This window comes from Anas platyrhynchos, chromosome 28, assembly GCF_047663525.1.
Source record: "Anas platyrhynchos isolate ZD024472 breed Pekin duck chromosome 28, IASCAAS_PekinDuck_T2T, whole genome shotgun sequence".
In the NCBI taxonomy this organism is placed as follows: Eukaryota; Metazoa; Chordata; class Aves; order Anseriformes; family Anatidae; genus Anas; species Anas platyrhynchos.
The window spans coordinates 4,398,983-4,539,989 of record NC_092614.1 but is presented as its reverse complement, the minus strand read 5'-3'; the positions used below and the strand labels follow the sequence as shown (position 1 = coordinate 4,539,989).

Here is a 141,007-nt window from a genome sequence, read left to right as displayed (position 1 = left end):
AATTAAACTAAACTAAATTGCGGTAAATACCTGTATATTAAATGAGTAAGACTTTCCCATTCTTATGCAATAGCTTTGTTCTCTGTTCATCACTCCTTAATTTCCTGGACAACTATATTATTCTGATAACGATAAATTACCAATATTTCACGCAATGCATTGATCTGAACAAAGAATATTTCTTAAAAGAAAGTTTGGAGATTTTGAAAATTTTGAAATAGAAAATGATTTCAAAAGCAATCAAAAATATTTTCATGCTTATTGTCAAGTCTTATGTTCTGCATTTTTTCACCTGATCACAAATAGTCCACATGAAAAGAAAATCAAAATGAAAACAAAGAAACAAACAAAAAATAAATCTGGAACAACCATATATAAGTTCCCTAGAATTTTTTAAAAATAGAAACTTAAAAAATAACTGGACCCTTAGTAAAATGAACTACTGTAATGGACAAGGGATGTTTTCATTGGTTTAATTCGTGTTGTTGATTTTCTGTTTTCATACAGGTTCATTGCTTTATTAGTCTACAACCGCTTTGATTTCCTAGCAGCTGTTACCTTCAGAGACAGCATCTTAGTCTTGCATCAATTGTTATTTAAATTTCTTTCTATGATTCTATGATTCTTCTTCTAAAGCAAAAATCAGTTATTAACACATTATCTAACTTCGCTTTTACATTTCTCTGTAAAAGAAAACAACCATCTAAGAAAGGAATGACAGTTGTGAATTTCTCATTCTGAGAAAGACATTGTTGAGAAATTTCTTGATGGCATTCTTCATCTCTGTGTTCCTTAATGTGTAGATTATGGGATTCAGCACTGGGGTGATGATAGTATAAAGAGACGACATGGCTTTGTCCGCCACAAACTTTTTGAATGGCCATGCATAGATGAAGATGCAGGGTACAAAATGGATGCTCACCACTGCAACTTGGGCTCCACAAGTGGAAAAGGCTTTGTGCTTCCCTTGTGTGATATGTGCCCTGATTTTGACCAAGATGACAACATGTGACACAATCAGGACAATAAATATGAGGATCATAAGCAGTCCGCTGTTGGAAACCATGAGCAACTCAACCGCATAGGTATCTGTACAGGCTAGTTTGATTACCTGTGGGAAATCACAGTAGAAATTGTCTAGTAAATTTGGTCCACAGAATGGCAACTGAATGATCAGTGCTACCTGCACAATAGAATGAACAAATCCCCCTATCCATGCTCCTGCAACCAGGCCAAGGCAAACATTGTGATTCATGATATTTAAGTACTGCAAAGGTTTATGAACAGCCACATACCGATCCAGAGTCATCACTGTGAGGAGGAAAACCACAGCACCTCCTGTGAAATGGAAGAAGAAAATCTGTGCAATGCATCCTCCAAAACTAATGGACTTATACTCAGACAGGAAGTCCCATAGCATCTTGGGCAGAGTCACTGAGGATTCGCTGAGGTCTATGAGGGCTAAATTTCCTAGAAAAAAGTACATAGGCTTGTGAAGCTCTTGATCTATGATTACTGTGGTGATGATGGTGACATTTCCAAGCCAAGTCATTGTGTAAATTATGAGGAAAGTTGCAAAAAGTACATACTGTAACATGGCACTTTCAGTAAAACCAACAAAGAAAATATTTTTCACAGTGGTGGTGCAATTCTCCAGCTCCATTACTACCCTATAGGATGCAACCAACAGAGACAAGATTAGGTGAAGTAGTTATTATTCATAAATATACTTGCTAAGAGTAGTCTATTAGCTACTCTATTGTTCTGCCTCAAATGTGATAGGCCATTGTATTTCTTTAGCTTTTCTTGCACTGCAGTTTTAATCTCTAGAAGTCCTCTTCCTACAAAGTCTTCCAGTACATCCTTGAAAATGATCAGCCATAGGATTCATGTCATTTGACTCTAAATGCAGGTTTCAATTCGGAATTTTGGCACCTAAATTTGCATATCTGCATTTTATCCATCTTCATGTAAACTACACTTCTAAGCTTTTGCTATAGTTAAAGTAGGTGGGCATGATTTGACTAAATGTAAGTGCTCAGTGTCATTTTAGATATCCCTAGGTAATCCAGATATAATCACAGAACTGGGAGATGTGACATAGTATCTATGTAAAACCTTGGCATCATGCTGTTCTAGAGACAGCTGCTGTGTATCACCAGGAGATCTCATATAGCATAGATATATGTGTTTAGTCAGCTGAATTCCATCGTTGGGCTTTGGTCAGTAAATTCAAACAAAAACTAGAGTATCAAAATACTCTTCGTAAAAGAAAACTTATTCCTTCAGCTGTCCATGTTCCAAATGTTCAGTCTATGTGTGGGATTCAAGTTGAATTTCCACAGATGTGTCCTCCTTCCTTCTTTCCCTCCTTTCCTCCTTCATTCCTTTTTTCCTTCCTCCCTCCCTTCCTTCCTCCCTCCCTTCCTTCCTCCCTTCTTCCCTTCCTCCCTTTTTCCCTTCCTCCCTTCTTCATCTTCCTCATTTATTCCCTCATTCTAATGACTCTGCACGCAACTGCAGACCTGCTGTATTTATTTCCCATATTGCAATATAGCTACTTTTTTAATCACACCAAGAAGACCTCAGAAAAGTTAGAGAAATACTTTGATCCTTGTTTGCATGTCAATAGGCAGGGAAAATGACATACCTAGCAGATTCTGGAGTTTCTTCTTCTCCAAAAGTGGCCTGAATCCTTGTCTGTGGTATGGATGATGAAGAGCTGTGATGGGAAACTTCTTGGAATAGCTAGCTTTGAAATCAGCAAAGATGACGTGAGGTATGGATTCTTCAGATACACAAGAGCCAGTTGTATTCTAAAGATGTCTGTTATTCCTTGTGCAGTTTGGTGGAGGCTCAAGCTTCCTGCTAGTGGGTAAAAAGATTGTTGCAGATAACACTTCACTTTCATGTGACATACACTAAAATAAAAAAAATAATAATAAATATCTTCAGGGGCTTTAAAAATATTGTAGAATCTGCAAGGTATGTGTTCTCAGTGTTACTCGTACCTTTTGGAAAACCAGAAGTGTTTCTTCAGTCTGCATGCTCAGTATAAAAGAGCTAGTCTATCCAAATTGTCTATCCAAATTTTGATAGTTGCAATTTATAAGATTCATCTTAGCTAGTTGTCTACACTGATTTCACACTAAACACAACGAAACAATTCTTTTCACAGCACAGCTTTAAAAAGACCTTTTAGGTGTTTACCCCAAAGTAAACGAAATCAAGTTCAGTAGTATTGCTTTCTCCTTAGACTATACAATGTCTTAATGTCTATCTCCGATGAGTTTCTGAATAATTTCAGCTAAGGGCTTGTCAATGATTGCAGCACTGCAACAGGTAGTTGCTTAGTAAAACTGTCATAATTGAGTATGTGATTGGCTGGTTTAACGCATGAGTGAAGGGGGTGTATTCCACATAAATTTAAGCATTTAGACACTTTAATTAGGAGTGAGCAAGCGTGCAAGCATGCAAGCAAACAAATAAGATTTTTTTTTTTTCCAGGCAATGAGATCTGCTAGGTAGCATAATGTAGACAGATAGGATAATAGGATTCATCTCACTTAAACATAGCTGCCTAAAATTTAATTGACTAAGTCTACACATATCATCCAGTTCCTATCTGTAAGCAGTGGGACAAGATAGTTATCTATAAGCAGAATTTATCTCATTAGAGTTGTCCCAAACTGGTCAGATGAATCACCACAGCTGCTGATACAATTTCAAAAGGGGAGTAATATCCATTTACCAGAAAAGGAGTAAGGGAGCTGGTGCTCATATTTTTCCAGGCCTAGTCTAGGAGACAAGCTATTCTTTGTCTAGTGTACGGGAATGGAAAGGGTTGTTTCTATTGTTACTTCACCGCCTTGATTTTTTTTAAATTTTTGCCTCCTTAGGAAATATCTTCACTTTGCCAATTAAGTTACCTGTACAATTTGCCCTCGGTACCTCCTGTGATTACTCATCCGGGATTACTCTTGCTTCAAATCCAACCTCTTCAGGATGTTCTGAAGACTGGTGCAGTTCTGAGGAGAGCTCACTCCATTTTCTGTTTTCTATTGGCAGTAAGGTTGACACCACATAAACTTTGACTTTTTTTCACCAGAAATAATCTGTAAAGCTATCCTGGCTTTTGCTGCACTCTCAAACATTCCTAGATGACCTTACCTTATTGCATGTAACAATGGCACTTTGGCATTCATGTTTCAAACCTTCTTCTGGGTAATGGTTCAGGCACTTCAGCATGTAATAATAACAATTACATTTTAAGATGCTTTATTGGTCTCTGAGAGAGGTCTAGCTTAACTGATCGTAACATAAACACAGCCAGTCTTAAGCAGTGAGCTTGAGCTGCAATGCAAGATGTTTTTTAGAAGGGAAAAAAAATAACTCCATAGGACACCTCTTTGTATTACAGATAAATACATCATGTTAGCAATGAAGATGAGGCTGATGCAGCTTCATGTCTCCAGGACCAGCCAGAACCAAGGCTGAACATCTATCTCCAGTTGGCACACACACACAGAGCAAACCTACACACCATATGTATGTACAAATATACATACATGGCTAGAACACAGAGCAGCCTTGAAAAAGGAAGGAAGGAAGGAAGGAAGGAAGGAAGGAAGGAAGGAAGGAAGGAAGGAAGGAAGGAAGGAAGGAAGGAAGGAAGGAAGGAAGGAAGGAAGGAAGGAAGGAAGGAAGGAAGGAAGGAAGGAAGGAAGGAAGGAAGGAAGGAAGGAAGGAAGGAAGGAAGGAAGGAAGGAAGGAAGGAAGGAAGGAAGGAAGGAAGGAAGGAAGGAAGGAAGGAAGGAAGGAAGGAAGGAAGGAAGGAAGGAAGGAAAGAAGGAAGGAAGGAAGGAAGGAAGGAAGGAAGAATTGGATGAGGAACACTGACAGAATGAAATGCAAACTCTGCTGACTGGCCTACAAAACATTAATTTTTTAGTTTGCTTTTTAAAGAGAAAGGTAACATAAGCCATCTCAGGGTACATTGTTTGCCTGACTTCAGAATCTTCACAACAACTAACTAATGACAAAATGGTTAATTATATTTAGCATTTTTTTGTTGTTGTTGTTTCGATGTGCCCAGGGAAATTAACTTCCCTGTGCAACATTGGAAGCCTAATTAAAACGCTGGAGAAACAAAGTTAAGGAAACTTCATTTAAGCTTCAGCTAACTTTGCTTCTGAAAGCTGATCTACTTTTACCTCTATGAAATGAGTTAGAAATTTTGATTTTTTTAATTTTATTTCCAAAACGGGCAAGGTAAGATCTAAAGTGACTTTTTGTTTTATTTTGTAAAAAGATTATTTACTCTAATACAGTAACACTAGAGTGATCAGCCTGAATCACTTCAACGGAACATGCCTTTCAAATGGCTACAGATTTTACTTTTGCCTCTTTTAAAGATGATTCAGATTGTGCTCCAAGATGAAATAAACATTCAAAATAATTCATCCATTAATTCTAAACATTGTTTATATGAGCCCACCCATTAGACTCTACCAGCAATATATCATGTTCCCTGAACTCACCTCTCCTGCTCCTTGTTTCTATATGCCACATGTGCATGAAACAAACCCCAAATGAATAGCTCACACAAACAGGAACTTATGTGGTTGATAGTGAGATTGGTCTTCAGCTAGCGTAAATCAGAATTTCACCTCTAATAATAAATACTGGTTTTTTGTGTCTAAGAAACACAGCTATTGATTTTGCTACAGTCTACCTCACTCACACATGCCATCCTGTCTCCTTCATAAAGAACAGACGTTCTGGTCAAATTGTGCCATTTAGTAGATCATAGCTTCACAGGATGTAGCCAAAATAGACCTAGGCAGCAGCTTATGGTTGGATTCATGTCTCTAACTCCCATACATGAACTATTGATTCCAACATGTCCAAATGATGGTTTTTTGTTTGTTTGTTTGTTTCCTTCTTTTTCATTTCTTTTTGAATGCCAACTCATTGGCATTAATAACCTGGAAAGATGGAGAGGAACACAAGGTGGATGTATTGTCTGTCCAACTTTAGAAGTATGAAGAAAGCCTCTCTTCCGCTCTATGGGCCTGTGTCTCAGCTGTGAGGAAACTTTCCCAAGAGGTCCAGCAAATCAAAGAGTTATGCCCTAATCCTTATCTATATGAACCAGTGTCTCACCTGTTAGGAGCAAGTGCTCCTCTGCCCAAGAGAGGACATAGCGGGTACACACCATGTGCCATGCTGTGGTTTTACCTGTGCAACCACAGGGAAGACATGAGGAAGTGGAATGGAAAATCTACCTCAACACTAACACATAGATACACAAATTACAAGGAAAAACAATGGAAAAAGGGACTGAAAAAGGGACTGCTAAGAAAATGACTGCTCCAGTATCCAGTGAGCAGATCTCCAGAACAGATGAGTTGAGTTTACTCCTGGCTTCAATGAAGGGACATTTGATCCACATTTACATGACGTGAGTAATGAATTTCAACACAGTGACCACAACCGATTGGAAGGGCCCTGCCTCCAGCCAGGCAGAGGAAAGGAGCAATCAGGTTTATTGGACTGTGTGGATACAAAGGCTTGGCACATCAGACCCACAGAAGTATTAGGCTCTAGTGGACACTAATACACGGTGTAACTTAATGCCATCAAGTTAGAAAGGGGCAGAACCCATCTTTGTTACTGGAGTGACAGGGACAGCTGGTTGCATTGGAGGCTGAGGTGAGTCTAACAGGAATTGAGTGGCAAAAGCACTTGGTGACAAGTCTGGAGGCTCTGGTGCATCTTTGTCATAGACTACCTCATGGTATGGTATTTTAAGGATGCCAAAGGGTACTAGTGGGCTTTTGGCATAGCTGCCTTGGAGACAGAGGAAATTAAACAGCTGTCTACCTTGCCCAGTTTCTCAGAAGACCCTTCTTTTGTGGGACTGAAGAGGTCTGAAGAACAGTTGATATTGCTAATACATTTTTTGCAATCCATTTGGCAGCAGAGGGCAGGCCACACTTGGCTTTCACTTGGAGTGGTGTCCAGTACACCTGGAATCAACTGCCCCAGGGTGGAAATACAGCCCTACCATTTGCCATAGACTGATCCAGGCTGCACTGGAACAGGGGGAAGCTCCAGAGCACCTGCAATACATTGATGACATCATCAAGTGGGACGGTACAGCAGAAGGAGTATTTGAGAAAGGGAAGAAAATACTCCCAAGTCCTTCTGAAAGCTGGTTTTGCTATAGACCAAAGTGATATCAAGGGACCTGCAAAGCAGATCCGGTTTTTAGAAATAAATGGCAAATTGGATATGGTCAAATTCCAGTGGATGTGATCAACAAAATAACAGCTATGTCTCCACCAGCTAGCAAAAAGGAAACAGCTTTCTTAGGATTTTTTTGGCCTAAGAAAAGCTTTCTTAGACTTTGTGGGTTTTTGGAGAACGCAAATTCCAAACTACAGTCTGATTGTATGTTGTCTCTATCAAGTGACCCAGAAGAAGAACAATTTCAAATTGGGCCCTGACCAACGACAAGTCTTAGTACAAATTAATCAGGATATTCATCATGCTGTAGCCATTGGGCCAGTCCAGGAAGGACAAAAATCTAAAAAACATGCTCTACACTGCAGCTGGGGAAGAATGTCCCCACCTGCGACATCTTTCAGAAAGTGCCAAGGGAGACCCCAAGTCATCCCCTAGAGTTTTGGAGTCAGGAATATACAGGCCAGCACGTGAATAGGCTGCTTGAGGGGTAGGCCTGACCATGGACACTTGGAAAGGCCACCTGGTTACTCAACACTAGGGTATCTGCCAACCAAACTGTCTTTGCACACTCAAAACTCTTATGCAGCGTAGAAGGAGATAATATCCCTGTATAAAAAAACTTACTGGGGAAGACAGTCTGGGTTATTCCTGCCTCAGGTAAAGGCAAACCCATTTGTGGGACTGCTTTTGCTCAAGTACCTGGGTGCTCTTGATGGTAATGCGTAAGCATGGGGAAGCCCCATATTTTGCTCAAAGGGATTTAATTTCAGTTGAGAAAAAACAATGATTTGAATTGTATTATGTTAATTGCTATATAATACAATATGCCATCACTACTATGGTTGCTATATGCCACATCAGCAGTATTACAGTAAGAGTCACCCAGATTATGTCTTTAATATCTTACTGATGATTTGGAAGAGGGAATTGAGTGCACCCCCAAGTAAGTTTGTAGACAACACCAAGCTGGGGGGAAATGTCAATCTGCTGGAGGGCGGGATGGCCCTGCAGAGGGACCTGAACAGGTTGGATCAATGGGCAGAGGCCAATGGGATGAGGCTCAACAAGTCTAAGTGGCGGGTCCTGCACTTTGGTCCCAACAACCTAATGTAACGCTACAGGCTTGGGGCAAAGTGGTTCAAAAGATGTGCAGAGGAAAAGGATCTGAGGGTGCTGATTGATGCTTGCTTGACCATGAGCCAGCAGTGTGCCCAGGTGGCCAAGAAGGCCACTGGCATCCTCACTTGTATCAGGAATAGTGTAGCCAGCGGGACCAGGGACGTGATCTGTATTCTGCTCTGGTGAGGCCACACCTTGAATAGTGTTCAGTGTTGGGCTCCTCACTACAAGAAGGACATTGAGACCTTGGAGCATGTCCAGAGAAGGGCTACAAAAGTAGGAGAGGAGAGCAACTACTGGTCTATAGTTCCCCAGCTCTTCCTTTATACCATTTATAAAAATGAGAGTGATATTTCCCTTTTTCCAGTCACCGGGAACTTTGGCCTGAGTGCCTTGATTTTTCAAATATGATGGAGACAGGCTTGACAACTACATCAGCCAATTCCCTCAGGAAAATTCCCAGCCCCTGCCTAGAGGTTCGGGACTCAAGAGATATGGGAAGCCTGACCATTAGTAAAGACACCGAGGCAAAGAAATTGTCAAGTATCTCTGCCTTCTCCACATCTGTCATTACCAGATCTCTGTCTTCATTTGTCAGAGGTGGTACACTCCCCTTAGTCTTTCTTCTGTGGCCAATGTACCTATAGAACCTCTTCGTATTATTCTTTGAATCCCTCGCTAAGTTTAGCTCTTGGTAATTGGAGATTCCTCTCTGAGAGGCACTGAGGGACCTATTTGCCACCCACACAATCTCTCAAGAGGTTTGCTGCCTACCTTGAACCCACATTCACGACATCACAGAGAGGCTACTGAGCTTGGACAAGCCAGAGGACTATCACTCGTTCCTGCTCTTAAATAATCACATACCTTAGGGCTTTTATTAAGACCCCTGGGCATCTCAGTTAGCACTCTGGAAGAATGGCTGCTTTCTATAATTGTGTAACCTCCACACTTGGAACAAGAAACCACCTGCAGCCCCAGTTGTCTCTTAAAGAGACAAAGAAAGTAACATACAGAGGATGCAAAGAAACAAAAACTTCTTCATCCTCTGGCATGCACCGTTCATCCTTTATCAGCAGGAGGTGAGTGAAGCATCTAAGGTCATAGGCAATCTGGTTTCATTCTGTCGTGCTATTGCTGACAAGCAGACAGGGAAAAAATCACTGAAAATGGGCATGGAATTTAACAGAACCAAACCTGTGGTGCATGCACAGCAGTGCTAAACATAGGAGTGTGGGGGAGAGGAAGAGAAAGAAGACTTCAAGCGGAGATGATGGACTACCAACAGAGATCCTGAAAGTGAGATAATGTATTGAAGCTTTTATGCATTTTAGCTTTTGTAGGATTTTAAAGCTGGGATTGCTTCAGAAATAAAGTCACAGCTTGGAGAGAAGCTAAGAATTTGGTAGCTGGAGATCTGTTGGTACCTGGGAAGCACTTGGGAAAACAGTAGATAAGAGACGGAAGAATTAGGGGTGTTCAGGTTTTAGCTGTCTTGCATAAAATTGATGTCAGTGAGAATTACCCCAAATCAATGAACTATCACAACCAATAAGGAAGAGAAGAATTACAGGCAATACTGTTCTCCTCCCAGTATGGGGATGTTGACTGCTAACCTTGCCTGAGGAGGAAGGACATTCTGCCTTGAACGGTGGATGACAAGAAGGGTGAGAACTGTAGTTTCACAGACATTTAGGTTCAAGAATGCCAGTCAGAACCAAGGAATAAATTCAGAGATTATCTATAATTTTGATCTGTCCAAAGAAAAAAATGCAAGTCTGAGGTAGACATGTAAAGCAGAATTCAAACAGTTGAACATAGTATTCAGTGCTGTCAGATCTGTTAGATCTGAAACTGTAGAGCAGAGCACATAAAATGGCACAAGAGGATGTAGCTTCAGTTGCTTCTACACCAGTTAGGGATGAGCAACCTAGGTGGTAGAGATGTGAAGTCATGAAAGTCAAGTGCAACCACAGATGTATCTATAGGCAAGCAGAGGTGAGTGTTACTGCATTGGATGGGTGTGTGGGGTCAGATAAAGGACGGCAGTGTGAAGCAATAGATTCCTACAGGAATCTTCCTGACACGTGATGGGATGGGAAGGGTTGTTAGGTTAGTTCCAGAGCCGACCAAATCAGTGAGAGGAAATTTAAAGTGAGGCAAAGAGACACTTAGCTCCAGATGCCTGTCGGCATGGATTTGCAGGTAGCTGAGAAATTAAATAGTGGACAATTATTGACCTATTTATACACGCATCTATCACAACGAGCCTTTCAACTGTCCATGTAGTAAAAGAGGAAATAAAGAAAACCCAAAATGTCAATAATGTGTTTTGTTGTTGTTGTTGTTGTTGTTGTTGTTTTGGTTTGTTTATTTCAAGGCTTGATGAGAAATTTTGATATTTGACAGAAACATCAAAAAGTGTCTTAAAGGGTATTTTTCTCTCTTTTTTCCTTCCTTATATTCCTTTATTTCATTATTTTATTGTAATTAATGCAGTAACAGGCAGACATAGTCATGCATACAAACATACCATCTTTGCAGCAAAATGAAAGAAAGATATTAGAGAAGAAAGGGAGACAAAATTTCATGTAACTTTCTTCTGACTCAGAAGAAACAGAACTGGAATTGGGAGGAATGACAGAACTTATTTTACAAGTCTTTCTATTTAACTAAAGTTGACTGTTCTTGTTTTCTTTTTGTCTTCTTTTTTTTTTTTAATGTCTGTCTTTGTGAGAGAGGAGATAAAATCCACAATTTCATTCAAAATGTATGGAAATTTAAATGACTTGACACATTCCATGGGAAACTCAATATGTTTTCAAAATCTCTCTTCAAGTCAATTCTTGGTGGATTAATTTCAGAGAGATATTTAGATAATTGAATTTTCTTCATGGTTCCAATGGTCTGATGATTTCTTTGGAAAATTAGACACTGCTAAGGGATTTCTTTGAGGAAAGATGGAAGTCAGTATGTGATCTCGGCTCCCTTGAAAGACAATTGAGGAAAATATATTCTTTTAAAAAGTGCTTGAATTGAAAAAAATTATGGTGGAATTCTTTATTCCTTGGGCTGGTTGTACGGATATCATTGACTGTAAAGTGATTTTAAATTGTTCAATTGTAATACACTTCAGATATGAGTGATCTATACTTAGCTTTCTTTCATAATCCGTGGATGTGATTGTTAGGTTTACTGAGTTATTGGAGTGCAATTCATCTAGACTTGTTTGACTGTCTACATTAGAATGAATTGTATAGTACCCTGGAAGGGCCTACTTTTGTCATTTGGAAAGGATGTATACAGGAGTAGTTCAGATAGACAGTTACACTGTAAACCACAAAAAATAGCTTACTATAGGAGACTGGACTGATACTTTATGACTTACACTTAATCCTGGTGCCCATTCATGGGGTGTAGAGAAAATGTGGAACACCTGATGACGTGTGGATGTTTTCAGTTTATATTTCCAGTACAATGCCCAGGTTAATGGGAATCTAAATCACTAGCTTTCAAGTATTTCACCATAAGAAGTGCCTTAAAACTAGGCAATGGTCAAAGGATGTGCTTATTAGGCAGTCTAAGTATACCTGAAGTTGATTAAATATTTTAGTATATTTACACTGGTATTTGTTCATTTTTCTTTGATTACTGTTTTTCAGGGTTTTACAGAGTCCAAATGGAGTATGAGAACAACACAGTAGTTAAAGAGTTTGTTCTGTTAGGATTTTCTCAAACCCACAAGGTCCAGATGATTCTCTTCTTCTTCTTCCTGCTGTTCTATATGATAATTCTCCCAGGCAACGTCCTTATCATTCTCACAATTCAAGGAGAGTCCCAACTGGGAACACCCATGTATTTTTTCCTGGCCAATTTGGCATTCTTGGACATCTGTTACTGTTGCGTGACCCCACCTAAAATGTTGGCTGACTTTTTCTCACACCAGAAGACAATCTGCTACAATGCTTGCATGGCCCAGCTTTTCTTCCTCCACTTCCTGGGAGCAGCTGAAGCTTTCCTGCTCGTGGCCATGGCCTATGACCGTTATGTAGCCATTTGCAAACCTTTTCACTACACCAGGCTTGTGAACAAGGCAGCGTGCTATGTCCTGGTTGGAGCTTCATGGGCCGGGGGCTTCATCCATGGCATCACTCTATTTGCTCTTACCATTGCTCTCCCCTTCTGTGGCCCCAACATCCTGGACAACTTCTTCTGTGATGTCCATCAGCTGGTTAAATTGGCCTGTGCTGATACTCACATAGTGGAACTTTTGATATTTCTCAACAATGGAGTTGTCATTGTCATGTGTTCTGCACTTCTGCTCATCTCCTACGCTGTCCTGCTGCTGAAGCTCCGGACACAGCCCTCCAAGGCAAAGAGCAAAATTGCCTCCACCTGTGTTTCCCACATCATTGTGGTTTTTGTCATGTGTGGCCCAGCTATGTATATCTATGTCTTACCCTTCCAAGCTGTCCCAATGGAAAAGGTTGTTGCTCTTTTCCATACAGTCATCTTCCCCCTGACTAATCCCATAATCTATACCCTGTGTAACAAGGAGATCAGAAGCTCAGTGTGGAAGCTGGTCACCAAATACATTCTTACGTGTGGAAAAATATAATAAAGAAACAGTTAAGTATTTTGAAGTAAATAAAACTGTTTTTGTTGCTGTTGTTGTTTTGTTTGTTAATAAAGTTCTCTTAGGAGCAACTCCATGATGTACATTATGTAAGAGCATAATATATAATCAGTAATCTGTAAGAAATTTTCTTCCATCAAAAAAGCCATAGGGTGATACTAATTACTGAATGGAATCATTTAGAGGAGAACCAAGCTGTGTAAAGGAATCAGATCAGTTGTGCTATGAAGTTACTCTTAAAAATCTTTCTTATTTTCTTTCCTTTTTTTCTTTTTTTTTTTTTTATTTTTGAGAAATAATCTGGTAGGTGTTGAGACTTTCTAGAATTATTAATGGACTTGAGATTCTGATGCAGAGAGTCAAAATGGTTGCAAGCATGTTAATTCAAGATTTCAGTTTATAGTTGAACTTTGAACGTTGATGCTGGCTCCCTGGAGGCATGACTGCCTCCACTCTTCCATCGCTGCCTTTGAATGAGTTGATTGCTTCCTCACAAAGGGACATTGTGTATACTGCTGGATCATCTAGTTTGTAGGCAGGCTTTTGCTTCTCATCCAACATAGCTAGTCCACTGAAATTGTTAAGTGAAAATCAAAGGCAATGTGGTCATGGTCTTATGGGAGGCATAGAATCATATATTTGGATTGGAAGACAGCTTAAAGATCATCTAACTTCAAACCCTCTGCCATGGGCAGGGATGCCACCCTCTAGACCAAGTTGCTCAAAGCCCCATCCAACCTGTCCTTGAACACTTCCAGGGATGGGAAATCCACAACTTTCCAGGGCAACCTGTTCCAATACCTCACCACACATTGATTGTAGTGTTTGTCTATACAGTTATAGGCATCTGCAACATAGAATGCTATGGATTCCTAAGGATTCCTGCAAAAGGCATTTCTAGGGAGAGATTCAGCCAACACAGTTTCTACTTTGAGTTGAAATAAACTGTGCCATTTTTTCTGTCTTGGCCCTTACTTGCCCTGTAATTTACCTCTTGTTTTGCCTCTCAAGTAGAATTGGCCAAATAATTCCTTGTTGAGAAAAATTAATTCCTTTTGTTGAAAAACCAGGATTTCATAGAACATGGTTTTCTTACTGGAGTGTGTACTTCATAGACAATGTAGATGCAGAATATGCTAAATATAGCTCCATCCACAAAGTCTCCACTAATATGCAAGAAGGCACTGCACTACAGCGTACAGAATCACAGAATGGCTGAGGTTGGAAGGGACCTCTTGAGATCATCTGGTCTGGCCCCCCTGCCAAGCAGTATCACCTAGAGCACATTGCATGGGATGGCATCTAGGCAGGTTTTGAATTTATCCAAAGAAAGAGAATCCACAACCTCTCTGGGCAACCTGTTCCAGTGGTCTGTCACCCTCACAGTAAAAAAATGTTCCTTAATATCTGAAAATTTCTGTGTTTCAACTTGTGCCCGTTGTCTCTTGTCCTGTTGCTAGGCACCACTGAAAAGAATCTGACCCCATGCTCTTGACACCCTCCCTTCAGGTATTTGTACTCATTGAAATAAGACCCACTCTCAGTCTTCTCCAAGCTAAAGAGACCCAGCTCTCTCAGCTTCTCCTCATATGAGAGGTACTCCACTCCCCTCATCATCTTTGTAGCCTTCTGCTGGACTTGCTCCAGGAGCTCTATGTCCCCCTTCTATAACTGGATGCAATACTCCAGGTGAGGCCTCACCAGGGCTGAGTAGAGGAGGAGGATCACCTCCCTCAGCCTGCTAGCAACACTCTTCCTAATGCACCCCAGGATACCGTTGGCCTTCTTGGCCACAAGGGCACATAGCTGGCTCAGTTAACTTGCCGTCTACCAGGACTCCCAGATCCTTCTCTGCAGGCCTGTTTTCTAGCAGGTCAGCTCCCAACCTGTACTGACACCTTGGGTTATTCCTCCATTGGTGCAGGACCCTGAACTTGCCCTTGTTGAACTTCATGATGTTCAACCTTGACAGGCTCCAGCCTGCCAAGGTCCCTCTGAATGGCAGCACAGCTCTCTGGGATATCAGCCACTCTTCTGAACTTTGTGTTGTCAGCAAACTCGCTGACAACAGCTGCATCTCGCTGAGGTGCACTCTATTCCACCAACTGGGTCATTGATAAATAAATTGAACAGGACTGGACTTGATACGGACCCCTGGACGACACCACTAGCTACAGGCCTCCAACTAGACTCAGAATCACTGATAACAATCCTCTGAGCTCTTCCATCCAGCCAGTGTACCTCACTGTCCACTCATCCACCCCATACTTCCTGAGCTTGCCTACAAGTACGTTATGGGAGAGAGTCAAAAGCCTTACTGATATCAAGGTAGACATCATCCACCCAGCTAGTCATTCCATCATAGAAGTCTATTGGCTTAGTCAAGTGTGATGTTCCCTTGGTGAACCTATGACTACCTGACCACTTTCTTCTCCTCCGTGTGCTTGTACAGGTCATAGTGTCCTCAGTCCTTATGTAACACCATCTGTAGCATGCTCTAAATAACCAAATATAGTTGCCTGTGAAGTAGGATTTATTTTGTTGTTGCTGTTTATCCCCTCATTTAACTATCTTCTGCATACCATTTGGCAAAATAAAACTGTCAAGTTGAAAATGGACTTTTCTAAGGTCAGCTTTCTTTACTAACCCCTTTCTGAGGGTGGTCTTCCTAGTTAGACCACTTTGAAGACAGCTTGATCCCCACTTTGGGGATTGATTTGTTAGCTAGTGGCACTGGTTATGTTTTGAATATATGTATGTGCCTATAAGTAATCAATAATGAGAATGCTTGCTATTTCACTAGCATTGTTTGTAATAAACTGTAATATTAGTATATATGCTTACTGCTTTATTACTGACTACTGCTATTGACTTGTTATATATAAACACATAAAAATACACACACACTTGTTTTCCTGATAATAATTCATAATTGCTCGATAAATATACTTGTGTTATTAAACACATGTGTACATGCTAGCAGTGATTTGTAGTAACTCGTTGTCGGATACCCCGACCAAAAACCCCGGGACAAACGGACACAACGACCAGCGTTCTGTGCCGTAAGCCAATTTATTGCTGCGTGACAGCATCTTATATAGTGCCAAAGCATCCCACCCAGGAACTCAGGATCCCCCCCACTGTGCTCGCAGGCACCCCAGACCCTTCCCCTTGTGCACGCAGGCACGACCCAGAATAACCCCACACTTGTCATAAAGCAGGAAAACCTATGAATGAAAACCCTTGTGTACTATGGAATCCTGCAAATCCACCTGTAGGGGCACGATGCTCAGGCCGAGTCAGCTGGAGGTTCTGACACCTTTGCTCTAGCATGAATCTACCTGAAAAAAAGGAGAAGGCAAGGTCTCCAAGTCACCCATATCCATCACTCTCTGTATCCCCTCAAATGGATCCCCTCCTAGCTTAATTACAAGCTTACAATTAATTAATTACAATTTATTATCAGATTGAGACGAGCAAAACGGAAGAGCTTAACTAAGTCTCTTGTGATCATGTGGTGAAAGACATTGGGAAAAACAGGAAGAGGGACTTCCAGTAACATGGAGAAGAGTTACAACACCTGAAAATCTTCCCTGCTAGCATACCTCTTTTGCAGGGGGCAGAGACATCCTTCCCCCAAGGTGCTCTGTGAGCAGCTCATATACATGTTGTGGAAGAGATGACATATTCAGCGGTCACAATCCTTAAAGAGGTCCGTGCCCTTCACCAAAAGCAGGTGATGTGGAGATTGCAGTTGGAAATAGGAAGGATGTCTCCTAAACTGGCGATGCACAAAAGAAGACAGAACAGGAAAAGACACCCTCTTTCACCCAAGGGAAGGTATATGAGCCAGGGAACCACAAAAACAAGGCCCTAAACAGCCTGAACAAGGAATGCTCAAGCCACAATGTCCTTCAAAGCTGCAGAAAGGTCAGGAAAGATGAAATGGTAGCCGCTCTCCAGGGTGCGCTTTGGTACCACTTTCTGGCCCTCCAACAACATAACAGCCCGCTCGACCCCAAAGACAGCTCGCACGGCCCAGGCAGGCACTGGCAGTAGGGCTGGGCGTCCCAGGGCTGCAGCAAACTCCTGAGTGAAGGTGCTGTTGGAGGTTTCAGGAGAAGATGGGGAGACACCATTAAAGACCCCTTGCAGGCACTCATTCTCCAGGGCATGACATATGATCCCAGACAGGTCCTGAATGTGGATCCACGGGAATGGCTGGTGCCCAGACCCTATGGGGCCTCCCAGTCCTAGCCAGAATGGCCAGAGCATCTGAGAGATTGCGCCACCACCTCGGCCCAGAACTACACCTGTGGAAAGAACAAAGTGAGACAGGGACCCTCTCCAGCCCCAGACCTACAGCCAGGAGACAATCCTTAGAGGGCTGGACCTGGGACCGCACCCCAACAAGACAAGATACATAATCTGATGCACTTCTCCCACCCCTTCCCCTCCTGCCCCAGCTCCAAAGCACAGCCACTCCAGACACGCATGATGTCCTGTCTTACCAGATCTCACCAGAACACCACGAGTTGGACCATCAGGGATGACAGCTGCAGCTTCCCAGGAGCTCACCAGGCGTGAGAAGAAGTCAAAATTCCCTCCAGGGCTATCCTCAGTATACTCAGCTGTGGGGCTAGGGCGGTAATAGCCTGTGGGTATAACAGCAAAAAGTGGGTTGGGGTTTAATCCCAACATCAGCTGGCCCTCTTCTCCCCAACCCTTATCCCTGTCTCCAGGGACATCCTCATATGAACAGCACTAGGTTTTGAACTACAAATGCACTCTGCAGGTTCAACAGCATGTGCTGGTATTCCAGCTGAGATGGCAATGACATGAATCAAATGCACCAGCCAACAAGGCACTGAGCTGGCTGCATAGAAAGGAGCTTCCTGCCTGTCATAAATGCTAACCCGCAGCAGCTTCAAACCCTGTAGGAAGCAGAAATGCAAAGCTGGAGATGTATGGGGGGATTCAGCTGAATCCTTGCTTAGACAACTTGGTTCTACAGATGCCTTAAGGCTTTCACAGGGAAAACATTAGGTCCTGTCCTAATGCTACCAAGTGAAAGCATGAGAATCCAAGTTCCACTCCAGTACAAAAAAAAGCTGACCAAGCCTTGCCTAGTCGCAGCAATACTGATGGCAATAAAGGTGGCATTTCAAGGCAAGACATATTTTCCCCAGAAGCATGCTTCTGTCTGGAGGTACACCTCTCCTCATCAGCATGAGGCACACTGGGCCCAACCAATACCTACGCCGGTGACGACGACCCAAGCATTGGGTGGCTGGTCAGCATCAGCAATGGCTTTGGCCAAGGTCCTGGTGGTTTCAACTCGGCTGCTGATAACTTCCTTGCAGAAAGCATCTCCCCATCTGGAAAAAGGAGAGCCACTCATACTTCCCACCAGGATATCCCAGGAAACGATAGCCCCATGGGGAGCCCCCATGGTCACCTCACAAGCACAGGAGATGTCACATAAATTCCCCCCACCCCAGAGTAGGAGGAGGACATAGAATGTTACTACTTAAATATATGGTAACTGTGGGAGAACACGGCTCACCATTTCCCAAAAAAAGGCTATAGGTTTTGGATGCCCTTAGGGCAAACACATCAGAAAATGTGGGCACCAAAGCTGTGTGAATTCTCCTCAAACACCTGGAAAAGACATTTCCAAAAACACCCTGGCAATACAGGAACAACTTCCACAGTCCATTTTGGTTCTGACTTTATCTAAGCATATTATTAAGTATTATCTAAGCATAGGCATCTGGTGCCTTTTTGGACATATGCAACTACTTTGCCTGGCCTCCACCTGTCAGTCCAGAAGGAAATGCATCTTTTAAAATTCTCTGGGGACTTAACAGGCCTACAGAAATGTTTTGGATACCTGAAGACCCAGATGTCAACAGCCAGGGAACCCAGGTTGTCCTTTCTGGACACCCTACTCCCTTGCCAGACCCACTCCACATTTTCTGACAACATTGGGCTGTCTTGCCTTCACCTTGTCCCCCAACACTATGGGACACTAAGTTACAACACTACATTACCTGCGGAAAGGGTTGAGGACATTCTCACCAGCCAAGTTCACCACTGCATCACACTGGGGCAGTCCAAGGCGGGACAACTCTTCCTAGGCAGGGGTAACAGAGACATCACACACCCAGCCTTCCCTCTTCTCAAGCCTTCCCAACAACCAAGCTCCCAAGACATCCAGCCAGTTACTTCCTGACCTTTGTAAAACACTGCCTGTCGCACAAGCATGAATGGAGAACATTTTGCTCCTTGGAGCTGCAGCAGTACCCACCCCAACTGACCACAACCAGTACAGCACCTAAGAGATGCAGGGTACATCAGTGGGAAACAGTTTCCCCACTGCAAATTCCCTGCATGCCATGCCAGGTAGGCTAGTTCCTCAGCCTTGACATGGTCTCCCTTCTGTAATCACTCTTATTTCATACCCAGATGATGCGATTCTTGCCCCCTTGTCGAGAGACATGGGTCACCTCATGACCATGGCTCTGAAGCAAATGGGTCAGGGCTCTGCCCACAAATCCAGTCCCACCACCTGTGAAAAAGACAGGATATTAGAGACCAGATGCAGCTTGCAAAGCTAACGCAGGAGTTCCTGTTACCATGGCCATCCTCCTAGGGTACACCACGGGGCCCTGACCACCCTCTCCCCAGCCCTCCCACTGCAGACCTCCACCACTCCCCATACCCTGGCTCCACACACTGCATCCTACCCCTCAGGGTGCCTGGATCCCAACTGCTACCCACATTATGCTGAATCACACAGGACATTGAGGTGCTCGAGCATGTCCAGAAAAAGGCATTGAAGCTGGTGAGGGGTCTGGAGGGCAAGTCTTATGAGGAGCGGCTGAGTGAGGTAGACTTGTTCAGCCTGGATAAGAGGAGGCTCAGGGGCAACCTTATTGCTCTCTATAGGTACATTAAAGGAGGCTGTAGCGAGGTGGGGATTGGTCTATTCTCCCACATGCCTGGTGACAGGACGAGCGGGAACGGTCTAAAGTTGCACCAGGGGAGGTTTAGGTTGGGTAGCAGGAAAAACTTATTTACCGAAAGGGTTGTTAGGCACTGGAATGGGCTGCCCAGGGAAGTGGTGGAGTCACCATCCCTGGAGGTCTTTAAAAGACATTTAGATGTAGAGTTTAGTGATATGGTTTAGTGGAGGAATTGTTAATGTTAGGTCAGAGGTTGGACTCAATGATCTTGAGGTCTTTTCCAACCTAGAAATTCTGTGATTATGTTATTCTTTGATACCAAATAACAGAGCCAATGATTTCTTGAGGTCCCTTCCAACTCCTACAATTCTGTGATTCTGTGTGATTCTGTAACTGTTTCCAACTGTACTGTGTGTGGGGGTTCTTCTACTCCTTGTCCCAGACTTCCAGGTCAGGAGGCTTAATACCCCGAGGATAAGTGGTCTGACTACAGAAGTCCTTCTATGTTTGTGAACAGTAGGTCTAGCTGGGAAACCTCTCTGTTAGGCTCACTAGCCACCTGAGTCAGGAAGCTATCTTCCACGCACTCCAGGAATCTTCTAGACTGCTTCCTCAGGGCTGTATTGTATTTCCAGCATATGTATGTGGAGTTAAATTCTCCCATGAGAAGAAGTGCTGGTGATTGCACAACATCCGCCAGCTGCTCATAGAACACCTCATCTATCTCTTCATCCTTGTTTGGCTCTTGTTGGTCTATAACAGACCCCCAGTAGGATGTCTACCCTGTTGGCCATCCCTTTATCCTTATCCATAGAAGAAATATACAAAGAAAAAGAAGAGATATCTAAGTCAGTAAAGATAACCAAATCCACTGGCTAAGAAATGTAAAGACAGTAAACAAGCTTTACAGGAGAAATTTGTGATGTTACCAGTCCAAAAGGATTCAGCTCTTGTTAGGGCAAACATAAATCTACCTTCTCACCTAGCTGTATTTAAAGAACCAAACAGGAAAAATATCTCAAAAAAACAAATAAACAAACAAAAAAGCACCATCCCCACCTCCACCACCAAAAACAAAACAACAACAACAACATCAAAAACAAACAAACAAACAAAAAAACAACAACCCTCAAACATACAAACAACACATGGTGTTAACTTGTCTATATGTTACATCACAGTGGTTGTTACACATTGTTATGATCTCTTTATCAGCGAGTGCAGACAAAAAAACACGGGGGAGTGGCTTTAAAGCAAAAGAGGCTAGGTTTAGATTAGATATAAGGAAGAAATTCTTCTGCCCTACACTGGGCAGCTGGGAGCGAATTTGGTTGTTAGCCAAGGTTGTTAGCCCACCAGAACCGAGTGGAAAGAACGCACAGGCAAACCCAAGTGCAGGTACTGGTGGACTAGACGACCCTGCCTGTGTTGGAATGTCTGGGCTTCTGATAGAAAAAGGTACTATGTAACATTTATAAAGCATAAACCATTTGAATTCAGAGTCATTCATTCATTTGCACAATGCTGATGCATCTGGGCAACAATTCAGTCACTTGGAAGGTCTACTCCAGCTCTCATGGGTGCCTCCGGGAGCTAGAAAATGCCTTTGACATGCTCTCCTTCAACGCTCGTTTGACTTGATTGTTCCTGAGTGAATAGATGTATGGGTTAAGCATCTGAGTCACCACGGAGAAGAAGAAAGAAAGAACTTTGTCAGAGCCCTGCCCACCCCGTTGCGCTGTGCGGTTATACCTATAAATAGACGTGCTGTAAAATACAGTCACCACCACAAGGTGAGCTGAGCAAGTGGAAAATGTTTTCTTCCTTCCTGAGGAAGATGGCATATGTAGGATGGTGATAATAATGCAACCATATGAAATGACAGTTATTGTTAAGGTACCTGGCACAATGATAATTAATAGGATAAACATCAGTCCTTCAATGAACCACGTGTCTGTGCAGGACAGCTGCAACAACTGTGAAGTATCACAGTAAAAGTGGTTCAGGACATTGGGACCACAGAAAGGCAACTGGGCAATCATAATGATGGGAGGAGACATCAGGAGAAAACTCACTGCCCAGCAAGCCAGGACCAGTTGGAAGCAAAATCTGTTGTTCATAATAGTCGTGTAGTGCAAGGGGCGGCAGATGGCAACATACCGATCAAAGGACATTGCCGCCACGTGGAAAAAAGTGCAGGTACCCAAGCAAAAGAAAAGCAGCATCTGAAGAAAACAGCCAGGCAGGGAAATTATTTTCCTCTCTGTCAGAAGGCTGTAGAGGGTGCTAGGAATGAATGTGGAGGTGAATGTTATTTCCAAAATGGCAAAATTCCTGAGGAAGAAGTACATTGGAGTCTGAAGAAAATGGTCCACTAGAGTGATGCTGATGACAGTAATGTTTCCAAACAGGATCAAGAAGTAGGCAATCACCAGAATCAGAAAGAGGATGATCTCCAAATGGCGGCTGTTGGTCAGCCCCAAGAGGACAAATTCCACTACTGTTGTGTGGTTCATTGAATCTTCATTGCTAGCGGAACAAGAAAAGACCTGTTTTGAGAACTAGTGGAAAACAACAGGACACAAGTCAATATGGTTTTGTTAACATAAAAGGGAGATACCAGTAAGTAACCCCCTGAGAGAGACTGGAGCAGCCGCAGTAACTACATTTAAACAATCTTTTCCAGGTAAATGGGGTCTCAAGCACCATTTGTAATGCCTAGTCCTCATTCCAGTTCAGGCAACACATAGGGGTCCCCTCTCAGGACAGCTGAGAGGGCTACATGTGCAGGAACTGTTTTCGACCCTGGGACTATGAATGTCTGAATGACAGTGTTCATTGCCCATCAACAATAGACAGAGACTGAAGTAGATTAGACACAATGGATAGTGATGGATAAAGTAGTATTGCAGAAAATGAACTTGCTGCAGTTTAAAGGAGCTAAAACGACAAAGAGAGAGGGAAAGAGACTTTACAAAGAAAAGGCTGGATAGATGGGAGCAGTGCTCCAAAGACAGGTTTGTAGAGCTGGTTACCACCGAGCAAAGGGAAAATGCACCAAGGAATGGATAGATACCACACTAAGCAAAAGTAAAAGAGGGAGAAGGGGGAAAGTACGGGAAGAAATTCTGTTTACTTTTCATTTAACCTCAGCACTATAGCTCCAGTGGATCAACTCTGATGCTGATGGTTTCTTCTTTGTGGCACCTGTCTCCAAGTATCCTGCCACACTACACCATCCTGCCCTAAACTCAGACAGGTACTTTGTCCAATGCAATGTGTCTAATGCACTACTGTACTATATTACTGGAGCAGTCACCACTGTGGTTACCATTACTCTGTGGAAGTGAAGGGGAGCCTCAAAACCTTGGACGATGCCCTTCAACTCAACCACGCTGTTTTCTTGCAGGCTTACCAGATACTATTTATGGCATTTCAGCTGCAGTCTCCCTCCCTTCTCTCCCAGATACCAAACCTGTTAGCCCTAAAAAGAGATGTGGAGCTAGTTTTGCACTCAGATCTCCCAGATTTTATCTTGTGTCTTTGAATCTGGTTTCACACTCATTTCAGACTCACTTCAGCTATTTCTGAATGATTAAAAGGAGTACCAACATGAGTTTCTGGGGAAGGCAAGCACATCTTAGACAACACATAGCCCATACCAAACTTGCCATCTGATTTTCTCTTTTCAAGTGCAACTTACAAAATATTCAAGAAAAGGGTAAATCTGAGTGAGAACACTATGACTATCCTGATCACACTACTCCCATCAGTTCTTTCTCCTTTGGTGCACTTGGTGTCAGCAAAACATGGACATTTGTTAGCTGCATCTCATGGCTGTTTCTCCAAACAAACAAACAAAAAAAAAAAACACAAAACACACACACAGACAAAATTAAAAAAAAAAACCACACATGCAAATAGAACACCCTCTTCCCCCACATTATCACATAAAGTATAGGACATCCTTTTTTAATACCACAGATGGACAGACATTATCTGGAAGCTGAGCTTGCTCCCTTAAAACCAGAGTCTCCCTCAGTCTTAAAGCTTTTACTTGAGTTTTAAAAATGAGCCAGTCAGTTTTCCAAGCCCTTACCCATTTCTTCTTTCCCTATCTCCAAAACAATCACACCCAGTCTCTAAGAAGTGCTCCAAAGAGTTACCAATATATCCACAGCAAGCCAGGATGCTTCAAAAAGAAGTCTAATTCTGATGTTTCTCCTCTATGTAGGCTGACTTCCAGCAAAGAAATTTCCACTTCTGAGCTCCTTCTTATAATGCGGTCAGTATTTTACACTGTTGTACTTCCTCACTGAGTCAAACCTCAGGGACCAATTTGGTATCGAAATCTGCCAAATACCTTCTGGGAAAACACTTCTGAGAGTTTAAAGAGCAGCAAGAACATAGTCATACCATGGAGAAAATGAGGTTGGAAAGCACCCCTGGAGGTCCAGTCTCCTGCTAAAAGGAAGCTAACTTCCAAGATGGACAAGGTTGGTCACGACTTTATCTACATAAGCTTGGATATCTTCAAGTATGGGGATCCCCCAGCTTCTCTGGGCACTGCCAGTGCTTCACCATTTTCATTGTGAGGTGTAATTTCCTTCTGTCCAGTGGAGGTTTCCTTGTTTCAGCCGTGACTCTTGTTCTTTCACTGTGCACTGTGCACAGGCATCTGTGCACTGAATACAGTACTCAAGGTGTGGCCTCACCACAGCAGAGTACAGGGCGATGATCACCTCCCTGGTCCTGCTGGCTGGGGTGATTCATGACACAAGCCAGGATGCCAGGATGCGTGGGCACAATGGCAGCTCAAGTTCAGGCGAGCATTGACCAGCACACCCAGATCCTTTTCCTCTGCACAGCTTTCCAGCCATTCTGCTCCAGGCCTGTAGCTTTGCATAGGGTTGTTGTGACCAAAGTGCAGCACTTGGCACTTACACCTGTTGAACCTCATCTCATTGTCTGTCATGTTTAGCTAGACTAACATTTGTGATGATGGGTGTACGTGATGATAGGGAGAAACATCATGCAAGTAGAAAGTCTTCACATCTAATGTTGTTTACCATGCCTGTCCTGATGGAGATGGCTAAAGCAGACTATATAGGAGTTGAGATTATGAATTAATGTCTTAGGAAAGGTTTATCTAATGTGTTTTTGGTGTTCAGGGAGAGATGAATTGCATCCTCATCTCTTCTGCCTATATTTAAGTATTTTAAGGAAATTTAGGAGGGATGGATGCATCCATGACACCATGATGTAAGTATTTCGACTGCTAGCATGGCTGTCTGGTGGCTTTGAAATAAGATCACTGGAATGATTTCCTTGTGGTTTATAATATAATAGAGTATACAACAGAAACTGAAGCATCAGACTTACTAGGTGGATGAATGAATAGGTGGAATCAAGGTGGTATGGTATAGAGGAAGGCAAGAGATGGAGTCTCTCTTTAAGCATCATTAATGTGTATAGTAAGAATAGTGGATAATGTCTTTATTCCTTGGAACAAAAGGAAGAGTTGGACAAAACAACTTAACGATTTCAGCTAACTGTACACAGTAGACCTGCCTATGAACATACTAGAGAAGAGTTCCCAAATGACCGCAATGAAACAAGAATGGGATTAGTTGTCTTGTGCTCCCCAGGTGAACACATTAAAATGGAAGTAGTAGATTTAACAGGCCTTCTCATAGCACTGCGTATCAAAAAAATACAGAAGGAGGGATCTGGAATTCTGTCAACATCTGAATTAAATACAAATTTGTGTAGGATTTCCATTACCTGCATTGCGCTTCATTTGACCTTAGCTTTTCAGTTTACATATATACCATTCATTGGGAATGTATGCGGTTTATTATCAAAACAGGGGGCAGACATATCTTAGCATTGTGAACTTTAGTTTCAGGCAATGACACTTTTGCATGCTGCAGTTCTGGGTACCATAATGCCTAAATGCATTTTTACAAGGTTCCTTTCAGGTCAGAGTCACAGTAGCATTTCTCTCTCAAACTTGGAGAGATGTCAGTAGGAAGCAGCATAGGCCTTACACTTTTATGCAGTAAGGATACTACAGGCCGTTTCCTCCTTTAGCTGTAAAAGATAATTATTCGTTGTGGCTGAAACTACTTGTCATTAAGCACTTTGCCACACAAGTCATGCAGAAGGACCATGGCACCTTCTGGACAGTGAAGAAGGACAGTGAAGCACCAAAAGGTTGGTTGTGGTTTAACCCAGCTAGAAGCTAAGCACCACACAGCACCACGCCCCATGGGATGGGGGAGAGAATTAAAAAAAATAAATTAAAATGAATGCTTGTGTGTTGAGTTGTGTGTCGTGTGTTGTGTGAGATAGTTTATTAGGACAGAAAAGAAAGGAAAATAATAGTGATAATAGCACTACTACTACGAATGTCTACAAAACATCGTTCTGCAACAATTAAACCATCAGTGTATTATCAACATTATTCTCATCCTAAGTCCAAAACACAGCACCTTACCAGCCACTAGGAGGAAAATTAACTCTATCCTAGCCAAATACCCAGGAAAAAAACAATAAATAAAAAGCAGAAATATCCTTGGGAAAGAGTGATAAGGAGTACACCTAAAAGTCTATTCAGGAAGAAAAACGTATCAAATGTCTTTGGATCAATAACATGATCAATACATGGATTTCTTCCTACCTTCCTTTTAAAAAATGTGTAGATTACATCAGGAGTCTGTCTATTGAGGAAAAAATGTCCCCTTGAAAGCTTATTCCAGGAATTTCTCCACATACGGTTGATGGAAGGGCTGAGGAAAATTATTATCAGTGTCATCTGAGCAGCAGTAACTTTCCTCAATTCCAGGGAGCAGCTTTGGTTGTGTCATACTCTAACAGGTATAGAATAACTTTGTTAAGGCCTTCATATATGGTGATATTGAATGAGAATGATTAAAAATTTACCATTGTCTCTCTGTTTTATTAATGAACATGAACCAAGTTATGCTTTGTTTTGAAGTTTAAAACAGGCCTAATTTATCTGTCGTCTAAACACTCCAATGACAGTGGTCAATAATTCCTTAGTGTGTGTACATATACATATTGATTTATTTATTTTCAACACAAGCTGACTGATGCATACATGGACTGATCTCTGCTCCAAAATATATCATGTTGTAGATGAAATGCTGTGTCTCTTGTGAACAGAAGTTTAGCTTGGTTTACATGATGGTGGGTCTGAGTGCAGACTGATATGTCATCATTCAGTTAAGGAGGAATGTGGAGAATGATCAGCCATTCAAATTGACAGTGTAGTGCAACAGGTTGCAAGTGACCACTAACAATTAAAATACATCAATGGAAGTCGTATGAAGGCAGCTGAAGGATGTCCATGAAGATCATATACTCACAGAACATCCTGAATTGGAAGGGACCCAAAAGAATCTTTGAGTCCACCTCCTGGCTCCACACAGGACCACACAAAAATGAAATCATAATTCTGACAACATTGTCCAAACACTTCTTGAACTCTGGCAGGCTTGGTGTCATGATCACTTCCTTGGGGAGTCTGCTTCAATGCCCGACCACCCTCTTAGTGAAGAACCGTTTCCTAATACCCAATCTGAACCTCCCCTCTCACATCTCCATGCCATTCCCTTGGGTCCTGTCACTGTCCCCAGAGAGCAGAGATATCTCCTGCCCCTCCACTCCCCTCATGAGGAAGCTGCAGCTGCAGGCCTCCCCATGAGGCCTCCCTTCAGACTCCTCTTCTCTAGGCTGAACAAACCAAGTGACCTCAGCCACTTCTCATATGTCTTCCCCTCTAGACTGTATAACATATTTGTTGCCCTCCTTTGGACACTCTCTGATAACTCTATGTAGTGGGTTTATGTGGCAAGACTTTGGTAGCAAGGGGCTGCGGGGGTGGCTTCTGTGAGAAGAATCCAAAAGTTGCCCTATGAGGGTCCCACCCCTGGTCAGAGTTGAGCCAATAAGCAATGTTGTTTGCACCTCTGTGAAAGCATATTTAAGAAACAAAACATAACAAAACTGCTGCACAACAGCAGCTGGGAGAGTGAGGAGGAAGAAACAGCCCTGCCGGCACCAAGGTCAATGAAGAAGGAGGGGGTAGGAGGTGCTCCAAGAGCCAGAGCAGAAGTTCCCCTGCAGCCTGTGGAAAGGACTATGGTAAAGCAGGTTGTCCCTCTGAAGCCCATGGTGTACCATGGTGGAACACATTTCCATGCTGCACCCCATGGAGGACCCCATGGTGGAGCAGGTGGATCTGACCTGAAGGAGGCTGTAGCCCATGGAGAGCCCCCGCTGGAGCAGATTTTAAGGCCGGACCTGTAGCCCATGGAGAGGAGCCCACACAGGAGCAGGTGACTTAGCAGAAGGTGCTGCTCATGGGGGGCCCAGGCTGGAGCAGTCTGTTCCTGATGGATGGACCCTGTGGTACAGGCCCATATCTGAAGCAGTTCTTCAAGAGCTGCTGCCTGTGGGCAGATGCCGCAGGATCAGTTTGGGAAGGACTGCATCCCGTGGGAGGGACCCCATGTAGAGCAGGGGCAGAGAGTGACCATGAAGGAGCAGCAGAGACCAGGTGCTATAGTCAGACCGCAACCCCCATTCCCCTGTGCCACTTGGGGAGAGGAAGTCAAAGAGGATGGATGAGGGGAAGGTGGTTTTGGTTTCTTTCCTTTGTTTCTCACTTCTCTAGCTTATTAGTAATAGGCAAAAAAAATTACTAATCTCCCTACTCTGAGTCTGTTTTTGCCCATCAAAATAATTGCTGAGCAATCTCCTCATCCATATCTCAAACCATGAGCCCTTTACAATGTATTTTCTCCCCCTTTCCCTTTGTGGAAGGGGAATGAGAGAGCAGTTGTGGTGGAGCTTGGCTGCTCACCCGAGTAAAACCACCACACACTATTAACGTTCTGTTCTAGATAGTGTTGCAGAAAGCACAGAGCGATAGAATGATCTACATGGACAGAAAGTGGATTATTTTTTAGGATAGCAGGTATGTCTTTTTTTTAATGTCTTTCTTGTATTGTGGCATGCAAAGCTGCACACAGTCCTCAAGGTGAGGTTGCACCAGTGCAGAGCAGAGCAGGACAATCGCTTCTCTTGACTAGCTAGTAATGCTGTCCTTGATGCACCCCAGGATATGATTGGCCCTTTTGGATGACAGGGCACACTGTTAACTCATATTCAACTTACTATCAACCAAACTCTCCAGATACCTTTCCATGGGGCTGCTCTTCAGCCTCCCATCCCCTAGGCTGTATGAATATCCAGGGTTGCCCTGTCCCAGCTGCAGAATCCGGATGAAGGAGAAGGTTGAGAATCATGAGCAGCCACCCCATCTTCATTTCCAATATAAGGCTGACACAGATTTTTGGGGAATTCACCAAGGTGAATATCAAAGAAGAAATATCAAAGAAGAATATCAAAGGGCAAGTTGCTGAAGAAGAAATACTTTTGAAGTGTGGAACTGGTGGTCAAATGGTTGTGGAAATGATGACCATGCTCCCCAGGTGAGTGAACAGCTAAATCATCAGGAGCAGAGTGAAGATTTGTGTCTTTCAAGTGGAAAGGACAATAGAAAGGATTCCCTGTCCTTGGTCCAGTTGGGAGGATTCATCTGACTGCCCAGCCTGCTGAAAGAACTACATGAAAGGGGGAATTAGCAGTCAATTCAAACCAAAGTTACACAGTGTCTCTGGGGACATGACATGAAGGTGTTGCTTAAAAAACGCAGCTGCTAAGCAAAGTGTCTGGAAGTGCTGACTGCAAAGGTATTTGGAAGGTGTGTTCAGTAGGGTTACCTGATCTTTTCAGTGCTTTTCAGTGCAAATATGTTAAGGGGGACATGACAAACAACATTATACTGCTATCACTAACCATGCTTGTGTGCAGCTACATTTCTGGTAGGCATTTACTGACAATTATCAGAATTAATCGCAGTACAGTTATATTGTAGTCACATGCTAACAAATTTCAACAAACATAACTGTCCTGAATGTATTTGCTATTGCTGTGATTATCATACCTATGTGCCATGATTTACGTAAGCTGTTAAAGATCATTATGTTCTTCATAGAGTCCCAAGTTTCTTTCCTCACTAGCTAACGCTTCACACTTTCCAGTAACAGTAAATGCTTCACATGCTCCCCAAGTGATGTCATATCATAACTGATGTCCTTTTTCGTATCAGTAGAAGAATTGGCGCTGCATTTATCGTCTGTTTTGTCCTGTAGGTTTGGGGCTCTATGTTCAGGATTGCCAGTAGGTGGCTGAGTGATGGTTAAGTGGGCAAGGAGCATCACCTAGCGCATTCTTGTAGTAAATACCCAGAATGTGCCTCACTGTCTGCCCAGGGAAAGTCCATGTCTGGAGTGTTGTGGTTTAACCCAGCAGGCAGGTAAGGACCACACAGATGTTCACTCACCACCCTCCTCCCACCCCACCCCCCTTCCAAAAACGCACACCAAACACACACACAGGAGGATGGGGGGTAGAATTGGGGAAAAAAATGATAAAAGCTTGTTGGTTGAGATAAAGACAGTTTAATAGGAGAGAAAATGAAGGAAAACTAATAATAATAGTAATAGTAGTAAAAATAGTATTAACAAATATAAATAATAATGATAAGAGGATATGGAAAGCAAGTGATGCACAATGCATCACTCATCACCTGCTGACTGATGCCCTTCCCATGCCATCCCCAAGCAGCGGCCCCAGCCCTCACTCTGGCCAGCCATCCCATATTTATTATTCAGCGTGACATCATACGGTATGGAATACCCTTTTGGCTGTTTGGGTTAGCTGTCCTAATTCTGTCCACTCCCAGCCCAGTTTCTTGTGCACCCCCAGCCTCCTCAATGGCAGGCTAGAGTGAGAAGCTGAAAAGTCCTTGTCTTAGTATAAGCACTGTTCCACAACAACTAAACCATTGTTGTTTTATCAACATTATTCTCATCCTAAATTCAAAACACAACACCATACCATATGAAGAACATTTACTCTGTCCCAGTCGACACAAGGACACAGAAACGGGCCCCTTCCTAGGGTTTTCCCAGCATTGCAGATGAGCATAATAATAACCCTGATGATTCCCTCCCCATGACTGTAAAGACTTTAGAGGGAAATGAAGATGAAGGAAAACACCTAGGAGGTCCATAGAAATCCTGGGATGGATAGGCGACTCAAAATGGTGATTCACCCACACTCTAACATGTTTCTGTTAGGCCATGATGGACCGTGTCTGGAGATGCTGATGACAGGCACAATTAGAAGAGGCTATCTCCAACTCTCACTCCCACCCAAACCAAACATGCCGGAGGCTGTGAACTGTTCAGGAGTTCAGCATGCTACAAATGCAGCTCACCTAGTAGAAGATATCTGAAAAGCAGTGAGGGTTCATCTGTTATGTAAAACCCCAACTGACAGCAGCAGTGGGATCCCAGCATGGCAGGTAAATTTAAGCTGTGTTTTGTGGTCCTGTTTTATTCCACGAATGCTGATGGTCTGAAGCACAAGGCATGTGTTGAGCTCAGAGCCTAAAAACACTCAGCTCCTGTTGAGGGATTTTTGAAACAGCAAAGATCCCATGGCTTGCTGCATCTGAGCAAACCAAGCTACCAGGATGACTAAGAGAAGTTCCCATGACAGTGTTCCCACATCACCCAGCTGAGGAATTTAGAAAAATATTGTTGCCAGTAGTTGGCTTCAAGGACAAGGTCTACGTGACTGCTAATCACAAGGGGGTTGTTTTCTTGTAGTTGTTTGTCTGAGTGCTTTTGACCAATAATCTTGTGTGAGACACTATCCGCCCCTGTTAAGTTCACTATAAAAGTCAGGCTATTCGGGTAATAAAATGGAGCATGATCTGACCATACTAGTGTCTGTCAAGTTTTCGGCCGCTTTTCCTGCAACAAGCTCCACGCTGCTCTCGAGGAGGGTGTTGGCTGCCTCCAGGCATTTGTCCAGCTGGGACGCTGCAATGAGGGAGAGATAGGGGCACCATGGGAGTAAGGCAGGAAGAAAGGTCCACAGGCAGAAAGAAGAAAGGGGACACAGGACTCCCAGGAAACAGTGGTCCTGAAGAGGTCCACTATTAGGCCTCTAGTAGGCCTCACTGGAGAGAGCAGGGAGGAAGCCGTTCTGTGGAGATCTGGAAAACGAGACTCACCAGCTCGGCTGCACAGCCAGGTCACAGCCTTGGCCTCCAGCAACTCACATAGGCCTTGATAATACCTGTTTTTCTTCTGCAGCCAGGTCACAGCCAGTACTGTGGCCCAGATGCTTGGCTCTGTGACCTGTAGAAGAACAATGACTCAGACCCGCTGACATTGTTGAGCACCTCTTCCTTTGTGATTCTGGTTCCTGACCCCTCCACTCACATCTGGGTGCCCTGGGATTCCAAGGGGTTCCACCAGCCAAGGTGTTCCCACTGCCCCAAGTCTACACCCTGGCACCACAAAGGATTATCCCCTTACCTCACCAGGCATCTTTCCCTTGATTTCAGCCTCATCGACTTGCAGTGCAGAAGCTAAGCTTGAGCTGAGGGTCCAAGAGCCATCTACATTCTGCAGTGCGACCAGCTCCTGACACTCATCAATGGCTTTGCTGACCCATGGCCAAAAAATTTGAGAGGACAAAACAAAATTGGGATCCACACTCTCGAGAGAATAAATAGATCGTGGCGGTGATTTAGGTGCTGTGGGAAAAAATGTAAACTGGAGGGTTTGAGGAATCACAGGAAAGCTGGCCCCTCTCTACTCCCCTGTGCTCTGAGAAAATGCCCAGAACACTGTGATCTTCTTTGGGCAATTACCTGCAGGCTGAGGACCTCCCTGCATATCTCCAAAATATTCCTATCATCAACCCTTTCTGGACATCCCTAATTCATCCTTATTCTCCTAGCTTTCCTGCCCAGCCATGTCCCCAAACCCTCTCTTGATATCCTTAGAACATATCTCATCCAAATGTGCATTCATGATGCAGCACTGGTCCTGACCTGTCTCTGGGTGTCCCTGACCTGGGTCCCATAATTGCTGAAGGACTTTAAGCTTTAAGCATGATTAGCGGAAAGGTTAAAGGCAAAATTCATTAGTTTTCAGACCAAGAGCAAACATGGAGAGTGACAACATAACCCTCTTGTCAGACATTTAATTAATCCCTAAATCTCCTGTCTGGATCAAGATCCCATACCTTTTGAGTGAGCCCCATTCTGAGCCAAGGCAGCAATGTCATGGGTTAGACGCTGGATGGCAAACCATGACTCCTGTACTGCAGTCAGCCAGCCAGGTGGGATGAAGATGCTCTTAGGAAAGCAAGAAGAGCTGCAAATGGAGCCACGTAGTTGAAGGATCTGGCAGGCAACCAGTGACTGGTGGGGTGGCAGCAGTGCCAGGGGCCCTTTGAAGGAAACAGGGAAAGAGACTGAATTAAGCCCATGGGAACGGAGTACCTGGTGGTGATGGGGCCTACCCCATGAGACTGGGGGTGCCCTGTGGTTGGGGTTCTGGCTCCTGTGGAATGAGAACATCCCATGGAGACACCCCTCCAGATCTTTCCCCCAAGCATCTTTCCTTACCTTGGTACCAGGTAACCCACTGAGATGTGCGAACCCCCACATAACTGGTGAAGGGGCAGATGATCCCTGAAGTCAGGCTGATCTCGACTGCGCGTTGCCTTGGTTCATCCCCTGACCCACTCACAACGTCTGCCAACAACATCCCGAGCAAGCACCTTGCAGCCAGACGATGACCTGCCAGCCTGGGGACAGAGTGGGGTGAGGCCCAACTACCTGGCTTTTCTCCGTGCTGGAGAAAGGTGGACAGAGATTGGTCCTGGACACCTAGGTTCTCTCCCTTCAGGGGTAAGAATGGGTAGAGGGAAGATGTGGATGCATGGGTCCCCTGTCTGCAGTGAAATGAGGTCCAGGTGCATGAGTCCTATCCCTGTGGGTTCAAAGCAGGGAAGGAGAGCATGCTTGGACACTTGGGTTCTCTCCCAGTTTGGGATGGTACGTGGAAGGTGGGAATGAATAAACAAGCTATCTGTTTCCTTTCTCAGCTGGAGTCCATGTGTAGGACAGGCTCTCACCGGCCATCTCCCTGTGGGCATAGTGGGAACGGGATCGTGTGAGCGACATTCTGGCCATTCAGGCTGAACTGCAAGGTCAAGACACCAGTGGCCACTTTCTTATCCTGGTAACACATGGAAAGATACTGGAGGTTACTGGAAATACATGATTGCTGCTGGGAGGTACTGGGAAATTACTCAAAGATTACTAGTAGTTAATGCAAGGTTATTAGGAAGTAACTGGAAAAAAACATAGTGGCAGCTCTCACCTGGGCTTCTCCACGAATCTTTGCATAGAGATGGATGTGTTCACCCTGAAAGATGGACTGAGGTGTGCCTCCCAGCACCTCAGCCTCCAGGCCAAGGGGCAGAGTCCAGCTCAGAGAGACTCCCTCAGCTGCTGGCTTAAGGGCTCTTTTCAAGCAGTTCAGCACCTGGGTAGAAAGGGCAAGACACCACACTTTGGGAGCTCCATTAGAGTTCAGCATACGGCCCCTCTGTCTGAATTCCTTGGATAGCACGGGGATGTGTGGGGTGCCAGATGGCTTCCCTGGTAGCAGTCAGGTCTGTGCCATGGGGGGGAGAAGTTCAGGCATCTGGGTTTTCTGTGGGGTGGGGCAGTGGGGTAGAGAGTTAGGGAAAGACTGGGTGCCTGGGTTCCTTGGGGCAGCTGGGTCTTGGCTACCACAGATGGGCAGTCCAGGTGCCAGGGTTACTGGAAAGTAGTGTATCTGTGGAAAGAAGGGAACGAACCAGGGCTCCTGGGTTCCTACCACAACTGCCAGTTCTTTGTCAGATTTGACGTAGGTAGCTTCACCCCTTGTCTCCCTGGCCAGAGTCATGGCCAGGGCAGCACTGTCCTCAGAGAAGCAGAAGGAGAAACACCTATGGTGGAAGCAGGGAAAGGTGTCAGAAATAGGAGCCAGAGATGGATGCACGCATGTAGGAAAAGAGTTGGAGAAGACAGGCTGGAGTTTTAGGCAGGGGAACAAATCTAGGGTGCAGAACAAGGGGCAGGAGGAAGAGTAAGGAGTGGAGTGAGGAATTGGGGTTGGAGCTGGGGTTAGACAGGAGGTGGCAGGGAAGAGCTGGAGCTTGGGGCAGAGCTGAGACCAGTATGGTGGGGCTGGGGCAGAGCTTGGGGGCACATCAGGGTGTACAAATCCCTCCTCACTTTGTGATGGGTACCTTGGGTGTGGGAGTATTAAGTAAAGACTCCCCTGTGGAGGCTTGACACAGGACAGAGCTGCGCAGGGTGGGAAGGGTCTCTGGGACACTGAAGGGGTTCAAGGATTCAGACAGGTGAACAGGGGCCCTCATCAATGATGGGAGGGGATCAAGGGATGACTAAGGACTGGGGGCAGAGAGTTCCAATTACCGGTGGCTGTTGCGATGATGGCAGACCTCAGCAGCAATGGCTTCCTTGTCAGGAGGTAGCCCAGTCATGAAGATGAAGAGCTGGGAGATAGGAGACATAAATGAATGGTGACACCTTGCACAAGACCCCAAAATGGGGACAGCAGGTCCCCAAAAGGGACCCAGGTGAGAGAGACCCTGTAGAGATACTACCCCCAAGGAGAGATATCCATTCTCTCAGGGGACAGAACCCCCCCGAGATATGGACCCACCTTTTTTTCCTTTCCCCCACATAGTCTGTTCACCTTGGACCAGGACACCCCTTGTGTCACTCCTTCCCCCCACACTCTGTGCTCCTCGGGGACACCTATCCCACCACTCCTCCATGCTCCTGTGCCCAGACCTGTCGTGCATGTCCGTGGGGCTGGGGCGTATTGTAGATTGTGCGAAGAGTTCCAAGCAGGTCAGCATCACCCAGACAAGAGCTGGTGGACGGGATGCGTTGCATTGCCTTGGTCAGGTTGTCTTGGGTATATTCAACACTTTGCCTGCAGCAGGCACAACATGTTTGCAGAGCACATCACCCTGTGCTGGCCGTGGTGCTCCCCAAGACTCACCCCCATAGCTATATCTTCTGCAAGATCCTGCCCCATAGGAGGTCTTAAAGAGACCTTGCCTCATAGTTCCTACAAGATTTTGCTCAACAGAACCCCAATAAATGCTCTCCCATGGTGCCACAAAGATCCTGTCCCCAGAATCCAGTCCTGCCCTCCAGCACCCAGCCATGCACTCCAGTACCCAGCCTTGCCCCATACCAATCTGCCTATTTCAGAAAATCCAGACCTATCCTCCAGGATCTTGCTCTGCCTCACAGCAACCAGTCAAGCCCCACAGCATCCAGCCCTACTCGCCAGCATCTAATCCAGACACATAACACCCAGCCTGCCCCATGTTTGCTCACGGATAGATGCCCACAGATGTTGCTCCATAGCAGTAGATGTTGAAGTAGCAGCCCAGGGGAAGGCTTTTGAGAAGGAAGAGCAGGGATTCCTGTGGAAAGAAACTGCAGGCAGGTCTTAGGAGGTACCAGTGGTGGATACAGATGCCCTTGCCCTTATCTTGGTCTGGCTAAAGCCTCTGGACTCCTCTGGATGACCCCAGCCAGTGTCCTGACCTCTCCTAGGCACCCAAGATATTCCAGGACCCTTTCAGAGCCCACCATTGCCCCTACCCACCCTGTTTCCCCCTGTCTCCACCCCCCCCCCCATGTCTGTGTCTCAAACATCTGCCCTGGCTTTGTTCCCTCTCAGCTTGCTCCCCAAATCGAGTTTGGTCCCTGTTCTGTGGAGGTACCTGTGCACGCTCAAGGAAAGTGGTGTCCAGAAGGAAGATGAACTCCCCAGACTGGCACTGCCCAGGCATTGCATCAGGGATGCTGGGTGATAGAGTCACCAACACGAGGGGGTCACCAAGCAGGGAGCCTGGAGGAGGTATAGGGTGGGGATAAAGCCCAATTATGCCCAGTTAGAGACCCCTCTCCTCATCCTGGTTCTGATCCTCATTGTGCCCTCAGCTTACACCATCCCAGAGCTCCTGATAACCCACACTGGTGCCTTGTTACCCTACTGTAATGTACACAAGCTGCACAACACATTGCCCCCAGTACTCCAGCCCAGTGGCTCTAATACAGGTTACCCAGTAAGCCCTAATATAGGGGTCCTCATAGCCATCCTGGTACATCTAATACCTCATCACAATGTCCCCAGCACCTCACTGTGGAACCCTAGGACACACACTATCCCATCTGAATGCCTCCTATCTTTGTCCAATGAAGCCTCTCACCCCACAATCCCCAGTGTCCTCCTGTGCCTCAATGACTCCTGTTACTCAGAGGTGCCCCCACGTTCCATCCCCAGATGAACTCACCAACGGGGGCCCCAGGGTCTCCCTTCTCCACCACAGCACTGACTTCAGTGGGGTCTCCATAATACACAAGCAGCTCAAAATCATCTCTTGGAGGGGTCTCAGCCAGTGAGACCTAGAGAAGGGATGCCTGGTCATACACAGGAGGAGGAGGCCCAGGCCCAGCATTAGGCCAGGAGCACAAGCACCAATCCCAGCGCATCTCCTTTTTCTCAGTGATGACGCCACTTGCCCGCTATCCCCAGGATCCTGGCCCTCAGGAGGCCATCAGTGATGACGCCACTTGCCCAGTATCTCCAGGATCCTGGCCCTCAGGAGGCCATACCTGTGCAGCGCTGTGGTCCTGGGCAGTGTAGATCAAAGGAGTAAGAGCACAGTTGGCCTCGGCATTGACCACACCACGGGGTGACTGCAGGCTGGCGGTGAGCAGCAGGCTGTAGTAAGGCTTGTTATTGTGACAATTCCAGGCTGCAGGGAGAAACATGGTACTGACAATGACACAGTCTCTCTCTTGAGTGCATGTGGGATTTGGCATCTATATATAAGACATATGAGGATAACTAGGGATTGTCGATAAAGTGTACAGAGGGGTTCCAGTGTCTGTGTACGTGAAATGTGTGGGGGAGGTGTGGATCCGTTTCAAGGGACACAGGAAGGAAGAGTGGATCTGTTCATGGGTTGCATGGGGGAAAATGTGTGTCTCTTTCTTTGTGGGTACAAAGAAAGTTTGCATTAGATCTGCTTGTAAAGTATATGGGGAAGCTCTGGTCCTTCTGTAGAGTGTGTGACTGGGAGGGAAGGTTCCTTATGGGGTTACTCACTGTAGTAGTTCCAGTGAGGATGCAGCGTGGCTGGCAACAAAAACTGGGCTGCTCCACCTAGCTTCCGTGGCAGCTCTTGGACATAGCGTAAGGTCACGACCATCTCCTTGCCAGGGGACAAGGAACCCAGGAAGCAGGCAAACACCTCGCCTGAACGCTCAGACTGATGCTGAAGGTACTCCCAGTTCTCCTGGCCCTTTGTAGCCTTGTGCAGCTGCTGGGTCTGGATGGAAAGGGGAGGGACAAAAAGCTGATCCCCAGGCAGACCATGGGCTGCTCATTCCATGCCCCTCTGGTGTTTGCCCCCATTCCTTCCTGAATGCTGGTACCTCATCCTGCAGCAAGGCCTGAACCTTGGCATCCTCATTTAAGGCCTGGAAAGAGTAGATGGTCATGTGGGGGGCGAGGGGGAAGACAAAGATGACTTCTGAGGAGGTACGACTCTTGTTCTGGTAGATCAGTTCAGAGGCCACATCAGCCACATAGTCCTGGATGGCAACATCCACCACTGCACTACAAAGGGGTACTGGGCACAGGGGTATATGGAGATCCTTCCCCAGCAAAAAGGATGCTGGTGCTGTTGGGAGAGATGCAACCTTTCCATCAGAACACATGAATGACACAAGGAGAGAGTTGGAGCTGCTTCAAGTGTGTGTTCCCACCCAGGAAATTAAAACTAGGTGGCCAATGAACAGTACACAATGACAGATTCTCCCCTCCTAATGGCAAAAGGGGATCCTAAGTCTTTATCCATGGATCATGTTTAACATTGTTGAAGGTCTAGCATGAGCCTGCCACAGAACAGTGTCTACTTCTACATCTCAGCTTCCTTTTTCCTCCATACCTCTGTCCCCCACCCTGATCCTGTAGACCCCTTGACCATTCCAATCCGTGTTTCCCTCTGGGAAGATCCAGCCTATTCTCCCTCTTTCTTTACCCTCCTTTGGGAGCATTCCCAAAATATCCCTGTCTGACCCACAGCTCACCGCCACTGACGTAGGATTTTTCTAGAAGTCCAAAGCTCTCACGCCACATTTCTGGAGACCTGTAGACAGGAAGGGGTCTCTTGTAAGAGGAGATACCACCAGGTAGCCTTTATCTGGTGAAGATTCCTTGCTGTTTCCCCAGTCCTATGTATGTGGCTGAAGGCCCTAACCCACCAGGTACAGCCAGAGCAAACCCAGGGATTCAGAAATCCCTGTTTGTAAAGACTGTGCAATGACTCTGCAGTGAAGAGGTCTGCATCCCATTCCCATCATGGGAGAATCTTGAAGAGAACTGAGAGATAGCAACAGGAGACAGAGGAAAGCAAGAGTAGCTGTCTGTAATTTTATTGTGATGAACAATCCATGTCTGGATGAACAGGATGGCAGATGGGATCCATTTTGGGACAGACAGATGAAGAGATGGACAAAGAGAGACATGAGATTTTTTGTTGAAGTAGATGAATAGATGGAACAATGGATGGATAGGTGGAAGGGTCCATTTTAGAAGGGATGAGTGCAGACCCACCACAGGCAGTTTTGTGTGAATGCTGCTGCACAAGAGACAGCACCTGTGAGCATATATTCATGGAGTAGCTTGCAAGGACAGGCTGAAAGGCCAGGAAATGTGGGGGGAAATGGCAGAGAGAAATGAAGGCAGGGTCAGGTATTCCATGGTGACAGAGCAAATCCTAGAAAGGCACTGGGGGGAGTGTGCAGGTAAGTTATGTTTGGTTGCCTTCTGCCCAAGTGCCTAGAGGTGAATGGGACTCCACCACCTGTATCCCAAAGTCACCCATATAAGTTTCTCTGATTACAATACACTTGCCTCACTTTCTCCTGTTCTGGGGTGGCAGGGTCAGCAGCATCAGAAAAATCCCCACCCCACCATTATGCTGACAGTATGGACAAAGAAACCAAATAGGGTGTTTTCTTTCTTCTTCCTTGCGGAAGTAGGGCTGAGTGATGGGCAGAGGGATGGATTGAACAGGAGCAAGCTCTTCCCAGTGATGGAGGACAATGAACAGACAACAGGGAGAAAATAACAAAACGTAAAACAGACAAGCAGGCACTCACCAGAATAACAGCCGTCAGCTGGGAGAGACAGACAATCAGATGCACTGAAGAGATAGAAGAGGAAGGGGAAGAGGCAGTAAGAGGCAAACAACAGGCAAACGGAAGGGACGGAAGAGGAAGAGATGGAGAGACCGAGCAAGAGATGTTCAGGCAAACGGGAAGATGCAGGGCCACGGAGATGGAGAAGCGTCTGCGATGTGGAGAGAGTCGGAGGGACGCAAGGGCGGATGGACAGGCAGGGGAAGGCGGGCAGGGGCGGGGAGAGGCCGTCGGGGACGCCAAGCTCCTCCCGTGCGGCCGGAGGGTCTGGCTGCCCTGGGGACGGGCAGGGCCGTGCGTCTCGGGAAGCCTGGGGGGCTGCGGGGCGAGGAGGGGCGCGGGGACACCCCAGGTGGACGGCACTTAGTGGGGGTCCCTGGGGACCCCTCTCCCGCCAAGTCCCACCTCGGAAGCGAAAGTGGCGGTGGGCAAGGAAGGGTCTGCATGCAGACTGCGTTGCTGCAGCCAGTGCAGCCTCCACGCATTGTTCCCAACAGCGCCTGAACGGGAAGGGTAAGCGGGGCAGGGAACGTCATCCCTCACCGCAGGCTTGTATAGGCTGTGCCCAGCACTAGCTGCCTCCAAGGACAGTGCTGCAAATCCCTCAGCAGAACTGCTCCTGGCCAAGCAGTGTCTGCCAAACCTCCCCACACTGCCCAGCTCTTCAGCTCAGTCCTCACTTCTGGTGCAATGAGCATTAGCTGCCAAAGGCCTCGTGCAGCCAGGCTGGTGTCTTGTGTGACAGCACTCCTCCCTCCACAGTCCTGTCCCACTGCCAGGCCTGCAGCACTGGCTGCAGATTTGGAGGATTGTCTCAAGTCCTTACATGGATTAGTGGCAGGCTGTTTAATTGGGTTAGAGATTGTGAAGCCTCAAACCCAACATTCTGGCTAGCTGAATAAAGGAGAGAATTGGTAGACAAGCTCAGACTCACACACCTCCTTTTCACTGGTATGTTGCCTCTGCGGGATTGGAATACTCTGACTCCACCTTCCTCTCATAATATAGCTCCATGCTTATACCACCCAGGCAGCAGTTTGAGACAACACACCTCATTTGTGGTCTATGGATGCCTAGGAGGCCAAATTACACTTGACTTCAGATGATCCCGCAGCACAACTCTCAATTGTCAACCAAACCTGGGCAGTTTTCTTCAAACTGCCTCTATGTATTGGTGTGCTCCTCAGACAAGATGACATCAAGGGCTATGCTGATGGTGTCACAGCCTTGATCATCACAGACAATTCTAGTTGCCCTTTTTTCAAATTGTGCCACAGTGAGACCAGCCTCATTACACTTATAGAGATCAAGTCCTTTAACGAAATGGGTGAACATGCCATTGGGAGATTACTACCTTCAAGTACCGGTTGAACACCTCACGTTGTCTCCAATTGACTTGGTGCAATTGAATCATATAAAATATCCTGAGCTAGGAGGAACTCACAAGGATCGTTAAGTCCGATTCCTGGCTCCACACAGGACTCTTAAAAATTAAACCTTATCTTCCACCTGCATCAAGGTACTGCACCTGGGTTGGGGCAATCCCAGATATGAGCACGGACTGGGAGAAAAACTCATTGAGAGCAGCCATGCAGAAAAGAACTTGGGGATTCTCGTGGATGAAAAGCTTAACATGAGCCAGCAGTGTGCACTTGTAGTCCAGAAGGCCAAGGGCATCCTTGGCTGCATCAACAGTAAATATGATGTAGAAAGTATAAGAAAGCCAAACTCTTCTGAATTGGCCAGGTGGGGAACTCAAGGGCATCTCAAACTGTATACAAGCCTGTATCCTATTTTTGTTATAGGGTAAACTCGAGGTTTCACTCCAAAAGAATAAACAAATGCTGATAAAACAATGGTGATCAGAGGATTGTGATGTGTGAGTGTACTCAGCAAGTGGCAGGGAGAAGAACTTGTGAGGTAGAGGGTCAGTGCCAAGGAGCCATTTGTTTAGTCTGTTTTGTCTCCTTTGTAATGAGGAATTGTGGAATGATAGAATCAGAGTATGTTTTGGGTTGGAAGGGACCTTAAAGATCATCGAATTCCCCCTACCCCCCACCCTTCTCCCCTTCTCCCCCTCCCCCCCCCCCCAGGGGGGAAGCATTCCACTAGACCAGGTAGCTCAAAGCCGCATCCAACCTGACCTTAAGTGCTTTCAGGGCTGGGGCAGGAGATAAAGAACACTGTGTTCACTATGTTGTCATACCAGTCATAAAGTGAAATATTGTAGTTCCCTACTTGGAACATCCTCAGAAGTAGAAGGACATCAAGAAAAGCCATTAAGCCCATGGGTTTGGTTGCACTGAGCAGAGAAAGGGGTGTTCAAAGGCTTATATAACAGTGGACTGGGGCTGAGATGCAACATTTAAGCCAGTACATAAATCCAGAGATGACCTGGATCATGATGGAGGGGACGGAGCTGTGAGTTAGGATGGAGCCTGTCAGCAGGCTTGTGATAAACATCTCAGGCACATGTATTGCCATCAGAGTGTCTTGGCTGGTCACTATGATGGAGGCCTGGAGAGCAGGTCCTGTGCATCTGCCAGTCTCTTGCAAACATGAGTTTGCGTAGGTGGATCCATGGAATTTCCTCTCCACATTCTGTGTGGGATGGATGTCGTGGTTTAACCCGGCCGGCAGCTAAACACCACGCAGCCGTTCGCTCACCCTCCCCCCTCCCTCTCTGGGACGGGGGAGAGAAATGGAAAGTGAAGCCCGTGAGTTGAGATAAAGACAGTTTAATAAGACAGGAAAATAATAATAACAAAAATAATAATAATGATACAATAGTGATAATACGAAAGTAATAATAGTATGTACAAACAAGTGATGCACAATGCAATTGCTCACCACCCGCTGACCGATGCCCAGCCTAACCCCGAGCAGTCCGGCCCCCTCCCCCCGGCTAGCCACCCCTATATATTGTTTAGCATGACGTCAGATGGTATGGAATACCCCTTTGGCTAGTTTGGGTCACCTGTCCTGGGTCTGTCCCCTCCCAGCTCTTACTGCACCCCCAGCCTGCCCGCTGGCAGGACAGAGCAAAAGGCTGAGATGTCCTTGGCTTAGTATAAGCACTGCTCTGCAACAATTAAAGCATTGGGGTGTTATCAGCACTCTTCTCATCCTAAGCCAAAACACAGCATTCCACCAGCTACTAGGAAGAAAATTAATTCTGTTCTAACTGAAACCAGGACATCTATCCACCCCTTATTCCATACCATTTATGTCATGCTCAGGTTACACTCTTTTCCATACATTCTAATTAGTCACCTATAGTAATCATGGTAGTGATAACATACAGTATAATATACTAATTAACATGGTACAATTCAGTTCATGGGCTATTCTCACCCAGTATTAAATCTCCTTGAGGTACACACCGGACCTCTCCGTTCTTTTGCATCACCCACCAAGTGTATCCAGGTCCCTGAGCGAAAACAATTCCACGAATAGGTTTGCCTTTTCCTGAGGCAGGAGTAGCCCAGACTGTTTTACCCAGCATATTTTTTACATGCACTACAGGAACTTTATCCCCATCTACAGTACGTAACAGGTTTGATTGGGCAGGTCCAGCTCGGTTGGTAGATCCCCTAGTATTGACTAACCAGGTGGCCTTTGCCAAATGCGTATCCCAGTTTTTGAACGTCCCAGCGCCCATTGCTTTCAATGTAGTCTTTAACAGGCCATTGTATCGTTCAACTTTCCCGGAGGCTGGTGCATGATAGGGGATGTGATACACCCATTCAATACCATGTTCTTTGGCCCAAGTGTCTATAAGGTTGTTTCGGAAGTGAGTCCCATTGTCTGACTCTATTCTTTCTGGGGTGCCATGTCGCCATAGGACTTGCTTTTCAAGGCCCAGGATGGTATTCCGGGCGGTGGCATGAGGCACCGGGTATGTTTCCAGCCATCCGGTGGTTGCTTCCACCATTGTAAGTACGTGGCGCTTGCCATTACGAGTTTGAGGGAGTGTGATGTAATCAATCTGCCCGGCCTCTCCATATTTATATTTCAGCCACCGTCCTCCATACCAAAGAGGCTTTGACCGTTTGGCTTGCTTGATTGCAGCACATGTTTCACAGTCATGAATAACCTGTGCTATAGCGTCCATGGTCAAGTCCACCCCTCGATCACGAGCCCATCTGTATGTTGCATCTCTACCTTGATGGCCTGAGGTGTCATGGGCCCATCGGGCTATAAATAATTCACCTTTATGCTGCCAATCCAGGTCCACCTGAGCTACTTCAATTTTAGCAGCCTGATCTACCTGCTGGTTGTTTTGATGTTCTTCAGTAGCCCGATTCTTGGGCACATGAGCATCTACGTGGCGTACTTTCACAGCCAGGTTCTCTACCCGAGCAGCAATATCTTGCCACAATGCAGCAGCCCAGATGGGTTTGCCCCTACGCTGCCAGTTGTTTTGCTTCCATTGCTGTAACCATCCCCACAGGGCATTTGCTACCATCCATGAATCGGTGTAGAGATAGAGAACTGGCCATTTTTCTCGTTCAGCAATGTCTAAAGCCAGCTGAATGGCTTTCACTTCTGCAAACTGACTTGATTCACCTTCTCCCTCAGCAGCTTCTGCAACTCGTCGCGTAGGACTCCATACAGCAGCCTTCCATCTTCGATGCTTCCCCACAATACGACAGGACCCATCAGTGAACAGGGCATATTTCTTTTCATTCTCTGGTAACTGGTTGTACAGCGGGGCTTCTTCAGCACGACCCACCTCCTCCTCTGATGATATCCCAAAGTATTTGCCTTCTGGCCAGTCCATGATCACTTCCAATATTCCTGGGCGACTGGGGTTTCCTATTCGAGCCCGTTGAGTAATCAGTGCAACCCACTTGCTCCATGTAGCATCAGTTGCATGATGCGTAGAGGGGACCCTTCCCTTGAACACCCAGCCTAGTACTGGCAATCGGGGTGCTAGGAGGAGCTGCGCTTCAGTACCGACCACCTCCGAAGCAGATCGAACTCCTTCATATGCTGCCAATATCTCCTTTTCAGTTGGAGTATAGCGGGCCTCAGATCCTCTGTATCCCCGACTCCAAAACCCCAGAGGCCGACCTCGAGTTTCCCCAGGTTCTTTCTGCCAGAGGCTCCAGGTGGGGCCATTCTCCCCGGCTGCAGTGTAGAGCACATTCTTTACATCTGGTCCTGTTCGAACTGGCCCAAGGGCTACTGCATGGGCTATTTCCTGCTTGATTTGTTCAAAGGCTTGTCGCTGTTCAGGGCCCCATTCAAACTCATTCTTCTTACGGGTTACTTGGTAGAGCGGGTTTACAATTAGACTGTAATTTGGGATGTGCATTCTCCAAAACCCCACAACACCTAGGAAAGTCTGTGTTTCTTTTTTGTTAGTTGGTGGAGACATAGCTGTTATTTTGTTGATCACATCCATTGGGATTTGACGACGTCCATCTTGCCATTTTATTCCTAAAAACTGGATCTCTCGTGCAGGTCCTTTGACTTTATTTTGTTTTATGGCAAAACCGGCTTTCAGAAGGATTTGGACTATTTTCTTCCCTTTCTCGAAAACTTCCTCTGCTGTGTCACCCCACACAATAATGTCATCGATGTACTGCAGGTGTTCAGGAGCTTCCCCCTGCTCTAGCGCAGATTGGATCAGTCCATGGCAAATGGTAGGGCTGTGTTTCCACCCCTGGGGCAGCCGATTCCAAGTATATTGGACTCCCCTCCAAGTGAAGGCAAATTGTGGCCTGCACTCTGCTGCTAGAGGGATGGAGAAAAATGCATTAGCGATATCAATTGTGGCGTACCACCTGGCTGCCTTTGACTCAAGTTCATACTGAAGTTCCAGCATGTCCGGCACTGCAGCACTCAGTGGTGGCGTGACTTCATTCAGGCCACGATAGTCCACTGTTAGTCTCCACTCGCCATTAGACTTTCGCACTGGCCATATGGGACTATTGAAAGGTGAATGGGTCTTGCTGATCACTCCTTGGCTCTCCAATTGACGAATTAGCTTATGGATGGGAATCAGGGAGTCTCGGTTAGTGCGATATTGCCGCCGGTGCACAGTTGTGGTAGCGATTGGCACTTGCTGTTCTTCGACCCTCAGCAACCCCACAACAGAGGGGTCCTCTGAGAGACCAGGCAAGGTAGATAATTGTTTAATGCCCTCTGTCTCTAAGGCAGCTATACCAAAAGCCCACCGGAACCCTTTTGGGTCCTTGCAATATCCTCTTCTAAGATAGTCTATGCCAAGGATACATGGAGCATCCGGACCAGTCACAATGCGGTGCTTTTCCCACTCATTCCCAGTCAGACTCACTTCAGCCTCCAATACAGTCAACTGCTGAGATCCCCCTGTCACTCCACAAATATAGATGGGCTCTGGTCCTTTATAGCTCGATGGCATTATAGTACATTGTGCACCAGTGTCTACTAAAGCCTTATACTTCTGTGCGTGTGACGTGCCAGGCCATCGAATCCACACAGTCCAATAAACTCGATTGTCCCTTTCCTCCCCCTGGCTGGAGGCAGGGCCCCCCTAATCCTGGTCAGAATCTTCTTCGTTTCTGTGTTTGAAGGACTGTCTGCTGGAAGTTGGAGCAGCAAACTTTTCAGAGAATCCCTTTTTCCTGATTGTTTTCTTTTGCAACTCACGTACCCGTGCCTCTAGGGTTGCAGTAGATTTTCCATCCCATTTTCTCATGTCCTCTCCATGGTCTCGTAAGTAAAACCACAGGGTGGCACGGGGTGAGTACCCACCATATCGTCTTCCTTGTGTGGGTGAACGCCTACCCCTGACAGCTGAGACACTGCTTTGTACAGGTACAGAGGAGAATAATCTCTCTTCAAGTTGGTGAACCTTTTCAGAAAGTTTCTCCCAAGTGTTCTCTTTTGGTCGTTGGACACTGGTTGGTTCAGGTTGGGGGGAAGATAGATTCTCTTTAAGTTGGTGGACCTCTTCAGAAAGTTTCTCCACAGCTGAGACGCAGGCCTGTAAGGAAGAGGAAAGACTTTCTTCGTACTGCCGGAGTTGTTTAGCCGCTTCATCCACTGTGGGTTCCTCATCCTCTTTCCAGGCCATTATTGCCAATGAGCTGGCATATGATGATGGTGCACTCCGTACAAACTTCCGCCACATGGGCCGTGTACACTTGACTTCATCTGGATCTTTAGATGTTTGTCTGAGGTCTGGATCCTCATAAATCACTTCCCGTACGGCTAATTCCCTCAGGTACTGGATTCCCTTCTCCATAGTGGTCCACTTGCCTGGTAGACATAAAAGTTCTTCCTTGAAGGGATACCTTTCCCTCACAGCTGAGAGGAGACGCCTCCAGAGGCTGGTGGATTGTGCTCCATCTGCAATTGCTTTGTCAATGCCGGCGTCTCGAGCAAGGGATCCCAGCCGCTTGGCTTCCCTGCCGTCTAATTCCACACAATTGGCTCCAGAGTCCCAGCACCGGAGCAGCCAGGTGACAAGCTGCTCACCTATACAGCGACCAAAATCTTTTCGCACATCTCGTAGCTCACGTTCGTTTAGGCTTCGGGTAGTTACTGTTGCTTTTTCGGCATCCTCATCTTCCTCCTCCTGAATCCTTGATGGCCCAGCGTCGTCGTCATCTTCGTCATCTCTATACCTAGTTTTGGCAGAAGCCTTACCTGGATTGGCAGAAGACTCTCTGCGTTCTAAACGACCTGAATCTCTATACCATTTTTTCACCTTCTCTACAGGGGCAGCTTGCACTGCCACAGCTCGTTTCTCTGACTTTGTTACAGGGTCTGCCACAGGGGTTGGAATACCCTCTGCAGGGGCAGCTTGCACTGCCACAGCTCGTTTCTCTGACTTTGTTACAGGGTCTGCCACAGGGGTTGGAATGCCCTCCGCAGGGTCAACTTGCACTGCTACAGCTCGTTTCTCTGACACAGCCACAGGAGTTGGAGCGGCTGCAGGAGCTGGGGCAGTTGCAGGAACCGGAGCTGGAGCGGTTGCAGGAGCTGGAGCTGGAGCAGTTGCAGGAACTGGGACTGGAGCGGCTGCAGGAGCTGGGACTGGAGCGGCTGCAGGAGCTGGAGCTGGAACGGCTGCAGGAGCTGGGACTGGAGCGGCTGCAGGAACTGGGACTGGAGCGGCTGCAGGAGCTGGGACTGGAGCGGCTGCAGGAACTAGGACTGGAGCGGCTGCAGGAGCTGGGACTGGAGCGGCTGCAGGAGCTGGGACTGGAGCGGCTGCAGGAGCTGGGACTGGAGCGGCTGCAGGAACTGGGACTGGAGCGGCTGCAGGAGCTGGGACTGGAGCGGCTGCAGGAGCTGGGACTGGAGCGGCTGCAGGAACTGGGACTGGAGCGGCTGCAGGAGCTGGGACTGGAGCGGCTGCAGGAGCTGGAACTGGAGCGGCTGCAGGAGCTGGGACTGGAGCGGCTGCAGGAACCGGATCTGGAGCGGCTGCAGGAGCTGGAGCTGGAGCAGCTGCAGGAACCGGATCTGGAGCGGCTGCAGGAACCGGATCTGGAGCGGCTGCCGAGTCCACCGTAGGGGTCACAGTGGCCGTTGGATCTGTCACAGGGCTTGGAGTGGCCGCAGGGTCTGTCACTAAGTTGATAGCAATATCGATGGCAGCTTGATAGGCATGAGCCAGGCCCCAGCACGTTATAATGATTTGTGTTACTTTGGAACTGCCAGAATCATGACACCTTTTTTTCAAGCATTCTGCCAGTTTTTGAGGATTTTGCCATTGTTCAGGGGTGAATTTCCAACACACTGGGGGTGCCAACTGCTCTAGATGCCTGCCCATATCCACCCATACTCCCTGCCACCCACAACTATCCTGCCTCCGGGCAGATATCCGGATAAGCTTCCCAAGTAGTTGTTTAACTTTAAGCAGAACCTGAAGTGCATTCATGAGGCAGAACAACAAGACTATGGTACTCTGAGTATTCCAAAAATATTCAATATCTTGGAGAGCTATTGTGACAAGCTCAGGGGGTAAGAGGGTGGTGAAGGAGGAAGGCAGAGTGATCCAGGAGGATACAGGGGTGGTGAAGGAGAAAGGGAGAGTAATCAAGTAAGAAAAAATATCTTCCCCTTTCCCCTCCACAGATTGACTCTCTAGTGGAGAAAAACAATAGGTATAATTGCTAATAGTTCCCAAGATACTGTTTCCAAAGTACAGAGTCCACGATGTTACTGAGTATAAATACCAAGTTAGAGTCATGACCAGATATCTTATCGTCTCATAAGCCATTGCTATAACACTCAGTACCATAATGATCTGAAACCAGGGCCCGGAGAGGATAAACAACACGACAGAGAGCAAATACGGAAAATAATGTACTATAATACTCAATTTGGAAAACAGGCGCAGCAGAGTTGAGATTAAAGCAATCAGCATCATGACAGGTGACTATTAAGCAGGTCTAATTCTTACACCAATTTTAGTTTAACACACTCTGATCAGATCTGCCGTTATCTCAACCTTTCGAGCCCCACGTTGGGCGCCAAAAAGACTGTCATGGTTTAACCCGGCCGGCAGCTAAACACCACGCAGCCGTTCGCTCACCCTCCCCCCTCCCTCTCTGGGACGGGGGAGAGAAATGGAAAGTGAAGCCCGTGAGTTGAGATAAAGACAGTTTAATAAGACAGGAAAATAATAATAACAAAAATAATAATAATGATACAATAGTGATAATACGAAAGTAATAATAGTATGTACAAACAAGTGATGCACAATGCAATTGCTCACCACCCGCTGACCGATGCCTAGCCTAACCCCGAGCAGTCCGGCCCCCTCCCCCCGGCTAGCCACCCCTATATATTTTTTAGCATGACATCAGATGGTATGGAATACCCCTTTGGCTAGTTTGGGTCACCTGTCCTGGGTCTGTCCCCTCCCAGCTCTTACTGCACCCCCAGCCTGCCCGCTGGCAGGACAGAGCAAAAGGCTGAGATGTCCTTGGCTTAGTATAAGCACTGCTCTGCAACAATTAAAGCATTGGGGTGTTATCAGCACTCTTCTCATCCTAAGCCAAAACACAGCATTCCACCAGCTACTAGGAAGAAAATTAATTCTGTTCTAACTGAAACCAGGACAATGGATTACTGACTGAAAGGATCATGTTTCCCAACACCTGGAGATTGCTGTTTGACTTCTGTAAGGGAAGTTTGATACAGAAGAAGTCCATGACTTTCTGCTCTGTCTGTAATCAAAGCCTGTGAATTTCTGCTCTGATGAGCTCCAGTGGGAATGTATTGTCCAACTCCATTTCCAGTCTTTCATCTAACACTGGTCTCCATTAAAAGTCCAACTAACTTTTCTTTCTGCTTCTGCCTGTCATTTTGTCAAGGCACCTTGCCAGATTTTACCAGAGCTGCAAAGTAACAAAGACTTTAGCACCACATTCCTCAAGGGGCTCATTAAAATGCTGGCAGCTCTAATGAGTTCTGCATGTGGTTTCCAGCCACTTCCTTCAGAGTTGTAAACATTGTGTAGCTAATTAGGGAGCTCTCAGATGTGTTTCAGTGAATAAATACAGCATCACTTTTGTTTGTCGCTTGTTTTAATTATGTATTGCAAGAATGGAAAATGAAGATATTTTGAAAGGAAAGTATTCTGGTTTATGTCCTGGTGGGAATCAGGCAGAAAGAGGAAAGTATCTTTCGGTAGCCAGAGACACCCTTTGGTTCATGTTCTGGGAATAAAGCAATTCTTGTTACAGTCTCTTTTCTTGCTACTGCAGCCCACAGCAGGGCCACAGCTATTTGCAGAGTCTATGCCTGCTCTAATTACCCCGTCTTTATTTGTTGTACTAACAATGCACAGAAGCAGAAGGAATATTCATCACCATTACCCAAAAATTTCAAGTCTTGTTGCTTGTTTTAGTGAAAATAAGAAAGTCTATTTTTTTTTTTTTTAATGACATCCTTTTTCCTGTGGGTCTGACAAAATCCAGTTTCTTCTGGACATGAACCCTGAAAAGAGCTGGCTCAATGGAGAGGTGGACAGGTGATAGAAATTTTCAGGAGAAATTAGACTGAAAAATAATTAAATAAAAGAATGAACAGAAAGAAATTAAGAAGAGGTGAATACATATGCAGAAGAGAATGTCCAGCGAGGGTATCCAGCTCCCAACAGGGGCAGAGCCTGTAGATCAAGGCAATTGATTGTCCCCCTCTCCTCAGGACTCATCAGACCACACCTGGATTTAATGTCCACTTTTGTTCTCCTCAAAGACATAGATAAACTGGGGCAAGTCCAGTGGAATGTCACTGAAACTGCTGGGGGTGGAGCACTTGCTCTGTGAGGGTAATTGTATCTTGGGCTGCATTAGGAAGAGTGTTGCCAGAAGGATGAGAGAAGTGATCCTTTTGCTCTATTCAGCACTGATGAGGCAGCACCTGAAATACTGTATTCAGTTCTGGGTTCTCCAGTACAAGGACATGGAGCTACTGGACAGAGGGCAACAAGTGGCCACATGTGATTAAGGGACTGGAGCACCTCTCCTATGAGTAAAGACTGAGAGAGCTGGACAAGAAAATGCTTAGGTGGAATCTCATCCATGTATAAAAATATCTGAAGGGAGGTTGCAAAAAGGCTAGAGCCAGGCTCTTTGCAGTCATGCCCACTGTCAGGACAAGAGGCAGAAGACACAAACAGGAGGATCCATCTGAACATCAAGATTTATTATTTTTTTTTCGTGTATGGATGACCAAGTATTGGCACAGATTTCTCAGAGAGGTTGTGGAGTTTCTCTTCTTGGAGATACTAAAAAGACATCTGGACATGGTCCTGGCTATAGGTAGCCCTGTTTAAGCAAGGGGTTTGCAGCAAATGACCTCCAAAGGTCCCTTACAACCTCAACTATCCTGTAATTTGTGTGACAAATAGAGAAAAATGATCCTCTTCCACAAGCTCATGTAATTCCTTTATATATTTTTTTTTCCAGGCCTTCTTTGGGATTTCTCTGGCCCACCCATGAGATAAATGAATTAGATCTCTCTCTCTCTTTCTTTCCTCTCTCACCCTCAATTCTGTTTGTATGCAAGTATGCAAAAGGAATGAAGGCTTAGAAACTTTAACTTGTTTTCCAGAAATGTTCTTTTTATAGATTTGGAAATTTCTGTTGCTAGACAGCTCTAGCAACTAATCTTGTTTGCCTTTTCTGTGAACATGTTCTAGAAAAGCCCCTTTTCTGTCTTTGAAGATTATGAGTATAGTGATAAACTTTTTTCTTTTGGAGTTACAGCTGGATGACAGGAGAGACATCCTAGGGTGTATAAAGTAGCATCAACTGTATATATGGCTGGCTGAAGTTAGACCTTTGTCATTAGATTCAGCAGTGTATAAAGATCACTTTAGCTTGCCAGGGGATTGCTTCTGAGAGAGATGGTGTACTCTCCAGACCCCACTGTCTGTATTGAGCAATTCTCTGTGTTATATGAAAAAATAGAAAATCTTTGCAATGTAGGTTGTGATATTTGTGAACTTGCTTTTCCAAGTGAATGAGACCAAGTAAAGAATGTGGAAAGCAAAACCACAAACAACATCCCAGTATGCAGTATGATATATGAGGGTGTTGAAATAAGGTGTGTTGAAAACGGCCTTGATTTTTCTGTTATAGTCAGCTCACTCACAGCTTCCTGGTACATAAAATGTTCTTTTTAACTGCAGCTGAATTTCCTGTTTCCTTCTTAGGAAGAACCCCAGAAACTGCTTCTCAGCACATGCTTTTTAACAAGACTGAATGAAAGTAACTGGAGAAGCAAGCAGTGAGTGAATCAGGTGAATATGAACAGGCACTCCTTGATTGTATCTTAGACCCTGCAGCCTGGGTTCTGGGGAGTACCAGCACTGTGCATTCTGGAAGGTACCAGAATAGCAGGGTTGGTGGAAAATACCAAAATTGCTTTATCATACCATCATGGGCAGGATGGAATGGTACTAAGTAATAGTCAATCATCTCATGGTTCTATAATTAGTAGTCCTAAGAGAAGAGTCCCTTGAAATCTGCAGGTGTTGTCCCAAAACTGGGCTCTTTACCTGGTATGCAAGGAGCTGGTTAACACACATAGTCAAGACATCTGTTTATTTCATGTCTGCACAAAAATGGGTGTTAAGTGGTAACTCCACAGAGCTAGCACACTGTCCCAATTGCAGTTTCTTTATACTAGTCTATTTCCTTATTATTGCTTAATTATTACAACTGATGAATAGAAGTTAGTTCCTATATTTCTAAATAACATGTAAAGATGCAGTAACATTTTAATCTGCTATGCATGTGCATATAAGGAATGGTCTTAAGCGAGGAGTGGTCTTTTTATGACTAGGGGGCTAATGTGAGGAGAGGTCTTGCCTTCAGAAGGCGTGATTTTCAAAGTATTTCACATTATAGTGAATTAAGTTCATCTAGCTGACTTGGGTAACTTTATAGAATATAGCCAAGTGAGGTTTCCTGGTTTTTGGAATTAAGTCTGTCTGTCTGTAATTTTTATTTCTTTATTTATTTGTATGCATGCCCAAGATCTTACTGTTCTTTCTTGGTGACTGTCGTGGTTTAACCCGGCCGGCAGCTAAACACCACGCAGCCATTTGCTCACTTACCGCTCTGGTGCTGTTGGGAGTGGAAGAGTCCCCGACCAACAGATTGATGCACTCTGGACTGTACCCTCTCCCATCCAAAGGCAGCAAGTTGAGCCAGGCAAGGCCTTATGGCCATCCCATCTGGGTCACTAAATTGTTGTCCCACAGCTGGGTTCTCTACCCAGTGTGCAAAGAGATGATTAACACACAGAGTTGAGATATTTGTTTATTTCATATCTGTGCAGAGTTGGGTGCTTAGGTGGTAGTTCCACAAAACTAGCACATTTTTCAATGCTGCAAACACGTCTTTACACAAATCAATTAGACACAAACTTAATACAATTGGTGGCTAAATGAGAATGACAACTTCTAATTGGCTAATTCCCTGTCTTGTGTTGGTTTAAAGACACCATGACACTTAAATTCCCTGCAAATACCATATGAGGAGTGGGTTAAAAGTGCAGAAGGGGCTATTTCTGATAAGGAGGTGTGGTTTTCAGATGTAAATGAAGATAGTTCACCCAAAGTTCAACCAACAAGTCATCTTGCTCTCTCAGCTATTTCTTATCTCTTTATTGTTGACAAGTGTCAATTTATGTGTTTAGCCAGAACTCATTTTCCTATGTTCTTCATTTCTGAACTTACCATGGAATCCTTCCCTTTCTCCCCTTCCTTGAGCCAGGATGTCCTTGGTTGTGTATTTAGGGCCTAACGTTCTGTGACTAACCTTTGATCATCATGCTTCCTTCTCTGTGAAATTCCACCAACTCTTACTTCTATAATTCACTATCACTATACTTCTCTTTGAGACCAGAATGAAGAGTATTAGCTTCTATTTTATTCAAGTCTCACTTCTTATTTCTGTTTCGTCTTAATTGTTCAAGAGTTCTCAGGAAATCTTCTTTGTTTGTCGTGTTGGATTTCCCCTTCATCTCCACTAGAGTTTCAAATGACTGTCTAGCCCTTTTTCTGAGTATTTGGCTACAGCAGCTTACACAACATTGGATTATGACATATATACATACAAACATAATTTCCCTGGTTACCACTAACTCAATCACTTTTCAGAACCAAATTCCCAAGTCTGGAAACCAGAAAGTAAGCCATTTCCAGACCTTGGAGAAACCTAAAGAAGTGGTGGCTATCAAGGGAGGTCCCAGTTGACTGGCGGCTAGCAAATGTGACGCCCATCTACAAGAAGGGCCGGAGGGCAGATTGGGGAAACTACAGGCCTGTCAGTTTGACCTCAGTGCCAGGGAAGCTCATGGAGCAGATTCTCTTGAGAGTCATCACGCAGCGCTTGCAGGGCAAGCAGGCGATCAGGCCCAGTCAACATGGGTTTATGAAAGGCAGATCCTGTTTGATGAACCTGATCTCCTTCTATGACAAAGTGACACACTGGGTGGATGAGGGAAAGGCTGGGGATGTGGTCTACCTTGACTTCAGCAAGGACTTCGACACCATTCCCCACAACATTCTCCTCAAGAAACTGACTGCTCTTTGCTTGGACTGGCGCACGCTTCGTTGGGTTAGAAACTGGCTGGATAGCCGGGCCCAAAGAGTCGTGGTAAATGGAGTCAAGTCCAGTTGGAGGCCAGTCACTAGTGGCGTTCCCCAGGGCTCGGTGCTGGGGCCGGTCCTCTTTAATATCTTCATCAATGATCTGGATGAGGGCATTGAGTGCACCCTCAGTAAGTTTGCAGATGACACCAAGTTAGGTGCGTGTGTCAATCTGCTCGAGGGTAGGAAGGCTCTGCAGGAGGATCTGGATAGGCTGCACTGATGGGCTGAGGTCAACTGCATGAAGTTTAACAAGGCCAAGTGCCGGGTCCTCCACCTGGGGTGCAATAACCCCAAGCAGAACTACAGGCTGGGAGAGGAGTGGTTGGAGAGCTGCCTGGCAGAGAAGGACCTGGGAGTATTGGTTGATAGTCGGCTGAATATGAGCCAGCAGTGTGCTCAGGTGGCCAAGAAGGCCAGCAGCATCCTGGCTTGTATCAGAAGCAGTGTGGCCAGCAGGTCTAGGGAAGTGATTGTCCCCCTGTACTCGGCTCTGGTGAGGCTGCACATCGGGTACTGTGTTCAGTTTTGGGCCCCTCACTACAAGGACATCGAGGTGCTTGAGCAAGTCCAGAGAAGGGCGACGAAGCTGGTGAGGGGCCTGGAGAACAAGTCCTATGAGGAGCAGCTGAGGGAGCTGGGCTTGTTCAGCCTGGAGAAGAGGAGGCTCAGAGGTGACCTTATTGCTCTCTATAGGTACATTAAAGGAGGCTGTAGAGAGGTGGGGGTTGGTCTGTTCTCCCACGTGCCTGGTGACAGGACAAGGGGGAATGGGCTTAAGTTGCGCCAGGGGAGTTTTAGGTTGGATGTTACGAAGAATTTCTTTACTGAAAGGGTTGTTAGGCACTGGAATGGGCTGCCCAGGGAAGTGGTGGAGTCACCATCACTGGAAGACTTTAAAAGACGTTTAGATGTAGAGCTTAGGGATATGGTTTAGTGGGGACTGTTAGCGTTAGGTCAGAGGTTGGACTCGATGATCTTGAGGTCTCTTCCAACCTAGAAATTCTGTGATTCCTGTGATAGCAGCTGGTACTTATTACTCTACATACTCCCCCTTGTGATGCTAACAGCATGTCTGAAGCCTATCCTGTACTGTTTTTTATCACTAGCTGTGACACTTCTTCCTGTAAGACTGACGGTGCATCAGAAGTCCTGTTCCCTATTGCCTCGACTATCGCAGAAATGTTAATTATATCCTTCTCTGGTTCGCTTGCCCTCAGTCACAGAATAAACCACCTGTCAAAAGAATGAAATACAGTATTCCTTTCAATTAATGGGTTTTGTACTTTTTTACTTCTCTGCATGAAAATTCTAAGCCATATCTGTTCCTTATTCATCTTTTTCTACACTTTTCATGTTGAAAAGTGTACAGCCCCCAGGGTGCAAATGCCATCCCAATTTGGTAACATCCACTTTCTGGCTTTAATGCTACATATCCAATGTTGGTCTTTTCCATCAGGGACTGGCCATGCAGCGAGCTTGCACAATCTTTTCTCACACTGATAAGCATTTCTGAAATCTATGGTTCTGTTGCAACTTAGGTAATTTCCCATGTAAAAATGTACCGTTTCAGGTAACCCAGATTGTTTGTACCTTTGGGAGGACTACACCTCTGTATACAAATGGAGTAGATATTATATGGCATTGAGGCAATTAATTCCTATTCTTGGGGGTCTGTTGCTTCATTAATCTTGAAGTTTGTATTGGCCCAAAGGCGCTTCCAAGAAACAAATGAAGGGATAGGTACACCAATTAAGATAATCCTTTTTCTGCATGTTCAGGGAAAGTGGTGCAAATCTAATGACTAGTCTTATTAGCTAACTCAGCTATCTTGAGTTAGATAAGTGGGGATTTTCCTTCCAAGGTGTGGCCTGTACCACTATATTGTTGACACTCATATTAACCACCAATATCGCCAAGTGTATTAAAGCCATAATCCTCCTCTGCATTTGGTTGGTCATTATTTCTGAGCAAGATAGTATTCCTATCGATCAAATAAGATACGTACATGTGATAAGATAGACTGCAGTGTGTGTAGTCCAGAGTACAAGGTGAGGTCCCTTCCACCTTTCCTTTAGTAGTTCCTCCTTCCAGGTTCAAATGTAGACTGAGTCTCCTGGCCTGAAATCATGCTCTGGGACATCCAAGGGAAGTAAGTCTCGCTAGTTAGGATACCTGTGTGGAGAAAACAGTAGCCGCAAAAGAGGTATCAAGTAATCTTTCATTGCCTTGAATATGCATATGATCATTTTGGTATTCTGCCCTACTGATAGGATAAGGTTCTCCGTATAACATTTCCAAAGGACGTATTCCTCCCTTTACCCTAGGAGTGATTCTAATTCTCATCAAAGAGACAGACAGTGTCTACTCATTTAAGGTGAGTTTTCTGACATAACTTTGAAGCCTGTCTTTTTAGGGTCTGACTCATCCTCTTGACTTTTCCACTAGACTGTGACCTTCAAGGGAAATGTACATCCCATTGAAACAGAAGACACTTTGATACTCCTTGAACTATATCTGAAATGAAATCACAGAATCACACAGAATCATCTAGGTTGGAAGAGACCTTCAAGATCACCTAGTCCAACCTCTGTCCTAACATTAACCAGTCCTCCACTAAACCATATCACTAAGCACTACATCTAAACATCTTTTAAAGACCTCCAGGGATGGTGATTCAACCACTTCCCGGGGCAGTCCATTCCAGTGTCTAACAACCCTGTCGGTAAAGTTTTTCCTAATATCCAACCTAAACATCCCTTGGCTCAACTATAGCCCATTTCCCCTTGTCCTGTTGCCAGGCATGCGGGAGAATAGACCAACCCCCACCTTGCTACAGCCTCCTTTAAGGTATCTGTAGAGAGCAATAAGGTCACCCCTGAGCCTCCTCTTCTCCAGGCTGAACAATCCCAGCTCCCTCAGCCACTCCTCGTAAGACTTGTTCTCCAGACCTCTCACCAGCTTCATCGCCCTTCTCTGGACTCTCTTGAGCACCTCAATGTCCTTCTTGTAGCGAGGGGCCCAAAACTGAACACAGTACTCAAGGTGTGGCCTCCCCAGAGCCGAGTACAGGGGGACAATCACTTCCCTAGACCTGCTGGCCACACTGCTTCTGATACAAGCCAGGATGCTGTTGGCCTTCTTGGCCACCTGAGCACACTGCTGGCTCATATTCAGACGACTATCAACCAATACTCCCAGGTCCTTCTCTGCCAGTCAGCTTTTCAACCACTCATCTCCCAGCCTGTAGCTCTGCTTGGGGTTGCTGTGCGCCACGTACAGGACCCGGCACTTGGCCTTGTTAAACTTCATGCAGTTGACCTCAGCGCATCGGTGCAGCCTATCCAGATCCTCCTGCAGAGCCTTCCTACCCTCGAGCAGATTGACGCACGTACCTAACTTGGTGTCATCTGCAAACTTACTGAGGGTGCACTCGATCCTCATCCAGATCATCGATAAGGACATTAAAGAGGACTGGCCCCAGTACTGAACTCTAGGGAACACCACTAGTGACCAGCCTCCAGCTGGATTTGACTCCATTCACCACAACTCTTTGGGCCCGGCTATCCAGCCAGTTTTTAACTCAACAAAGTGTACGCTAGCCCAAGCTAGGAGCAGTCAGTTTCTTGAGGAGAATGTTGGGGGAACGGTGTCAAATGCCTTACTGAAGTCAAGGTGGACCATATCCACAGCCTTTCCCTCATCCACCCAGCATCTGACTTTATCATAGAAGGAGATCAGTTTCGTCAAGCAGGACCTGCCTTTCATAAACACATGCTGACTGGGCCTGATTGCCTGGTTGCCCTGCAAGTGCCGCGTGATGACACTTGAGATAATCTGCTCCATGAGCTTCCCTGGCACTGAGGTCAAACTGACAGGCCTATAGTTCCCCGGGTCTGCCCTCTGGCCCTTCTTGTAGATAAGCATCATATTTGATAGCCTCCAGTATCCAGAGAACAACTGCCGCTGAAGACTGAGGCAAAGAAGGCATTAAGCACCTCAGCCTTTTCCTCATCTCTTGTAACTAAGCTTCTCCCCGCATCCAGTAAAGGATGGAGATTCTCCTTAGTCCTCCTTTTTGTGTTGAAGTATTTAAAAAAACATTTTTGTTATCTTTAATGGCAGTAGCCAGTTTGAGCTCCAGATGATCTTTGCCCTTTCTAATTTTGTCCCTGCATATCCTTATAGTCCTCGCAACATCCTTATAGTACTCCTGAGTGGCCTACCCTCTTTTCCAAAGGTTATAAACCCTCTTTTTTCTCCTAAGCTCAAGCCACAGCTCTCTGTTCAGCCAAGCCAGTCTTCTTCCGCACCAGCTCATCTTTGGGCACGTGGGAACAAACCGCTCCTGAGCCATTAAGATTTCCTTCTTCAAGAGTGCCCAGACTTCCTGGACTCCTCTGCCCTTCAGAACCACCTCCCAAGGGAAATGAGGCCCATCATCTGAGGATAACCCTTCAAGAAGTCCAAATCATAGAATCATAGAATCTTAGAATGGTTTGGGTTGGAAGGGATCCTAAAGATCATCTAATTCCAACCCACCTGCTATGAGTAAGGACACCTCCCACTAGACCAGGTTGTTCAAAGCTCTATCCAACCTGGCCTTGAACACTTCACTTATTTCCTTGAATCACTTCTCCTTGTCCTTTTTCATCAACTTTGCAATGAAATACTGCTAATTCCTTTGGCTCTCAAACCTTCTTGCCCTTTTTGAAGATAGGAGTGACTTTTGCTTTCCTCCAGTCTTTGGGCACCTCTCTCAGTCATCATGATTAATCAAGTGATATTGAGAGTGGCCTCACGATAACATTTTCCAGCTCACTCAGCACATATATGTGCATCCCATCAGGGCCCCATGGATTTATATTACATATGTCAAAAAAAAAAAAAAAGAGAAGTCTGCAGATAACACATAAAAATATACATAAGAAATATACATATATATGTGTGTATAAGAAATATAAGGGGTGAAAAACACATTTCCGATTACTATGTAGCAGTTATAAGATGAAATGTAACATCCAGAAAATCTTTGCAATGTAGGGTATGATATTTGTGAACTTGCTTTTCCAAGTGAACGGGACCAAGTAAAGAATGTGGAAAGCAAAACCACAAACAACATCCCAGTATGCAGTATGATATATGAGGGTGTTGAAATAAGGTGTGTTGAAAACGGCCTTGATTTTTCTGTTATAGTCAGCTCACTCACAGCTTCCTGGTACATAAAATGTTCTTTTTAACTGCAGCTGAATTTCCTGTTTCCTTCTTAGGAAGAACCCCAGAAACTGCTTCTCAGCACATGCTTTTTAACAAGACTGAATGAAAGTAACTGGAGAAGCAAGCAATGAGTTGTGTGCAGACAGGTAACAGTGGGCACATGCTTAATTTCCTCCCTAATTTTTAAAAAAGGATGCCAGGACTCAATTTGAGTGTTGGGAAAGACAGATGTGCCAAGTTATATCTTATGTCTGGACATCTTGAAGAATCAATAAAATGATGCTTATTGCTTACCATGTCTGCATCACAAAACCTAGGGCTTTACAACCTTTGGTTGCAGGACCTTGACAGTGCTGAATGCTCTGCAGTGATCATCCATTTTGTTATTCGATGAGTACATCTGTCTATGCATAGACATGCCAATACAGAAACTATTGACTTAATACATGATTATGTTCTATACAATTTGTTAAACAGTGACCTCTCTTTTAGGATGTTGTTATCCTAGGATTTGGCTGTGATCAGTATAGTATGCTCTATACTAGTTGACAAAGTGTTATACTTCTCATATTAAGGAAAGACCATATTTGCTGTTGGAAAAATGAGTCATGATGCCAGGCAAAAATGAATATTTGAAGCATGGCCATACTAGGGCATATTAATTCTCTGTTGGATACCAGTAGTGGCCTTGTAGATCCTGATGGAGATAATTAAGAAGTAGGCAGGAACATAGTGGTATCCCACTTACGATTCACTAATAATGATTCATGGAACTACAATATATAGGATAGGACACATGGCCTGGGAAGAGTACGGGGGTGCAGTCCAGATGAGCAGGGATGGGATAAGGAAAGCCAAGGCACAGATGGAATCAAGACTGGCAAGGGATGGAAAGAATAACAGGAAGGGATTCTATGGGTACATTGCTCAGAAAATAAAAGCCAAGGGGAGTGTACCACCTCTGATGGATGAGAAGGGTGAACTGGTAACAACAGACGCGGAGAAGGCTGAGGTACTCAATAACTTCTTTGACTCAGTCTTCACTGCCAGTCAGGCTTCCCATGTCTCTTGTTTCCCTGAACCTACAGATGGAGGCTGGGAGAGAAAGTCCTACCCACTGTAAGCAAAGAAGAGGTTTGAGACCACCTGATGAAACTAAACAAGTAGAAGTCTATGGAGCCTGATACATGCATCCTAGGGTCCTGAAGGAATCAGCTGATGTAGTTGCCAAGCCTCTCTCCATCATATTTAAAAAGTCCTGGCAGTCAGGAGAATGTGATGGCGACTGGAAAAAGGGAAACATCACTCCCATTTTTAGAAAGGGTAGAAAGAAGAACCTGTGGAACTACAGCAGGTGGAGGGAGGGGATTGTCTCCTTCTACTCTGCCCTCATGAGGCCCTGCTTGGAGTACCATGTCCAGTTCTGGAGCCCCCAGCACAAGAAGGATGTTGATCTGTTAGAACAGTTCCAGACAAGGATCACGTAGTGGAGAGGGCCAGAGCACCTCTCCTTGAAGAAAGGTATAGTTCAGCCGATGGAAGAGAAGGCTCTGGGGTGCCCTTCTTGTGGCCTTTCAATACTTAAAGGGAACTTATAGGAAAGATAGAGAGCAACTTTTTGCTGAATCAGACTATGACAGGACAAGAGGGAATGGTGTTTTTTTTTTTTTTTAATTTTTATTTTTTAACTAAACGTGGGGAGATTTAGATTAGAGATTAGGAGGAAATTCTTCACTGAGAGGGTGGCAAGGCACTGTAACAGGTTGCCTAGAGAGGCTGTGGATGCCCCATCCTTGGATGTGTTCTAGACCAGGTTAGATGAGGCCCTGAGCAACCTGATCTAATGGGTGGCATTCCAGCTTATGACAAGGGGGTTGTAATTAGATGATCTTTAATGTCCTTTCTAACCCAAGCCATTCTATGATTCTATGAATATTTCAGTTTGTTTTGTGTATACAAGTGCACACCTGTTTGTTACCTTTTGAATAGTTTTGAAATTAGGTTGTTAACAATTGGGTGTTATACCAAAGGGTTATTCACGCTTTATCATAAAACTTCCATTCTCTTCTTAAGAAGAAGAATGCTGGGAACTCCGAACTGCTTTCTGATATAAATTATCAAATCAATCTGAGTCAACTAACCATTAATAGCCAGTAAAAGACCAATGTTATCCTAATCAGTTCTACAGTAGTAGTATACTACTTGTATACATGTTTAGGCTAACATTGGTCTTTTTATTGCCTTTGGATGTACACAATATTTATGAATGTTTTTAGCATAAGAAGTCTTGTTCAAATGATAACATTCAATGGCAGTTATGGGAATATGGGCAGTGTTGCTAAGGCGGAGCAATCAAAGCCACCAGTCTGTAAATCATGAATCCCAAGGATTTGTGGTGACTAGCATGATGCAACGTAACAATTACTCAGTCCTTTTGTTAAATATTACTTTTCTTCTTCCTCCTCCCCCCCCACCCTCCAGACAAACTTGCAAGTAATAAATTCAGCTCCTTTCCAGTTGCAAACTTACTCTGAACTAAAACATTGCTCTTCATACCTTTTTCAAAGATCTATAGGATACCAAGACGGACATCTCAATGGCTACCGAGGTATGCTCTTTCCCTTACCCTAGTTTCCCTCTCTTTCTAATTCTTCTTCTGTCTGCTTCATTGTCCATATTCTATGATACTTCTGTAATAATGATTTTGAAAATGGATGTTCTATGTACTTCATGCATGTTACTCTGCAAAGTATTAGTAGGGACTATTTCAATTATTTGAGTCTTCCTGTCTAGATGATATCAAAAGATAAACCTCCAAAACATGAATGAGAGTAAGGATAGGATTCATCTCACTGACTGCAAACATCTGCAATATAGATTTCTACATACGAGCTAATCATGAATACATTTCCTAGTGAAGTGGAACAGTGCAACAGTATCTCTGGGGTGTATGAAATATGGTTTAGGAGTGGTATTCTAGAAGAGGTTGTTTCTTTCCATTGATGTTAAGAAATGTTAATGTCAAGAAATGTTAACGGCTATAACTGACATGGAGAAGGCTGAGGTACTCAACAATATTTTGCCTTAGTTTTCACAGGCAATTGCTCATTCAATACCTCCCAGGTCACAGAATCTCAGGGCAGGGCCTGGGGGAATGAAGTCCCACCTCTGTAGGAGAAAGCAAGGTTCGATACCATCAGAAGAATCTGAATATGCACAAGTTGATGGGGCCTGATGAGTTGCATCCAGGAATGGTGAGGGAATTGGGAGATGAAGTTGCTAAGTGTATAAGGAATTGGCTGGATGGTCACATTAAAACAGTTGCAGTCAATATCTCAATGTCCAGGTGGAGACCAGTGATGAGTGGTGTCTCATCCCTCAGGGTTCTATTTTGGGAATTCAGCCAAGCCAAGTGTAAGGTTCTGCACCTGGGTTCAGGCAATCACAAATATTAATACAGACTATGCGATGAATGGATTGAGAGCAGCCCTGCAGAAAAGGAGTTGGGGGTACTGGTGGATGAAACACTTGACATGAACTGGTAATGTGTGCTTACAACCCAGAGAGCCAATTTTATTCTAGGCTGCATCAAAGCCCATGGCCAGCAGATCAAGGAGGGTGATTCTCCCAATCTCTTCTGCTTTCATGATATCCTGCTAGGTATACTGCATCCAGCTCTGTGGCCCCCAGCACAAGAGAGACATGGACCTATTACAGTTGGTCCAGAGGAGAACCACAAAAACGATCAGAGCATGGAACACTTCTATGAAGATAGGTTGAGAGAGCTGGGGTTATTTAACTTAAAGATGTCTCCTTCTCTAAGGAAGAGGAGAGAGCAATAAAGGGAGACCTTATAGAGGTCTTCCAATACTTACAGAAAGCCTCCAGAAAAGATTGGGAGATGCTTTACCAGGGTGTGTAATGAGAGGACAAGGGGCAATGTTTTCAAACTAAGAGAGAGTAAATTTAGATTGGATATAACGAAGTAATTCTTCACAATGAGGGTGGTGAAGCACTGGGACAGGTTGCCTAGAGAAATTGTGGATGCCCCCTCCCTGGAAGTGTTTATGGCCAGCTTAGATGGGGCTTTGAGCAACATGGTCTAGTGGAAGGTATGTCTTCCCAGACATGCCAGGAGTGTTGGAACTAGATGATCTTTAAAGGCCCCTTCCAACCAAAACTGTTCAGTGACTGTGTGATTCTAAGACTCTATTATGTTCAGGTACTGTAGATCTCAGGGTGAAATCTAAGTGGAATGAAGTGAAATTAAGTGAAATGAATGCTGCCACAAACATATATCAGATCTATAAGAGAAACCTGTGAAAGTTCTATTTCTTTAGGCTATTGTGAACATTAGTTCCAGCTAGACATTTGTTTTTAACTGAAAGATATATCATTGACTCAAGGAAATCAATTGTTGAATTTGACTGCAGTTGATAAATTGTTTCAACAAGAATTCTGCCCTTCTATCCTCTATTTAAAGTATACTAGAAAAATGAGTTCTCTGATCTTCTTTTTGATGATGTTAGGTATTAAATCAGGGTAAACATTGGTTAGTCTGTGGAGAGCTGGATCATATGTATGGATACTGTGTATTAAATTTGATGTAGTGAGAAATGTTCTTACCCTGAATGTATTTCATTTTTTATGCCAGGTTAATAATCAAGTTCGTTTGTCTAACGATCTCTCAGAAGGTGAGATAAGAGCCACTCGGAATAGAAGAGGAAGAGTGCAGATGTGCCTGCATGAATTACTTGATGTTCATTTTGAGGAGGTAAGCACTGACAATCATGTTAAGGTAAAAAGGATAACACTCCCGTGATGTAACACAGACTGTCATTTGAAGTGAGGCCAATAATTTGTCAATTAATGAGGTCAATTTTCAAATTATTGACCTCAAGAAAATTAACTGTATATCAGCCAAAACCAGAACAACATCACATGGTATGAAATATTCCTTTAGTCCATCTGGGTCAGTTGTCCCGTCCCTATTATATTGCCTCCTAGCCTCCTGCTCACCCACAGCCTGCTTTCTGGGGGTGGAGTGCGGAGTGGGAAAGAGAGAGTCTTGATGCTGTGGCAGCAGTGTTCAGTAACAGTCAAATTATTGGTGTGTTATTAGTACCATTCTAGCCTGAAACCCAAAATACAGCACCATATTGGCTGCTATAAAGAAAGTTGACTCCAATCTAGTTGAATGCAGTACAGCATACTTCTTTAGAAATGTCTTGGCTGGCTATAATAGTTCTATCTTTCACTTTTGGAAAAAAATAACAAATAAAGGTCTTGGTGACGGAAAGGGAACAGAGAAACACAGTACATACTTCTCAAGATATAATTATGTTTTGAAGCAACATCACAGAAACATAGCCAGAACAAAATTACATATCAGAAAGACAAGTGCGGTTCATTCATGGTGGGACAATATAAGGGAGAACATAATTTGTGACCGTTATGTAAAGGGAAAAGAGAAATAGGGGAAAGCAGGTAGATTATGGAATGTGTCCTAAACAAAACTTCCTAAACAAAACTAACAGGTGAGGTGAGAACTTCAAGGGCCCTTATCCCTGACTGTTTGTTAAGCCTTTGCTCTAAAAAGAATGCATCAAGATTAACCTTTATGTACTGGTGTTTTCTGTCTTCCTCTCCTCAGGATAATGTACCTAACATTGTTGTTCTGGGATCAGGAGGAGGCCTGCGTGCTATGATAGCCCTGCTAGGAACCTTGGTGGAGCTGAAAAATCAGAATATCTTGGATGCTGTCATGTATCTCTGTGGGGTGTCAGGATCCACTTGGTAGGTACCTGTTGACTGGTGTGATAGTAAGTGAACTGCTTCATAGATTCAGTAGAAATCTGACACTTTCTTCACTGTTCAGAACCCTGTATGGGGCTCACAACTGATGAACTTAGCGGCAGGTGAGATGTGCCTGTAAAAAGTGAGAGGCACAGGAAATACTTATAATATCACCTACAGTCCAGCAAGACTGATCTTTCATCCCTAGAGAGGAAAACTTCTCAATTAAGCTAACTCTGTCTTACCTTCTTGAAGATATAATTCCCCTTGTTTACAGGTTAATGACGATGAGGAGAGCAGAAAAGTGACAACCAGCCAGGAAAATGTTGAAAACTTCTGGGTACCATACTACTCAGAAGTAAAGGGGCTTGTTTAATAGAGGTTATGTAACGTTTAGAAAGGGCCTATAAAACTTAGCTACATCTTTCGAGCGTATGGGAATGACTCAAGGTGCATAAATGTAAACACCTAGTACCATTTTACCTACTTTGCCTGCCCCCTGCCTGTTGGGAAAAGCACTGTGTCTCCTACATAAAAGCACTGGGTCTCCTTTGCTCTCATGAGACTCCATCTAGAGAACAGTATTCAGCTCCAACATAAGAAAGACATGGACCTGTTAGATCAGGTCTAGAAGAGAGTCACGAAGATGATCAGAGGGCCGGAGCACCTCTTCTACAAAGACAGGGTGAGGGAGTTGTGGTTGTTCAGCCTGGAGAAGAAATGGCTCCAGGGAGTCCTTACAGCAGCCTTCCGGTATTTAAAGAGGGCCTCATGAGAAAGCTGAAGAGGAACTCTTTAACAGAGAGTGTAGTGATAGGACAAAGCATAATGGTTTTAAACTAAAAGAAGTAGGTTTAAATTAGATATATTAAGAAGAAATGTCAGTCTGAGTTTGGTGCTTGGAAAGCTTGTGGAGCAGCTTATCCTGAGTGCCATCACACAGAACTTACAGGACAACCCTCGCCCAGGGTTGATCAGGCCCTGACAAGGTCCAGTCAGCATGGGTTTATCAAAGGCAGATCCTGCTTGACAAACCTGATCTCTTTCTATGACTAGGTGATGTGCTCAGTGGACAAGGGAAAGGCTGTAGATGTGGTCTACCACATCACCTTCACCTTCAGTAAGGCTTTTGACACTGTTTCCCACAGCATTCTTCTAAAGAAGTTGGCTACTCAAGGCTTGGGCAGGTGTATGCGTTGTTGGGTTAAAAACTGGCTGGGTAGCTGGGCCCAAAGAGTTGTGGTGAATGGAGTTAAATCCAGTTGGAGGCTGGTCACTCGTGGTGTCCTCCAGGGCTCAGTATTGGGGCTAGTTGTCTTCAATATCTTTATCAATGATCTGGATGAGGGAATTGAGTGTACCCTCAGTAAGTTTTCAGATGACACCAAGTTAGGCACGAGTGTTGATCTGCTCAAGGGTAGGAGAGCTCTGCAGAGGAATCTGGATAGACTGGACTGATGGGCTGAGGCCAACTGTATGAGGTTCAACAAGTCTAAGTGCTGGGTCCTGCACTTGGGGCACAACAACTCCAACCAGTGCTAGAGGCTTGGGGGAGAGTGGCTGGAGAACTGCCCGGCAGATAGGGACCTGGGGTTATTGGTCACTAGCCAGCTGAATACAAGCCAGCAATGTGCTCAGGTGGCTAAGAAGGCCAAAAGCATCCTGGCTTGTATCAGAAATAGTGTGGTCAGCAGGACTAAGGAAGTGAGTTTCCCCTTGTACCCAGCTCTGGTATAAACACCATGAACATAGTGTTCAGTTTAAGGCCCCCCACTACAAGAAGGGCATCGAGGTGCTGGAGCATGTCCAAAGAAAGGCAACAAAGCTGGTGAAGGCTCTAGAGAACCCAGAGAAGGGCAACAAATCTGGTGAAGGGTCTAGAGAACAAGTCTTATGAGGAGCAGCTGAAGGAGCTGGGGTTATTTAGCTTATAGAAAAAAAAGGCTCAGGGAGACCTTATGGTACTTTACAATTACCTTAAAAGAGGTTGTAATGAAGTGGGGATCAGTCTCTTCTCCCAAACACCAAGTGATGAGGGGAAATGGCCTCAAGCTTTGCCAGAGGAGATTTAGGTTGGATATTAGGAGAAATTTCTTTACTGAAAGGGTTGTGTGGCATTGGAATAGGCTGCCCAGGGAAGTGGTTGAGTCACCATCTCTGGAGGTTTTCAGAAAACATTTTGATGTAGAATTTAGAGACATGGCTTAGTGGTGAACTTGTCAGTGCTAGGTTAAATGTTGGACTAGATGACCTTAGAGGTCTTTTCCAACTTGAATAATTCTATGATTCTATGAAGTGCTTGACTATTACAATAGTGAGGCACTGGAACAGATTTCCCAGAGACGTTGTGGATGCCCCATCCCTGCAGATGTTCAAGGCCAGACTGGATGGGGCTTTGGGCAGCCTGATCAAGTGGGAGTTGTCTGTGCCCATGGCAGGGAGGGATTGAACTAGATTATATTTAGGGTCACTTACACCTCAAACTATTCTATGGCTCTATGATTTTATGATCTTCATTGTACAGAGTCAATACACAGACAACAGGCTGCTCTTGATGAAGAAAGTAATTCTATACACCTTAATTTATTAGGTTTTATTAGGGCCATAGAGCTGGTCTTGGAACAGTCTGAGCCCTTCACATCTCTGCAAGTAGTTAGCAGAGATGATATTTTAGTAGGATATGATACCACACTGCAAATATACCAAATTTATTGGTCCTAATAACAGACCAAAAATTTCACAAGTTTGTAAAAATGGTGACATGATGTAATTCGTTTTGCTTAAGTTTGTTCCATGTTCTTTAATGGATTATCTGTTTCTTAGCAGGCTTCACATCTTTCCCACTAAAGAGTTCTGCAAAATCTGTATTCCTACAGCAATTTACCCTAAATAATTGCATGTAACCACCTGAAATTCATCTTCATGTCATCTAACTTATTAAATGACATTGTCAGAATGCAAGTGGGAAGCAAACGATCAAGGAACAATGACATCCTTCTATGCTGCAAAGTTCCTTGCTTGTGGAGAAGCCTATGAGTTCTTTTTCTTCACATACAATTTTTAAATCATTCCAGTATCTGCATGCAGATTGAAAGAAAAAAAAAAAATCAAAGCTCTAATCATTTCCCTCTTTACTAGAGAACGGATTTTTCTTTCTCCTTAAAAGGTGCATGTCCATGCTGTATACAGAGTCAAAATGGTCAGAAAAATTGAAGTCCCTGGAAGAGAATCTAATCAAAATTCTCACAGTGGGCACTTCAAATGTTATGAAGGCAATAGAATATTTAGAGGAGTCATCAGAAGATGAACATTACTCACTCACTGATGTCTGGGCCTGTGTTGTATACGGAATACTGCATCAGGTAAGAACTAATTGCAAACACCTTTTGAATGTTTTGAACATCTCAAAGTAATTGCAACTGAATTTGACTTTGGTGAATGTTTTGAGGAGTTGTATAAGTTGAAGCAACATTTTAGAGCATTATGTCTAATCTCTGGATATGTAAAGGTAGAGAAGTTAATCCAACTCCATTCTCCAAAGTGGGGTTATCCCCAGTAGTATGGAAGGGAGGAACAACAACTTATGTTCATACTTATTTTCCAGTTTGATGAGAACGAGCTGACTGATTACAAGTATGCATCAGAGACTGGAATAAACCCTTACCCAATTTATGCAGCAGTGGATAAGGAAAAACTGAGTGCAAGCTCTCCAGGTAAATATGGGTTCATCTTATATTATTTTAAATACCATCAGATATCTTAAATACTATTAGGTTCCTTTAAGGCAATGGCAGACATAAACTGTGCTGATATCTAACCCCATTTTGACAAATAATGGAGAAAAAGAGGCACTTCCAGGGGCTGAATCACATTCTGTAAAGGTCACTTGCATGATAGGAGAGTGAGACAACTCCAGAACAGAATAAACTAAACAGATTGGATAAGACATCAATAAAATAGATCTTCAAAATGTATGTTGTGGATGAAATGTTACGCAGGTCTCATGTAGGAGCAATTTAAGATGTATGAATTCCTTTACGGTAAATCACAAATTAGTTTGTATGATTTTTTTCCTTAGCAGCATTTAATCATTAGTTAATCATTATCATATTTAACACAAGAAATCAGTAGTGTTTGTTACAATCCATACAGTGACTTAATTAAAGATTTGTAAATAGCAGTGCTCACACACAAGACTTAATGGCAAGGTATTAGCAATTTCTGTACAGCAAGGGACAGGTGATTTCTATACAACAAGGGATTGGGGGGTTTCTAAACTCATCACATTGAGTTTCACAAAGAACCAAGAACTTCACCAAGAAATTTTCTTCTTTTGTTGAAGTACTCACCCTCATCTAACTCAGCTTATTCAGCAGACAATCACTGAACCTCAAAGAGTCTGCCCTAACAGGCATCCCTCCTAAGGGAAAGATCCTAGGTCACAGCCCACTGTGGTCCTGGAGAGCTCAAGGGGGCTTTTTGCTTAGGACCGGTATTTATAGGACTGTGAGATGAATGGCTTTGGTCAGTATTTTTCCATTCTGGCCACAATTCAGGTTAGGTAATCCTTGTGTTGCCAAACCAACCATACAATTCCAGTACCTTCCAGATTGTACAGTTCAGGTAGCCAGGTAGCAGAAGTTCCAGGTTAAGTTAGGGAGTGCCTAATCATCCCAACTCACTGCACTTGTTACAATGGCAATCCTGACATTGGAGAGTTGCTGGAGGTGAGGGGGTGAGGTGGAGGGAGGGTCTGCACCACGACAGTGTAGAAGCTGGAATATAGACATTTGGTGCCATCATAGAACTCCTTGGCTTCCACCTGAGTATTCAGAGGGGCTCAGTTCTTTTGTAAAGTTCTCTCTATTCACATTTGAGAATCCTTATGTCATAAAAGTGACTCAGGATGTTCTGTGACAAAGGGGGAATTTCTACCTCCTTTTAGTAAACGTTTTTAGTAAATTTTAGTCATGAACATGAGACAGCTGCTCAATTAGGGAAATGAGAGGGAAAGAGCACACACACAAAATTTGCAGTAGTTTATATACAAGTTGCAATAAGGCACTATGCAAACATATACAATCATATTGTTACAGCAGTCCCAAGTCTGCAGAACATCTTACCTTATTCCATGCAAAACAGAGCTTTGGCACAGGACAGGTGTGGGCCTTGGGTTGGCACCAATCCTTTGTTATGTGTTCCTGAGGCCTTGATCTTCTCTGAAGCTGATTTTTTCTCAAAACAGGAATTTTGGTGTTTCTCTCAAATAATCTGTTGTTCCCAGCCCATCAGATGAAAGTGCTCAGGCCAATGTTTATAGCTCTGGGCAGAGTCAAAGTGATCAGGTCCTAACTTCTAGGCAGAAAAGTTAACCCTTTCATTGCAGAGCAGGTAGCACAGAGCAGGCAGAGTGGTTAACCCTTGCCTCAGTCTTACCATACTCTGCCTACTTCACCTACTCCTCTATAACAGTATGGGCTTCCTTTCCATCCTACATCATAACAGTCAGATGCAGGCAGATGACTCAGTTCAGGATAGGTCCCTGGTACCATAAGTCCCTGGTAACATATATGCGGGTACTTGAATCAAGCCTTTTCTCTTCTCTTCACTGACACTAAAGTGTATTAGGGCAGTCACACCACATGAGCAGAAGGACTCTCTTAGTTGATAAGCATTGAGAGGCCTATGAGCATATCTGAGAGATTTATTCAGAGCTGTACAATTTGACGGATGATCTGCAGGAATCCCAGACCTTTCAGGTATAGCAGTTGGAGGCCAGGTTATAAAGGATACCAAGAGCATAACAAGCAGCAGGCATAGCATGCTATGACTATCTTTGTTCCCCATATGAAAGTTCATCTTTGTCAGCTGAAGTCAGGTGATTTAAGAAAAGAAAAGAAAAACAACCTGAATGCTATCTTGGGATGGTGAGGTCAGCTATACTTCTGAATATTGTGTGACAAAACACAATATTCTTTGATTTTCTCAGAGACCTGGTTTGAATTCACTCCACATGAGGCTGGATATACTGCCTTGGGTGCTTTTGTGAGTACGGAGAACTTTGGAAGTAAATTTGAAAACGGTACACTGATGGAGAAGAATAAGAAGAAAACCATTTGTTACATGCAAGGTAAATCTTCCTAAATCTTCTTTGCAGAATATCTATCTATATATATTTGTATTCTGTATATATATACAGGTATATATGGATATATATATATATATATATATATATATATATATATATATATATAAACAGGTATACTATTCTGTATTTTTCTGCAGATTTTAATAATGTAGCTAATATTGTATTGTGTGTGTGTATATATATTATGTATGCTTGCATAATAATGGAGAATTCTGGAGACCAGTTTGTCTCTCTTCAAACGTCCAAATGGGAACATCTGAATACCTCTCTACTCTCCACTACCTAAACTGACCAGTTTTATGTGGTTGTTAAGGAAAATTAGAGACCCCCATCCTAGGTTAGTAAAGTTAGTAAAATATTCCCAGCCTAACTGTCTAAATGTTTTATAATCTCAGCATATTTACTTTACTTAGTGATGCTTCCCAAATCAGATGCACCCTGTGAGGACTGGTTCCTCCTATTATTTCAATTTGTTTCACTCTGTTTCAATCCAGGTGCTAAATCTTTTTATTCCCTACCTACAGCTGCAAATCTCATCTCACTTGTCTATGACACATCTAGATATATGTATCACCCTTAAACACATCTTGCATTTAATCACTTCATGCCCCAGTCTCCTCAGAACATGTGCTTGGCATCATTCCCTCTAGGAAAAACAAAACAAAACACAAACTCAACAAACAAACAGAAAATCCACTCTAATTCTGGCTATTTAATTAATTCAGACAGAAAAAAATAATAATAATCAAAATACAGTGAAGAAATGAAGAGTACTTATGGTTCTGGGCTCATGTGTGGGGTCTGCACAGCGAAGTGTTCAACCAAGAGTTCTACAGTGCGAGAGTATTCACTGTTTGCCATGGGATACTGGCCTTAAAGTAAAAAAAATAAAAAATAAAAAAATAGCCCACTGAACTGTAGACCTGGCATGAGGAAGAAGGAATAAATCAGATTTTAAGCTGTGTAATCCTTTCAGTGGACAATAAGGGAAAACTGTGCAAGTAGTTTTGATTTAGACTTCTACCTTACAGGTTTTGAAAGTTAGGTAAGAGGAGTGTACTATTGAAAGGCAATCTTGGATTGAATTCTTAGTAAGACAAACATAAAACAAGTATTTTAACCACTTTTTTTTTTTCTTTTCTTTCAGGCTTATGGGGGAGTGCTTTGGGAAGCATAGAAGAAATTCTAAAGGCTATACTAGGTACTCTGTTTTTTTCCGTTGCCTCTATGTTCAAATTACAAATTGAGCATATACTTCAAATTACCCTTGGGCACTTCAAATTACACATGGGCATTGAAGATACCGCTAATTGGGACCTGAAGTGTCAGTCATGACTACATCTGGTGCGGGATCTTAAGGGCAACAAGAAGGGCTTTGTAGGTACATAATCATCAAAAGGAAGACTAGGTAAAATGTGGACCTGCTGCTGGAATGGAGGCAGGCAGGAATCCTGGTGGCAAAGGACATGCATAAAGTTGAGTTACTTGGTCCTTCTTTGCTTCACTCTTTATCTGGCACTTAAAACACAGATCTATGAGTGATGAACAGAATCAGTAGGAGAATAGTGCTCTTCTAGAGTGCCAGCCAGAAGACAGGGGAGATCTTTCAAGGAATCTAAAATGGAACTGTACTTATATTTACATTTAAGTGCAAGGCTAGATTTCTTGATGTCTTTTACTGAAAGACAATGACTATTTTATGAGAAGGGGTATTCTTATTTTAATTATCATTTTTATTTTTTTTTTATTTCTTTCTAGACTATATCAAGTGGTTGTTACAAAGGTTACTAAGTTCCTGTGAGACAAGGATATGCAGCCCATATGGATATGGTCATGGTGGGTTATTGTGATTCTTTGTGCTTTTTTGCTTTTTTTTTTTTTTTTTTTTTAATTAAACACTGATTTGCTTTCCCCATGTAATCCCTTGGGGGACTGTTAGGATTGTCAGGCAAGGTACAAGGAAATCCAGGCCTTTTTCCCCCTCTCACACATGTAATAATTTGTAAGGTCTTCAACACGTAACTAATTCCCATTTACTCCAACTTTTGCTACTCCTCCTGCTGTTGTGTTTCATGGAGCTTTTCTTCCAGAATGAAAACAAAGACTATAAGACTATTTCTATTCTCGTATGATTGTATAGCCATCCAGATGTGAAAAGCTCAGTGTTAGATGTTTTTATTGTCAGCAGGGAGAAATATTCACTTTGCTACATGGTTTCTCTCACCAGTTTAAACTTCTTTTAGAATAAGACAAATGAGGGCAGGCTTTCTACAGATTCCATCTGATACAATGACTACATCTTCACTAATTCATGTTAGTTACCATCTACTTAGATCAATACCATCATGCTGATGTTTGGTAAGATAAATTCCATCCTGATGTAACTTCTATCTTGTCTTTCTTAGAAAGTATGTCAAATACCACCGAGTTTTCTCAGACTGTTTTGCTTCTACTAGAACTTCAGCTTTGTGCTGTAAGTGGGAGAGATCCTGAAGAAGTCTTCAATAAATTGTTGAAAATATTGTCAGGCAAGTGAATGATGTGGAAGTTTCTTAATACCTGCACTCTCAGTAATCTGACTTCACAAATTCCTTTGTTGTGTATTCTTATACTTTCCTTTTCTTCTTTTCTCTTTTTAAGAAGATGAAAAAAAACATGCATCCTACCAAATGTGCCTTAAAGTGCATAAGACTTGGGTGATGAAAACAAAGGAGGAAAGAATAGAGAGCTGTGTTAATCTGTGCAAAGAAATAGAAAAGGAATTTAGAGGCAAGTATTGCACATTAATGCTTACTGTAATGGTGATGCTCTCCTCACCCCATTTAGAAAAATTCACAGGTTTTTCTACAAATCCTGCGATTTATTACAAAAGCCCACATGCATTTGTTGGAAAAAGTTGTCATGTAAGTTGATGTGTATGTGTTTCTTTAATGTCACTGGCTTTTAGCTTTTTCTCCACTTCATTTTCCTTTCATTTTTTCATTTTTTAACACTTTCATTTTTTTCAGACTATCTTGCACAAGAAGGTACTCCAGAAGAAATGTCACAATCATTGCATGGCAAGTTTATCTCATTTTTAGTATCTTTTATTGCTCTTTATATCGTATGTGCTTTCAAAAAAATCCATCTTTGGAGGATTGTGAACATAAATTCCAGTGTAAATCTTATGTAGGGTCATTGTGGGATGATCTAGTGAAAACTATACTATAGAATGTATCAATGATATTCCGGTTTTCAATGTTCATAAAGCTTTCTGTTCTCGTGAAAGTAATTAGAATCTGCCTTCTGGAGTAAATAAATTAGGAAGCCTAATCCTGAACAATCAGTTTCCCATGTATTCTTGTTCCTGAGTGAGCCTGTACTTCTCAGGCATTCAAAACTGATGAAGTATATGTTGAAGAGTGGATTTCTCAGTGGATTGCTATTAGCTACTTAGCATGCATTACTCTCAAGTGTTATTTGGAACATCCATCACTAGAGACATTTGGAAATGAAAAGTCATGAAATAAGAAATCCTATAGCAAGCATTTTTGGCAGCTAATCAAAATCTCCACCCTTTTATCTGCTTAGATAAAAGTAACTTTTAGTTACTTTTAGCACTAAAGTTTTAAGTAACTGAACTCATTTAGCTTATATCTACAATATTTATTGGACTATGAGTCAAATGAAGATTATTTGGATTTATTTTTAAAAAGACCGAGAAGAGGTCTAAGCAAGACACAAGTAAATTTCAAATAAGAATTTCACGTTGAAGTTCCTAGAATATATTTGCAATGTTAAGCTGATATATCACATGTGTAGATCCAGGGCTCTACTAGTTCCATCACCCACTGTGTATGGGCAGCTTTTTGCCAACTTCCTTCTGGAGCAAATTGGTTGGTGTTATGAGATTAAATATGGCCATTGCCTCTTTAATCTCCTGTACTTGTTCCAAGGACTGTGTACACAGATCACTCCTGGCCTGTCTTTGCCCAATACGGTCCTCCAAATTATCGCATTGAGCTGGTTTTCTCACATTTTCTCGCATGATCTCTTGAATTTCTCATGGTTTTCTGCCAATATTCCCCACCTTGCACAGTTTGTTCTACCGGGCTGTAACCTGGCTCTCACTTTATCCATGGGACTTTCAGCTGGAAAGAAAATTAAAAGAAAGAACACTCTCTGAGCCACAAGAATGTTGCAAGGGGCCCAGAAAAGATCAGGCCTTGACTGACTTATTCAAATCTGTTTCAAGTGGGCTAAGATTCCACTGACTGATGTTAATTATCTGAACTAGTGAAAAGTATGGTTCTTTTTCTTTGGAAGCACTTGGGCCTTGGCACTAAGGCTGGCTGTATACTATCAGCACATATGTTCTTCTGACATGATGCATCTTCACCAGATTTTGTTGCACCAGTCAAAAAGTGAAGTTGTCTAGATTCAACTATGTTCTAAGTTGTTTTATCTCTTCTTAGCTGGCTTATGGAGTATCTTCAGGATCCTGACTAAAACAATGAAGTGTACTTTAAACTGGATGTGGGGAACAACTAATAACTTCCTTTACAAGTGCCGTAAGAAACTCCAATGAAATCTTTTTTTATTTAAGATTCAAAAAATACAAACCGGTTATGTTATCTGACTTGATTGGTAGAGCAGAATGCATGGGATCTGGTAGAGCTTTTACGCTGTGGTTGTGTGATGTTAAACCAATAAAACTGTCTTTGCCATTTATTTATTTTTTTAATACAGCGAGTTAGATAACTTACCTTTCCAAGATCCGCCCTCTCCTAATAGCATCCCATTGTGGGCAGCATGTAAACAAGTCAAAAACAGAATTTTATTTCACACTACTGGAATCCAGACCTGCAATATCATTGCAGACACATAAGATACTAGGTCAATTCAGTCACATAATCACAGGCATCCAACATCACACAAACTGCCCTGAGTTCAGGGGACTACAACATTAGGGTGAAAAGTACCAAAGAAAACCTACAGAACCCCTGTGCCCATTTGCAGGAGAACCTGGAGGACACAGAAAGGAGACAAGGAGGTGGAACTAGACAGCTAACTTAATGAAAATGAGTTGTGTTCCTGGCACATGGACAGTAACATGGGTCTCTAGATTCTATCTCCTGCACTAACTGAATGCTCACTTAAAATAACGGAAGTTTGGGCACCTAGCTTAAAAGCAGAAACCTTCATTTAGACAGATATATTTGTGTCATGATCTTGAGCTAGCTCATCTGTTCATTTTTCCCTCAAAGATCTTATCTTCAAATGACTAGTGCATATTTCTAGGGGCATAATCTCTTCTAAAAGATCATCAGAAATTTTGGTCTAAAACTGACCACAGTCAGAGAGAGAGGTGGCTCATATGGATGTAGATTCCTCCTGTGAGAATACAGTTGGACATCGGGTTGGGTGTGAGATGCAGGTTCCTATATATTTTTGGGATGCATAATCAATAAAGTCTGATGTACTCTTTTGGGGCTGGTCATATATATGTATATATATATATATAGATAGATAGATAGATAGATAGATAGATAGATATATAAGTCATATTTGTCTTCATGAATCTCATTGCTTTTTTTTTTCCTTTTTTTTTTTTTTTTTCCATTGGACTAGCTAACATTCAGTCCTCTCACTTGTTCGAAAACAAAACCATCTCCTTGATTGATGCTGGCCTGGCAATAAATTCTGCCTATCCTCTGGTACTTAAAAAGCAGCGTCAGACAGATCTTATCCTTTCCTTTGACTTCAGCTCTGGAGATCCTTTTGAGGTACATATGTGGTTATCTCTTTGGAGAGACTACTTTGGGGTTGATTGCGTGGACTTTTTTTCAAGGCAGTTGGCAGAAACATATATTTTTAGAACTTGAGGCACTTTATCTGTCTTGTTCACAGGTATTTGATGATATGCTCTCAGGTTATCAAGCTATCAGGTTATCAAAGGTGCATAAAAGCAACAAAGAGAGCACTCACAAATTTCTTAGTCTCCCTTTTTTCCTTAAGGCTGGTCAGAACTTTTGTGTGGGTAACTGATACTACTCCTTCCTTAAGAGTAATTGATGACATTCTTCAAAGAGATCCTTCAGGTATGCAGCATGAGGAAATGTGGTATTAATAGTTACACCAGCAAAAAAGTCTGCAGCAACTGCAGAGGCTGAAAATTCTCGGAGAAGAGAAAGGAGAACAAATTCAACCAGTTTCAAAGATGACACAGCAAGGGTATTTCCTAGAGATTTTTGTGCTGTTTTTTGAAACAATTAAAACAATATGAAGTTGTTACACTCTCAGTGAAACAAACAAAAACAAAATTAAAACTCCTTAGTGATCATGAAAGATATTGTTTACAATTATTTTTATTTCTATTATTTTATGTTTCCAACTCTGTTTTATTCTATTTTGTGGGGGGGAACGAGGAGGGAGAAGGATACTAAACTAAACAAAAACTCCTTACTCAGTGAGCAGGGAAGATATGGTTTACATTTATTTTTATTTCTATTATTTTATATTTCTAACTCTGCTTCTCTGGCTCTTTTCAGTGTGGTCACTTCAGGGACAGTGGAGGTAAATGCACCAGGAAGCACTGGCTGCTTTGGATTGCCATATATTACAGTAGGCATTGAGAATAGAGTGGAGTAGAGTAGAGTAGAGTAGAGTAGAGTAGAGTAGAGTAGAGTAGAGTAGAGTAGAGTAGAAATACAGAATAGAAATTAGAATAGAACAGATCAGAACAGAATAGAATAGAATCTAGTCCAGCTGCCTGACCACTCCAGAGCTACCCAGAAGATAAAACATATTTCTGAGGTCATTGTCAGTCTGGAGAGTCAGTATGGATCAGGACTGGTGGCAGAAAAGTATCAGCTCTGGCGCCAGTAACCAGCCTAGTTACTGTTGGGCAGGTCCATAGCAATGACACTGTTCCAAGGTCAAGCTGGGAAGTCAGTCTATGGGTCAGGGTCCAGATCAAAAGAGCTAATGTACAGGCATGGCTGAGTATGAGTAGGAGACCAGTGCACCTAGGAGATAGCTCAGACAGGGGCTGAAGGCCCAGTCCTGAGATTAAATGAAGCTCATGGGCCCAGGGAAAAGACCTGGTCCTTTTAATTTTGCTAGAGTGCAAGCATGGGAGGACTGCTTTGGAAAGCAAAATTTGTTCTGAAAGTTTATGAACCTGGTCATATCTTCAGACTGTTGTATAGATGTCAAGACCCTTTAATTTTGATATCTTTCAGTGTCAGCCTTTCTGGACGTAGCTGTAATTTGTTAAACAAAGATTCTTGCTAGAAGTGACTCCAGAAGCAAGTGCTGGATTTTCATTAGTATTCTTGATTCAGTCAATTCCTCAGAGAACTGAAGAAAACTTCGCTTTTTATACATAACTTAGGTTATAATTTATTGTTGTCTAAGAAACTATCATCATTTTGTACAAATTAATTTTATTACTGGAGATAGGATTGATTTTTTTCTAGGTTTTCAAAAACAAACAGAGAAATTGTATACATCTTTTATCTTGTTTGTGTCTCAGACTGTCGAGAAAGCAGCTGACTACTGCCAGAAAAATGGTATTCCATTTCCCAACATAGAGAAGCAGGAAATGGACAAGAAAAGCCCTTCTGATTGTTATATCTTTCAAGGAGACAAGTCGTGCCCTACAGTCATGCACTTTCCACTCTTCAACAAAGTGAATTGTTCTGGTAACGTACATTTGATTCTATTTTGCCTCTATGTACTTGCATTTCATATCTTCAACCTCTGGTGCCAAGCATTTGAAAGTCCTCTTTTACCTAGTGCTGTTGTAAATGGACACAGAAGAAAAGGAAGAGAGGAGGCTCTATTCATAATCAACAGATGCTTGTGCAGGTGTTAATATGTAGGATTTACCCTCACTCCCTCAGATAAATGTGTCTGCACTCATGGCTAAAAGATTTTATGTAATCTTTGGTTTGTTCTCTATATCAAGCTCAGGAAGTGCAGCCTAGATGAGTGGACAGAGAGTTGGACTGGCAATTGGCAGGATGGTAGAGCTCAGAGGGTTGTGCTCAGTAGTGCAGAATCTAGTTGGAGGCCTGTAGCTAGCGGTGTCTCCCAGGTGTCAGTACTGGGTCCACTGTTGTTTGATTTATTCATCAATGACCTGGAGGTGGAACAGAGTGCACCCTCAGCAAGTTGGCTGATGACACAAAGCTCGGAAGAGTGGCTGATACCCCAAAGGGCTGTGCTGCCATTCAGAGGGACCTTGACAGGCTGCAGGAGGGATGGGCCAAGAGGAACCTCATTTAGTTCAACAAGGACAAGTTCAGGGTACTGCACCTAGGGAGGAATAACCGCAAGCACCAGTACAGGCTGGGGGCTGACCTGCTGAAGATCAGCTCTTCAGAGAGGGACCCAGGAGTCCTATTGGACAGCAGGCTGACTGGGTGGCAGTAAACCTGATCTCCTTCTATGACACAGTGACGCTCTGGGTGGATGAGGGAAAGGCTGTGGATGTGGTCTACCTTGACTTCAGTAAGGCTTTTGACACCGTCTCCCACAGCATTCTCCTCAAGAAACTGGCTGCACTAGGCTTGGACTGGCGCACGCTTCGTTGGGTTGGAAACTGGCTGGATAGCCGGGCCCAAAGAGTCGTGGTAAATGGAGTCGAGTCCAGCTGGAGGCCAGTCACTAGTGGCATTCCCCAGGGCTCGGTGCTGGGGCCAGTCCTCTTTAATATCTTCATCGATGATCTGGACGAGGGCATTGAGTGCACCCTCAGTAAGTTCGCAGACGACACCAAGCTAGGTGTGTGTGTCGATCTGCACGAGGGTAGGAAGGCTCTGCAGGAGGATCTGGATAGGCTGCACCAATGGGCTGAGGTCAACTGCATGAAGTTCAACGAGGCCAAGTGCCAGATCCTGCACCTGGGGTGCAATAACCCCAAGCAGAGCTACAGGCTGGGAGATGAGTGGTTGGAGAGCTGCCAGGCAGAGAAGGACCTGGGAGTGATGGTTGATAGTTGGCTGAATATGAGCCAGCAGTGTGCTCAGGTGGCCAAGAAGGCCAACAGCATCCTGGCTTGTATCAGAAACAGTGTGACCAGCAGGGCTAGGGAGGTGATCATCCCTCTGTACTCGGCTCTGGTGAGGCCGCACCTCGTGTACTGTGTTCAGTTTTGGGCCTCTCGCTACAAGAAGGACATCGAGGTGCTTGAGCGGGTCCAGAGAAGGGCGACGAAGCTGGTGAGGGGCCTGGAGAACAAGTCCTACGAGGAGCGGCTGAGGGAGCTGGGCTTGTTCAGCCTGGAGAAAAGGAGGCTCAGGGGTGACCTTATTCCTCTCTACATATACCTTAAAGGAGGCTGTAGTGAGGTGGGGGTTGGTCTGTTCTCCCATGTGCCTGGTGACAGGACAAGGGGGAATGGGCTAGAGTTGTGCCAGGGGAGTTTTAGGTTAGATGTTAGGAAGAACTTCTTTACTGAAAGGGTTGTTAGACATTGGAACAGGCTGCCCAGGGAAGTGGTGGAGTCACCATCCCTGGAAGTCTTTAAAAGACGTTTAGATGTAGAGCTTAGGGATATGGTTTAGTGGGAATTGTTAGTGTTAGGTCAGAGATTGGACTCGATGATCTTGAGGTCTCTTCCAACCTAGAAATTCTGTGATTCTGTGATTCTGTAATGTGCCCTTGTGGCCAAGAAGGCCAATGCTATCCTGGGCTGCATTCAGAAGTGTTGCCAACAGGTCAAGGGAGGTGATTGTCCCCCTCTACTCAGCCCTGGTGAAGCCACACCTGGAATATTGTGTCCAGTTCTGGGCTCCCCAGTACAAGAGGAACATAGAACTACTGAAGTGAGTTCAGAGAAGGGCTACAAAGATGATTAGAGGACTGGAGTACCTGTCATATGGGGACAGGCTGAGAGAACATGGCCTGCTTAGCCTGGAAAAGAGAAGACTGAGAGGAGACCTCAATAACGTATATAAATACCTGAGGAAAGGGTTTAATGAGGATGGAGACGGTCTCTTTTCAGTTGTGCCCAGTGACAGGACAAGAGGCAACAGGCACAAACTGAAGAACAGGAGGTTCCGTCTGAATATGAGGGGGCACTTCTTTACTGTGAAGGTGAGAGAGCGCTGGAACAGGTTGCCCAGAGAGGTTGTGGAATCTCCTTCTCTGGAAATATTTAAAACCTACCTGGATGCCATCCTGTGCAGTGTGCTCTAGGTGATCTTGCTCAGCAGGGGGGTTGGACTAAATGGTCTTCAGAGGTTCATTGCAACCTCGGCCACTCTGTGATTCTGTGATTCTGTGATCATTTTAATTAAATTGCAGACCTCCCATTAAAAAGAAGTTGAGGAGATATCACATTTAGAAGTTAGACAATCCAAATTGGGGATATTTATTACTGTTTCCCTTATAGTTACTGATGAGGAACAGGTTGGTGCAGATTTATCTCTCTCTCTTAGATAACTGATAAAGCTGGTGATCGAATAAGTACCTCTGAAATTGTGATTGAACTTCTGCTTTCTCATGTTGCTGGCTCCAGCATTATCTTAATGTGATAAAAATTTTTTATGTGAAACTTGTGGGTCTTCAGGGATTAATATTTTCTACAAGTCCGTGCTTTTCTTGGATGATCTTGTAGCTTTATATTTGGCATTTACTTACACAGTGTTTTCTGTTTTCTAGATAAAATTGAAGAATACAGAAGTAAGTTCTCTACTTTAAACATGTCCTACTCCGAGACTAAAATCAAAGATCTCCTTGCAAAAGCAAAGCTGAATGTGTCCAATAATAGTAAGAGAATTTTGCAAGAGATACAACTGCTTCTATCTTCCTCTCATACAAACAAGTTCTGAATGCAAAGGTAGTTTTTGTGTTTGTTTGATTGTTTTCTCTTCTGCGCAGAATAATGAATTTATGACTCCGTATTTCTCACTTGCTCATTTTTCTGCATTTCTTGTGTATAAAATTTAAAACTGATCAAATATTAAATATCTGACCTATAGATTGTTCACAATAGCAGAAGTATTTGACTTGGTCCCATGGTGCACTGAATAGTCCCAGTCAAATAATATTGCCTATAACATCCTGGCATTAGACGAGTATGCCTGTGATATTAAAAAATGTCAAAGGCCTCAGAGCTGTCCTGTGTTTAATTTACTAGTGTTTTCCTGTGTTTTCTCGTGTTCAGACCGAGTTTAAAGAATTAGGAAATTGAATCTGAGCTCAAGAAAAAATGTTTTAGTGAGAGGTTGGTCAGACACGGAAACAGGTTGCCCAGACAACCTGTGGACTCTCCATCTGTGGAGATACTGAAACCCCAATCAGACAAGGTTCTGGACAGCTTGTTTGAGCTGACCCCGTTTATGCAGTGGGTTGGATTACAGGATCTCAAAAGAGCCTGTCAAACATAAACAATTCTGTGTGATTATGTGTAACCAGGTTGGTAAATCAACAATAGCACTACAGGAAAAATGCTATTTCATTAAACTCAGAATAATTTCTTTTGAACGAGTTCCAGTTGGAATTCAGGCATCTTCGTTGTGGTATGTAGATGTGCTTAAGCTAGTACTCCATGGATTTTGGCTTACGCATGTTTGCTTGCCAGATCAGTGGTAAGGAGTATCCAAACACTATGAAAACAAAGGTTTTGTTGTCAACACACACACAGAGACAGGCAGATGTGCAGCTTGCCACAACAGAGAACCATTTTGCAAATCCTTATGCATTTGATAACTGACATGCTAAACATCTTCAGTGCTGTTTTGCAATGGAACTGCATATTTGTCATGGCTCCGCTCGAGTGGGCAGCCGAGCTCCACCACAGCCGCTCTCCCACTCCCACTCCTCAAAGAGGAATGGGAAGAAAATATGTGAAAAGAGCTCAAAGGTTGAGATAAGGATGAGAAAATCACTCAATAATTATTGTAACGGGCAAAACAGACTTGGCATAAGGAGATAGTAAGATTTTTTGCCTATTACTAACAAGCTAGAGAAGTGAGAAACAAAGGAAAGAAACCCAAAGCACCTTCCCCCCCCATCCACCCTCTTCCACCTCCTTCCCCCGAGCAGCTCAGGGGAACGGGGGAATGAGGGTTATGGTCAGTCTACAGCACTTCTCTGCTGCTCCTTCTTGGTCACTCTCGTCCCCTGTGCTGTGGGGTCCCACCCACAGGATACAGTCCTTGATGAACTGATCCGGCGTGAGCTTCCGATAGGCAGCAGCTCTTCCAGAACTGCTCCAAATATGGGCCCACACCACGGGGTCCATCCCTCGGGAGAAAACTGCTCCAACCTGGCTCCCCTACAGGCAGCAGCTCCTGCCAGGTCACCTGCTCCTGCGTGGTCTCCTCTCCACGGGCTACAGGTCCAGCCCAGAATCTGCTCCGGCAGGGGTTTTCCACAGGCGGCAGCCTCCATCGGTGCAGGTCCACCTGCTCCACTGTGGTCTCCTCCATGGGCTGCAGCTTGGAACCCTTCTCCACCGTGGTAGTCCATGGGCTGCAGGGGGACATCCTGCTTCACCATGGTCTTCACCACAGGCCGCAGGGGACTTCTGCTCCGGCACCTGGAGCACCTCTCCCCCTCCTTCTTCACTGACCTTGGTGCCTGCAAGGCCGTTCCTCACTCTCCCAGCTGCTGTGTGGCGCAGCGTTTTTTTCCTGTCTTAAATATGCTCTCACAGAGGTGCAAAACAACATCACTTATTGGCTCAGCTCTGGTCAGCAGTGGGGCCCTGACCAAACATGGGGCAGCTTCTAGATCCTTCTCACAGAAACCACTCCTATGGCCCCCCTGCTACCAAAACCTTGACACCTAAACCCACTACACCTTTTGCTTTGCCAACATGCCTCATTGGGTCCAACAGGATACAGGTAGGGAGCCAATTTTGGAGCAGTGAAGAAGCCTTGAAGAAGACATGGGCATCTTGGATCTTTCTTGTAGACATTGCTGAGCTTGCTTGAAGGCACACACCCACAGACAATTGATTGCCAAAGCTGGAAATGGTTCGGTAATGGGTGAGCCTATATCCAGAGGTGGGGTACTGTTTTGAGGACCACTTAGGCCTCGTTGTTCCCCAAGGCAAAGTCTATTTTAATTGAGGGCTGGAGTCACCAAAGTGCGCTAAGTTGCTCCCATCCTGCAGCAGTGGATTCTTGCTGCCAAGGAAATAGTAAGCTGGCACTGAAAATGACGGACAGGGTCCATCATTTTAAGATGGTGTTTGTACCATACTTTCTGTTGGCTTTCTGTTTCTGAGCTGTGGGAAAGAGATTTTAATTCCCCACTAGATGCACCATACAGAAGTTCTGCTGCTGGGCTTGCAGTTGCAATGTATGAACCTCATCCATGATCGAGCATTTGGGCTATGTTGAGTGCATACAACTGAATGACAAATAGTAAATAATATGGATCATAGCAGATGGAGCTATACTCTACTCATTGGCATCCAGTGACAGGATGAGACGCAATGGGAACAGGGTAAAATACAGGAAATTCTGATTACATGTAAGAAAAACATTCTAACTTCAGAGGTAGTCAAACAATGGAACAGGTTGCCAAGAGGTGCTGTGGTGTCTCCATCCTTGAAGATGTTCAGAACTGAACTAGGCAAGACCCTCAGCATACTGCTGTAGTTGACTTGCTTTGAGTGAGTGAGTTGGACTAGAGATCTTAAGAGCTTCCTTCCAACTTCAGTAATTCTCTGTTTAAATGCTAGTAAGCATTGCAGTCCCACACATCTCTTGATGACTCAGACACCTTTGCAGCTGCCATCAGGATTTATGGGACTTCTACTTCCCTTCCTGACGGATTCCTGCTTGGCCATCCAAGGCTCTTTGGGTGCTTTGCCAGAAGTGAAAAATACACGAATGCTTAGCCTTAGAGCTTGGTACATTCCAGTAATCTTTTGTATGCATTAAACAATAAACAATAAACAATTGTTTTATTCTTTTAAACAACATATTTTTGCTAGCAGACTCTCAACACTGGCTAAATATACCTGAAAAAAGCGACCCAAGAAGAGGAGCATGACAAGATCCTATGATTATTGGTGGGCCAGATATTGGTAGAATAAGCTGATAAGGTATATATAAGGTAATTTAACAACTCAAATCTGTGACCCACCTGGGAGGAGCATGTAAGGTTCTATTCCACTTGTTGGAGTTTCTGGCAGCTGCCACTGTGGAGTGACAATCTGTAATGTCTCCACACATCAGCTCTGACACATCAGCTTCCCCATGCAGTCCCATGAGTTAGGGTCAGTTTAAAACCCTTAGCTTTGACCAGGTGATCAACAATATCTGTACTGCTAAACGTGGCAGCTTATAGACTTACAATCATGCTTGTCTCTAATATTCGTCCCTACAAGGCAACACACAAAGCTCAGAGGAGATGAATCCCAACAGAGGTTTCTTCTTTCCCGTTATGGTACTTTTTGTGCTTAGGTAAATCAATCAAATAATACATTTTGCTCTTGGAAATAACACATTACTTACTCTTGGAAGACTAAACGATGTGTCTTGGTTTCTGGAGTTTGTTCAAAGAGAAACTTTGTGTGCTGTACAAAAATATGAGGCAGAAGAATTATGGGAAATCTGGCCAAGATGCCCTGATTTACCAGGTAAAATGGCACATACAGTCATCGCTTATGGACTTAGACTGTGGATGAGACTGATTCCAGTTTCCTTCCCCCTCTGAGAAAGCTAGGGCTGTTTTCTTCCCTCCTCCTGAATGAATACTCTAATGACCTGGAGTCACATATCTGCAATTGCTTCTACAAACCTCTCAGTCACTTTGCCAAAAGCTATTATCCATGGCATAAAGAACAAGTAGCAGGGAGATGCAAAATACAAATGACAGTATGGCCTGGGTAGCAAGATGCAAAATACAAATGACAGTATGGCCTGGGTAGCAAGATAATTGTCTAAGACGCATTGCAGTCTCTGCTACAGTGACTTTACTGTGTTTCTTCTCTTCTCTTCTCTTCTCTTCTCTTCTCTTCTCTTCTCTTCTCTTCTCTTCTCTTCTCTTCTCTTCTCTTCTCTTCTCTTCTCTTCTCTTCTCTTCTCTTCTCTTCTCTTCTCTTCTCTTCTCTTCTCTTCTCTTCTCTTCTCTTCTCTTCTCTTCTCTTCTCTTCTCTTCTCTTCTCTTCTCTTCTCTTCTCTTCTCTTCTCTTCTCTTCTCTTCTCTTCTCAAAACAAGTATTGTTTTTTCTTCTTCTCTTCCCTTTCCTCCCCTGTCAAACAATGAGATGCTCATTACCCAAGCCCCAAGTGGTAAAATGAGGGGAAATGAACTCAAGCTGTGCCAGGGAAGGTTTACATTGGATATTAGGAGAAATTTAACTACTGCAAGGGTTGTGCATCATTGGAATAGGCTACCCAGGAAAGTGGTTGAGTTACCATCCTTGGAGGTCTTCAAGAAACGTGTAGATACAAACCTCAGTAGCATAGTTTAGTGGTGGACTTTAGTACTAAGTTAAAGGTTGGACTAGATGATCTTAGAGGTCTTTTCCAACCTGAATGATTGTATGATCTATTACAAGATTCTGGGAGCATGTGGGGGGTGGAGAATTTTTGTTTGTCTATGAAATAAAGAATATTTCTTTCATAAAGCAAGGCATAAAATTCAAAAAAAAAAAAGAGAGAGAGAGAGAAATCTTCATCTCTAGCATCTGATACAAGGTGATGCATTATGAATACTGAATTAGTAAGTTTCATATATACTCATACTGGACAAAAGAAACAAAAAGTTCCTAAGTGCACTTTGAGATACATCCAATTTCCTAGTGTTTCAAGTTGTTAGGACATTTAAAAACAGTTGAACATAAAAGAAACATTCAATCCAAATATGCAGAGGAGAAGAAAGATTCCTTTCAAGCAGCATAAGTTTATATCTTACTCAGCTCAGCTATAATTTTGACTAGTGCTCCTTTCACTTCTTTGTTCCTCAGGCTGTAAATCAAGGGGTTTAATGTAGGAATTATGACCGTGTAAAAGAGAGCTATGATTTTCTTAGTGTCTTGTGAATTACTGGACTTGGGCTGTAAGTAAATCAAGGTCCCACTACCATAATATAGTGTTACAACAATAAGGTGTGAAAAGCAGGTGGAGAAAGTCTTGCATCTTCCCTCTGCAGAGGAAATCTTCAGAATGCTGGAGATGATGCAGGCATAGGATACCAGGATGAGACAAAATGGTGTAAAGATGACCAGCACTGTGGCTGTAATTATCTGCTTCTCATAGAAGGAGGTGTCAGTGCAGGAGAGCATAATGATTGGTGGAATATCACAGAAGAAGTAGTTAATCTTGTTGGGCCCACAAAATGGCAATGTGAACACCCAAACTGTCTGCACCACAGACACAACATTACCACTAGCACATGACAGCAGGACTAGGAAAAAACAAGCTCTGCTGTTCATGATGATTGCATATCTAAGGGGGTTGCATATGGCCACATAGCGGTCATAGGCCATGGCTGCCAACAGGTAGCATTCAGTAGCTCCTAAGAAAATCACAAAGTAGAGTTGTGTGGCACAGCCCACATAGGAAATTCTCCTCTCCTCTGACAGGAAGTTTACTAACATCTTGGGAACAACAATGGATGCTGTAGAAACATCCAGGAAGGATAAGACCCGGAGAAAGAAGTACATGGGCATGTGGAGGTTGGGATGCACTGTGGCAATGAAGAAGAGAAGATTTCCAGTGATAGTGAATGTATAAATCAAGCAGAATGTGAAGAACAGCAGGTTCTGCAGTTCTGGGTGGTTGGACAATCCAGAGAGGACAAATTCTGTCAGAAGAGTATGGTTTCCTAGTTCTGGTCTTTCTGCTGACTTCATCTGGGAGGAATCGAATGGACAGGGTGTCAGAGGAGTAGTCACTGCAATGAGATCAGAGCATTTCAGCCAGTTACTGAAGCAAGGAGCCTCTGGGAATCCCTGGGGAGGCATTGGATTGAGGGTTACCACTCTGGAGATGGCTTTGCTGAACAAAGAAGGCAATTGCTGTGTGTGCTGTAAGAGTGTAACACTGGTGTTCACTAAGTTTCATAGCGTGGGAGACTGACCCAAACATACAACTATTAGTAGTTGGTATTTAAGGGTTTGCTTCATTACAGGCGTAGGGTTAATTGCCAAGAACATGTGCTCCCCCAGATGTCAGGTTAGTGGTCCCAAATGGTTCCATGGGAATTCCCTGCACTAAAGACAAAGCCCAGCTGGCAACGAAAACACTGACGAAAGAAAGAAAGAAAGAAAGAAAGAAAGAAAGAAAGAAAGAAAGCAAGGAAGGAAGGAAGGAAGGAAGGAAGGAAGGAAGGAAGGAAGGAAGGAAGGAAGGAAGGAAAGGAAGGAAGGAAGGAAGGAAGGAAGGAAGGAAGGAAGGAAGGAAGGAAGGAAGGAAGGAAGGAAGGAAGGAAGGAAGGAAGGAAAGGAATACAACAAAGCAAAACCAAGTAGCCTTTGTCTATTTTTTCTGTTAACGAAAGAAGGGATAATAAAGATACCCACAGAGAACACCAATACGGCATAAAGAGTGAAGTTCAGTGCTGTCTGCCTCATTAGTCACATTGATTCATTATCCTGAAGAGTGCCTCTATGTGTGTGATGCAGATGGAGCACTATGTAGCACTGTGCCAATTGTGGCAGCTTCATGTTTTGTTACTGCCCAGAAGGGGAAACTGAGAGAAAGAGAGAGAAGAGATAAGACTGCCACAGCAGAACAAATGGTCATTAACTCTGCATTCTCCAGGCTCAAGTTCTGTTACCTAGGGGGGAACCCAACATTGGACTACACTAGTGAATCTCAAGGCACAAAATGTTCTTTGGTGGCAGAAGTGTATCCTTATATGGAGAGAGTGGTGCGGAAGTACATTTTCCACACTACATATAGGGACCTTGTCAAGAGATCACAACAAAAGGGAATAATACATTATCAAAACAAGAGCAATGCTCACAACCCTGTCATGATTCAGCCACCTTTTGTAAATACTTAATCCAATTTCTCTGTCTGCTGTATCTTACCCTTTTGCTGCCCTTTTGTCTGTGGTTTTTCTAACATGAACAAGGAAGTCAAAGTTGTGGACGTGGGAGCCACAGATGATTTTAATTTATATATAAAATAAGGGAACTCTTAATATCTTCAGGCATTTAAAAATCTAATGTATTTGAAGGGAATCTTTGTGGTTTTCATTGTTTCTATTGGCATGGAAATGAAAGAATAGTACATTACTGAAGTTCCAGTTTTGAGAGAGACCTCAATATACCTTCTCAGAATAGAGAAGAACATTAAAAGTTACCCTTAGACTGTAAGGACACGTATTTACAATACTTTTCTTAACTTTTGAGGTCCAAGTAGCTGAAGTAGAATCTGCCTAAGCTCTTTGATCATTTACAAAGTTTTAACCTATTGCCTTGGTACAAAGTTTTAACCTATTGCCTTGGTTTAGCTTTTAATTAAAGTTAATTAAATTCCTGGCAGTCATTGCTTTACTGATAGGTTAGTGTTTTATTACCTGATGAAAAACACCTGTGAAGAACAACTCTTACTTTGTGTACTTCTTTTTTAGTAACTATGAGGACTTACAAGTTTTGGTCTTAATACTTCTTTTTGGTCTTAGTACTTCCTTAGTACTTCCTTTGTATAATAACAATAGGCATTTTGAAGTAAGTGTCTTACCTTCAGCAGCCCTGCCGTACAGTGTCTCCAAAACGGGTTAGGTGATTTTAACTAGAAGAATTTCCTTTTTTTTTTTCTTCTTACGTTACAGACAGCATTGGACCGATGATACCTACAGCCAGCTTACATTGCAGTGTCCCCTCACAAAGCTTACATTTTTGTTGGTTTGGTTTGGTTTGGTTTGGTTTGTTTCTTGGCCAAGAGAACATCTGAACTACCTCTGAGTCATCATTTACTCCGAGTTTAAGTAGACTCTCTTGAAATCCCTATTTCCCTTTTGGGTGGGATCTATTTCAGATGACTTTGGAACTGTAGAAGTTGGTTGATCTGAACTTGAGGCTCCCTCTGTAGACAATGGGAGGGAGCGAGCCAATTCCATACTTCTAATAGTAGATTAAATGCTATTTTGAGTGGCAAACTTCTCTTACTTGTCTGTAAAGGGGCATCAGAGTGACTTCTTCAGACTTAAGCATATCATGTTTTACATGTTTAATGCTATGAATTGTGCATCCTGAAAGAGTTGATGATCATTGTTAACCAAGAGAGTGTGAAAAATAGCTGAAAACATCAAAAGATGTGTGATTCAAGTGATATAACTATGGGAGAGAAAGCTTTGTTTTAGCCCTACCTTAACCACTGATCTAGTCTGCTGTCTTTGTCTATTTGGACTGGATGCTTTTAGGGGCTGTAGCTGACATTTCATTCGTTTCTAGCTAATTATTTTGAATCTTCAGTCTTACCTACTTTTTAGCTTTGAATCCTCCCCTCCCGTCCCCTCCCCTCCCCTCCCCTCCCCTCCCCTCCCCCCTCCCCTCCCCTCCCCTCCCCTCCCCTCCCCTCCCCTCCCCTCCCCTCCCTCCCCTTCCCTTCCCTCCCCTCCCCTCCCCTCCCCTCCCCTCCCCTCCCCTCCCCTCCCTCCCCTCCTCCCTCCTCTCCTTCCCTTCCCTTCCCTTCCCTCCCTTCCCTTCCCTTCCCTTCCCTTCCCTTCCCTTCCCTTCCCTTCCCTTCCCTTCCCTTCCCTTCCCTTCCCTTCCCTTCCCTTCCCTTCCCTTCCCTTCCCTTCCCTTCCCTTCCCTTCCCTTCCCTTCCCTTCCCTTCCCTTCCCTTCCCTTCCCTTCCCTTCCCTTCCCTTCCCTTCCCTTCCCTTCCCTTCCCTTCCCTTCCTTCCCTTCCCTTCCCTTCCCTTCCCTTCCCCTTCCCCTTCCCCTTCCCCTTCCCCTTCCCCTTCCCTTCCCCTTCCCTTCCCTTCCCTTCCCTTCCCTTTCCTTCCCTTCCCTTCCCTTCCCTTGAAAGAGAAAAAAAAACTTGAAAGGCAAGTTTTACAATGACATGTCACTCCCAGAAAGAACTGAGACATCAGAATTCATTTCTGAAACAACCTCAAAGACACCAGTATCAAAGATTACGGCATTGAGTGGGTATATCACATCCCCTGTCGTGCACAAGCCTCTGGAAAAAATGGAAAAATACAATGGACTGTTAAAGACTACACTAAGAGCAATGGGTGCTGGGACATTCAGACACTGGAATATGCATTTGGAAAAAGCCACCTGCTCAGTCAACGCTAGGAAATCTGCCGGTTGATCTGACCCTGCCCAGTCAAAATTTTTATTTAACGTAGAATGGGATAAAGTCCCTGTAATGCACATAAAAACAAAACAAGCAAACAAACAACAACAAACAACAAACTACACGCTGGCAAAGACAGTCTTGGTTATTCTTGCCTCAGGCAAGAGCAAACCAAAGAAGAATGAATTTTGATGGAAGTAAAGTGCAGCAATGATACAGCTGGAGAAGTATCGTAGTATTGCACCAGAGCTGGTCTCTGCATGCAAAAATTTAACACCACACACCACCTCTTCTACCCTGAAAGACCATTATGTCTGATGGAGCCCAAAGTCATGAAAGCTACAGCCCTTGCATAGAGGGCTGAACCACAGAGGGATAGTCCATAGACCAAGGGGTATCTGTGTGTATATATCAAAAGGCTGGAAAGGCGGTGATGATTAATGAGAATGGTTTGGAAACTGTGACACCTGACCATGACATAAATGGTATAGAATAAGAGGTGGATATTGCCCTGGTTTTGGCTAGGACAGAGTTAATTTTCTTCATAGTGGCTGCTATGGTGCCATGTTTTGGATGTAGGAAGAAAATAATGCTGATAAGACACTGGTGTTTCAGTTGTGGCTAAGCAGTTCTTACCCTAAGCCAAGGGCTTTTCAGCTTCTCATATTGCCCTGGTAGTGAGGAAGTTTAGAATCCACAAGAAATTGTGAGGGGACGCAGCCAGGACAGCTGACCCAAACTGAGCAGAGGAGTGTTCCATACCATATGACACCACACTGAGCAATAAAACTGCAGGGAGTTGACCAAGGGGGCTACCATTATCTGGGGACAGGTTTGGCATGAGTTGGGTGTTAGCGAGAAACTGTGTTGCGTATCACTTGTTTTTTGTATTCTTCCCCCTCTCCCCCATTTTCTTTCCTATTAAACTGTCTTTATCTCAACCCATGAGTTTTATCTGTGTGGTACTTAGCTGCTGGCTGGGTTAAACCACAGCACACTGGCTGTCCAGGTCTCCAAGTACCCAGCGAAAAATCCTAAAATCTGAATAAGTCTGTGATGAACCTTTGCCTCTTCTGTGATGGAACACAGTGGCATAAACTAAATTAAACTAAACTAAATTGCGGTAAATACCTGTATATTAAATGAGTAAGACTTTCCCATTCTTATGCAATAGCTTTGTTCTGTGTTCATCACTCCTTAATTTCCTGGACTACTATATTATTGTGATAACGATAAATTACCAATATTTCACGCAATGCATTGATCTGAACAAAGAATATTTCTTAAAAGAAAGTTTGGAGATTTTGAAAATTTTGAAATAGAATATGCTTTCAAAAACAATCAAAAATATTTTCATGCTTATTGTCAAGTCTTATGTTCTGCATTTTTTCATCTGATCACAAATAGTCCACATGAAAAGAAAATCAAAATGAAAACACAGAAACAAACAAAAAATAAATCTGGAACAACCATATATAAGTTCCCTAGAATTTAAAAAAAATAGAAACTTAAAAAATAACTGGACCCTTAGTAAAATGAACTACTGTAATGGACAAGGGATGTTTTCATTGGTTTAATTTGTGTTGTTGATTTTCTGTTTTCATACAGGTTCATTGCTTTATTAGTCTACAACCACTTTGATTTCCTAGCAGCTGTTACCTTCAGAGACAGCATCTTAGTCTAGCATCAATTGTTATTTAAATTTCTTTCTATGATTCTATGATTCTTCTTCTAAAGCAAAAATCAGTTATTAACACATTATCTAACTTCGCTTTTACATTTCTCTGTAAAAGAAAACAACCATCTAAGAAAGGAATGACAGTTGTGAATTTCTCATTCTGAGAAAGACATTGTTGAGAAATTTCTTGATGGCATTCTTCATCTCTGTGTTCCTTAATGTGTAGATTATGGGATTCAGCATTGGGGTGATGATAGTATAAAGAGACGACATGGCTTTGTCCGCCACAAACTTTTTGAATGGCCATGCATAGATGAAGATGCAGGGTACAAAATGGATGCTCACTACTGCAACTTGGGCTCCACAAGTGGAAAAGGCTTTGTGCTTCCCTTGTGTGATATGTGCCCTGATTTTGACCAAGATGACAACATGTGACACAATCAGGACAATAAATATGAGAATCATAAGCAGTCCGCTGTTGGAAACCATGAGCAACTCAACCGCATAGATATCTGTACAGGCTAGTTTGATTACCTGTGGGAAATCACAGTAGAAATTGTCTAGTAAATTTGGTCCACAGAATGGCAACTGAATGATCAGTGCTACCTGCACCATAGAATGAACAAATCCCCCTATCCATGCTCCTGCAGCCAGGCCAAGGCAAACATTGTGATTCATGATATTTAAGTACTGCAAAGGTTTATGAACAGCCACATACCGATCCAGAGTCATCACTGTGAGGATGACAACCACAGCACCTCCTGTGAAATGGAAGAAGAAAATCTGTGCAATGCATCCTCCAAAACTAATGGACTTATACTCAGACAGGAAGTCCCATAGCATCTTGGGCAGAGTCACTGAGGATTCGCTGAGGTCTATGAGGGCTAAATTTCCTAGAAAAAAGTACATAGGCTTGTGAAGCTCTTGATCTATGATTACTGTGGTGATGATAGTGACATTTCCAAGCCAAGTCATTGTGTAAATTATGAGGAAAGTTGCAAAAAGTACATACTGTAACATGGCACTTTCAGTAAAACCAACAAAGAAAATATTTTTCACAGTGGTGGTGCAATTCTCCAGCTCCATTACTACCCTATAGGATGCAACCAACAGGGACAAGATTAGGTGAAGTAGTTATTATTCATAAATATACTTGCTAAGAGTAGTCTATTAGCTACTCTATTGTTCTGCCTCAAATGTGATAGGCCTTTGTATTTCTTTAGCTTTTCTTGCACTGCAGTTTTAATCTCTAGAAGTCCTCTTCCTACAAAGTCTTCCAGTACATCCTTGAAAATGATCAGCCATAGGATTCATGTCATTTGACTCTAAATGCAGGTTTCAATTCGGAATTTTGGCACCTAATTTTGCATATCTGCATTTTATCCATCTTCATGTAAACTACACTTCTAAGCTTTCGCTATAGTTAAAGTAGGTGGGCATGATTTGACTAAGTGTAAGTGCTCAGTGTCATTTTAGATATCCCTAGGTAATCCAGATATAATCACAGAACTGGGAGATGTGACATAGTATCTATGTAAAACCTTGGCATCCTGCTGTTCTAGAGACAGCTGCTGTGTATCACCAGGAGATCTCATATAGCATAGATATAGGTGTTTAGTCAGCTGAATTCCATCGTTGGGCTTTGGTCAGTAAATTCAAACAAAAACTAGAGTATCAAAATACTCTCCGTAAAAGAAAACTTATTCCTTCAGCTGTCCATGTTCCAAATGTTCAGTCTATGTGTGGGATTCAAGTTGAATTTCTACAGATGTGTCCTCCTTCCTTCTTTCCCTCCTTTCCTCCTTCATTCCTTTTTTCCTTCCTCCCTCCCTTCCTTCCTCCCTTCTTCCCTTCCTCCCTTTTTCCCTTCCTCCCTTCTTCATCTTCCTCATTTATTCCCTCATTCTAATGACTCTGCATGCAACTGCAGACCTGCTGTATTTATTTCCCATATTGCAATATAGCTACTTTTTTAATCACACCAAGAAGACCTCAGAAAAGTTAGAGAAATAATTTGATCCTTTTTCACATGTCAAGAGGCAGGTAACATGACATACCTAGCAGATTCTGGAGTTTCTTCTTCTCCAAAAGTGGCCTGAATCCTTGTCTGTGGTATGGATGATGAAGAGCTGTGATGGGAAACTTCTTGGGATAGCTAACTTTGAAATCAGCAAAGATGACGTGAGGTATGGATTCTTCAAATACACAAGAGCCAGTTGTATTCTAAACATGTCTGTTATTCCTTGTGCAGTTTGGTGGAGGCTCAAGCTTCCTGCTAGTGGGTAAAAAGATTGTTGCAGATAACACTTCGCTTTCATGTGACATACACTAAAATAAAAAAAAAAAAAAAAAAAATCTTCAGGGGCTTTAAAATATTGTAGAATCTGCAAGGTATGTGTTCTCAGTGTTACTTGTACCTTTTGGAAAACCAGAAGTGTTTCTTCAGTCTGCATGCTCAGTATAAAAGAGCTAGTCTCAGGGTTTTACCCTTCTCTTTAAAGATGCAAATTGTCTATCCAAATTTTGATAGTTGAAATTTACAAGATTCACCTTAGCTAGTTGTCTACACTGATTTCACACTAAACACAACGAAACAATTCTTTTCACAGCACAGCTTTAAAAAGACCTTTTAGGTGTTTACCCCAAAGTAAACGAAATCAAGTTCAGTAGTATTGCTTTCTCCTTAGACTATACAATGTCTTAATGTCTATCTCCGATGAGTTTCTGAATAATTTCAGCTAAGGGCTTGTCAATGATTGCAGCACTGCAACAGGTAGTTGCTTAGTAAAACTGTCATAATTGAGTATGTGATTGGCTGCTTTAACGCATGAGTGAAGGGGATGTATTCCACATAAATTTAAGCATTTAGACACTTTAATTAGGAGTGAGCAAGCGTGCAAGCATGCAAGCAAACAAATAAGATTTTTTTTTTTCCAGGCAATGAGATCTGCTAGGTAGCATAATGTAGACAGATAGGATAATAGGATTCATCTCACTTAAACATAGCTGCCTAAAATTTAATTGACTAAGTCTACACATATCATCCAGTTCCTATCTGTAAGCAGTGGGACAAGATAGTTATCTATAAGCAGAATTTATCTCATTATTGTTGTCCCAAACTGGTCAGATGAATCACCACAGCTGCTGATACAATTTCAAAAGGGGAGTAATATCCATTTACCAGAAAAGGAGTAAGGGAGCTGGTGCTCATGTTTTTCCAGGCCTAGTCTAGGAGACAAGCTATTCTTTGTCTAGTGTACGGGAATGGAAAGGGTTGTTTCTATTGTTACTTCACCGCCTTGATTTTTTTTAAATTTTTGCCTCCTTAGGAAATATCTTCACTTTGCCAATTAAGTTACCTGTACAATTTGCCCTCGGTACCTCCTGTGATTACTCATCCGGGATTACTCTTGCTTCAAATCCAACCTCTTCAGGATGTTCTGAAGACTGGTGCAGTTCTGAGGAGAGCTCACTCCATTTTCTGTTTTCTATTGGCAGTAAGGTTGACACCACATAAACTTTGACTTTTTTTCACCAGAAACAATTTGTAAAGCTGTCCCGGCTTTTGCTGCACTCTCAAACACTCCTAGATGACCTTACCTTATTGCATGTAACAATGGCACTTTGGCATTCATGTTTCAAACCTTCTTCTGGGTAATGGTTCAGGCACTTCAGCATGTAATAATAACAATTACATTTTAAGATGCTTTATTGGTCTCTGAGAGAGGTCTAGCTTAACTGATCGTAACATAAACACAGCCAGTCTTAAGCAGTGAACTTGAGCTGCACTGCAAGATGTTTTTTAGAAGGGAAAAAAAATAACTCCATAGGATACCTCTTTGTATTACAGATAAATACATCATGTTAGCAATGAAGATGAGGCTGATGCAGCTTCATGTCTCCAGGACCAGCCAGAACCAAGGCTGAACATCTATCTCCAGTTGACACACACACACAGAGCAAAGCTACACACCATACGTATGTACAAATATACATACATGGCTAGAACACAGAGGACCCTTGAAAAAGGAAGGAAGGAAAGGAAAGGAAAGGAAAGGAAAGGAAAGGAAAGGAAAGGAAAGGAAAGGAAAGGAAAGGAAAGGAAAGGAAAGGAAAGGAAAGGAAAGGAAAGGAAAGGAAAGGAAAGGAAAGGAAAGGAAAGGAAAGGAAAGGAAAGGAAAGGAAAGGAAAGGAAAGGAAAGGAAAGGAAAGGAAAGGAAAGGAAAGGAAAGGAAAGGAAAGGAAAGGAAAGGAAAGGAAAGGAAAGGAAAGGAAAGGAAAGGAAAGGAAAGGAAAGGAAAGGAAAGGAAAGGAAAGGAAAGGAAAGGAAAGGAAAGGAAAGGAAAGGAAAGGAAAGGAAAGGAAAGGAAAGGAAAGGAAAGGAAAGGAAAGGAAAGGAAAGGAAAGGAAAGAAGAGAAGAGAAGAGAAGAGAAGAGAAGAGAAGAGAAGAGAAGAGAAGAGAAGAGAAGAGAAGAGAAGAGAAGAGAAGAGAAGAGAAGAGAAGAGAAGAGAAGAGAAGAGAAGAGAAGAGAAGAGAAGAGAAGAGAAGAGAAGAGAAGAGAAAAGAAAAGAAAAGAAAAGAAAAGAAAAGAAAAGAAAAGAAAAGAAAAGAAAAGAAAAGAAAAGAAAAGAAAAGAAAAGAAAAGAAAAGAAAAGAAAAGAAAAGAAAAGAAAAGAAAAGAAAAAAAAGAGAAGAGAAGAGAAGAGAAGAGAAGAGAGAAGAGAAGAGAAGAGAAGAGAAGAGAAGAGAAGAGAAGAGAAGAGAAGAGAAGAGAAGAGAAGAGAAGAGAAAAGAAGAGAAGAGAAAAAGAAAAGAAAAAGAGAAAGAAAAGAAAAGAAAAGAAAAGAAAAGAAAAGAAAAGAAAAGAAAAGAAAAGAAAAGAAGAAAGAAAAGAAGAAAGAAGAGAAGAGAAGAGAAGAGAAAGAGAAGAGAAGAGAAGAGAAGAGAAGAGAAGAGAAGAGAAGAGAAGAGAAGAGAAGAGAAGAGAAGAGAAGAGAAGAGAAGAGAAGAGAAGAGAAGAGAAGAGAAGAGAAGAGAAGAGAAGAGAAGAGAAGAGAAGAGAAGAGAAGAGAAGAGAGAAGAGAAGAGAAGAGAAGAGAAGAGAAGAGAAGAGAAGAGAAGAGAAGAGAAGAGAAGAGAAGAGAAGAGAAGGAAGAAAAGAAGGAAGGAAGAAAGAATTGGATGAGGAACACTGACAGAATGAAATGCAAACTCTGCTGACTGGCCTACAAAATTTTAATTTTTTAGTTTGCTTTTTAAAGAGAAAGGTAACATAAGCCATCTCAGGGTACATTGTTTGCCTGACTTCAGAATCTTCACAACAACTAACTAATGGCAAAATGGTTAATTATATTTAGCATTTTTTTGTTGTTGTTGTTTAGATGTGCCCAGGGAAATTAACTTCCCTGTGCAACACTGGAAGCCTAATTAAAACGCTGGAGAAACAAAGTTAAGGAAACTTCATTTAAGCTTCAACTAACTTTGCTTCTGAGAGCTGATCTACTTTTACCTCTATGAAATGAGTTAGAAAATTTGATTTTTTTTTTTTAATTTTATTTCCAAAACGGGCAAGGTAAGATCTAAAGTGACTTTTTGTTTTATTTTGTAAAAAGATTATTTACTCTAATACAGTAACACTAGAGTGATCAGCCTGAATCACTTCAACGGAACATGCCTTTCAAATGGCTACAGATTTTACTTTTGCCTCTTTTAAAGATGATTCAGATTGCGCTCCAAGAGGAAATAAACATTCAAAATAATTCATCCATTAATTCTAAACATTGTTTATATGAGCTCACCCATCAAACTCTACCAGCAATATATCATGTTCCCTGAATTCACCTCTTCTGCTCCTTGTTTCTATATGCCACATGTGCATGAAACAAACCCAGATGAATAGCTCACACAAACAGGAACTTATGTGGTTGATAGTGAGATTGGTCTTCAGCTAGCGTAAATCAGAATTTCACCTCTAATAATAAATACTGTTTTTTTGTGTCTAAGAAACACAGCTATTGATTTTGCTACAGTCTACCTCACTCACACATGCCATCCTGTCTCCTTCATAAAGAACAGACGTTCTGGTCAAATTGTGCCATTTAGTAGATCATAGCTTCACAGGATGTAGCCAAAATAGACCTAGGCAGCAGCTTATGGTTGGATTCATGTCTCTAACTCCCATACATGAACTATTGATTCCAACATGTCCAAATGATGGGTTTTTGTTTGTTTGTTTCCTTCTTTTTCATTTCTTTTTGTACGCCAACTCATTGGCATTAATAACCTGGAAAGATGGAGAGGAACACAAGGTGGATGTATTGTCTGTCCAACTTTAGAAGTATGAAGAAAGCCTCTCTTCCGCTCTATGGGCCTGTGTCTCAGCTGTGAGGAAACTTTCCCAAGAGGTCCAGCAAATCAAAGAGTTATGCCCTAATCCTTATCTATATGAACCAGTGTCTCACCTGTTAGGAGAAAGTGCTCCTCTGCCCAAGAGAGGACATAGCGGGTACACACCATGTGCCATGCTGTGGTTTTACCTGTGCAACCAGAGGGAGGACATGAGGAAGTGGAATGGAAAATCTACCTCAACACTAACACATAGATACACAAATTACAAGGAAAAACAATGGAAAAAGGGACTGAAAAAGGGACTGCTAAGAAAATGACTGCTCCAGTATCCAGTGAGCAGATCTCCAGAACAGATGAGTTGAGTTTACTCCTGGCTTCAATGAAGGGACATTTGATCCACATTTACATGACGTGAGTAATGAATTTCAACACAGTGACCACAACTGATTGGAAGGGCCCTGCCTCCAGCCAGGCAGAGGAAAGGAGCAATCAGGTTTATTGGACTGTGTGGATACAAAGGCTTGGCACATCAGACCCACAGAAGTATTAGGCTCTAGTGGACACTAATACACGGTGTAACTTAATGCCATCAAGTTAGAAAGGGGCAGAACCCATCTTTGTTACTGGAGTGACAGGGACAGCTGGTTGCATTGGAGGCTGAGGTGAGTCTAACAGGAATTGAGTGGCAAAAGCACTTGGTGACAAGTCTGGAGGCTCTGGTGCATCTTTATCATAGACTACCTCATGGTATGGTATTTTAAGGATGCCAAAGGGTACTAGTGGGCTTTTGGCATAGCTGCCTTGGAGACAGAGGAAATTAAACAGCTGTCTACCTTGCCCAGTCTCTCAGAAGACCCTTCTGTTATGGGACTGAAGAGGTCTGAAGAACAGCTGATATTGCTAATACATTTTTTGCAATCCCTTTGGCAGCAGAGTGCAGGCCACACTTGGCTTTCACTTGGAGTGGTGTCCAGTACACCTGGAATCAACTGCCCCAGGGTGGCAATACAGCCCTACCACTTGCCATAGACTGATCCAGGCTGCACTGGAACAGGGGGAAGCTCCAGAGCACCTGCAATACATTGATGACATCATCAAGTGGGACGGTACAGCAGAAGGAGTATTTGAGAAACGGAAGAAAATACTCCCAAGTCCTTCTGAAAGCTGGTTTTGCTATAGACCAAAGTGATATCAAGGGACCTGCAAAGCAGATCCGGTTTTTAGAAATAAATGGCAAATTGGATATGGTCAAATTCCAGTGGATGTGATCAACAAAATAACAGCTATGTCTCCACCAGCTAGCAAAAAGGAAACAGCTTTCTTAGGATTTTTTTGGCCTAAGAAAAGCTTTCTTAGACTTCGTGGGTTTTTGGAGAACGCAAATTCCAAACTACAGTCTGATTGTATGTTGTCTCTATCAAGTGACCCAGAAGAAGAACAATTTCAAATTGGGCCCTGACCAACGACAAGCCTTAGAACAAATTAATCAGGATATTCATCATGCTGTAGCCATTGGGCCAGTCCAGGAAGGACAAAAATCTAAAAAACATGCTCTACACTGCAGCTGGGGAAGAATGTCCCCACCTGCGACATCTTTCAGAAAGTACCAAGGGAGACCCCAAGTCATCCCCTAGAGTTTTGGAGTCAGGAATATACAGGCCAGCACGTGTATAGGCTGCTTGAGGGGTAGGCCTGACCATGGACACTTGGAAAGGCCAACTGGTTACTCAACACTAGGGTATCTGCCAACCAAACTGTCTTTGCACACTCAAAACTCTTATGCAGCGTAGAAGGAGATAATATCCCTGTATAAAAAACTTACTGGGGAAGACAGTCTGGGTTATTCCTGCCTCAGGTAAAGGCAAACCCATTTGTGGGACTGCTTTTGCTCAAGTACCTGGGTGCTCTTGATGGTAATGCGTAAGCATGGGGAAGCCCCATATTTTGCTCAAAGGGATTTAATTTCGGTTGAGAAAAAACAATGATTTGAATTGTATTATGTTAATTGCTATATAATACGATATGCCATCACTACTATGGTTGCTATATGCCACATCAGCAGCATTACAGTAAGAGTCACCCAGATTATGTCTTTAATATCTTACTGATGATTTGGAAGAGGGAATTGAGTGCACCCCCAAGTAAGTTTGTAGACAACACCAAGCTGGGGGGAAATGTCAATCTGCTGGAGGGCGGAATGGCCCTGCAGAGGGACCTGAGCAGGTTGGATCAATGGGCAGAGGCCAATGGGATGAGGCTCAACAAGTCTAAGTGGCGGGTCCTGCACTTTGGTCCCAACAACCTAATGTAACGCTACAGGCTTGGGGCAAAGTGGCTCAAAAGATGTGCAGAGGAAAAGGATCTGAGGGTGCTGATTGATGCTTGAGCATGAGCCAGCAGAGTGCCCAGGTGGCCAAGAAGGCCACTGGCATCCTCACTTGTATCAGGAATAGTGTAGCCAGCGGGACCAGGGACGTGATCTGTATTCTGCTCTGGTGAGGCCACACCTTGAATAGTGTTCAGTGTTGGGCTCCTCACTACAAGAAGGACATTGAGACCTTGGAGCATGTCCAGAGAAGGGCTACAAAAGTAGGAGAGGAGAGCAACTACTGGTCTATAGTTCCCCAGCTCTTCCTTTATACCCTTTATAAAAATGAGAGTGATATTTCCCTTTTTCCAGTCACCGGGAACTTTGGCCTGAGTGCCTTGATTTTTCAAATATGATGGAGACAGGCTTGACAACTACATCAGCCAATTCCCTCAGGAATATTCCCAGCCCCTGCCTAGAGGTTCGGGACTCAAGAGATATGGGAAGCCTGACCATTAGTAAAGACACCGAGGCAAAGAAATTGTCAAGTATCTCTGCCTTCTCCACATCTGTCATTACCAGATCTCTGTCTTCATTTGTCAGAGGTGGTACACTCCCCTTAGTCTTTCTTCTGTGGCCAATGTACCTATAGAACCTCTTCGTATTATTCTTTGAATCCCTCGCTAAGTTTAGCTCTTGGTAATTGGAGATTCCTCTCTGAGAGGCACTGAGGGACCTATTTGCCACCCACACAATCTCTCAAGAGGTTTGCTGCCTACCTTGAACCCACATTCACGACATCACAGAGAGGCTACTGAGCTTGGTCAAGCCAGAGGACTATCACTCGTTCCTGCTCTTAAATAATCACATACCTTAGGGCTTTTATTAAGACCCCTGGGCATCTCAGTTAGCACTCTGGAAGAATGGCTGCTTTCTATAATTGTGTAACCTCCACACTTGGAACAAGAAACCACCTGCAGCCCCAGTTGTCTCTTAAAGAGACAAAGAAAGTAACATACAGAGGATGCAAAGAAACAAAATCTTCTTCATCCTCTGGCATGCACCGTTCATCCTTTATCAGCAGGAGGTGAGTGAAGCATCTAAGGTCATAGGCAATCTGGTTGCATTCTGTCGTGCTATTGCTGACAAGCAGACAGGGAAAAAATTGCTGAAATTGGGCATGGAATTTAACAGAACCAAACCTGTGGTGCATGCACAGCAGTGCTAAACATAGGAGTGTGGGGGAGAGGAAGAGAAAGAAGACTTCAAGCGGAGATGATGGACTACCAACAGAGATCCTGAAAGTGAGATATGTATTGAAGCTTTTATGAATTTTAGCTTTTGTAGGATTTTAAAGCTGGGATTGCTTCAGAAATAAAGTCATGGCTTGGAAAGAAGCTAAGAATTTGGTAGCTGGAGATCTGTTGGTACCTGGGAAGCACTTGGGAAAACAGTAGATAAGAGACAGAAGAATTAGGGGTGTTCAGGTTTTAGCTGTCTTGCATAAAATTGATGTCAGTGAGAATTACCCCAAATCAATGAACTATCACAACCAATAAGGAAGAGAAGAATTACAGGCAATACTGTTCTCCTCCCAGTATGGGGATGTTGACTGCTAACCTTGCCTGAGGAGGAAGGACATTCTGCTTTGAACGGTGGATGACAAGAAGGGTGAGAACTGTAGTTTCACAGACATTTAGGTTCAAGAATGCCAGTCAGAACCAAGGAATAAATTCAGAGATTATATATAATTTTGATCTGTCCAAAGAAAAAAATGCAAGTCTGAGGTAGACATGTAAAGCAGAATTCAAACAGTTGAACATAGTATTCAGTGCTGTCAGTTCTGTTAGATCTGAAACTGTAGAGCAGAGCACATAAAATGGCACAAGAGGATGTAGCTTCAGTTGCTTCTACACCAGTTAGGGATGAGCAACCTAGGTGGTAGAGATGTGAAGTCATGAAAGTCAAGTGCAACCACAGATGTATCTATAGGCAAGCAGAGGTGAGTGTTACTGCATTGGATGGGTGTGTGGGGTCAGATAAAGGACAGCAGTGTGGAGTGATAGATTCCTACAGGAATCTTCCTGACACGTGATGGGATGGGAAGGGTTGTTAGGTTAGTTCCAGAGCCGACCAAATCAATGAGAGGAAATTTAAAGTGAGGCAAAGAGACACTTAGCTCCAGATGCCTGTCGGCATGGATTTGCAGGTAGCTGAGAAATTAAATAGTGGACAATTATGGACCTATTTATACACACATCTAGCACAATGAGCCTTTCAACTGTCCATGTAGTAAAGGAGGAAATAAAGAAAACCCAAAATGTCAATAATGTGTTTTGTTGTTGTTGTTGTTGTTGTTGTTGTTGTTGTTTTGGTTTGTTTATTTCAAGGCATGATGAGAAATTTTGATATTTGACAGAAACATCAAAAAGTGTCTTAAAGGGTATTTTTCTCTCTTTTTTCCTTCCTTATATTCCTTTATTTCATTATTTTATTGTAATTAATGCAGTAACAGGCAGACATAGTCATGCATACAAACATACCATCTTTGCAGCAAAACGAAAGAAAGCTATTAGAGAAGAAAGGGAGACAAAATTTCATGTAACTTTCTTCTGACGCAGAAGAAACAGAACTGGAATTGGGAGGAATGACAGAACTTATTTTACAAGTCTTTCTATTTAACTGAAGTTGACTGTTCTTTTTTTCTTTTTTTTTTTTTTCTTTTTTTTTTTTTTTTAATGTCTGTCTTTGTGAGAGAGGAGTTAAAATCCACAATTTCATTCAAAATGTATGGAAATTTAAATGACTTGACACATTCCATGGAAAAGCTCAATATGTTTTCAAAATCTATCTTCAAGTCAATTCTTGGTGGATTAATTTCAGAGAGATATTTAGATAATTGAATTTTCTTCATGGTTCCAATGGTCTGATGATTTCTTTGGAAAATTAGACACTGCTGAGGGATTTCTTTGAGGAAAGATGGAAGTCAGTATGTGATCTCAGCTCCCTTGAAAGACAATTGAGGAAAATATATTCTTTTAAAAAGTGTTTGAATTGAAAAAAATTATGATGGAATTCTTTATTCCTTGGGCTGGTTGTATGGATATCATTGACTGTAAAGTGATTTTAAATTGTTCAATTGTAATACACTTCAGATATGAGTGATCTATACTTAGCTTTCTTTCATAATCCGTGGATGTGATTGTTAGGTTTACTGAGTTATTGGAGTGCAATTCATCTAGACTTGTTTGACTGTCTACATTAGAATGAATTGTATAGTACCCTGGAAGGGCCTACTTTTGTCATTTGGAAAGGATGTATACAGGAGTAGTTCAGATAGACAGTTACACTGTAAACCACAAAAAATAGCTTACTATAGGAGACTGGACTGATACTTTATGACTTACACTTAATCCTGGTGCCCGTTCATGGGGTGTAGAGAAAATGTGGAACACCTTATGACGTGTGGATGTTTTCAGTTTATATTTCCAGTACAATGCCCAGGTTAATGGGAATCTAAATCACTAGCTTTCAAGTATTTCACCATAAGAAGTGCCTTAAAACTAGGCAATGGTCAAAGCATGTGCTTATTAGGCAGTCTAAGTATACCTGAAGTTGATTAAATATTTTAGTATATTTACACTGGTATTTGTTCATTTTTCTTTGATTACTGTTTTTCAGGGTTTTACAGAGTCCAAATGGAGTATGAGAACAACACAGTAGTTAAAGAGTTTGTTCTGTTAGGATTTTCTCAAACCCACAAAGTCCAGATGATTCTCTTCTTCTTCTTCCTGCTGTTCTATATGATAATTCTCCCAGGCAACGTGCTTATCATTCTCACAATTCAAGGAGAGTCCCAACTGGGAACACCCATGTATTTTTTCCTGGCCAATTTGGCATTCTTGGACATCTGTTACTGTTGCGTGACCCCACCTAAAATGTTGGCTGACTTTTTCTCACACCAGAAGACAATCTGCTACAATGCTTGCATGGCCCAGCTTTTCTTCCTCCACTTCCTGGGAGCAGCTGAAGCTTTCCTGCTCATGGCCATGGCCTATGACCGTTATGTAGCCATTTGCAAACCTTTTCACTACACCAGGCTTGTGAACAGGGCAGTATGCTATGTCCTGGTTGGAGCTTCATGGGCAGGGGGCTTCATCCATGGCATCACTCTATTTGCTCTTACCATTGCTCTCCCCTTCTGTGGCCCCAACATCCTGGACAACTTCTTCTGTGATGTCCATCAGCTGGTTAAATTGGCCTGTGCTGATACTCACATAGTGGAACTTTTGATGTTTCTCAACAATGGAGTTGTCATTGTCATGTGCTTTTCACTTCTGCTCATCTCCTACACTGTCCTGCTGCTGAAGCTCCGGACACAGTCCTCCAAGGCAAAGAGCAAAATTGCCTCCACCTGTGTTTCCCACATCATTGTGGTTTTTGTCATGTGTGGCCCAGCTATGTATATCTATGTCTTACCCTTCCAAGCTGTCCCAATGGAAAAGGTTGTTGCTCTTTTCCATACAGTCATCTTCCCCCTGACTAATCCCATGATCTATACCTTGTGTAACAAGGAGATCAGAAGCTCAGTGTGGAAGCTGGTCAGCAAATACATTCTTACGTGTGGAAAAATAAAACAAACGAACAAACAAACAAGTATTTTAAAGTAAATTAAACTGTTGTTGTTTTGTTTGTTAATAAAGTTCTCTTAGGAGCAACTCCATGATGTACATTATGTAAGAGCATAATATATAATCAGTAATCTTTAAGAAGTTTTCTCTAGTTTGTAGGCAAGCTTTTGCTTCTCAGCCAGCATAGCTAGTCCACTGAAATTGTTAAGTGAAAATCAAAGGCAATGTGATTATGGTCTTATGGGAGGCATAGAATCATATATTTGGACTGGAAGAGACCTTAAAGATGATCTAACTTCAAACCCTCTGCCATGGGCAGGGATGCCACCCTCTAGACCAAGTTGCTCAAAGCCCCATCCAACTTGTCCTTGATCACTTCCAGGGATGGGAAATCCACAACTTTCCAGGGCAACCTGTTCTAGTACCTCACCACACATTGATTGTAATGTTTATCTATACAGTTATAGGCATCTGCAACATAGAATCCTATGGATTCCTAAGGATTCCTGCAAAAGGCATTTCTAGGGAGAGATTCAACTAACACAATTTCTACTTTGAGTTGAAATAAACTGTGCCGTTTTTTCTGTCTTGGCCCTTACTTGCCCTGTAATTTACCTCTTGTTTTGCCTCTCAAGTAGAATTGGCCAAATAATTCCTGGTTGAGAAAAATTAATTCCTTTTGTTGAAAAACCAGGATTTTGGAGAACATGGTTTTCTTACTGGAGTGTGTACTTCATAGACAATGTAGATGCAGAATATGCTAAATATAGCTCCATCCACAAAGTCTCCACTAATATGCAAGAAGGCACTGCACTTGCACCTTACAGAATCACAGAATGGCTGAGGTTGGAAGGGACCTCTTGAGATCATCTGCCCGCCCTGCCAAGCAGGATCACCTAGAGCACATTGCATGGGATGGCATCTAGGCAGGTTTTGAATATATCCAAAGAAAGAGAGTCCACAACCTCTCTGGGCAACCTGTTCCAGTGGTCTGTCACCCTCACAGTAAAAAAAATGTTCCTCAATAGCTGGAAATTTCTGTGTTTCAACTTGGTGCCCGTTGTCTCTTGTCCTGTTGCTAGGCACCACTGAAAAGAGTCTAACCCCATGCTCTTGACACCCTCCCTTCAGGTATTTGTACTCATTGAAATAAGACCCACTCTCGGTCTTCTCCAAGCTAAAGAGACACAGCTCTCTCAGCCTCTCCTCAAATGAGAGGTACTCCACTCCCCTCATCATCTTTGTAGCCTTCTGCTGGACTTGCTCCAGGAGCTCTATGTCCCCCTTCTATAACTGAATGCAGTACTCCAGGTGAGGCCTCACCAGGGCTGAGTAGAGGAAGAGGATCACCTCCCTCGACCTGCTAGCAACACTCTTCCTAATGCACCCCAGGATACCGTTGGCCTTCTTGGCCACAAGGGCACATAGCTGGCTCAGTTAACTTGCTGTCTACCAGGACTCCCAGATTCTTCTCCGCAGGCCTGTTTTCTAGCAGGTCAGCTCCCAACCTGTACTGGCACCTTGGGTTATTCCTCCATTGGTGCAGGACCCTGAACTTGCCCTTATTGAACTTCATGATGTTCAACCTTGACAGGCTCCAGCCTGCCAAGGTCCCTCTGAATGGCAGCACAGCTCTCTGGGATATCAGCCACTCTTCTGAACTTTGTGTTGTCAGCAAACTCACTGACAACAGCTGCACCTCGCTGAGGTGCACTCTATTCCACCAACCGGGTCATTGATGAATAAATTGAACAGGACTGGACTTGATACGGACCCCTGGAGGACACCACTAGCTACAGGCCTCCAACTAGACTCAGTGTCACTGATCACAACCCTCTGAGCTCTTCCATCCAGCCAGTGTACCTCACTGTCCACTCATCCACCCCATACTTCCTGAGCTTGCCTACAAGTACGTTATGGGAGAGAGTCAAAAGCCTTACTGATATCAAGGTAGACATCATCCACTGCTCTCCACTCATCCACCCAGCTAGTCATTCCATCGTAGAAGGCTATTGGCTTAGTCAAGTGTGATGTTCCCTTGGTGAACTACCTGACCATTTTCTTCTCCTCCGTGTGCTTGTACAGGTCACAGTGTCCTCAGTCCTTATGTAACACCATCTGTAGCACACTCTAAATAACCAAATATAGTTGCCTGTGAAGTAGGATTTACTTTGTTGTTGCTGTTTATCCCCTCATTTAACTATCTTCTGCATATCATTTGGCAAAATAAAACTGTCAAGTTGAAAATTGACTTTTCTAAAGTCAGCTTTCTTTACTAACCCCTTTCTGAGGGTGGTCTTCCTAGTTAGACCACTTTGAAGACAGCTTGATCCCCACTTTGGGGATTGATTTGTTAGCTAGTGGTACTGGTTATGTTTTGAATGTATGTATGTGCCTATAGGTAATCAATAATGAGAATGTTTGCTATTTCACTAGCATCGTTTGTAATAAACTGTAATATTAGTATATATGCTTACTGCTTTATTACTGACTACTGCTATTGACTTTTTATATATAAACACATACAAATACACAATTACAAGCATACAATTAATTAATTAGAATTTCCTATCAGATTGAGACAAGCAAAACAGAAGAGCGTAACTAAGTCTCTTGTGATCACATGGTGAAAGACATTGGGAAAAACAGGAAGAGGGACTTCCAGTAACATAGAGAAGAATTACAACACCTGAAAATCTTCCCTGCTACCATACCTCTTTTGCAGGGGGCAGAGACATCCTTCCCCCAAGGTGCTCTGTGAGCAGCTCTCATACATGCTGTGGAAAAGAGATGGCAGATTCAGTGGTCACAATCCTTAAAGAGGTCCGTGCCCTTCACCAAAAGCAGGTGATGTGGAGATTGCAGTTGGAAATAGGAAGGATGTCTCCTAAACTGGAGATGCACAAAAGAAGACAGAACAGGAAAAGACACCCTCTTTCACCCAAGGGAAGGTATATGAGCCAGGGAACCACAAAAACAAGGCCCTAAACAGCCTGAACAAGGAATGCTCAAGCCACAATGTCCTTCAAAGCTGCAGAAAGGTCAGGAAAGATGAAATGGTAGCCGCTCTCCAGGGTGCGCTTTGGTACCACTTTCTGGCCCTCCAACAACATAACAGCCCGCTCGACCCCAAAGACAGCTCGCACAGCCCAGGCAGGCACTGGCAGTAGGGCTGGGCGTCCCAGGGCTGCAGCAAACTCCTGAGTGAAGGTGCTGTTGGAGGTTTCAGGAGAAGATGGGGAGACACCATTAAAGACCCCTTGCAGGCACTCATTCTCCAGGGCATGACATATGATCCCAGCCAGGTCCTGAATGTGGATCCACGGGAATGGCTGGTGCCCAGACCCTATGGGGCCTCCCAGTCCTAGCCAGAATGGCCAGAGCATCTGAGAGATTGCGCCACCACCTCGGCCCAGAACTACACCTGTGGAAAGAACAGAGTGAGACAGGGACCCTCTCCAGCCCCAGACCTACAGCCAGAAGACAATCCTTAGAGGGATGGACCTGGGACCGCACCCCAAAAAGACAAGATACATAATCTGATGCACTTCTCCCACCCCTTCCCCTACTGCCCCAGCTCCAAAACAGAGCCACTCCAGACACGCATGATGTCCTGTCTTACCAGATCTCACCAGAACACCACGAGTTGGACCATCAGGGATGACAGCTGCAGCTTCCCAGGAGCTCACCAGGCGTGAGAAGAAGTCAAAATTCCCTCCAGGGCTATCCTCAGTATACTCAGCTGTGGGGCTAGGGCGGTAATAGCCTGTGGGTATAACAGCAAAAAGTGGGTTGGGGTTGAATCCCAACATCAGCTGGCCCTCTTCTCCCCAAACCTGTCTCCAGGGACATCCTCATATGAACAGCACTAGGTTTTGAACTACAAGTGCACTCTGCAGGTTCAACAGCATGTGCTGGTATTCCAGCTGAGATGGCAATGCCATGAATCAAATGCACCAGCAAACAAGGCACTGAGCTGGCTGCATAGAAAGGAGCTTCCTGTCTGTCATAAATGCTAACCTGCAGCAGCTTCAAACCCCGTAGGAAGCAGAAATGCAAAACTGGAGATGTATGGGGGGATTCAGCTGAATCCTTGCTTAGACAACTTGGTTCTACAGATGCCTTAAGGCTTTCACAGGGAAAAGCATTAGGTCCTGTCCTAATGCTACCAAGTGAAAGCATGAGAACCCAAGTTCCACTCCAGTACAAAAAAAAGCTGACCAAGCCTTGCCTAGTCGCAGCGATACTGATGGCAATAAAGGTGGCATTTCAAGGCAAGACATATTTTCCCCAGAAGCATGCTTCTGTCTGGAGGTACACCTCTCCTCATCAGCATGAGGCACGCTGGGCCCAACCAATACCTACGCCGGTGACGACGACCCAAGCATTGGGTGGCTGGTCAGCATCAGCAATGGCTTTGGCCAAGGTCTTGGTGGTTTCAACTCGGCTGCTGATAACTTCCTTGCAGAAAGCATCACCCCATCTGGAAAAAGGAGAGCCACTCATACTTCCCACCAGGATATCCCAGGAAACAATAGCCCCATGGGGAGCCCCCACGGTCACCTCACAAGCACAGGAGATGTCACATAAATTCCCCCCACCCCAGAGTAGAAGGAGGACATAGAATGTTGCTACCTAAATATATGGTAACTGTGGGAGAACACGGCTCACCATTTCCCAAAAAAAGGCTATAGGTTTTGGATGCCCTTAGGGCAAACACATCAGAAAATGTGGGCACCAAAGCTGTGTGAATTCTCCTCAAGCACCTGGAAGAGGCATTTCCAAAAACACCCTCAGCAATACAAGAACAACTTCTGCAGTCCATTTTGGTTCTGACTTTATCTAAGCATGTTATTAAGTATTATCTAAGCATAGGCATCTGGTGCCTTTTTGGACACATGCAACTACTTTGCCTGGCCTCCACCTGTCAGTCCAGAAGGAAATGCATCTTTTAAAATTCTCTGGGGACTTAACAGGCCTACAGAAATGTTTTGGATATCTGAAGACCCAGATGTCAACAGCCAGGGAACCCAGGTTGTCCTTTCTGGACACCCTACTCCCTTGCCAGACCCACTCCACATTTTCTGACAACATTGGGTTGTCTTGCCTTCACCTTGTCCCCACAACACTATGGAACACTGAGTTACAACACTTCATTACCTGCGGAAAGGGTTGAGGACATTCTCACCAGCCAAATTCACCACTGCATCGCACTGGGGCAGTCCAAGGCGGGACAACTCTTCCTAGGCAGGGGTAACAGAGACATCACACACCCAGCCTTCCCTCTTCTCAAGCCTTCCCAACAACCAAGCTCCCAAGACATCCAGCCAGTTACTTCCTGACCTTTGTAAAACACTGCCTGTCGCACAAGCATGAATGGAGAACATTTTGCTCCTTGGAGCTGCAGCAGTACCCACCCCAACTGACCACAACCAGTACAGCACCTAAGAGATGCAGGGTACATCAGTGGGAAACAGTTTCCCCACTGCAAATTCCCTGCATGCCATGCCAGGTAGGCTAGTTCCTCAGCCTTGACATGGTCTCCCTTCTGTAATCACTCTTATTTCATACCCAGATGATGCGATTCTTGCCCCCTTGTCGAGAGACATGGGTCACCTCATGACCATGGCTCTGAAGCAAATGGGTCAGGGCTCTGCCCACAAATCCAGTCCCACCACCTGTGAAAAAGACAGGATATTAGAGACCAGATGCAGCTTGCAAAGCTAACGCAGGAGTTCCTGTTACCATGGCCATCCTCCTAGGGTACACCACGGGGCCCTGACCACCCTCTCCCCAGCCCTCCCACTGCAGACCTCCACCACTCCCCATACCCTGGCTCCACACACTGCATCCTACCCCTCAGGGTGCCTGGATCCCAACTGCTACCCACATTATGCTGAATCACACAGGACATTGAGGTGCTCGAGCATGTCCAGAAAAAGGCATTGAAGCTGGTGAGGGGTCTGGAGGGCAAGTCTTATGAGGAGCGGCTGAGTGAGGTAGACTTGTTCAGCCTGGATAAGAGGAGGCTCAGGGGCAACCTTATTGCTCTCTATAGGTACATTAAAGGAGGCTGTAGCGAGGTGGGGATTGGTCTATTCTCCCACATGCCTGGTGACAGGACGAGCGGGAACGGTCTAAAGTTGCACCAGGGGAGGTTTAGGTTGGGTAGCAGGAAAAACTTATTTACCGAAAGGGTTGTTAGGCACTGGAATGGGCTGCCCAGGGAAGTGGTGGAGTCACCATCCCTGGAGGTCTTTAAAAGACATTTAGATGTAGAGTTTAGTGATATGGTTTAGTGGAGGAATTGTTAATGTTAGGTCAGAGGTTGGACTCAATGATCTTGAGGTCTTTTCCAACCTAGAAATTCTGTGATTATGTTATTCTTTGATACCAAATAACAGAGCCAATGATTTCTTGAGGTCCCTTCCAACTCCTACAATTCTGTGATTCTGTGTGATTCTGTAACTGTTTCCAACTGTACTGTGTGTGGGGGTTCTTCTACTCCTTGTCCCAGACTTCCAGGTCAGGAGGCTTAATACCCCGAGGATAAGTGGTCTGACTACAGAAGTCCTTCTATGTTTGTGAACAGTAGGTCTAGCTGGGAAACCTCTCTGTTAGGCTCACTAGCCACCTGAGTCAGGAAGCTATCTTCCACGCACTCCAGGAATCTTCTAGACTGCTTCCTCAGGGCTGTATTGTATTTCCAGCATATGTATGTGGAGTTAAATTCTCCCATGAGAAGAAGTGCTGGTGATTGCACAACATCCGCCAGCTGCTCATAGAACACCTCATCTATCTCTTCATCCTTGTTTGGCTCTTGTTGGTCTATAACAGACCCCCAGTAGGATGTCTACCCTGTTGGCCATCCCTTTATCCTTATCCATAGAAGAAATATACAAAGAAAAAGAAGAGATATCTAAGTCAGTAAAGATAACCAAATCCACTGGCTAAGAAATGTAAAGACAGTAAACAAGCTTTACAGGAGAAATTTGTGATGTTACCAGTCCAAAAGGATTCAGCTCTTGTTAGGGCAAACATAAATCTACCTTCTCACCTAGCTGTATTTAAAGAACCAAACAGGAAAAATATCTCAAAAAAACAAATAAACAAACAAAAAAGCACCATCCCCACCTCCACCACCAAAAACAAAACAACAACAACAACATCAAAAACAAACAAACAAACAAAAAAACAACAACCCTCAAACATACAAACAACACATGGTGTTAACTTGTCTATATGTTACATCACAGTGGTTGTTACACATTGTTATGTTCTCTTTATCAGCGAGTGCAGACAAAAAAACACGGGGGAGTGGCTTTAAAGCAAAAGAGGCTAGGTTTAGATTAGATATAAGGAAGAAATTCTTCTGCCCTACACTGGGCAGCTGGGAGCGAATTTGGTTGTTAGCCAAGGTTGTTAGCCCACCAGAACCGAGTGGAAAGAACGCACAGGCAAACCCAAGTGCAGGTACTGGTGGACTAGACGACCCTGCCTGTGTTGGAATGTCTGGGCTTCTGATAGAAAAAGGTACTATGTAACATTTATAAAGCATAAACCATTTGAATTCAGAGTCATTCATTCATTTGCACAATGCTGATGCATCTGGGCAACAATTCAGTCACTTGGAAGGTCTACTCCAGCTCTCATGGGTGCCTCCGGGAGCTAGAAAATGCCTTTGACATGCTCTCCTTCAACGCTCGTTTGACTTGATTGTTCCTGAGTGAATAGATGTATGGGTTAAGCATCTGAGTCACCACGGAGAAGAAGAAAGAAAGAACTTTGTCAGAGCCCTGCCCACCCCGTTGCGCTGTGCGGTTATACCTATAAATAGACGTGCTGTAAAATACAGTCACCACCACAAGGTGAGCTGAGCAAGTGGAAAATGTTTTCTTCCTTCCTGAGGAAGATGGCATATGTAGGATGGTGATAATAATGCAACCATATGAAATGACAGTTATTGTTAAGGTACCTGGCACAATGATAATTAATAGGATAAACATCAGTCCTTCAATGAACCACGTGTCTGTGCAGGACAGCTGCAACAACTGTGAAGTATCACAGTAAAAGTGGTTCAGGACATTGGGACCACAGAAAGGCAACTGGGCAATCATAATGATGGGAGGAGACATCAGGAGAAAACTCACTGCCCAGCAAGCCAGGACCAGTTGGAAGCAAAATCTGTTGTTCATAATAGTCGTGTAGTGCAAGGGGCGGCAGATGGCAACATACCGATCAAAGGACATTGCCGCCACGTGGAAAAAAGTGCAGGTACCCAAGCAAAAGAAAAGCAGCATCTGAAGAAAACAGCCAGGCAGGGAAATTATTTTCCTCTCTGTCAGAAGGCTGTAGAGGGTGCTAGGAATGAATGTGGAGGTGAATGTTATTTCCAAAATGGCAAAATTCCTGAGGAAGAAGTACATTGGAGTCTGAAGAAAATGGTCCACTAGAGTGATGCTGATGACAGTAATGTTTCCAAACAGGATCAAGAAGTAGGCAATCACCAGAATCAGAAAGAGGATGATCTCCAAATGGCGGCTGTTGGTCAGCCCCAAGAGGACAAATTCCACTACTGTTGTGTGGTTCATTGAATCTTCATTGCTAGCGGAACAAGAAAAGACCTGTTTTGAGAACTAGTGGAAAACAACAGGACACAAGTCAATATGGTTTTGTTAACATAAAAGGGAGATACCAGTAAGTAACCCCCTGAGAGAGACTGGAGCAGCCGCAGTAACTACATTTAAACAATCTTTTCCAGGTAAATGGGGTCTCAAGCACCATTTGTAATGCCTAGTCCTCATTCCAGTTCAGGCAACACATAGGGGTCCCCTCTCAGGACAGCTGAGAGGGCTACATGTGCAGGAACTGTTTTCGACCCTGGGACTATGAATGTCTGAATGACAGTGTTCATCGCCCATCAACAATAGACAGAGACTGAAGTAGATTAGACACAATGGATAGTGATGGATAAAGTAGTATTGCAGAAAATGAACTTGCTGCAGTTTAAAGGAGCTAAAACGACAAAGAGAGAGGGAAAGAGACTTTACAAAGAAAAGGCTGGATAGATGGGAGCAGTGCTCCAAAGACAGGTTTGTAGAGCTGGTTACCACCAAGCAAAGGGAAAATGCACCAAGGAATGGATGGATACCACACTAAGCAAAAGTAAAAGAGGGAGAAGGGGGAAAGTACGGGAAGAAATTCTGTTTACTTTTCATTTAACCTCAGCACTATAGCTCCAGTGGATCAACTCTGATGCTGATGGTTTCTTCTTTGTGGCACCTGTCTCCAAGTATCCTGCCACACTACACCATCCTGCCCTAAACTCAGACAGGTACTTTGTCCAATGCAATGTGTCTAATGCACTACTGTACTATATTACTGGAGCAGTCACCACTGTGGTTACCATTACTCTGTGGAAGTGAAGGGGAGCCTCAAAACCTTGGACGATGCCCTTCAACTCAACCACGCTGTTTTCTTGCAGGCTTACCAGATACTATTTATGGCATTTCAGCTGCAGTCTCCCTCCCTTCTCTCCCAGATACCAAACCTGTTAGCCCTAAAAAGAGATGTGGAGCTAGTTTTGCACTCAGATCTCCCAGATTTTATCTTGTGTCTTTGAATCTGGTTTCACACTCATTTCAGACTCACTTCAGCTATTTCTGAATGATTAAAAGGAGTACCAACATGAGTTTCTGGGGAAGGCAAGCACATCTTAGACAACACATAGCCCATACCAAACTTGCCATCTGATTTTCTCTTTTCAAGTGCAACTTACAAAATATTCAAGAAAATGGTAAATCTGAGTGAGAACACTATGACTATCCTGATCACACTACTCCCATCAGTTCTTTCTCCTTTGGTGCACTTGGTGTCAGCAAAACATGGACATTTGTTAGCTGCATCTCATGGCTGTTTCTCCAAACAAACAAACAAAAAAAAAAAAACCACAAAACACACACACAGACAAAATTAAAAAAAAAAAACACACATGCAAATAGAACACCCTCTTCCCCCACATTATCACATAAAGTATAGGACATCCTTTTTTAATACCACAGATGGACAGACATTATCTGGAAGCTGAGCTTGCTCCCTTAAAACCAGAGTCTCCCTCAGTCTTAAAGCTTTTACTTGAGTTTTAAAAATGAGCCAGTCAGTTTTCCAAGCCCTTATCCATTTCTTCTTTCCCTATCTCCAAAACAATCACACCCAGTCTCTAAGAAGTGCTCCAAAGAGTTACCAATATATCCACAGCAAGCCAGGATGCTTCAAAAAGAAGTCTAATTCTGATGTTTCTCCTCTATGTAGGCTGACTTCCAGCAAAGAAATTTCCACTTCTGAGCTCCTTCTTATAATGCGGTCAGTATTTTACACTGTTGTACTTCCTCACTGAGTCAAACCTCAGGGACCAATTTGGTATCGAAATCTGCCAAATACCTTCTGGGAAAACACTTCTGAGAGTTTAAAGAGCAGCAAGAACATAGTCATACCATGGAGAAAATGAGGTTGGAAAGCACCCCTGGAGGTCCAGTCTCCTGCTAAAAGCAAGCTAACTTCCAAGATGGACAAGGTTGGTCACGACTTTATCTACATAAGCTTGGATATCTTCAAGTATGGGGATCTCCCAGCTTCTCTGGGCACTGCCCATGCTTCACCATTTTCATTGTGAGGTGTAATTTCCTTCTGTCCAGTGGAGGTTTCCTTGTTTCAGCCGTGACTCTTGTTCTTTCACTGTGCACTGTGCACAGGCATCTGTGCACTGAGTACAGTACTCAAGGTGTGGCCTCACCACAGCAGAGTACAGGGCGATGATCACCTCCCTGGTCCTGCTGGCTGGGGTGATTCATGACACAAGCCAGGATGCCAGGATGCGTGGGCACAATGGCAGCTCAAGTTCAGGCGAGCATTGACCAGCACACCCAGATCCTTTTCCTCTGCACAGCTTTCCAGCCATTCTGCTCCAGGCCTGTAGCTTTGCATAGGGTTGTTGTGACCAAAGTGCAGCACTTGGCACTTACACCTGTTGAACCTCATCTCATTGTCTGTCATGTTTAGCTAGACTAACATTTGTGATGATGGGTGTACGTGATGATAGGGAGAAACATCATGCAAGTAGAAAGTCTTCACATCTAATGTTGTTTACCATGCCTGTCCTGATGGAGATGGCTAAAGCAGACTATATAGGAGTTGAGATTATGAATTAATGTCTTAGGAAAGGTTTATCTAATGTGTTTTTGGTGTTCAGGGAGAGATGAATTGCATCCTCATCTCTTCTGCCTATATTTAAGTATTTTAAGGAAATTTAGGAGGGATGGATGCATCCATGACACCATGATGTAAGTATTTCGACTGCTAGCATGGCTGTCTGGTGGCTTTGAAATAAGATCACTGGAATGATTTCCTTGTGGTTTATAATATAATAGAGTATACAACAGAAACTGAAGCATCAGACTTACTAGGTGGATGAATGAATAGGTGGAATCAAGGTGGTATGGTATAGAGGAAGGCAAGAGATGGAGTCTCTCTTTAAGCATCATTAATGTGTATAGTAAGAATAGTGGATAATGTCTTTATTCCTTGGAACAAAAGGAAGAGTTGGACAGAACAACTTAACGATTTCAGCTAACTGTACACAGTAGACCTGCCTATGAACATACTAGAGAAGAGTTCCCAAATGACCGCAATGAAACAAGAATGGGATTAGTTGTCTTGTGCTCCCCAGGTGAACACATTAAAATGGAAGTAGTAGATTTAACAGGCCTTCTCATAGCACTGCATATCAAAAAAATACAGAAGGAGGGATCTGGAATTCTGTCAACATCTGAATTAAATACAAATTTGTGTAGGATTTCCATTACCTGCATTGTGCTTCATTTGACCTTAGCTTTTCAGTTTACATATATACCATTCATTGGGAATGTATGCGGTTTATTATCAAAACAGGGGGCAGACATATCTTAGCATTGTGAACTTTAGTTTCAGGCAATGACACTTTTGCATGCTGCAGTTCTGGGTACCATAATGCCTAAATGCATTTTTACAAGGTTCCTTTCAGGTCAGAGTCACAGTAGCATTTCTCTCTCAAACTTGGAGAGATGTCAGTAGGAAGCAGCATAGGCCTTACACTTTTATGCAGTAAGGATACTACAGGCCGTTTCCTCCTTTAGCTGTAAAAGATAATTATTCGTTGTGGCTGAAACTAGTTGTCATTAAGCACTTTGCCACACAAGTCATGCAGAAGGACCATGGCACCTTCTGGACAGTGAAGAAGGACAGTGAAGCACCAAAAGGTTGGTTGTGGTTTAACCCAGCTAGAAGCTAAGCACCACACAGCACCACGCCCCATGGGATGGGGGAGAGAATTAAAAAAAATAAATTAAAATGAATGCTTGTGTGTTGAGTTGTGTGTCGTGTGTTGTGTGAGATAGTTTATTAGGACAGAAAAGAAAGGAAAATAATAGTGATAATAGCACTACTACTACGAATGTCTACAAAACATCGTTCTGCAACAATTAAACCATCAGTGTATTATCAACATTATTCTCATCCTAAGTCCAAAACACAGCACCTTACCAGCCACTAGGAGGAAAATTAACTCTATCCTAGCCAAATACCCAGGAAAAAAACAATAAATAAAAAGCAGAAATATCCTTGGGAAAGAGTGATAAGGAGTACACCTAAAAGTCTATTCAGGAAGAAAAACGTATCAAATGTCTTTGGATCAATAACATGATCAATCCATGGATTTCTTCCTACCTTCCTTTTAAAAAATGTGTAGATTACATCAGGAGTCTGTCTATTGAGGAAAAAATGTCCCCTTGAAAGCTTATTCCAGGAATTTCTCCACATACGGTTGATGGAAGGGCTGAGGAAAATTATTATCAGTGTCATCTGAGCAGCAGTAACTTTCCTCAATTCCAGGGAGCAGCTTTGGTTGTGTCATACTCTAACAGGTATAGAATAACTTTGTTAAGGCCTTCATATATGGTGATATTGAATGAGAATGATTAAAAATTTACCATTGTCTCTCTGTTTTATTAATGAACATGAACCAAGTTATGCTTTGTTTTGAAGTTTAAAACAGGTCTAATTTATCTGTCGTCTAAACACGCCAATGACAGTGGTCAATAATTCCTTAGTGTGTGTACATATACATATTGATTTATTTATTTTCAACACAAGCTGACTGATGCATACATGGACTGATCTCTGCTCCAAAATATATCATGTTGTAGATGAAATGCTGTGTCTCTTGTGAACAGAAGTTTAGCTTGGTTTACATGATGGTGGGTCTGAGTGCAGACTGATATGTCATCATTCAGTTAAGGAGGAATGTGGAGAATGATCAGCCATTCAAATTGACAGTGTAGTGCAACAGGTTGCAAGTGACCACTAACAATTAAAATACATCAATGGAAGTCGTATGAAGGCAGCTGAAGGATGTCCATGAAGATCATATACTCACAGAACATCCTGAATTGGAAGGGACCCAAAAGAATCTTTGAGTCCACCTCCTGGCTCCACACAGGACCACACAAAAATGAAATCATAATTCTGACAACATTGTCCAAACACTTCTTGAACTCTGGCAGGCTTGGTGTCATGATCACTTCCTTGGGGAGTCTGCTTCAATGCCCGACCACCCTCTTAGTGAAGAACCGTTTCCTAATACCCAATCTGAACCTCCCCTCTCACAGCTCCATGCCATTCCCTTGGGTCCTGTCACTGTCCCCAGAGAGCAGAGATATCTCCTGCCCCTCCGCTCCCCTCATGAGGAAGCTGCAGCTGCAGGCCTCCCCATGAGGCCTCCCTTCAGACTCCTCTTCTCTAGGCTGAACAAACCAAGTGACCTCAGCCACTTCTCATATGTCTTCCCCTCTAGACTGTATAACATATTTGTTGCCCTCCTTTGGACACTCTCTGATAACTCTATGTAGTGGGTTTATGTGGCAAGACTTTGGTAGCAAGGGGCTGCGGGGGTGGCTTCTGTGAGAAGAATCCAAAAGTTGCCCTATGAGGGTCCCACCCCTGGTCAGAGTTGAGCCAATAAGCAATGTTGTTTGCACCTCTGTGAAAGCATATTTAAGAAACAAAACATAACAAAACTGCTGCACAACAGCAGCTGGGAGAGTGAGGGGGAAGAAACAGCCCTGCCGGCACCAAGGTCAATGAAGAAGGAGGGGGTAGGAGGTGCTCCAAGAGCCAGAGCAGAAGTTCCCCTGCAGCCTGTGGAAAGGACTATGGTAAAGCAGGTTGTCCCTCTGAAGCCCATGGTGTACCATGGTGGAACACATTTCCATGCTGCACCCCATGGAGGACCCCATGGTGGAGCAGGTGGATCTGACCTGAAGGAGGCTGTAGCCCATGGAGAGCCCCCGCTGGAGCAGATTTTAAGGCCGGACCTGTAGCCCATGGAGAGGAGCCCACACAGGAGCAGGTGACTTAGCAGAAGGTGCTGCTCATGGGGGGCCCAGGCTGGAGCAGTCTGTTCCTGATGGATGGACCCTGTGGTACAGGCCCATATCTGAAGCAGTTCTTGAAGAGCTGCTGCCTGTGGGCAGATGCCGCAGGATCAGTTTGGGAAGGACTGCATCCCGTGGGAGGGACCCCATGTAGAGCAGGGGCAGAGAATGACCATGAAGGAGCAGCAGAGACCAGGTGCTATAGTCAGACCGCAACCCCCATTCCCCTGTGCCACTTGGGGAGAGGAAGTCAAAGAGGATGGATGAGGGGAAGGTGGTTTTGGTTTCTTTCCTTTGTTTCTCACTTCTCTAGCTTATTAGTAATAGGCAAAAAAACTTACTAATCTCCCTACTCTGAGTCTGTTTTTGCCCATCAAAATAATTGCTGAGCAATCTCCTCATCCATATCTCAAACCATGAGCCCTTTACAATGTATTTTCTCCCCCTTTCCCTTTGTGGAAGGGGAATGAGAGAGCAGTTGTGGTGGAGCTTGGCTGCTCACCCGAGTAAAACCACCACACACTATTAACGTTCTGTTCTAGATAGTGTTGCAGAAAGCACAGAGCGATAGAATGATCTACATGGACAGAAAGTGGATTATTTTTTAGGATAGCAGGTATGTCTTTTTTTTAATGTCTTTCTTGTATTGTGGCATGCAAAGCTGCACACAGTCCTCAAGGTGAGGTTGCACCAGTGCAGAGCAGAGCAGGACAATCGCTTCTCTTGACTAGCTAGTAATGCTGTCCTTGATGCACCCCAGGATATGATTGGCCCTTTTGGATGACAGGGCACACTGTTAACTCATATTCAACTTACTATCAACCAAACTCTCCAGATACCTTTCCATGGGGCTGCTCTTCAGCCTCCCATCCCCTAGGCTGTATGAATATCCAGGGTTGCCCTGTCCCAGCTGCAGAATCCGGATGAAGGAGAAGGTTGAGAATCATGAGCAGCCACCCCATCTTCATTTCCAATATAAGGCTGACACAGATTTTTGGGGAATTCACCAAGGTGAATATCAAAGAAGAAATATCAAAGAAGAATATCAAAGAAGGGCAAGTTGCTGAAGAAGAAATACTTTTGAAGTGTGGAACTGGTGGTCAAATGGTTGTGGAAATGATGACCATGCTCCCCAGGTGAGTGAACAGCTAAATCATCAGGAGCAGAGTGAAGATTTGTGTCTTTCAAGTGGAAAGGACAATAGAAAGGATTCCCTGTCCTTGGTCCAGTTGGGAGGATTCATCTGACTGCCCAGCCTGCTGAAAGAACTACATGAAAGGGGGAATTAGCAGTCAATTCAAACCAAAGTTACACAGTGTCTCTGGGGACATGACATGAAGGTGTTGCTTAAAAAACGCAGCTGCTAAGCAAAGTGTCTGGAAGTGCTGACTGCAAAGGTATTTGGAAGGTGTGTTCAGTAGGGTTACCTGATCTTTTCAGTGCTTTTCAGTGCAAATATGTTAAGGGGGACATGACAAACAACATTATACTGCTATCACTAACCATGCTTGTGTGCAGCTACATTTCTGGTAGGCATTTACTGACAATTATCAGAATTAATCGCAGTACAGTTATATTGTAGTCACATGCTAACAAATTTCAACAAACATAACTGTCCTGAATGTATTTGCTATTGCTGTGATTATCATACCTATGTGCCATGATTTACGTAAGCTGTTAAAGATCATTATGTTCTTCATAGAGTCCCAAGTTTCTTTCCTCACTAGCTAACGCTTCACACTTTCCAGTAACAGTAAATGCTTCACATGCTCCCCAAGTGATGTCATATCATAACTGATGTCCTTTTTCGTATCAGTAGAAGAATTGGCGCTGCATTTATCGTCTGTTTTGTCCTGTAGGTTTGGGGCTCTATGTTCAGGATTGCCAGTAGGTGGCTGAGTGATGGTTAAGTGGGCAAGGAGCATCACCTAGCGCATTCTTGTAGTAAATACCCAGAATGTGCCTCACTGTCTGCCCAGGGAAAGTCCATGTGTGGAGTGTTGTGGTTTAACCCAGCAGGCAGGTAAGGACCACACAGATGTTCACTCACCACCCTCCTCCCACCCCACCCCCCTTCCAAAAACGCACACCAAACACACACACAGGAGGATGGGGGGTAGAATTGGGGAAAAAAATGATAAAAGCTTGTTGGTTGAGATAAAGACAGTTTAATAGGAGAGAAAATGAAGGAAAACTAATAATAATAGTAATAGTAGTAAAAATAGTATTAACAAATATAAATAATAATGATAAGAGGATATGGAAAGCAAGTGATGCACAATGCATCACTCATCACCTGCTGACTGATGCCCTTCCCATGCCATCCCCAAGCAGCGGCCCCAGCCCTCACTCTGGCCAGCCATCCCATATTTATTATTCAGCGTGACATCATACGGTATGGAATACCCTTTTGGCTGTTTGGGTTAGCTGTCCTAATTCTGTCCACTCCCAGCCCAGTTTCTTGTGCACCCCCAGCCTCCTCAATGGCAGGCTAGAGTGAGAAGCTGAAAAGTCCTTGTCTTAGTATAAGCACTGTTCCACAACAACTAAACCATTGTTGTTTTATCAACATTATTCTCATCCTAAATTCAAAACACAACACCATACCATATGAAGAACATTTACTCTGTCCCAGTCGACACAAGGACACAGAAACGGGCCCCTTCCTAGGGTTTTCCCAGCATTGCAGATGAGCATAATAATAACCCTGATGATTCCCTCCCCATGACTGTAAAGACTTTAGAGGGAAATGAAGATGAAGGAAAACACCTAGGAGGTCCATAGAAATCCTGGGATGGATAGGCGACTCAAAATGGTGATTCACCCACACTCTAACATGTTTCTGTTAGGCCACGATGGACCGTGTCTGGAGATGCTGATGACAGGCACAATTAGAAGAGGCTATCTCCAACTCTCACTCCCACCCAAACCAAACATGCCGGAGGCTGTGAACTGTTCAGGAGTTCAGCATGCTACAAATGCAGCTCACCTAGTAGAAGATATCTGAAAAGCAGTGAGGGTTCATCTGTTATGTAAAACCCCAACTGACAGCAGCAGTGGGATCCCAGCATGGCAGGTAAATTTAAGCTGTGTTTTGTGGTCCTGTTTTATTCCACAAATGCTGATGGTCTGAAGCACAAGGCATGTGTTGAGCTCAGAGCTTAAAAACACTCAGCTCCTGTTGAGGGATTTTTGAAACAGCAAAGATCCCATGGCTTGCTGCATCTGAGCAAACCAAGCTACCAGGATGACTAAGAGAAGTTCCCATGACAGTGTTCCCACATCACCCAGCTGAGGAATTTAGAAAAATATTGTTGCCAGTAGTTGGCTTCAAGGACAAGGTCTACGTGACTGCTAATCACAAGGGGGTTGTTTTCTTGTAGTTGTTTGTCTGAGTGCTTTTGACCAATAATCTTGTGTGAGACACTATCCGCCCCTGTTAAGTTCACTATAAAAGTCAGGCTATTCGGGTAATAAAATGGAGCATGATCTGACCATACTAGTGTCTGTCAAGTTTTCGGCCGCTTTTCCTGCAACAAGCTCCACGCTGCTCTCGAGGAGGGTGTTGGCTGCCTCCAGGCATTTGTCCAGCTGGGACGCTGCAATGAGGGAGAGATAGGGGCACCATGGGAGTAAGGCAGGAAGAAAGGTCCACAGGCAGAAAGAAGAAAGGGGACACAGGACTCCCAGGAAACAGTGGTCCTGAAGAGGTCCACTATTAGGCCTCTAGTAGGCCTCACTGGAGAGAGCAGGGAGGAAGCCGTTCTGTGGAGATCTGGAAAACGAGACTCACCAGCTCGGCTGCACAGCCAGGTCACAGCCTTGGCCTCCAGCAACTCACATAGGCCTTGATAATACCTGTTTTTCTTCTGCAGCCAGGTCACAGCCAGTACTGTGGCCCAGATGCTTGGCTCTGTGACCTGTAGAAGAACAATGACTCAGACCCGCTGACATTGTTGAGCACCTCTTCCTTTGTGATTCTGGTTCCTGACCCCTCCACTCACCTCTGGGTGCCCTGGGATTCCAAGGGGTTCCACCAGCCAAGGTGTTCCCACTGCCCCAAGTCTACACCCTGGCACCACAAAGGATTATCTCCTTACCTCACCAGGCATCTTTCCCTTGATTTCAGCCTCATCGACTTGCAGTGCAGAAGCTAAGCTTGAGCTGAGGGTCCAAGAGCCATCTACATTCTGCAGTGCGACCAGCTCCTGACACTCATCAATGGCTTTGCTGACCCATGGCCAAAAAATTTGAGAGGACAAAACAAAATTGGGATCCACACTCTCGAGAGAATAAATAGATCGTGGCGGTGATTTAGGTGCTGTGGGAAAAAATGTAAACTGGAGGGTTTGAGGAATCACAGGAAAGCTGGCCCCTCTCTACTCCCCTGTGCTCTGAGAAAATGCCCAGAACACTGTGATCTTCTTTGGGCAATTACCTGCAGGCTGAGGACCTCCCTGCATATCTCCAAAATATTCCTATCATCAACCCTTTCTGGACATCCCTAATTCATCCTTATTCTCCTAGCTTTCCTGCCCAGCCATGTCCCCAAACCCTCTCTTGATATCCTTAGAACATATCTCATCCAAATGTGCATTCATGATGCAGCACTGGTCCAGACCTGTCTCTGGGTGTCCCTGACCTGGGTCCCATAATTGCTGAAGGACTTTAAGCTTTAAGCATGATTAGCGGAAAGGTTAAAGGCAAAATTCATTAGTTTTCAGACCAAGAGCAAACATGGAGAGTGACAACATAACCCTCTTGTCAGACATTTAATTAATCCCTAAATCTCCTGTCTGGATCAAGATCCCATACCTTTTGAGTGAGCCCCATTCTGAGCCAAGGCAGCAATGTCATGGGTTAGACGCTGGATGGCAAACCATGACTCCTGTACTGCAGTCAGCCAGCCAGGTGGGATGAAGATGCTCTTAGGAAAGCAAGAAGAGCTGCAAATGGAGCCACGTAGTTGAAGGATCTGGCAGGCAACCAGTGACTGGTGGGGTGGCAGCAGTGCCAGGGGCCCTTTGAAGGAAACAGGGAAAGAGACTGAATTAAGCCCATGGGAACGGAGTACCTGGTGGTGATGGGGCCTACCCCATGAGACTGGGGGTGCCCTGTGGTTGGGGTTCTGGCTCCTGTGGAATGAGAACATCCCATGGAGACACCCCTCCAGATCTTTCCCCCAAGCATCTTTCCTTACCTTGGTACCAGGTAACCCACTGAGATGTGCGAACCCCCACATAACTGGTGAAGGGGCAGATGATCCCTGAAGTCAGGCTGATCTCGACTGCGCGTTGCCTTGGTTCATCCCCTGACCCACTCACAACGTCTGCCAACAACATCCCGAGCAAGCACCTTGCAGCCAGACGATGACCTGCCAGCCTGGGGACAGAGTGGGGTGAGGCCCAACTACCTGGCTTTTCTCCGTGCTGGAGAAAGGTGGACAGAGATTGGTCCTGGACACCTAGGTTCTCTCCCTTCAGGGGTAAGAATGGGTAGAGGGAAGATGTGGATGCATGGGTCCCCTGTCTGCAGTGAAATGAGGTCCAGGTGCATGAGTCCTATCCCTGTGGGTTCAAAGCAGGGAAGGAGAGCATGCTTGGACACTTGGGTTCTCTCCCAGTTTGGGATGGTACGTGGAAGGTGGGAATGAATAAACAAGCTATCTGTTTCCTTTCTCAGCTGGAGTCCATGTGTAGGACAGGCTCTCACCGGCCATCTCCCTGTGGGCATAGTGGGAACGGGATCGTGTGAGCGACATTCTGGCCATTCAGGCTGAACTGCAAGGTCAAGACACCAGTGGCCACTTTCTTATCCTGGTAACACATGGAAAGATACTGGAGGTTACTGGAAATACATGATTGCTGCTGGGAGGTACTGGGAAATTACTCAAAGATTACTAGTAGTTAATGCAAGGTTATTAGGAAGTAACTGGAAAAAAACATAGTGGCAGCTCTCACCTGGGCTTCTCCACGAATCTTTGCATAGAGATGGATGTGTTCACCCTGAAAGATGGACTGAGGTGTGCCTCCCAGCACCTCAGCCTCCAGGCCAAGGGGCAGAGTCCAGCTCAGAGAGACTCCCTCAGCTGCTGGCTTAAGGGCTCTTTTCAAGCAGTTCAGCACCTGGGTAGAAAGGGCAAGACACCACACTTTGGGAGCTCCATTAGAGTTCAGCATACGGCCCCTCTGTCTGAATTCCTTGGATAGCACGGGGATGTGTGGGGTGCCAGATGGCTTCCCTGGTAGCAGTCAGGTCTGTGCCATGGTGGGGAGAAGTTCAGGCATCTGGGTTTTCTGTGGGGTGGGGCAGTGGGGTAGAGAGTTAGGGAAAGACTGGGTGCCTGGGTTCCTTGGGGCAGCTGGGTCTTGGCTACCACAGATGGGCAGTCCAGGTGCCAGGGTTACTGGAAAGTAGTGTATCTGTGGAAAGAAGGGAACGAACCAGGGCTCCTGGGTTCCTACCACAACTGCCAGTTCTTTGTCAGATTTGACGTAGGTAGCTTCACCCCTTGTCTCCCTGGCCAGAGTCATGGCCAGGGCAGCACTGTCCTCAGAGAAGCAGAAGGAGAAACACCTATGGTGGAAGCAGGGAAAGGTGTCAGAAATAGGAGCCAGAGATGGATGCACGCATGTAGGAAAAGAGTTGGAGAAGACAGGCTGGAGTTTTAGGCAGGGGAACAAATCTAGGGTGCAGAACAAGGGGCAGGAGGAAGAGTAAGGAGTGGAGTGAGGAATTGGGGTTGGAGCTGGGGTTAGACAGGAGGTGGCAGGGAAGAGCTGGAGCTTGGGGCAGAGCTGAGACCAGTATGGTGGGGCTGGGGCAGAGCTTGGGGGCACATCAGGGTGTACAAATCCCTCCTCACTTTGTGATGGGTACCTTGGGTGTGGGAGTATTAAGTAAAGACTCCCCTGTGGAGGCTTGACACAGGACAGAGCTGCGCAGGGTGGGAAGGGTCTCTGGGACACTGAAGGGGTTCAAGGATTCAGACAGGTGAACAGGGGCCCTCATCAATGATGGGAGGGGATCAAGGGATGACTAAGGACTGGGGGCAGAGAGTTCCAATTACCGGTGGCTGTTGCGATGATGGCAGACCTCAGCAGCAATGGCTTCCTTGTCAGGAGGTAGCCCAGTCATGAAGATGAAGAGCTGGGAGATAGGAGACATAAATGAATGGTGACACCTTGCACAAGACCCCAAAATGGGGACAGCAGGTCCCCAAAAGGGACCCAGGTGAGAGAGACCCTGTAGAGATACTACCCCCAAGGAGAGATATCCATTCTCTCAGGGGACAGAACCCCCCCGAGATATGGACCCACCTTTTTTTCCTTTCCCCCACATAGTCTGTTCACCTTGGACCAGGACACCCCTTGTGTCACTCCTTCCCCCCACACTCTGTGCTCCTCGGGGACACCTATCCCACCACTCCTCCATGCTCCTGTGCCCAGACCTGTCGTGCATGTCCGTGGGGCTGGGGCGTATTGTAGATTGTGCGAAGAGTTCCAAGCAGGTCAGCATCACCCAGACAAGAGCTGGTGGACGGGATGCGTTGCATTGCCTTGGTCAGGTTGTCTTGGGTATATTCAACACTTTGCCTGCAGCAGGCACAACATGTTTGCAGAGCACATCACCCTGTGCTGGCCGTGGTGCTCCCCAAGACTCACCCCCATAGCTATATCTTCTGCAAGATCCTGCCCCATAGGAGGTCTTAAAGAGACCTTGCCTCATAGTTCCTACAAGATTTTGCTCAACAGAACCCCAATAAATGCTCTCCCATGGTGCCACAAAGATCCTGTCCCCAGAATCCAGTCCTGCCCTCCAGCACCCAGCCATGCACTCCAGTACCCAGCCTTGCCCCATACCAATCTGCCTATTTCAGAAAATCCAGACCTATCCTCCAGGATCTTGCTCTGCCTCACAGCAACCAGTCAAGCCCCACAGCATCCAGCCCTACTCGCCAGCATCTAATCCAGACACATAACACCCAGCCTGCCCCATGTTTGCTCACGGATAGATGCCCACAGATGTTGCTCCATAGCAGTAGATGTTGAAGTAGCAGCCCAGGGGAAGGCTTTTGAGAAGGAAGAGCAGGGATTCCTGTGGAAAGAAACTGCAGGCAGGTCTTAGGAGGTACCAGTGGTGGATACAGATGCCCTTGCCCTTATCTTGGTCTGGCTAAAGCCTCTGGACTCCTCTGGATGACCCCAGCCAGTGTCCTGACCTCTCCTAGGCACCCAAGATATTCCAGGACCCTTTCAGAGCCCACCATTGCCCCTACCCACCCTGTTTCCCCCTGTCTCCACCCCCCCCCCCATGTCTGTGTCTCAAACATCTGCCCTGGCTTTGTTCCCTCTCAGCTTGCTCCCCAAATCGAGTTTGGTCCCTGTTCTGTGGAGGTACCTGTGCACGCTCAAGGAAAGTGGTGTCCAGAAGGAAGATGAACTCCCCAGACTGGCACTGCCCAGGCATTGCATCAGGGATGCTGGGTGATAGAGTCACCAACACGAGGGGGTCACCAAGCAGGGAGCCTGGAGGAGGTATAGGGTGGGGATAAAGCCCAATTATGCCCAGTTAGAGACCCCTCTCCTCATCCTGGTTCTGATCCTCATTGTGCCCTCAGCTTACACCATCCCAGAGCTCCTGATAACCCACACTGGTGCCTTGTTACCCTACTGTAATGTACACAAGCTGCACAACACATTGCCCCCAGTACTCCAGCCCAGTGGCTCTAATACAGGTTACCCAGTAAGCCCTAATATAGGGGTCCTCATAGCCATCCTGGTACATCTAATACCTCATCACAATGTCCCCAGCACCTCACTGTGGAACCCTAGGACACACACTATCCCATCTGAATGCCTCCTATCTTTGTCCAATGAAGCCTCTCACCCCACAATCCCCAGTGTCCTCCTGTGCCTCAATGACTCCTGTTACTCAGAGGTGCCCCCACGTTCCATCCCCAGATGAACTCACCAACGGGGGCCCCAGGGTCTCCCTTCTCCACCACAGCACTGACTTCAGTGGGGTCTCCATAATACACAAGCAGCTCAAAATCATCTCTTGGAGGGGTCTCAGCCAGTGAGACCTAGAGAAGGGATGCCTGGTCATACACAGGAGGAGGAGGCCCAGGCCCAGCATTAGGCCAGGAGCACAAGCACCAATCCCAGCGCATCTCCTTTTTCTCAGTGATGATGCCACTTGCCCACTATCCCCAGGATCCTGGCCCTCAGGAGGCCATCAGTGATGACGCCACTTGCCCAATATCTCCAGGATCCTGGCCCTCAGGAGGCCATACCTGTGCAGCGCTGTGGTCCTGGGCAGTGTAGATCAAAGGAGTAAGAGCACAGTTGGCCTCGGCATTGACCACACCACGGGGTGACTGCAGGCTGGCGGTGAGCAGCAGGCTGTAGTAAGGCTTGTTATTGAGACAATTCCAGGCTGCAGGGAGAAACATGGTACTGACAATGACACAGTCTCTCTCTTGAGTGCATGTGGGATTTGGCATCTATATATAAGACATATGGGAATAACTAGGGATTGTCGATAAAGTGTACAGAGGGGTTCCATTGTCTGTGTACGTGAAATGTGTGGGGGAGGTGTGGATCCGTTTCAAGGGACACAGGAAGGAAGAGTGGATCTGTTCATGGGTTGCATGGGGGAAAATGTGTGTCTCTTTCTTTGTGGGTACAAAGAAAGTTTGCATTAGATCTGCTTGTAAAGTATATGGGGAAGCTCTGGTCCTTCTGTAGAGTGTGTGACTGGGAGGGAAGGTTCCTTATGGGGTTACTCACTGTAGTAGTTCCAGTGAGGATGCAGCGTGGCTGGCAACAAAAACTGGGCTGCTCCACCTAGCTTCCGTGGCAGCTCTTGGACATAGCGTAAGGTCACGACCATCTCCTTGCCAGGGGACAAGGAACCCAGGAAGCAGGCAAACACCTCGCCTGAACGCTCAGACTGATGCTGAAGGTACTCCCAGTTCTCCTGGCCCTTTGTAGCCTTGTGCAGCTGCTGGGTCTGGATGGAAAGGGGAGGGACAAAAAGCTGATCCCCAGGCAGACCATGGGCTGCTCATTCCATGCCCCTCTGGTGTTTGCCCCCATTCCTTCCTGAATGCTGGTACCTCATCCTGCAGCAAGGCCTGAACCTTGGCATCCTCATTTAAGGCCTGGAAAGAGTAGATGGTCATGTGGGGGGCGAGGGGGAAGACAAAGATGACTTCTGAGGAGGTACGACTCTTGTTCTGGTAGATCAGTTCAGAGGCCACATCAGCCACATAGTCCTGGATGGCAACATCCACCACTGCACTACAAAGGGGTACTGGGCACAGGGGTATATGGAGATCCTTCCCCAGCAAAAAGGATGCTGGTGCTGTTGGGAGAGATGCAACCTTTCCATCAGAACACATGAATGACACAAGGAGAGAGTTGGAGCTGCTTCAAGTGTGTGTTCCCACCCAGGAAATTAAAACTAGGTGGCCAATGAACAGTACACAATGACAGATTCTCCCCTCCTAATGGCAAAAGGGGATCCTAAGTCTTTATCCATGGATCATGTTTAACATTGTTGAAGGTCTAGCATGAGCCTGCCACAGAACAGTGTCTACTTCTACATCTCAGCTTCCTTTTTCCTCCATACCTCTGTCCCCCACCCTGATCCTGTAGACCCCTTGACCATTCCAATCCGTGTTTCCCTCTGGGAAGATCCAGCCTATTCTCCCTCTTTCTTTACCCTCCTTTGGGAGCATTCCCAAAATATCCCTGTCTGACCCACAGCTCACCGCCACTGACGTAGGATTTTTCTAGAAGTCCAAAGCTCTCACGCCACATTTCTGGAGACCTGTAGACAGGAAGGGGTCTCTTGTAAGAGGAGATACCACCAGGTAGCCTTTATCTGGTGAAGATTCCTTGCTGTTTCCCCAGTCCTATGTATGTGGCTGAAGGCCCTAACCCACCAGGTACAGCCAGAGCAAACCCAGGGATTCAGAAATCCCTGTTTGTAAAGACTGTGCAATGACTCTGCAGTGAAGAGGTCTGCATCCCATTCCCATCATGGGAGAATCTTGAAGAGAACTGAGGGATAGCAACAGGAGACAGAGGAAAGCAAGTGTAGCTGTCTGTAATTTTATTGTGATGAACAATCCATGTCTGGATGAACAGGATGGCAGATGGGATCCATTTTGGGACAGACAGATGAAGAGATGGACAAAGAGAGACATGAGATTTTTTGTTGAAGTAGATGAATAGATGGAACAATGGATGGATAGGTGGAAGAGTCCATTTTAGAAGGGATGAGTGCAAACCCACCACAGGCAGTATTGTGTGAATGCTGCTGCACAAGAGACAGCACCTGTGAGGATATATTCATGGAGTAGCTTGCAAGGACAGGTTGAAAGGCCAGGCAATGTGGGGGGAAATGGCAGAGAGAGAAATGAAGGCAGGGTCAGGTATTCCATGGTGACAGAGCAAATCCCAGAAAGGCACTGGGGGGAGTGTGCAGGTAAGTTATGTTTGGTTGCCTTCTGCCCAAGTGCCTAGAGGTGAATGGGATTCCACCACCTGTATCCCAAAGTCACCCATATAAGTTTCTCTGATTACAATACACTTGCCTCACTTTCTCCTGTTCTGGGGTGGCAGGGTCAGCAGCATCAGAAAAATCCCCACCCCACCATTATGCTGACAGTATGGACAAAGAAACCAAATAGGGTGTTTTCTTTCTTCTTCCTTGCGGAAGTAGGGCTGAGTGATGGGCAGAGGGATGGATTGAACAGGAGCAAGCTCTTCCCAGTGATGGAGGACAATGAACAGACAACAGGGAGAAAATAACAAAACGTAAAACAGACAAGCAGGCACTCACCAGAATAACAGCCGTCAGCTGGGAGAGACAGACAATCAGATGCACTGAAGAGATAGAAGAGGAAGGGGAAGAGGCAGTAAGAGGCAAACAACAGGCAAACGGAAGGGACGGAAGAGGAAGAGATGGAGAGACCGAGCAAGAGATGTTCAGGCAAACGGGAAGATGCAGGGCCACGGAGATGGAGAAGCGTCTGCGATGTGGAGAGAGTCGGAGGGACGCAAGGGCGGATGGACAGGCAGGGGAAGGCGGGCAGGGGCGGGGAGAGGCCGTCGGGGACGCCAAGCTCCTCCCGTGCGGCCGGAGGGTCTGGCTGCCCTGGGGACGGGCAGGGCCGTGCGTCTCGGGAAGCCTGGGGGGCTGCGGGGCGAGGAGGGGCGCGGGGACACCCCAGGTGGACGGCACTTAGTGGGGGTCCCTGGGGACCCCTCTCCCGCCAAGTCCCACCTCGGAAGCGAAAGTGGCGGTGGGCAAGGAAGGGTCTGCATGCAGACTGCGTTGCTGCAGCCAGTGCAGCCTCCACGCATTGTTCCCAACAGCGCCTGAACGGGAAGGGTAAGCGGGGCAGGGAACGTCATCCCTCACCGCAGGCTTGTATAGGCTGTGCCCAGCACTAGCTGCCTCCAAGGACAGTGCTGCAAATCCCTCAGCAGAACTGCTCCTGGCCAAGCAGTGTCTGCCAAACCTCCCCACACTGCCCAGCTCTTCAGCTCAGTCCTCACTTCTGGTGCAATGAGCATTAGCTGCCAAAGGCCTCGTGCAGCCAGGCTGGTGTCTTGTGTGACAGCACTCCTCCCTCCACAGTCCTGTCCCACTGCCAGGCCTGCAGCACTGGCTGCAGATTTGGAGGATTGTCTCAAGTCCTTACATGGATTAGTGGCAGGCTGTTTAATTGGGTTAGAGATTGTGAAGCCTCAAACCCAACATTCTGGCTAGCTGAATAAAGGAGAGAATTGGTAGACAAGCTCAGACTCACACACCTCCTTTTCACTGGTATGTTGCCTCTGCGGGATTGGAATACTCTGACTCCACCTTCCTCTCATAATATAGCTCCATGCTTATACCACCCAGGCAGCAGTTTGAGACAACACACCTCATTTGTGGTCTATGGATGCCTAGGAGGCCAAATTACACTTGACTTCAGATGATCCCGCAGCACAACTCTCAATTGTCAACCAAACCTGGGCAGTTTTCTTCAAACTGCCTCTATGTATTGGTGTGCTCCTCAGACAAGATGACATCAAGGGCTATGCTGATGGTGTCACAGCCTTGATCATCACAGACAATTCTAGTTGCCCTTTTTTCAAATTGTGCCACAGTGAGACCAGCCTCATTACACTTATAGAGATCAAGTCCTTTAACGAAATGGGTGAACATGCCATTGGGAGATTACTACCTTCAAGTACCGGTTGAACACCTCACGTTGTCTCCAATTGACTTGGTGCAATTGAATCATATAAAATATCCTGAGCTAGGAGGAACTCACAAGGATCGTTAAGTCCGATTCCTGGCTCCACACAGGACTCTTAAAAATTAAACCTTATCTTCCACCTGCATCAAGGTACTGCACCTGGGTTGGGGCAATCCCAGATATGAGCACGGACTGGGAGAAAAACTCATTGAGAGCAGCCATGCAGAAAAGAACTTGGGGATTCTCGTGGATGAAAAGCTTAACATGAGCCAGCAGTGTGCACTTGTAGTCCAGAAGGCCAAGGGCATCCTTGGCTGCATCAACAGTAAATATGATGTAGAAAGTATAAGAAAGCCAAACTCTTCTGAATTGGCCAGGTGGGGAACTCAAGGGCATCTCAAACTGTATACAAGCCTGTATCCTATTTTTGTTATAGGGTAAACTCGAGGTTTCACTCCAAAAGAATAAACAAATGCTGATAAAACAATGGTGATCAGAGGATTGTGATGTGTGAGTGTACTCAGCAAGTGGCAGGGAGAAGAACTTGTGAGGTAGAGGGTCAGTGCCAAGGAGCCATTTGTTTAGTCTGTTTTGTCTCCTTTGTAATGAGGAATTGTGGAATGATAGAATCAGAGTATGTTTTGGGTTGGAAGGGACCTTAAAGATCATCGAATTCCCCCTACCCCCCACCCTTCTCCCCTTCTCCCCCTCCCCCCCCCCCCCAGGGGGGAAGCATTCCACTAGACCAGGTAGCTCAAAGCTGACCTTAAGTGCTTTCAGGGCTGGGGCAGGAGATAAAGAACACTGTGTTCACTATGTTGTCATACCAGTCATAAAGTGAAATATTGTAGTTCCCTACTTGGAACATCCTCAGAAGTAGAAGGACATCAAGAAAAGCCATTAAGCCCATGGGTTTGGTTGCACTGAGCAGAGAAAGGGGTGTTCAAAGGCTTATATAACAGTGGACTGGGGCTGAGATGCAACATTTAAGCCAGTACATAAATCCAGAGATGACCTGGATCATGATGGAGGGGACGGAGCTGTGAGTTAGGATGGAGCCTGTCAGCAGGCTTGTGATAAACATTCCAGGCACATGTATTGCCATCAGAGTGTCTTGGCTGGTCACTATGATGGAGGCCTGGAGAGCAGGTCCTGTGCATCTGCCAGTCTCTTGCAAACATGAGTTTGCGTAGGTGGATCCATGGAATTTCCTCTCCACATTCTGTGTGGGATGGATTACTGACTGAAAGGATCATGTTTCCCAACACCTGGAGATAGCTGTTTGACTTCTGTAAGGGAAGTTTGATACAGAAGAAGTCCATGACTTTCTGCTCTGTCTGTAATCAAAGCCTGTGAATTTCTGCTCTGATGAGCTCCAGTGGGAACGTATTGTCCAACTCCATTTCCAGTCTTTCATCTAACACTGGTCTCCATTAAAAGTCCAACTAACTTTTCTTTCTGCTTCTGCCTGTCAATTTGTCAAGGCACCTTGCCAGATTTTACCAGAGCTGCAAAGTAACAAAGACTTTAGCACCACATTCCTCAAGGGACTCATTAAAATGCTGGCAGCTCTAATGAGTTCTGCATGTGGTTTCCAGCCACTTCCTTCAGAGTTGTAAACATTGTGTAGCTAATTAGGGAGCTCTCAGATGTGTTTCAGTGAATAAATACAGCATCACTTTTGTTTGTCGCTTGTTTTAATTATGTATTGCAAGAATGGAAAATGAAGATATTTTGAAAGGAAATTATTCTGGTTTATGTCCTGGTGGGAATCAGGCAGAAAGAGGAAAGTATCTTTCGGTAGCCAGAGACACCCTTTGGTTCATGTTCTGGGAATAAAGCAATTCTTGTTACAGTCTCTTTTCTTGCTACTGCAGCCCACAGCAGGGCCACAGCTATTTGCAGAGTCTATGCCTGCTCTAATTACCCCGTCTTTATTTGCTGTACTAACAATGCACAGAAGCAGGAGGAATATTCATCACCATTACCCCAAAATTTCAAGTCTTGTGGCTTGTTTTAGTGAAAGTAAGAAAGTCTATTTTTTTTTTTTTTTTTTAATGACATCCTTTTTCCTGTGGGTCTGACAAAATCCAGTTTCTTCTGGACATGAACCCTGAAAAGAGCTGGCTCAATGGAGAGGTGGACAGGTGATAGAAATTTTCAGGAGAAATTAGACTGAAAAATAATTACATAAAAGAATGAACAGAAAGAAATTAAGAAGAGGTGAATACATATGCAGAAGAGAATGTCCAGCGAGGGTATCCAGCTCCCAACAGGGGCAGAGCCTGTAGATCAAGGCAATGGATTGTCCCCCTCTCCTCAGGACTCATCAGACCACACCTGGATTTAATGTCCACTTTTGTTCTCCTCAAAGACATAGATAAACTGGGGCAAGTCCAGTGGAATGTCACTGAAACTGCTGGGGGTGGAGCACTTGCTCTGTGAGGGTAATTGTATCTTGGGCTGCATTAGGAAGAGTGTTGCCAGAAGGATGAGAGAAGTGATCCTTTTGCTCTATTCAGCACTGATGAGGCAGCACCTGAAATACTGTATTCAGTTCTGGGTTCTCCAGTACAAGGACATGGAGCTACTGGACAGAGGGCAACAAGTGGCCACATGTGATTAAGGGACTGGAGCACCTCTCCTATGAGTAAAGACTGAGAGAGCTGGACAAGAAAATGCTTAGGTGGAATCTCATCCATGTATAAAAATATCTGAAGGGAGGTTGCAAAAAGGCTAGAGCCAGGCTCTTTGCAGTCATGCCCACTGTCAGGACAAGAGGCAGAAGACACAAACAGGAGGATCCATCTGAACATCAAGATTTATTATTTTTTTTTCGTGTATGGATGACCAAGTATTGGCACAGATTTCTCAGAGAGGTTGTGGAGTTTCTCTTCTTGGAGATACTAAAAAGACATCTGGACATGGTCCTGGCTATAGGTAGCCCTGTTTAAGCAAGGGGTTTGCAGCAAATGACCTCCAAAGGTCCCTTACAACCTCAACTATCCTGTAATTTGTGTGACAAATAGAGAAAAATGATCCTCTTCCACAAGCTCATATAATTCCTTTATATATATTTTTTTTTCTAGGCCTTCTTTGGGATTTCTCTGGCCCACCCATGAGATAAATGAATTAGATCTCTCTCTCTCTTTCTTTCCTCTCTCACCCTCAATTCTGTTTGTATGCAAGTATGCAAAAGGAATGAAGGCTTAGAAACTTTAACTTGTTTTCCAGAAATGTTCTTTTTATAGATTTGGAAATTTCTGTTGCTAGACAGCTCTAGCAACTAATCTTGTTTGCCTTTTCTGTGAACATGTTCTAGAAAAGCCCCTTTTCTGTCTTTGAAGATTATGAGTATAGTGATAAACTTTTTTCTTTTGGAGTTACAGCTGGATGACAGGAGAGACATCCTAGGGTGTATAAAGTAGCATCAACAGTATATATGGCTGGCTGAAGTTAGACCTTTGTCATTAGATTCAGCAGTGTATAAAGATCACTTAAGCTTGCCAGGGAATTGCTTCTGAGAGAGATGGTGTACTCTCCAGACCCCACTGTCTGTATTGAGCAATTCTCTGTGGTATATGAAAAAATAGAAAATCTTTGCAATGTAGGGTGTGATATTTGTGAACTTGCTTTTCCAAGTGAATGGGACCAAGTAAAGAATGTGGAAAGCAGAACCACAAACAACATCCCAGTATGCAGTATGATACATGAGGGTGTTGAAATAAGGTGTGTTGAAAACGGCCTTGATTTTTCTGTTATAGTCAGCTCATTCACAGCTTCCTGGTACATAAAATATTCTTTTTAACTGCAGCTGAATTTCCTGTTTCCTTCTTAGGAAGAACCCCAGAAACTGCTTCTCCACATGTGCTTTTTAACAAGACCAGATGAAAGTAACTGGAGAAGCAAGCAATGAGTGAATCAGGTGAATATGAACAGGCACTCCTTGATTGTATCTTAGACCCTGCAGCCTGGGTTCTGGGGAGTACCAGCACTGTGCATTCTGGAAGGTACCAGAATAGCAAGGTTGGTGGAAAATACCAAAATTGCTTTATCATACCATCATGGGCAGGATGGAATGGTACTAAGTAATAGTCAATCATCTCATGGTTCTATAATTAGTAGTCCTAAGAGAAGAGTCCCTTGAAATCTGCAGGTGTTGTCCCAAAACTGGGCTCTTTACCTGGTATGCAAGGAGCTGGTTAACACACATAGTCAAGATATTTGTTTATTTCATGTCTGCACAAAGATGGGTGTTAAGTGGTAACTCCACAGGGCTAGCACACTGTCCTGGTTTCAGTTAGCACAGAATTAATTTTCTTCCTAGTAGCTGGTGGAATGCTGTGTTTTGGCTTAGGATGAGAAGAGTGCTGATAACACCCCAATGCTTTAATTGTTGCAGAGCAGTGCTTATACTAAGCCAAGGACATCTCAGCCTTTTGCTCTGTCCTGCCAACGGGCAGGCTGGGGGTGCAGTAAGAGCTGGGAGGGGACAGACCCAGGACAGGTGACCCAAACTAGCCAAAGGGGTATTCCATACCATCTGACGTCATGCTAAACAATATATAGGGGTGGCTAGCCGGGGGGAGGGGGCCGGACTGCTCGGGGTTAGGCTGGGCATCGGTCAGCGGGTGGTGAGCAATTGCATTGTGCATCACTTGTTTGTACATACTATTATTACTTTCATATTATCACTATTGTATCATTATTATTATTATTGTTATTATTATTTTTGTTATTATTATTTTCCCTGTCTTATTAAACTGTCTTTATCTCAACTCACGGGCTTCACTTTCCATTTCTCTCCCCCGTCCCAGAGAGGGAGGGGGAGGGTGAGCGAACGGCTGCGTGGTGTTTAGCTGCCGGCCGGGTTAAACCACGACACACACTGATTGTCCCAATTGTAGTTTCTTTATACTAGTCTATTTCCTTATTATTGCTTAATTATTACAACTGATGAATAGAAGTTAGTTCCTATATTTCTAAATAACATGTAAAGATGCAGTAATGTTTTAATCTGCTATGCCTGTGCATATAAGGAATGGTCTTAAGCGAGGAGTGGTCTTTTTATGACTAGGGGGCTAATGTGAGGAGAGGTCTTGCCTTCAGAAGGCGTGATTTTCAAAGTATTTCACATTATAATGAATTAAGTTCATCTAGCTGACTTGGGTAACTTTATAGAATATAGCCAAGTGAGGTTTCCTGGTTTTTGGAATTAAGTCTGTCTGTCTGTAATTTTTATTTATTTATTTATTTGTGTGCATGCCCAAGATCGTACTGTTCTTTCTTGGTGACTCATACTATGGTCTTCTTGTTTTATTTTATTCATTAGCCTTTCATCACAGGAACCACAGTGGGCTGCACTCTTGATTTCCCCCTGAGCTGGGTACCCCTGAGAGCATGTGCTTCTCAGGGCTGAATCCTCGAGGAAGATGCTCATCTGTGGGCAAATGACGACAAGAAAGTGGGGATACCCCAGGGGGAAGGTGTGCATCTCAATACTGACCCTTCAAGGAAAAAGCTCACCCCTGGACAAACAGTGATGAAGAAGTAGGGTGAGTAGTTCACTCTATGGG

The 141,007-nt window shown here is 44.3% G+C and overlaps 12 protein-coding genes and 1 long non-coding RNA gene across 13 annotated transcripts in view; 4 read left to right on the top strand and 9 right to left on the bottom strand.

Moving 5' to 3' along the window:
• Positions 1-703: 703 nt before the first annotated feature.
• On the bottom strand, positions 704-1,663 carry LOC113840030 (olfactory receptor 4D1-like). The gene has a single exon (XM_027445815.2). It carries the CDS (start codon positions 1,661-1,663, stop codon positions 704-706), a length of 960 nt encoding a protein of 319 aa, XP_027301616.2.
• A 10,386-nt stretch (positions 1,664-12,049) lies between these two features.
• LOC119714077 (olfactory receptor 4N5-like) lies at positions 12,050-12,988 on the top strand. The gene has a single exon (XM_038168810.2). It carries the CDS (start codon positions 12,050-12,052, stop codon positions 12,986-12,988), a length of 939 nt encoding a protein of 312 aa, XP_038024738.1.
• Positions 12,989-16,172: 3,184 nt separating this feature from the next.
• LOC119714014 (epimerase family protein SDR39U1-like) lies at positions 16,173-21,169 on the bottom strand. Its single transcript, XM_038168575.2, has 7 exons — positions 21,166-21,169; positions 20,527-20,727; positions 19,471-19,577; positions 19,060-19,142; positions 18,263-18,384; positions 17,518-17,661; positions 16,173-17,319 (listed from the first exon to the last, which is right to left on the bottom strand). The coding sequence occupies exons 1-7, from the start codon at positions 21,167-21,169 to the stop codon at positions 16,904-16,906; spliced, it is 1,077 nt and encodes a 358-aa protein (XP_038024503.2). The 3' UTR covers positions 16,173-16,903.
• A 379-nt stretch (positions 21,170-21,548) lies between these two features.
• On the bottom strand, positions 21,549-22,490 carry LOC139999630 (olfactory receptor 6E1-like). The gene has a single exon (XM_072028651.1). The coding sequence runs from the start codon at positions 22,488-22,490 to the stop codon at positions 21,549-21,551; it is 942 nt and encodes a 313-aa protein (XP_071884752.1).
• An 8,014-nt stretch (positions 22,491-30,504) lies between these two features.
• Positions 30,505-40,442, bottom strand: LOC119714016 (von Willebrand factor A domain-containing protein 5A-like). Its single transcript, XM_072028882.1, has 18 exons — positions 40,211-40,442; positions 39,137-39,195; positions 38,480-38,727; positions 38,151-38,373; positions 37,655-37,797; positions 37,333-37,444; positions 36,760-36,887; positions 36,368-36,456; positions 35,810-35,954; positions 35,429-35,508; positions 34,824-34,935; positions 34,320-34,484; positions 34,072-34,175; positions 33,560-33,741; positions 33,175-33,381; positions 32,460-32,680; positions 32,153-32,279; positions 30,505-31,958 (listed from the first exon to the last, which is right to left on the bottom strand). Exons 2-18 carry the CDS (start codon positions 39,183-39,185, stop codon positions 31,822-31,824), a joined length of 2,472 nt encoding a protein of 823 aa, XP_071884983.1. The 5' UTR covers positions 39,186-39,195; positions 40,211-40,442; the 3' UTR covers positions 30,505-31,821.
• A 22,960-nt stretch (positions 40,443-63,402) lies between these two features.
• LOC113840031 (cytosolic phospholipase A2 gamma) lies at positions 63,403-83,345 on the top strand. The gene is made up of 11 exons (XM_072028650.1): positions 63,403-63,412; positions 64,164-64,356; positions 65,236-65,275; positions 66,235-66,377; positions 69,544-69,739; positions 69,982-70,090; positions 72,367-72,507; positions 73,673-73,726; positions 78,136-78,290; positions 80,042-80,210; positions 83,176-83,345. Exons 1-11 carry the CDS (start codon positions 63,403-63,405, stop codon positions 83,343-83,345), a joined length of 1,380 nt encoding a protein of 459 aa, XP_071884751.1.
• Positions 83,346-88,381: 5,036 nt separating this feature from the next.
• Positions 88,382-89,332, bottom strand: LOC139999657 (olfactory receptor 10A7-like). The gene has a single exon (XM_072028782.1). The coding sequence runs from the start codon at positions 89,330-89,332 to the stop codon at positions 88,382-88,384; it is 951 nt and encodes a 316-aa protein (XP_071884883.1).
• Positions 89,333-94,542: 5,210 nt separating this feature from the next.
• On the bottom strand, positions 94,543-95,502 carry LOC101793743 (olfactory receptor 4D1-like). Its single transcript, XM_013110145.4, has one exon. It carries the CDS (start codon positions 95,500-95,502, stop codon positions 94,543-94,545), a length of 960 nt encoding a protein of 319 aa, XP_012965599.4.
• Positions 95,503-106,772: 11,270 nt separating this feature from the next.
• On the top strand, positions 106,773-107,744 carry LOC101789937 (olfactory receptor 4N5). Its single transcript, XM_005031452.5, has one exon. The coding sequence runs from the start codon at positions 106,773-106,775 to the stop codon at positions 107,742-107,744; it is 972 nt and encodes a 323-aa protein (XP_005031509.5).
• Positions 107,745-110,496: 2,752 nt separating this feature from the next.
• Positions 110,497-113,387, bottom strand: LOC139999682 (epimerase family protein SDR39U1-like; the record flags this gene model as incomplete). The annotated part of the gene is made up of 5 exons (XM_072028865.1): positions 110,497-111,129; positions 111,328-111,471; positions 112,067-112,188; positions 112,866-112,948; positions 113,277-113,387. Coding segments are annotated over 5 exons (876 nt in total), but the record flags the coding sequence as incomplete, so codon positions are not given.
• Positions 113,388-115,354: 1,967 nt separating this feature from the next.
• Positions 115,355-116,296, bottom strand: LOC119714015 (olfactory receptor 6E1-like). Its single transcript, XM_038168576.1, has one exon. The coding sequence runs from the start codon at positions 116,294-116,296 to the stop codon at positions 115,355-115,357; it is 942 nt and encodes a 313-aa protein (XP_038024504.1).
• Positions 116,297-124,315: 8,019 nt separating this feature from the next.
• On the bottom strand, positions 124,316-134,255 carry LOC119715161 (von Willebrand factor A domain-containing protein 5A-like). The gene is made up of 18 exons (XM_038172349.2): positions 134,024-134,255; positions 132,948-133,006; positions 132,291-132,538; positions 131,962-132,184; positions 131,466-131,608; positions 131,144-131,255; positions 130,571-130,698; positions 130,179-130,267; positions 129,621-129,765; positions 129,240-129,319; positions 128,635-128,746; positions 128,131-128,295; positions 127,883-127,986; positions 127,371-127,552; positions 126,986-127,192; positions 126,271-126,491; positions 125,964-126,090; positions 124,316-125,769 (listed from the first exon to the last, which is right to left on the bottom strand). Exons 2-18 carry the CDS (start codon positions 132,994-132,996, stop codon positions 125,633-125,635), a joined length of 2,472 nt encoding a protein of 823 aa, XP_038028277.2. The 5' UTR covers positions 132,997-133,006; positions 134,024-134,255; the 3' UTR covers positions 124,316-125,632.
• Positions 134,256-139,808: 5,553 nt separating this feature from the next.
• LOC139999716 (uncharacterized) overlaps positions 139,809-141,007 on the top strand; it is a 6,080-nt gene continuing 4,881 nt past the window's right edge. Inside the window, exons 1-2 of the long non-coding RNA XR_011805220.1 lie at positions 139,809-140,065; positions 140,764-140,986. This is a non-coding gene — a long non-coding RNA (uncharacterized lncRNA). The remainder of the gene's footprint in view (positions 140,066-140,763; positions 140,987-141,007) is intronic.

What these genes read in the sequence shown, in the direction of transcription:
- LOC113840030 (XM_027445815.2), bottom strand. Translation starts at nt 1,663, where the DNA reads ATGGAGCTGGAGAATTGCACCACCACTGTGAAAAATATTTTCTTTGTT.
- LOC119714077 (XM_038168810.2), top strand. Translation starts at nt 12,050, where the DNA reads ATGGAGTATGAGAACAACACAGTAGTTAAAGAGTTTGTTCTGTTAGGA.
- LOC119714014 (XM_038168575.2), bottom strand. An exon ending in CTTCCTGACTCAGGTGGCTA is followed by an intron (nt 19,578 to 20,526) that starts GTGAGCCTAACA and finishes TCTTTTTCACAG; the next exon opens with GTGGTGGGACTGGATTTGTG. An exon ending in TGGTGTTCTGGTGAGATCTG is followed by an intron (nt 17,320 to 17,517) that starts GTAAGACAGGAC and finishes TTCTTTCCACAG; the next exon opens with GTGTAGTTCTGGGCCGAGGT.
- LOC139999630 (XM_072028651.1), bottom strand. Translation starts at nt 22,490, where the DNA reads ATGAACCACACAACAGTAGTGGAATTTGTCCTCTTGGGGCTGACCAAC.
- LOC119714016 (XM_072028882.1), bottom strand. Translation starts at nt 39,185, where the DNA reads ATGTGGCGTGAGAGCTTTGGACTTCTAGAAAAATCCTACGTCAGTGGC. An exon ending in TCCTCACTGGAACTACTACA is followed by an intron (nt 37,798 to 38,150) that starts GTGAGTAACCCC and finishes TTCTCCCTGCAG; the next exon opens with CCTGGAATTGTCACAATAAC. An exon ending in GTGGGTTACCTGGTACCAAG is followed by an intron (nt 33,382 to 33,559) that starts GTAAGGAAAGAT and finishes TTTCCTTCAAAG; the next exon opens with GGCCCCTGGCACTGCTGCCA.
- LOC113840031 (XM_072028650.1), top strand. An exon ending in GTCTAACGATCTCTCAGAAG is followed by an intron (nt 65,276 to 66,234) that starts GTGAGATAAGAG and finishes TCCTCTCCTCAG; the next exon opens with GATAATGTACCTAACATTGT. An exon ending in CAACAAAGTGAATTGTTCTG is followed by an intron (nt 80,211 to 83,175) that starts GTAACGTACATT and finishes TCTGTTTTCTAG; the next exon opens with ATAAAATTGAAGAATACAGA.
- LOC139999657 (XM_072028782.1), bottom strand. Translation starts at nt 89,332, where the DNA reads ATGAAGTCAGCAGAAAGACCAGAACTAGGAAACCATACTCTTCTGACA.
- LOC101793743 (XM_013110145.4), bottom strand. Translation starts at nt 95,502, where the DNA reads ATGGAGCTGGAGAATTGCACCACCACTGTGAAAAATATTTTCTTTGTT.
- LOC101789937 (XM_005031452.5), top strand. Translation starts at nt 106,773, where the DNA reads ATGGAGTATGAGAACAACACAGTAGTTAAAGAGTTTGTTCTGTTAGGA.
- LOC119714015 (XM_038168576.1), bottom strand. Translation starts at nt 116,296, where the DNA reads ATGAACCACACAACAGTAGTGGAATTTGTCCTCTTGGGGCTGACCAAC.
- LOC119715161 (XM_038172349.2), bottom strand. Translation starts at nt 132,996, where the DNA reads ATGTGGCGTGAGAGCTTTGGACTTCTAGAAAAATCCTACGTCAGTGGC. An exon ending in AAAATCCTACGTCAGTGGCG is followed by an intron (nt 132,539 to 132,947) that starts GTGAGCTGTGGG and finishes CTCTCCCAACAG; the next exon opens with CACCAGCATCCTTTTTGCTG. An exon ending in GAATGGGGCTCACTCAAAAG is followed by an intron (nt 126,492 to 126,985) that starts GTATGGGATCTT and finishes TTTTTCCCACAG; the next exon opens with CACCTAAATCACCGCCACGA.